A 141,128-nucleotide genomic window follows, 5' to 3' on the forward strand; every position below is an offset into this window, starting at 1 on the left:
GGTAGGACTAGTCATTTTGGGATAAGGCCTTCGACCCAATTTAACATGGTATCAGAACAGGTATTCATATGTGGGCATGTACCTAAATTATCTACTTGTAGAGTCACAAAAGATGACATACACCTAAACTATCCACTTGTAGAGCCACAAAAGAGGGCCTACACCTAAACCGCCTACTCCTAAATTATCCACTTGTAGAGCCACAAAAAGAGGGTCTACACGTGAGGGGGAATGTTAAGGAATAGTCCCACATAGATTAATGAGTACAAAGATCTTGAGTTTATTAGTTGGAAAAAAAGTTTCCTAAGTTGGCTAGTTATTTTGGGATGGGCCTTGGACCCATCTTAAAAACATTATCAAATTTCTAAAAGTTACCAAAACGAAAATCCTTAGGCATCTACAACAAAAAATTCAACATGTCCATTATTATTTGGTTCGTTTTCTAAACATACTAATAGTAATGGAAACCCAAAGACTAAGAAGTAAATTACATAGCTTCCATATAAAATAAACAATTGGAGAACACCGAATACATGATGCACTCTATGTTCTACTGCTCAAAAACTGCTCAAAACAAACCACCATGCTAAGATAAATATCAAGAGATGAAGAACCGTGTGATCATTTAAATTGACAACTAACTATAATTACATTAGAATGCGCTCAAATTCGAAAAGGAATTATGGGATAAAAATATTCACAAGACAAAAGTATTGGCTAACTGCTGTTATAGTATCAAAGTTGGGCACACTACGTCCCGCGTTCGAATCCCGTGAGAGGCGGTCAAGAATGGGTGGGGTGGGTGTCAGAGTCGTCCACTATTGTAGGCAACAGAGTCTAAAGCTAGTAATTGAGACATTGGAATGAAATTGCAAAGTTTTTGTTTCCCTCCCTCTCTCTCTCTCTCCGTATAGACAAACATAGGGGGGGTTAGTGCCCCAAAGTGGATTCTTGAAGATCAAGTCATGTCCAACATGAAGATCATGTCATGTCATGTTCATGAAGATCAGGTAAGAATTTGTGTTAGTGTTGACGACTTCATGTGCACTGGAAAACAGTTTCCAGTGTTAGTGCCCCAACATGAGAAAAACATAAAAAACAAGAGAATTTCTAAACCTTTACAGTGCACTTAATTACAACATAATCCTTAAACCCCAAATTAGGTCAAACAACCATTATTACTACACGAATAAGTTATTGAATGTATAATTAAATATATTAATATATTTATTAATTGAATTAGATATTTTATTGTACATTAATATGGTAATTACATGAGCCAATGAAATACGTATATGATTAATTACAAATAATAAATAAATAACATTATAAAAAAAAAGTAATACATTAAGTTATTAATTTATTAATAACATATGATATATTTTAACCTAAAAATGAATAATTTAAGAGAAAAAAATGATCTAATCATAACTTTAACACACTATATATTTGTACATAATATATTTTATGTATTATTAATTAATAATATATTTTATGTATTATTAATTAATAATATATTATCACAAAATTTAAAACCATTGGTTTAATTAACTATAACAATCGGATAATTATGCCAAAATAATTTATCAAATATTTATTTTAACAATATTTTAATTATAACTATTAAATCACTATTTTAATATAGTAATTTATAAATAAAAATAATTATTTTATAAATACAAATTATAAATTAATAATTCTTATGAAGATAGTTTAATTTTTCCTAACTTAGGAAAAATTAAACATCTTCGTCTTCCTCAGCAGCAAGCCAGCAGGGCGATGGCGACGGGGACAACTAGGCAAAGGCAACGACCGGCGACGGCGGCGGGCAATGCCGACAAAGGCGGCGCTTCGACGGTACGCCGAGAGGGAGAAGAGAGGGAGGCCGAGAAGCTCTGTAAATAGTCGACCTCCCGTGCTCTGCGGGAATGAGAGAGGGCTGCGGAAATGAGAGAGGGAGCAGAGAATCAGAGAGGGCTGCGGGAATGGAGACTAGAGAGGATTGCGGAGACGAGAGAGGGCTGCGGGAACGGAGACGAGAGAGGGCTGCGGGAACGGAGACGAGAGAGGGCTGCAGGAAAACCGGAGAGAGGGAGACCGGAGAGAGACGGCGGTAATAGAGAGGGAGACCGGAGAGAGACGGCGGAGACGAGAGAACGAGCAGAGAGCTTGGGCTTCACAGAGACGACAGAGGGCTGCGGGAATGAGAGTCGCTGTGTGCGGGAATGAAACGATCGAAATGAAAAAAAAACAGAGACGGTCGAGCCAGAGAGAGTCCGCACGAGAGAATCAAGTGGATGATTCTCAAAATCGGGCGGAAAGCACTTTTCGCCCGTTACTCTTTACACATGAACTCTTGGTTCATGTATATTCATGTACATGACATGAATTTTGGCGCCCCCTAACGACATCAGGACATGAACTACGTAATGCGCTTGAATATCATGTCTTGAGTCATGTGCACTAACCCCCCATAAGGAATTTTTGTCCTCCTAAAAATAGACTTCACTGGTTTGACACGGGTGTACGAGCTCTCCCTTCTATTCTATTCACCATCACTAGAGCAGCTTTGCCTGTTCCCGCTTCAACTCTAGTATCAGAACCAAAGTCTCCTTCGGTGCACCACTCCTGCACCAGCCACCGGCCGACGACCCTTCATCGGCAACCAGCACCACTCCCGCACCAACACCACCAGCAACCGCTCCTATGTCAACCCCATCTCTTTCTCCCATTCTTCATCAGTCGTCGGCACTCATAACAGTCGCCGACGACCCCTTCCTCGACTACCAGTACGTTGTTGCCGAGAAAAAAGTACGAGAGCAGCGGGAGTGCCAGAGTCGAACCTGCTGTCGAACTCGTCGTGAAAAAAAAAAGTAGAAGAAAAGAGAAGGGAAGGGGTTGCCGTTACTTACCTCCGTCGTACCGCCGCCGACGTCGCTTCCGGGAGCCGGCTGTCGCGCCGCTGGTAACTCCTCTTCCCTCTTCCTGCCTGCTCTGCTGAGCTTCGATTAATCAAAAAGCCTGATTAATCGAAGAGGAGCACGACGCACATGTGCCATTCTCACACGCGTGGCTTAAGTCACCCGCACGTGCGAAAATAGGAAATTAAAACAAAAAAAAATCCATCAGGAGTTTGGGAACCTTCGTCACTGCCTGGTAGGAGATCACCACTGGACTTAGGATTTGATTCTCCCAACAATACAATTTGCCAACAACAACTCAATCAATAGGTCCACAAGCATTGGTTATCAATCTAAGAAACCTTTAGATCTCATACCCACGTTACCTCATATTAGGCTTTTGGAGTCTGCCACAGAATTTGCACGTAGGGTTCAAGACTTGCATGTCGAAAGTTACTAAATGAATCCAAGCAAGTAATGTCCAATATGAACTTTAAGCCGATGTGCATAAATGTGATAAACAATTTAATGTAGGAGACTATGTCATGAGTCGAATTAGGCCTGGGCGGTTCCCTACTAGACCTGCTTGAAAGGTGCATGACCTTTTAAAGTGCTGAAAAGGGTAGGTCAAAATATTTATATTGTTGATTTACTATCAGATTTAAGTATTAATTATACTTTTAACATTGAAGACTTGATGGCATATAGGGACTACCCCTTCATTCCTGATGACACCTTTTTATCACCTTTGACTCCATCCCATCGCCCAACACACCCTCTCCGCCCTTGCTTAATAAGCCTTTGGATCCTATTCACTTACCCATAACACTAACATATAAAAAACATATTGATGCTATTTTAGATGAACAAGTTATTTTTACCAAGAGTGACACAGTTCAATGGTTCCTAGTACGATGGATAGGACGACCATACTCCGACTGCAAATGGATTACGAGGGACACATTACAACAACTAGACCCTAACTTGTTGGAGAACTATCAGAATCATCAGGAGTCCTACTCGAAAGGGTTGAGTTTTTTCTAGACCGAGAGTTGGTGAGAATAACCTTCATATAGTATTGATTACACGAATCTACACAGGAAGACACTAGACAATGGCGAGACCCACCATGTTGTGGTTAGGCAGTGAAACATTTAAGATAGATTAGTTGTAATTTACATTCATTTGTATTATCCTTAGAAGTAATTATGTTAATTGTTTAGGGGCATTTTTATCATCAGAGGAATTTTGGTCATTTTATCATCTACGTAATTTTGTCATTTTGGAATATCCCTAGGGTTTTGAATCTCTATTTAAAATTATGAAGCTTATAATTGAGACATTGAACGAAATTGCAAAGTTTTTGCTTCCCTCCCTCTCTCTTTATTCAAGAGAGGCATATAAACAAACATATGCAATGAATTTCTGTCCTCCTAAAAATAAACTTTATTGGTTTGACTCGGAGCTCTCCCTTTTATTGCAAGGAAACAACCTGGTTGACCATATTTTGTTCATATATATACAGAAATGGATAAAGATGTACATGGTAGCTACTTCAGTGATAGATGTAAATCACCGAGGCATAATGCTAGAAGATGTCGGAGTCCACCAATTGACACCCAAATAAATAGTTAAGAAAGTAGTCATGAAAGGTAAACACTTTTATTATTTGTGTAATTTAAATCTGAAGTTGTCTTTTCTTTGGTGAATTTACCAAGTTTACATTTTCATGATTTTTTTATTTATTTCTTTGCAGTCTATGGCCTTTACAATTCACTGGTACTAATCATTTTGCTTCTAGAACTTGCCTACTCATTGTTGATTCTTTGTTTTTTTTTTTTTTTTTTTTTGTCATTCAACATTCAACTGAGTGGTCAAGCTGTTGTACTTTCATCAAAGGGTAGTACTGGCTGACTCCAGAGGTATATCTTGTTGTAATAGCTGCTTATGTAGATTCAGTGCTACTGTAGCTGGGGACTGCAAATATCTTAGACACCTTGTGGGTATACGTAAAACAAGAAGATCCTTCTCTCTTCTTTTGCAAGTACATGGGAAAGTAACTACAACAGTGACAACGGCAGCAGAAACTAGGATAGTCTTGATACTGGTTACGCAGTCAATGATGAGAGCTTTGATGTTTTTTATGCATTACCAGGCTCAGAAAATACTTTGTGACTGATGGATACTATTTCATGGTTAGTTTTTCTTAATTCGATGAGAACTGGTACACAGATTCCACCGAGATCTTGTAGTGAAAGTACCCTTCTCATTCATTATATTCAGGTATCTTCAATTTAACCACCATTTATTTTCTTAGAATAGATTAAATTATCTTTTCTGGCATCTGGTATGTTTATATTATCGTCATTTAATGCCTGTTATTTTGTATTAAACAGTGGCCTTATGTTATTAGAACTATGATAACTCTGCAAGGAAAGTATAGTTGTCAGGCATGTGCTCCAGATAGTTGTTTTTTACTTGTCACCATGATTTCTGGGTGTAAACATTCCCTTTACAAATGTTTTTCCCTCTCTCTGATCCAGCATGCAAATGGTGGAAATGCGTAGATTGGCATTGGTGGTACCACCAGTAAGATCACAAATATGAAAGAGCGGAAGGTAATATAATTTTATATGTTCTGAGGGGTAATTTAACTGTTTGTTTTCTTGAGGTTTGCTTCAACCTCTTCGGGAGATTTAAGATGATTCAGGCTTGCTACCGCTTATATTTTTACAGAACTGGGATGCATACCAATATTTTTCTAAATCTGAATATCAAAGAAATCTGGACTCCTACAAGCACAAATAACTTATTTTTTATATAAAAATGGTATATGGCCAAATAAAAATGGTACTTTGCTTGTTTTTCATTGCTATTCGGGAGAGTTGATAACCACGGCCGTCTGCTTATTCGTACTTTCTCTCCCATTCCACCGAACCGTGCTCGGTTTCAAAGGGAAAAAAGGGATCCTACCGTTAAATGGATTCCCACCTCCGAAGCTTTCTCAGTAAAGGCATTCAAAACTGGAACCAGCAAAGAATCCAATGCACCCACAGCTCCAAATCCACTTACCCACGATTTGATTTTGACCGCTGATGAGAGACTGAGATTAAGAAACGAAATAAATAGCTAACCAGTCGAATTTAAATTTAGTAGGACGATTAGATTGGATTCTCTAACTCTACTAATCACTACAACTGCTCAAGAAATTTAGAAAAAAACAAGGGCATTCTTCAGTCTATTTGGGTCAATAGTGTGTGTCCCTTGAGAGAGCCAGTGGCTTGCCTTGTCTGCTTCTTCTTGGATGATCTCGACTTGCGCTTCAAAGTACAGCTACATATTGGGATAGGCGTACGAGTCTTACATAGTAGTGTAATGGATTTCTTCCTTTACACTTCACAGAATGGTTATTTTTTAAGACAATTTGGGTTGATGAAGCATCGCTAACCTGGCGCGAGCGTATCTATTAACGTTCGGAGTTCTGAGATGCGAAAGGGAACTCGTTGGGGATTTCTATCATAAGGAGGGGTAGCTCAGTAACATGATTCAGACAATCATTCAAAGAACGCAAATAAATTCCCGTTTGGAATCCGCTAGGATAAAAAAGTGGCACCGAAAGTGAGAGAGAGAGAGAGAACGAGGACACAGACAGAGCGAGGAGGAGAGACAGGGGAGGAGAAATGCTGTTGACTAAAAAGGCGAAAAGGTGGAGAAGAAAGAAGGGAGAGAAAGGGTCCTGGGAAATGTGGAGCTGATTGGAGCTGATCTTGGAGGTAAGTCTTTGAGAAGTTTTCGTTTCCTTGCTGCATTTGTGGACGTTTTTAGTTTTGGTTTTTCTATTTTCCATTTTGTGGTCATTGTTTAATTTCATGAGATTTTTATTTTCGTCTCACTTGTTTTTCTTTTTCTTCTTCTCACTAGATGGTGTAATCTGCATTTTGTCTACAACGTTGTCGTGAAGACGGGTTCTTGTAGAGTTTTCAAGGTGTTTTTCTTGGAACTTGTAGTATATGGAGGTGCCTGCTACACTTCTTCTATTGTAGCTATTATTTACAAAAGCGGGTTTCTTAAGGTTTCCTGTTGATGTGGATACACAAGCCAGACGTTTCTTTGTCCCTCAACTTCAGTTTTTATCTTTCTAGATTCCTTTATGTCTGTATTTTCTCTGAATTTATTAATTTCCTCTCCCATACCGAGTTGAAAATGTAATGTATCTTACTTGCAAACGAACCCGCACTGTCTAGCGTAAACAGATGAACCAAAAACTGAACGTCGATACAAGAAACAAACTTGAACGGAAATTATAATGGCGAGACAGACCTTTGGAAGAGAAGAAAAGGATTATCCTACTGACTAGCTGTGTCCAGGTGTTTGTAGTATGCTTCTGGGGAAAACTGTAGCTGAGAAAACTGATGATGGTGCCTATAACAAATTATATAACTGGTTTATACCTTTCTTTACTGAGGGTGTGTATGGTAGAAGTACGAGTAGTGGATATAGTATTCCCATAAAATTTTTATAGTGTTACATAGAGAGACATGACGTGTGAATCATAGATATTGGTTGTGAACGGAAAAAAAAGCATAATTGATTATGATAACTACAAGTTAGGGTCACATTTTTGAATCATGCAATTTGTGTTAAATTTTTATTGATGACATCTAATGGAGTTATATATATATATATTGTTTTTTTTTTAAGTAGTACAATGAGATTGTCATTTTTTTTCCTGATCAGTTTCTGTTCATGGCACATGATATCTCAAATGGAACTAGTGTAGGGGGCTTATTATAGATTTAGCTGGTTTTCTGGATTACTGGATGTTTTTTTTTAAGATGCTGATGTTTAGGTTTTTTTCTTGTTTTCATTGAGTGAACTATTAGATGTTTGAGTCAAATACTGGCTCTGGTTCATGGTTCAATTGTTTCAAATAGGGTGATAATCATTAAATAGAAGCAATATATTTAGTTAATGGAAGACCTACACTCAAGATAATGTGTTGGATGAAGCAAACACCAAGGAAAGGGTTTCTAAGGTTCATAATGTACCTCCTCTTATTGGACTTTTAGATGGATACAGGCCCTTTCGCAAGAAATATCATTACAAGGAATAGAGTTGGGGTTAACTTATTAATGTAAATTGAATGCAAAAAGTAAAAATTATGAAAATGATGTCAATGTGTGAGTTAACATAGTCAGACTACTGATTGTATTTCTTTGTATAGTGAGTTTTAGTACTTGTAATATGATTATTAGAAAGGTTGATGTTGCGTACATTAGAATACAGACTGTCTTATTATCTTTGTTTCCATATTATTTACTTGTTTATACAGGCTGAAGGCAATGAATTGTTTTGACATTTGGTCACTTGGGTGCCATTGATCATTTTATTTGGTAAATGTCAATGTTGCCAAAGGGTTAGGGGACTATGGAGTGCTTTGAGGCTCTTACTCGTCTTAAATGTGAGTTTTTTTTTTTTTTTTTGATAGAATGTGTGAATATATAAAAGAAAAGGAGAGAGAAAATACTTACATGGGAGTTATTGCTGGAAGATTTTTTGAGTCTTAGATTCGTTTATAAAAAGAACTTGTATTACAATCACTGAAATGCTTGGTTCAATAATGTTGATTACTGGAAGTCCTTTTATTACCTTTTTATCATTGATTTTGAAGTTTCACATGCAGCTTCTCTTTTTGCAGGTTTTTTGTATCACCAGTTGGTGATATTTGTATTTTGGTTGTATGGTGTGCACAATGTAATATCACTGGAGACGGTGTCTATCCCCAGTTCTCTTTCCCCAAACATGGTGCTGCTCACAGAGTCCCCGATTTCTTCATTTGATCCCATTGAAATTTCACCTGCTGTTATTCCCCATTATCCATACCATGGGGTGCCTTTATCTCCGATGTATCCTTCATTTCCCACCACTTATGAACCTGTATTGACGGGAAAATGCCCGGTGAACTTTACCTCTATAGCAAATATTTTGAACAAAACAGCCTGTGATTGTTCTGCACCTTTAGCGGCACTGGTTGGGAATGTCATATGCTGTCCCCAAGTCAGCAGTCTAGTGCATATTTTTCAAGGTAGCTACAGCCATGATACAGATGCCCTTATTTTGCACAAGGCAGCTGCCAATAATTGCTTTTCAGATATCATGAGCATATTGACCAGCCGAGGTGCAAATAGTTCTGTCTCCACCCTTTGCTCTGTACATTCATCAAATCTGACTGGTGGATCTTGCCCTGTAAAGGAACAATGTTTGAAAAGAAGGTGAACACAAGCAAATTACTTGAAGCCTGTAGTGCTGTTGACTCCCTTAGAGAATGCTGTCGACCTGTTTGTCAGCCTGCAATTGCAGAAGCAGCTTTTCACATCTCATCAACACCGTCAAGTCTTGTGGCAAGTCCAATTTTAGGTGAAATTTATAATGCGGTGGATCCTCTAACTGATTGTAAAGGGGTGGTTTATGCATGGCTTGCCAGGAAGCTCTCGTCAGATGCTGCAAACACAGCCTTTCGTACACTATCAAGTTGCAAGGTTAACAAAGGTAGTTTATCTTTTCAGTTGTTACAAGCTTGCAGCTTGTGTGGGCTGTTTTGCTGACCCTAACTGCATGCATGATATCTTTGTAGTCTGTCCATTGGATTTCAAGAAGCCGTCAGCAGTGATAAAAGCATGCAGTGAGATGGTTTCTCCAAATCTTTCCTGCTGCAGCTCATTAAATACTTATATTGTGGCAATACAAAATCAGATGCTAATTACTAATAGACAAGCAATAAACTGTGCAACGACATTTGGCTCCATGTTACAGATGGGTGGTGTTATGGCCAACGTCTATGAACTTTGTGATATTGACTTAAAGGATTTCAGCCTTCAGGGTATACTTTTGCAGGACTTTAGCTTTGCTGTGATTTTCCCTTTTTGTTGGCATATATTTATCTGATAGAGTGGTTTCTCTTCCACGTCTGGTTGATCTTTTATTGCAACTGGAGCAGCTTATGGACACCAAGGTATGGTATTTATATTGTTTTATGCTTTATAATGTCATACTCTGTAATTCTTTGTAAAAGCTTTATCATTGATATTGAGTGGTTAAAAGAATAAAATCTGAATGTGAATGTCATTTATGGCTATAGGTTGTTTGCTTCGAAGTTTACCCACAGACATTATTATTGATCAATCAGTGGGCCTTAGCTTTACATGTGACTTGAGTGACAACATTGCTGCTCCATGGCCTTCATCTTCTTTAGTTCCATCCTTGTCACTTTGTGTCCCTGGTAAGTAGTTCAGGAGCTTTTTGTTGTGGTAAACAGAGGTGATTGCTGTTTTATAAGCTTATGTTGGAAAGATATTCTTCCTCTTGATTTGTATTGTCATATTCTGATGTTGCTTACAAAATTTTGCAGAGATGTCATTGCCTGCATTACCAACATCTCAGAAGTCTGGACACCCAGGTTTGCACTGTTGTCACTACTACTAAAACTATAGTTTCCTTTTACAAAAAAATAATTAAATTACTTTATCATTTGATTAATTCTGAAGAATATATTTTATTTTTAAGCTTTTATTTATGTTTTGTGCTCATTGAAATGAATTTTGTACAAAGTGTTTCCTGGAGTCGAATCGTACTCCATACTTGTGCTGCACTTTTAAGGTTAACCTAGTTATACCTAGAAGACAAACGAACTTTTCATGTATTTGTTCTTGTAGAGATCAGCATTATCTGTGGTGGACCATCAGTGATGTCAACATTATTGTTTCTCTTTTCATTTTTTCTCTCTTGGATATACAAAAGAAATTTTTGTGAGTTTGTGTGATGGGAATACTTTTGGTGGCAACTATTTCAGAAGAAAGAAAATATATTAACAGCTCTAAAAATGATCAACAGGGCATTGAATGTCAAATAAACATTTTCTTTTAGTGCCTACGAGTGAAGGCAATCTTTCTTGGTTATGGGTTCAGAGGACCTACTCAACCACATAATATTTTAGAATGAAGTCACTGTATCAGATCAGTGTTTGTGAGGTATTCTCAGATGTAGGCTTATGCAAGTGAAGATGGTGTATAGGATTTAGTTCTATTGTAGCTTGTTGGTTTCTGGTTCGTATTTCCTTGTGGAAATTTGAGATGTATTTTGTCTGATTCATCTTGTAACACTTTTCAGGTGATCTTGGCAGCGAAATTAGAACACTCATCCCTATTTTTTTGGCTTTTGTTTTTACCATACTGCCATGAAGAGCTCACCGCGGACAGTTTGAGAGTTCAACTGGTGAAAAAATTACAAAGGCTGGGGGTAGGTTTTTTCCCTGGCCATGTTTACGTGTAAATTGAGCTTCAATTTCATGTATAGCAACTGCTTTTTTGGTTTTTTTATGATTCGTTTGCCATAATTGAACTTATTAGAACGAGAGCGAAGTGTATTTCAATTTTTGAAATCATTTAAATGCCTTCAAGGTACGAGGCTTTTCTGGTGATCCTTAATGTGCAGAGGTGTGCTCATGTTTTGAATCAAAAGTTATCTACCAGTCAGGCGTCATAGACTATCTTGCCTTCAAATGGGTTCATCGTTACTGTTGCGGAAATGTACAAGTTTGATTTTTTGCAGGGCTGGTGGAATCCACTGCATGGAGACCACTCAGGCACCATAAGTGACAGAAAGCAAGAGCCTTGTTTTTCTGCTTCATCAGTTGCAACTCCATCAAGCCATGAAAAGGAAGATGGCTCACTTGGCTTGCCCGGAACATTCTTATATGATAAGAGAGGAGAGCTCTCTGGTGAAGATATCTGCGGGGAGAATGGAGATGCTGAGAAGCAGTACTTCAGGTTGCTCGGGTCGACACTGGTTGACGGAGAAGTAGAAGGAGAAGATGACGGAGAATCCAAGTAATTGAACTTAATGGTTGCCAGATTCTCACAAAATAACCCCACTATTATAGCACATGTAAAAACATTCTCGGAAAATACTGTGATTTGCTGCTAGTGATCCGGCCACCTACTGTGATAATTTTGTAGAACACTAATTTTCTTATAATTATTTTCAATAATCTCCTTTCCAAACAGCAATAATCGCGGGTGTCATGAACAGGCTTTGAGAGAATCACCACCACTATTATCATCACTAAACGTCACGAACATTGCTCCCTCTTCCAAACAGGGAAACCTTAATCTTAATCGGGAAAATCTTATTCAAATAGAAAAATCCATCACCTCAGTCACCGGTAGATATCAACCAAATATCCACCGGCGACTGATAATAGATCCTCTGCTCCTCGCACTTTCCACTCCAAACCTTTATTTATACACCTACTCATCTGTTGACGATTAGGTTCTGAGTCAAATCAAAACCCACCATTATTTAAATTGACTGAGATATTCATAAAAATGGAGTAGAGAGCATGGGTTTCTTAGTCAACAACTAATGTGATTATGAATCGTTAGAAAAAAAAACGAATTGTACTAACTGCCATATTAGATGTTATCGCTTTGTTGAATTACACCCATTCAACCACATTTCCATCTTTGATATCTTGAATATAATACTCTCTTTCCATCTTTACACGCTTCCGACGAACCTAACAAACTGGTTTTCATGATTTTCTATGGAAAAGACCTCACAACAACTCTTTATGCGTAGAAATATTTCTTACTACTCAGAAGAATCAAAACATCTTAAGCAGAAACGAGAAGAGAAAGAGAGATAGAGAGAGAAGAGAGACATAGAGAGAGAAGAGAGACATAGAAGCATGATGAAGATGTCTTATGTTGCTATATTCTTCTTCTTCTTCCTGGGGCTGACTTCCATTGTCAGCTCGCAAACGGATTCTTGCAGTTCGAATTTTGATCTCGGCTTGCTGGTTTCGTTCAACACATCTACTCTCCTCTGCTCTCAAGTCTGGACTTCCGAAGATTTCATCCTTCGAGTAAATCTTCCAAACTTTTCGTTTTTCTTTTCTTTAGGACGGATTAACGAGAACAAATTTTTGAGTTTATTAGTCGGAAAAGAGCTGGGTAATTACGCATCAAGTGTTAATTAGTGAAAAATACGATGATAATAATCCTGATTATGAGTTGTGGATGGATCATGGATGTCCAGTATACACGGAGTGAGCCCAACGTGTGGGACTTTGTCCTATCGGCACCCAACCCCAACTCGTACGTGGCAATCGGCTTCTCGCCGGACGGGGAAATGGTGGGATCCAGTGCGATTGTGGGATGGATTAGTCGAGACGGGACTCCGGCGATTAAACAGTATTATCTAGGTGGGAAAAGAGAGTCACTGGTCCGGCCTGATGAAGGGAACCTACCGTTGATAAATTCGACGGCGGAGATTGTATCTCAGTCATCTCGGTTATATCTTGGCTTCCAGTTGAACACGGTTCAACCATCTTCAAGGATTATCTACTCGATTGGACCAAGCAACTTGGTGCCTCTCTCCAACAATCTCTTGTTCCAGCACAGAGATAAACAATCCACCACCTTTGACTTCGTTAATGGTGATTATCGACTCTTGATCTTGTCTTATAAGAGAACGTGACCGAAGAATCTCTTCGTCTTCTCTCTGAAGCAAGTTAGATTAAGTTTGTTGAGCAATCTCTTTCTCGTCTGGAAAGCAAAGACTGCTTTTCAGGCGGGAAGCTAATGTTTTCTTGTTTGTGAAAATGTCTTAAAGACAAAGCCCTTAATTGTTAGTAAACTGCATCAACTATGGCATCTCTGGTTTTCGCCTTCTTTCAGAATTTGGCGAGCTTGGAGATGTTAAATGGTTATTAATGGTGTAGAGGTGTTGAATTGGTGTACGAACAGGGCAGAGCTCAGTTGGCGGGGGGGAGTACACGACGCTGAGAAGAGGACACGGGACACTGGCAATGCTGGGTTGGGGCATTCTCTTGCCGATTGGGGCGAGCATTGCTCGTTACTTCAAGCAGTGGGATCCAGTTTGGTTTTATTCTCACTCTTCAGTCCAGGGATTGGGTTTCGTCCTGGGTCTCATCGCTATCATCTTAGGATTCAGCTTGGAGGACAAGATCTCTGCAAGTGTTAACACCCACAAGGTCATTGGCATCTCTATTCTCGCCCTGGGATGCCTTCAGGTCAGTACAGAACTTCTCATCTTTCTCTTCTTCTCTTCCTCTTTTTTCTCTCAGACTAGAGAAACCAGAGTCTGACGGCCATGGGTGAATTTTGCAGGTGATGGCTATTTTGATTAGGCCCGATACGGCATCAAAGATGAGAAAATACTGGAACTGGTACCATTACACTGTGGGAAGAGTACTGATTGCTTTGGCTATAGCAAATGTCTTCTATGGAATTTCTCTGGGAGAGGTTGAGAGCGGATCATGGAATGCTGGATACGGGGCCGTTCTTGCAATTTGGTTCCTAGTCTCCATTATTCTGGAGACGAGGATGTGGATGAAGAAATAAGACATTTTCATTTTTTCTTTTTAGTTAGGTTGAGTGTATTTTTATGATGGAATAAAATAGTATTTTACACCAAATACAGATACTGGGTAAATAGTCTTCTTCCCCGTAAAGAAGCCTAAGTAGTCAGGAACAGGCACTGGTCTGAGAATAAAATATATTGCAGCAAGTAAGCGATTGAATTCCATGTCATAACTCACAAGTAAACTTGACCGAGATTATTAATAACTACACTGAAAAGTGCAAATAATTCATCTCCAACGGAAGATAAATAGGTGATAAATATATACCCAATATGAATTTACAAAGAAGTTCTCCACCAATTCACTGCCGTTCGGTTGTTGCGGAAGGGAGATCCTTCAACAGCTTCACCACCTCCTCCATGTTGGGTCTCTCCCTCGAGTTATCCGCTGTGCAGATGCACGCGATCCTCAGATACTCCTCCACCTCTCCCTCGTCCACTGATTCTTTATCCATGGACGACGCCTCCGTCATTTCTAGCCATCTCCCTTCCCCCCTCATCTTGTGTGCCCACGCCGTCAAACTCACCTCCTTCCCGTTCTCCAATCGTATCGGCCAATTCGGCCGGCTCCCCGTCAACACCTCCAGCATCAGCACTCCAAAGCTGTACACGTCCGCCTTCGGCGTCGCCACCGTCACCCCGTCCTTGTACTCCGGCGGCATGTACCCCGTCGTCCCGGCCACCTGCGTCGACACGTGCGAGTGGGCCGGGTTCACTTTCCGGGCCAGTCCGAAGTCGGCGATATGCGCTCGGAAGTCGGCGTCGAGGAGGACGTTGCTGGCCTTGATGTCGCGGTGGATGATCCGGGGCACGCACCCGTTGTGGAGATACTCCAGCCCCGTCGCCACGCCTCTCATGATCTGGACCCGGGTCGGCCATGGGAGTGACGTCAACGTCGCCGTCGCCTGGGTCGATTCGTGAAGCCAGTAGTCGAGGCTGCCCCGCTCGATGAACTCGTAGATGAGGAGGCGGTCCGCGCCGGAGATGCAGTAACCCAGGATCCTCACCAGGTTCTCGTGCCTGATTTTGCCCAGCGTCTCCATTTCGGCACGGAATTCGCGGAACCCCTGAAACGCGTTCCGGTCGAGCTTCTTGACGGCGACGGTGGGTCCGCCCGGGAGCTGCGCCTTGTACACGAAGCCAAAGCTGCCGTCGCCTACAATTCCATCGGAGGCGAAATTCCTTGTGGCATCGACTAGGTCCGGGAGGGAGATGTGCCGGAGAGAAGGGTCAAAGGACGCGCTGTCGAAGAGGGAACTAGGGTTTGTAATCTGATGAGAGAGTACACGGTCTCTGCGTTTATTCTTCTTCCGGTTGGTTCTGAAGAAGAGGTAGATGAGACCGAAGAGGATCGTGACGATAACGAAGCTCGCAGTAGCTGCGACGAGAGCCTGGATGGCGGGATCCATGGGGGGGGCGGAGACAGGCAGGAATAGAAAGAGGGAAAGTCTACGGAGAAGCTTTTCAAGTTGAAAATAGAGAATTCTACGATTGGGGTAGTGGGGTAGGAGGGGAGAGAGGAAGAACAAGAGCCGCCGCCATTAACGGACCCTTCCTCCATGGAAGGAAGGTGGGCAGAGCTTATTTTTCCCGTAAAAAAAAGTATTATTTGTCGAGTCGTCATCGGTGTGGGTCAATGGTCTACTCCGTAGGAACAAGGAAGCTTCGGGCCAAACTGATCGATTACCACTTACCACTTACCTCCCTTTCTGTGACTGTAATACACATGACTGGTATCAAAGACTCCCAGTAAAGACGAGGGAAGGTGACAGCTGAGCCTCGCCTGACATTGCCAACTCTGAATACGACTGTTTTTTTGCTTTTCTTGCAAGGAACCCATCGGAAAATTATAAAATAAATTATCAGTCTTTACAAAATTAAGATACTTTATCAAAGAGAGTTTGCTGGTCAGGAACTCTGTTCATGGAAGCAAAGAGAGAGAAATCAACTGTAAAATACTTATTTATTTATATTTTTTTAGTTTAAAATTATTTATATTTTTATTATTATAGTTTACTAAAAGGAATGTTTAAAATAATAATAAATTTATTTTTTTAATAATAAAAATGCTCCTTAGGAGATGAGTCCAAAAGCATGATCAAATCATTAACAATCTTTTCTTACCAGTCAAATTCATAGTCTATCAACATATTAAGAACGATATTTTATTGTTATTAAAATATACTCCTCTAATAAATAAGAATTGCAAAAAAAAGGGATAGTTATCATCTATTTAATCTTTCTTCTCATCAATAGTTGCAGGAAACCCTTTTTCTTTCAATCTTTCAATACTAATTACTTAGGATTGATTGAAAAATGAAAGAAGCAATATAGGAAAAAAATGATATTTATATATAATTTACTTAAGGTTGTGTTAGGAATATAGAAAGTGTAGAGGCCACAAAAATAGAAATAAAAAAGTAAAGAAAAGAAAAGAGATTTGTTTTTTCTTATTTGGATGTCTATGAAAAATAAGAGAGATAATGAAAGAAAAATGTAATTTCTCTTGTTTGGATATACGTTGTTGAATTTATGGAAAAAATAAAATATTTCATTGACTTCAATAACTTGTTGTAATCATAGTACATAAACCTCTATTTATAATAGAGGAAGGTAGTAGAGTCCAATTATAATAAAATTACCATTGTCCCAACTAACACTTAAAGATAAGTCCTAACATAATTAAATAATTCAATATAGATAAAAGATTAACATAATTTAAACTAAAACTCTTTTTTGTTGTGACCTTAAGATAAAGATATTTTCTTGAGTCTTTCTTGATCTTCGATGTGATGAGGATGTCATCTCATGGTAATCATTGTGGCTCCTACTTTTTATGGGTTTGGGCCCACTTTTGGGCTTTCCTTGGTCGTGTGGGCTTGAGCTTATCTTCCAACACACGTGAAAAATAAAAAATAAAATAAAATTAGTAATATTTTTAAATTTAAATGGTTAAAATTTTCTCTCCAGTTTATTTCTTCTCCCCAAATTCCATCGTTTTGTGAGAGAATAATTATTAACTGATTTTTATGATTATTTGTTGCCAAACAACGAAAACTACTTTTCTCTCCCTTCTCTTTTCTGTTTTTGTGTGTTCCAAACAGGCCCTAAGAGAAATTGAATTAGAATTGTTTCTATCAACTAAAACCGGCATAAATGAATAATAAATAGTGGTCGAAATCAAACATAAATCTTTTCTTCTTTGTGCAGAGAAGGGATGCACCTTTCAGACTTTTTTTTTTTTTTTTTTTGTGTCACACTGTAAAATAAGAAATTACTTATTGACTATTATAAACTATTGCAAAAGGATATCAATTATCTTTGATTAAAAAAAATTGGTGTACTAAGCAAAAAAGGATTAGACTATTACTGCAAATTACTTCTAATAATATTTCAACAATTAATTAATAAAATTTCTAAAAATTAATATCTTTGTTAATAAAGATAATTATATATATATATATATGAATTATCACAATAAATTATTGTAGGCTTTATATAATTTCATACTTTATTATTCTTTAGCTGCAATTTGTGAAACTCCCCGAAAACCTTTGTTCTAGCATAAACAGTAGCCCAATTCTTTAACAACAGAACACAGTATTGACTCTTATGATTGACAGATTTCATACAAGCGCGGCAAAATGTCACTGTGATGTAACCTACAATTCAGTTAAAAAGGTTTGAAGTCTCACCACCAACTGTTTCCAAGAATGCTTTTGCCAACAACAACACAACACGCAGCTACAACAAAACAATCAAGACCACTCCCGAATATAGTTTAAGCAGACTAATCCTAAATTGTCACCCAGCTCACCTCCATGCCATTGGCTCAGTATCGATCATATCGCCTGCACCAAGGTAAATAATACAACTAAGCATAAGTTTTGCAATATAAACACCCAAACCAAATATTGAAAAGTTTCAATCTCTCAACCACAAACAGTTATAATAGATATAGCACGACACATTGGACAAAAATCACTGGTGGCCGCTAACTCCGCCTAAGACCACAACATATAAAAGCATAATCATGACCTAACAGATTAAATTCACTTGGACAAAGCTTATCCATTCAATGTAAATTAACAGCATAATCAGAGTCTTGGAATCCTGTTGAATTTTTTTTCTTTACTCACACCTGATGATCATTCACCAATTAGTCCTTGCTCACTTCTTTTTTTCTTTTTTTATTAACTTTAGGTTACAATAATCATCCAGTTAAGATACGTAAGCAACAAGAATGAATAATTGATTGATACCGATTGCGATCATAATCCCTTGAACGTTCCCTTGATTGGGACCGAGATCTTCTGTGGCTTCTTGAATCATAACTTCGAGAATGATCTCTCTCTCTCTCTCGATCTCGATCATAACCATGGTCACGTTCATAAGAGCGATCATAGTCTCTGCTTCGACGGTCATAATCGCGGGACTTCTCTTTAGTTCCACCACGTTCATCTCTATCTCGCTCTCGGTCCCTGCTAGCACCTCTTTCACGTTCATGACCACGCTCTTTTGACCTAACAATCAATGAGATCTGATGTATGAAAATGAGGCGCAGATTTAAAAATCCAATAACAAAGTACTGGGTACCTTCTTTCCTCTTCAGCTTGCTTCCGGCTCTTATTCCTTTCCTCCTGGCAATAGTAATTTAGAAAGAACATATGACCCATTGTGCCAATTTAAACACATATAATGTCACCCATAACTAAGGAATATTAGTTAGAGCCACAACAGAAAGAAAAACAATGTGCTCTTCCTCAATCAATTACTTGAAAGCATTCAAACCAAAGACAGATAGTTATTACTTCATTCAGCTTAGGCATACACTACTCATAGAAGTGCGTGAAAGTCAAATTTATAAGGCTAAAATGGTAATACAAAAGTTGCACAAATGGCAATGGAAAATCCTCTTCTATGTGGCACTCACCCTTTCATATAGCATACCTGTGTGAACATCCGGCATGTTCCTGATCACTGATCAGGCAAAATCCCATCAGAGAGTACTTAGTGATGCATCCACACCATAATAGTACTAGAGAACAGCGTGATGAGGACTGAAATAAGCGGTTGAGGTGTAGAACAAAAAGAGAGAGTTTTGACTCGCAATCACCTTCTAATGATTTCTTCAGCCACTAAAGCCCTCAGCAGAGGGCTTTGATGATTCATGATCAAAATAAGAAAACCAACTAATGCTACAAATAAACATAGTCACTTGGTGGCTTTCTAGGATTAGAAAACTCACTGGGCACCAGACTTAACTGAAACTCTACGAGAAGAGTGGGAAACAATAAACCAGCACCTGAATCAAGAATGTTCAGAGTTTCACCTTTTTAACAAGTGTCACCAGAATAAAAGTAATTCTAAAAAATAGCTCCTATCAACTACAGAATGGAAACTCCATGTGCAAGTGAAGTCTGCATCAAAATATGCAGGTATTGTTGTTTTTAATGTGAAAGACTAAACAGTAATAACAAGTGACACAAAATGGGAAAAGAACATAAGAAACAAAGTACTTTCACCTGAAGTTCAGCTAACTTTTCACGAATTTGCATATATCCCAGGTGAAGTTTTCCTCCAAAATGATCAGCTAAACGCCGGTCACTGAGAACCAAATAGAAGAGCAAGAAAATTTGTAAAATGAACGATTACCATAAACAACCACTTCATATGAATATTCATCCCATAAATTTCTAACAATTATAATCTATAAACCAAAACAGAAAAACACGCACATGCTTTAGCTGCAAAAGTTATCCTCGTAAAATTGGGCCCAAAACCCTGCTGGTAACAAGGAGGCAATAATATGCCTGGTCAAAAGCTGAAGTACTTGAAACCCCATACGCTATTTCTTTTGTTTCCCTTAACAAATAGCGCAAAACAGACCAGGATTATGCAATGGTAAAAGTAGAACTTTACCTGTCATATACACTCAAGAATGCTCCACAAATGTCACAAACACGCAATTTCTGATCAGTCTGCAAGATGGTGCAAGTTTACAAAATGAAAACTCATGACTTAGGGAATGAAAACTCATGACTTAGGGACATAAAGATGCTAAAGCAGATATGCATGCAGGAACCTACAAACACTCTCATTTCTAAGAGATTGGAAGAATGATAATAAAAAAATACTATTAAGAGAAAAAGGGGAATAAATAAAACAAGTGCAAGAACACTCACAATGCGCATATCAGCAGGAGTATACTTGGAACCATCGAGTACAGGTTCCTGTCTCTGGGCCAGCTGAGCAAAGAAGAATACAGAGTGAGAAATTACCGTTAAGACTTCTAGAGGCAAGAAAGAGAAGACACGAGGAACTCAATCTCCATAAGTTTGGGGAGAGACTGGTAGTTGTGACTCATAGTTATGTACTGACCTTTTTCAGAGCTTCCGCCTCTTCAAGTGCTTTCTGTGCCTCATCAACTAAACCTTGCTCACCTTCATTAGTGAAACGATCATCACATATGGTAAGTCAAACATATAAAAGGCTTTTTTTAATAATTTTTTTGAAATGAGATTTTTTTAATTATTGAAATTACACTAATGAACAGACGGTTACAAGTCAGGCATATTAAAGACACCTAAACATAGAGTAAGTATAGTAATTATCTCAATTTGATGCAAATTTCTCAAAAATACCCAAAAGTCTGAGAACTCAACGGGCTGGGTCCACAACTTGCTACTTTGCCAAATAGGACATGCAGACCGACAAATCATACCATAGAGAAAGCGTAAGAATGCCAACAACACTTCAACCAAATAGAAGCAACTTACCTGTGGTTAGATCTACAAAATAAACAGAGTCGCAATTCTTCCCCATGAAGAAAAAGAGAAAAGCAAAAATGGCGAAAAGAACCATAATGCAGAAGTGTGGACCTTAATTATAAGTAACAGCCTCAATATATGAATACATTGGTTGTGCCTCCACAACCAACATATATTTCCCTCAATATAATAGAGAAAATAAGGTACTCCTCTTTACATTCTATCTAGTTCACTAGAATAATCTAAAAGAATTGTCTTTCCCAGACAAATGGATCGGTACCCAGGCACAACTTTTTTTTCCTCTGGGATGAGAAGAACCCAAGCAAAACAACTTCTTCCTTTATTCATTCACTTTTTTCTTCGTCTTCCTTATTTACCTTTTTATTTAATAAAATTCACAGTTGAAGAATATTGTATCAAAACAAACCCGTTTGAACTCATAAAAGGTCTTCTTTGTCTTCCTTATTTACCTTTTTATTTAATAAAATTCACAGTTGAAGAACATTGTATCAAAACAACCCCGTTTGAACTCATAAAAGGTCAGCCTCAAACAGCCTTCACGATACCAGAAATTTTGGTATTGGAACTACTCAAACAAAACATATTTCATCTCCAAGTAAGCCATTCAACTATAATCTTACTGCTTGTTTATGTTGTTTTTCTCTTTATGGCCGTTTTCATTAGGTGAAAATAATTTAGGCAAATGAAAGAAAACTAGAAATATGCTGACCTAGATCCTCTGCCTTTTTAAGCTTCTCTTTTATCATCTCCTGTGTACGAGCATCAGGCGGAGCAAGAACAGGCAAAGGAGCCAATGGTGGAGGATTTGGTAGTGGCTGAGGTAAGGAAGCTCGGTCTTTGTTGAAGGCATCCAGAAGCAGCACGGACTACATCAAGCAACCATATTAATAAACATAGAGGTCCTTTGAATATAAAATACATCAAGCTTCATAAGAAGCAACTCAATGAAGGATTTAGAAGTCTGACAAAAGCTGACTTAATTTTTCAGGGAAAAAAGAAACATTTTTTTTCAAACCTGTTTGTCTGCTCTTTTTCCCCTAAGCTCTTCCACAACCTCCAGAGCACGGATTTTATTATCAGTCTTACCTTCCAAATCTGAAAACAAGTGAAGTCATTGTCATGCCTCCATTAAATAATTTATGGTAAGAGTTTAACACCCTGAATATTCAGCAACTTTTTTATATAACATATCTAAAAACAGTAATACTAGATTAGCTGTCAAAAATTGCATCCAAAAAGCACAAATTACAGCCAAACTGAATTGTGCCAAGTAATATGCAAAGAGTAAACACTACAGTAACAACAAGAATCTCTATCCACAACATGTTCACAACCTAGCTCAAATTTTACAAGAAATGGAAAACAAAAGGAAATGCCTATACATGTAAAAGACTATATACAAACTAGAAAGACGCATCATACCATCCATCAACCATTTTCACAGAAGAAGCCATTAAAGCATAATACCTGATAATAAGAAAATACTTGCAAATACAATATAAATAACAGTTATGACTACATGGGAATGACTAATAAGAGAAAATGACAGAAAGGTAAGAATCCATCAATCCAGATCTTTCAAGTTATGGAAACTAGAGTAGTCAGTATATGGGTAATGATCCAACCTAAGCACCTAGCCCTAGATGGTGAAGTTATGGCATTACAAAAAACAGAAAAAGAAACCTGCTCGTAATTACTTTTGGCTAGAGTTTCAAGGAAATCCTATCCTAGTGGTAGTGCAAGTCTGTTAGCAACATGAAATCATCCAGCAATAAGAAAAAAAGATGGAACCATACACTCATTCACTAACTTACTGCTTTTCTTTCTCTTCCCTTCCCACAACCGTCTCTTTCAGTTGTGAAATTAGAAATAGCTCTCTATTTACCCAAACAAGTAAATGCATCTCCTTCACATACGATTATTCCATTTACCCTGAAGTTTTACCTTAGAAACAACCTTATTCCTCAAAATTCATTAGTAGCCTAATCTGATGAGGCCATTCCACAACCCAAAGCCAGCCACTAAGCACTAAATAAAACCCACAGGTCCAAGTTTGAGTTGCATTCCAGAATTCTATAGAGCCTCCCCAACAAATGTGAATGACCTCAGTATTTGTGCATTGCAGCACTGCATATGAATTCAGAAAGGAAAGATGGAACACATGGGTTGTAAAGGATGTTAAGTTGTGGAGCCTAATCAACGCCTTACGCTGAGTCAGAACACGGATCGACCTTCACAGTAAGGTTCCCATGGGGGTTGGAAGGGGGGTGGGAAACCCCCCTCCTGGGGGTGTGGGGACAGATCCCCCGCCCGGTCCACGATATATTAATTGTTGTTTCATTAAGAGAAGTTTGGGAATTTTACTCTTGTATCGCAGTTGCCCTAATTTTCTCTTTATAATTGAGGGGCGCCGCTATTAGGGTTTCAATCCTCACAGAGAAGGAGTTGGAGTTGTAGCTCGAGAGAGGTTAGAAAAAACACTTGTAAGTGTGTTCAATTTCTCTTGTAAACTATTTCATCTTTATAGTGGATTACTGCAGTGGCGGAAGACAGGATGTAGTCTCACCTTGAGGCGAACCTATATATATCTTGTTGTTTTTCGTGCTTGCTTTTCATTTCTTCCGCGATTATTATTATTGCTCTCGTTAGTTTGGAATTAGAGCGTCTAATTCCTAACAAAGGATTCTAGAAAGTATTGAGAAGCCTAGAAGGTTAATCATTTGTACATAACCTACTCTATTTATTGCTCCCATCCTATGCTACATGAAGTAGAAAGTCCGTAATTGTATCCAATACATTTTAAAGTCAGTTCTAAGAGCTGAAGCCTACTCGCACACTCTCCTTCACATCCCTAAGCGGTGAGGTTCTTCATTATAGCCATAGGGAGAAGGCTTGCACAAGCAAGTTAAGGTTGGGCATTTAGCAAGCTACATTGGTAGCCCTAGCTAGGCAATTAGGCAAGACACAGGTGTTCACAATTGCCATATCATAAGACTACGGGTTAATATATTAAACGAACTATAATCAATCTAATCATGGTTCAGAGCAGAAAAAAATTAAAGGTGTGTAAGAATTAACAAGAAAGCCTACAGATATCTCATGTCCAATTTGAAGAATGTGACAAGGAGGATGCCCCTCCTAAGCCGAGAAGGTCCCCTATTGCAATGTGTAACAAATAAGTTGTATAACTGATTCAAACAGTTTATTTGATAACCTTCTCAATATGGATGAATTTTTTTTTTCAGCATACACATATATGTAAATGGATGGCAATCATTTTCCAAAAGACTGTCTAATAACCATTAAAATGACCTTCAAATTAGTAACCACACTGTGGATTCAGCCAGATGCTAGGGCTTTTCATTTTCCAACAGGCTGTTCACCAATAACCATGAAAATGACCATCAAAGTTCAGAATGATCACATTGTAGATTGAGCCAGAAGGTGGGGCTTTTTCATATGAAGTCCTTGTTCAAGCCTCACAGGCGCATAAGTTTGTAACCAATATTCATTAAAAACATATTACCTTAAAAAAGCATTAAGAAAAACAAAATAACCACAGGCACAAGCCAGGGAGGGAGAGTGAAGGCCAAGCAACAAAAAAAAAGCTTACCAAAAGCATCAGCTTCTTTGAGTTTTTCCTTTATTTGCTTTGATAGCTCAAGCGCTTCAGGAGACTGCATTAACCAGAAGGCACAATAAGAATAAAACTTCAAATAGATAATCAAATCCGATATTTGACACTGCCCAAGGACGTACAAAGTGTATACCTGAGTAACCTCAGAAACAGATATAGCAATAGCTGCTTTCGCATCCTCATCTTCCAGACGTTTAAGAGCTCTCTGAATTTTACGATCACACTCAATGATTAGCTTATCAATGAAATCCTCCAGCTCCCTATCATAATTATGAATTCCTTTTACTTTGTCTTCTTCATATCTGCAAATAATTAAGGAACAAGCAATCGGGAAAAAGACTGAAACTATTCACGGCTTTGTTTGGCTTCATGTCTATATAGGCTACTAAGCAACCTCTCTAGAGGCTCATGAGTGCAATGAAGTATCATATTTCCATTGGTTTCATCTGGAGCATATTTCTATTGACTCTTCATCCTCAATTTTGTAAATTACTCGCAAAGAATCTGATTTTGAAAAAAATAATTGGCTAAGTCGCTAGTGCATGAATGGAATATCCTTCAATACTACATAGCAGAAACTTGTAAAAATCCAGCTGGAACAGCATATTTATATTCACAGCTCTGCCTCCTGTTTTTGCCATTGGGTGGGGAAGAAGAAACATAATTGAAATAACACCGCCCTCGAAAGGATACTCCTTTCTTAGTTGTAATGAATGCACCTTTGGACAAGGACCCATATCCATTTTCTGGTGCAAGAATAAAATAGAATTAGACAAGTATATAATTGCAACTAGGTCCAGGCCGAGCAACAAAAATTATAAGAATAATTATTTTACACAGATTGTTCATAATATATCATGCTAAAAAAATAAAACTGAAAATAGAAAGCCAAAATTTGACAAATGAAGACTCAACCACAATTTCCAATGGGGGAAAGGAGGTGGCTGCATCCAACTTTTTATTTTATAGAAAAGTCGCACTAGTTACAAGAATAATACTTACTTCATTATAATGATAACAATGCCATTGACTTCATTTTGTCACTAATAACTATAAAATGATTAAAAAAAGCCTAAAATGAGTAATACATGGGATATGAAATAAATGTAGAACAAAAGGAAATGAAATTTTAAGTTATCCAATCCAAATTTGATGGTTAAATTAAAAACTCTATGATGTCCTTCTCCCCTTCCCCATAGTAATCCAGCCAATAGTACCCTAACCTAAGAAGTTCTCTTAGCTAGCGCATGTCCATTAATGTGATTGCATGTTTGTTGAGCCATGTCGTCACATCTAAGGTTGCTTCTGTCGAAGGATCTACAGTACAACACATTTCCTAGAAAAGAAAGTAGCCTCCGCAGGGCAGCGTCATTAGTATGGCCCTCAGAGTAACTTAGAGATGTGTTCATAAATCCCCTTGGAAAATACCCGGCATTTTCTAATAAGCTGGGACTTGTAGACATTTACTCTCCAACTTGATGAGGAGTGTTTAAATACTAGTGCAGGGGTAGTTTAGTCATTTCATCATCTCATATGGATGTCATAATGTTCCAGCAGGTTAGGCTCCTTATCATGTTTTTTGTTTCAAATCTCATAGAATTCTGACGCATATAAATTGAGTTATAAGACTTTTTTTACTTGGGGGCATTCTTGTCCTTTTGCTGTAACTCACTTAAGTAAAGGCTCGAATTTTGAGGCAAATTCTGGCGCAGCACACTGCTGCTGCTTCTCCAACTGCCTTGTTCTCAATTTTCTCTCTTTCTTCTTCTTAAATCCTCCCAAGTTTGTTATTTTTCACAAGTCATTAAGCAAATAAAAGCCAACAGCAGAAAAACTGGAACCATGTGAAAATTGACCAAATGCTTTCAATACATAATATAGCTTCAGTCGGTAATGATGTAAGCATTTGCAAGTATGCTTCTTCACCAATGGAAGAGAAAAGTGTTCATGAATTTATCATTACAAAATTTTAATCTTGCTGATTTCCAGGTCAATCACTTAAGTGCTCCTATTTGAAAATCTAAAATGCAAAAATCTGAGGTATGATTAAGAACGAAACAAGAAATATTCTCTTACTCCTGCATCAATCAACCCCTCCTCCCTCCCTCCCTCCCTCCCCCACCCACAAAATAATAAATAAAATAAAAACTTCATCCAAGTACTCGTTTAATTTCTCTGCCAGAGGAATTTAATTTTTAGCAGGCCCAGTATCCAAGCTGCTGTCAATAACAGAAATTTTAAAAAATAAGCAAAATATCTGCAAGGCTTGCACCATAACGAACATCTAACGTCTCAGCAACAACTCCTTGAGGGGAAAGAGATGGTAATTAAACTTAGAATGCCAACTCAACTACTACAGAAAACTGTGAAAACTACAGCTAAAAAATAGAGGAAAGTATATAGAACGCAAAGGCCTGCATGTTATGCAGCATTCACACTAATAGACAGATAGTTCCAGGTCGAAGTAGTGTCAAGAATAAGTCCTAAAATGGCTTATCATGATTCTGTACGAATTTCCCCAACCGTAAATAAAACATGCAGTCAGTATGAACTCAAGCAAGAGCAGAAATATGGAGAAAATAGATAATAGCAGAAGTACGCATTCTTTAGGGTTTTACCGTCAACTGGAAAAGCTCGTGAGGACACAGGCCGACTAAGAAGAGACGGCAGACGTCTCGGTCGTAATACTTGCGATTTACCTCCCTCACGTCACCGTTTCTATTCGCTCCCATGAGAACGTCCAGCTGCTTTCTCATGGCATCCATTGTTGCCCAACGTTTAGATTGGAAATGAGGTTCTAGCTCCTGGAAAGGAGATATAACTAAGTCTGTCTATGGTTAGGGTTCCTCTCCTCTCTGTGACTGAATCACTGGAGAAGAAGAGATGCAGAAGAGCCTATTCTTGAGCGACGGTTCTGATTCTTGAAGTCGGATATCTAGAAAGTATGAATTATGCTGAGCCGAACGAAGCTGCTCTAGAAAGATGAGCAACGCGCCTCTGTGGGTACTCTGTAGTGCAAGCAGGTTACAATCGAAGAGCCCAAGTGGCCCCCATAGGCGACTCGTGCGAGAGCACTCGTGTAGCCGTGTTTGCAACATGGTTTTTCGGCCGGGTCCATTCATAATCATAAGGGTGAGTCCATAAGTAACTCGAGTGACCAGATTAAGTTTTTGGGTGCCCCGGTCGATTTTCCAAGTCCAAGTCAGACTTGGCTCCTAAACCATATCTTTTTAAATTAAAATAACTTTTAAGTAGCTGTTCATATCTTTTAAAAAAATTTCATGACTCAAGTTGGCTCTTCTAAACCTAGATTGGATAGCTAGGGGGGTTCGTTAACAATGAAATTCACGCGCATTATATAATTCAATTTGAAAAATACAAGTAATTGTCTTAGGCTAAAATTGCGGAATCATGATTCAGTCCAATTTTGTGAATCAAAGCATCGCTCGGGACACATCGTTCCCTCCCTCGACGATTTTTTATTTCTCATTTGCGCTCTCTTCTCCCTCTCGACTTCTTTCTCCCGAATTTTTTTTCTTCCGCTCTCTTCTTCCTCTCATCTTCACACTCCCTTCTGCTTCTTCTCCTTTTGTTGTTTTCAAATCTCTTCCCTCTCTTCCTCTCTACGTATCTCTGCCCTCTCTCCCGTCTCTGTGTCTCAAAGTTCCCTCTCGCCTCCGGTGGTCTCTCTGCATCTTGGAACAATCTCTCGGCTCTCGGCTCTCGGCTCTCTTGGCCCTCTCTACTATCCCTGCTCCCCTCGCCTCTCAGCCCTCTCTCTCAATTCTCGCCAAGACGCCTCTCGCCCTCTGTTTCCCCCTCTCTCGCCTCTCTTGTCTCAAACTTTTTCCGATTTCCCCATTTAGGGTTCAATTGCCCTACTTCTACCTATTTTCCCCATTTTTGGCTTCGATTTCTCCCATTCTTCTTCGATTTCCCTCAATTCCCCCCATTTAGGATTTGATTGCCCTTACTTCTACCTATTTACCCCATTTTTGGCTTCAATTTCCCCCAAATTTTACCTAATAAACCTAACCCTAATTTTTTTAGTTTAATTTATTGCTTGACATTGTTTTATTTAATTTTTGTGTGGTTTATTTGTATTGATTGTTCGATTTCAGTATAATTTCGGGATTTAGGGTTAGGGTTTAGGGGATTTAGGTATAATTTTGGGTTTTAGGGTTAGGGTTTAGAGGATTTAGGGTGTAGGGTTTTAAAGATTTAGGGTTTAGGGTTTAATTTTGGGTTTTAAGGTTAGGGTTTAGGGTTTAAACGTTTGCTTTTATGGTGTAAATTATGGACTATTACGAGTAACTCGGTTCATTTTTTATGTTTTAATTATATATATGTTATTAATAATCTATCCTAGTTTATTAATAAAATAATATATATTTATTTATTTTATGTTATTTATAATCTATCATGTAAATAAAATATTGTTAAAGAGAGCATTTGATCAATTATATTGGTTTAATTATCCCATTTTTATAATTACTTTAACTAATTATTTTTATTTTTTACAAATATATTATTAATTAATAGTACGTAAAAAGTCATCTTCTATTATTAATAAAATAAGTGTTTTTATTTATTTAGTATATTCAATTTGTAATTATTGTATGAAATTAGTGATTTAATAGTCGTAATTAAAATATTATTAAAGTAAACATTTGATCAATTATTTTGGTTTAATATCCCATTATTATAATTGATTAAACCAATGGTTTTAAATTTTGTAGTAATATATTATTAGGGCCTGTTAGTGCGCTCAGTAAGTGAAGTGTATTTCACTTATGCTAGGGAGTGTGGGCCGAACCCGTTAGTGCACTCAGTAAGTGACGGGGGAAAGTGAAATACAGTTGTATTTCGCTTTCCCCCGTTTCAGGCTTAAAACAATGGTCAGTGAAATCCGAGGGTTCGAACTCGGATTTCAATTACCATTGCTCAAATACGTCTCATTGTCGGGGAGGAGCGTCTGTCAAACGAGGGTTTAGGAGAAAAAAAAATTTCTCCCTCGCTCGCTAGTCTTCAGCGATTTCAATCGCCCTGCAACCTTATCTCCGACGCTCCTCTCACTGTCCCCATCTCCGATGCCCTTCGGCTAGAGTTCTCCCCTCTCTCTACAACCTCTTCGACTCCTTCCTCGCTCGCGACCGTCGGCTATTTCAATCGCCCCCTTTGCGACCTCTCCCCGGCGCTTGATTCTCTTCCTCTCACTGTCCCCAGCACCGACGATCGTCGCCGAACCAGTCTCCCCTCTCTGCAACCTCTCCAGCTCAATTCGAGGTATTTGTGAAGTTATTTGCATCCGTTTTTTCTGTTTATTTTTTATTTTTTTATGTTTATCTTGAAGTATTGGAGTTTTCTCTCAGACATCTCGCATCAGATATATTTCGTGTTGGTTAACAATGTCATGCTCTGTATTTAAAAAAAAATCGTGTTTGAGCGTCAGAGGAAGATCATATAATTAATAATATGATTCCCCACAGGAGTTGAGAAGCAAGAAAAAAACATGGGGCTAGAAGAGGGGCACACTTTGCTCATTTTTCTCATTGTTCGAGTTCAAACATTGTTTTTCGGTTCCTATTTTGAACAGAAAAGGAGAGGGACTAGATGTTGATGCAAAGCTACGTGATAATAAACGAAGTTATCAACTGGATTTTTGGATTTGTTCATAAATTAGGTCCCCATTAGAATAAATTCAATCCTCAAGCAATAGATGTGTATCTTCCTAGGGTCCTCATTGGATAAGACATTTTTTTTAAACACATATTGCCTGTTGTCTCCTGTTAAAATTGATTTAGAAAAAATAAATTGATAAGTGCACAAACCAGTCTATCTAGTCAATTAGTTTCACTAGGAAAATAGAAATTTTTTGACCTTGGCAACTAGTGTGAGTTCACATCAGCAATTATATTAAAAAGAAAAAATTGGCTTATTAAGGACATATGGCTCCAACAACTATGTTGTGTGAATCAGTGATGCTCTTGTGGTAAGTTTCTTATCCTTTTTATGTATGAAGGCTTTAACTATGATGTGTGAAGTTTTTGGCTCTTTCGTAAGTTCTATGTTTCATTGTCTACTTGTTATGAGTTCTAGATAGCTGGAAGGAGGAAAGGTAAAGACATTATGGATAACACTACAAAGAGGTCATACGACACTTGGATGTCTGACGAAGACTGTAAAATGTTTGATTTGCTCATTGAGCAAGTCAATTTGGGTAACAAATTACCCAATGGAGTTTGGAAACAAGAAGTTTTCAACGATTGTGTCAGGATGTTCAATATGGACATAACGAACCAAAAAACAGTAGAACAGTTGAAAAACCGTGTGAGGACTTGGAAAAGAACGTATATGGTTGTGAGTATATGCCTAAACACTAGGGGCTTTGGCTGGGATCCAACAACCCAGAAAGTCACTACTAGTAAGACAGTGTGGCAAAACTACATAAAGGTTTGTAAATGTAACATAGAATATTATGTTTCTTACTTTATTAATCATACTTTTTAGTATTTTAAACGATAACTTTTCATGTAGATGCATAGAGAAGCCGACAAGTATAGGCGGGAAGGTTGTCTGCTCTATGAAAAATTGGCTATTGTGGTTGGAAACACTATAGCAGCAGGGAAAACGAGTCACACAAACGTGGAGTCAGATGATAACCTTTCGACTTTTGTAGAAGGGACAATGATTGATGACATTGATGAAGATGATGTAGTCAAGGAGATCCCAACACCCAACATTATAAAGTCTCCAAGTGATGCTCCTCCGAAAAGCAAAGCACCAAGCAATGATGGGGATAGAACATCTTCTACTCGGTGTAGGAAGAGATCCAAACCATTAGTTGAAAATGCTAACAGAATCGTTGATGCTATTGACAATATGTCATCAACCCTTAGAGACATCTTTACTCCCCCCATAGAACCTCCATGGTTCGAGGCATTACCTAACTTGTTCATAGAAGTCAAATATTATGTCATGGAGTTGCTCGACACCAAAGCTAAAAAGGATATGTTTATGAAGATGAAACCTGAAGATCAATAAAAATGGTTGATGACTAAATTCAATGCAATGTAATAGACTTATATAAATGTTGACAGTTTTAACCTATATTTACGAGACACATTTGGTTTTGTATAAATGACGTTGATTATTGAGTATTTCTGGTCAATTATGAATGTGTATTATTATTGAATGTGTTTGAACCATGTTTTCATTATTCAATGTCTAGTATTGCAGGTACCCATGGATAATCTAACAAATAGGGAGAAAATATGTATTTGTATTGCAACTTATACAGTTATACTTGTCCTTGTCCATTCATACTTAAACGATTGTAATAGGCAAGTACAACGTTCTTATCATATGGGTGGTCCACGATATTTAAATAAAGCATTAGAAAGATTGTCTATTAAAATTTGAAAAGTGTATAAGATGAATCAAATTATTTTTCTCAAGTTGGCTGGAATCTTGAAAAGTAGAGGACTTTTATCTATCGAAGAACAACTTGCATATTTTTGTATCATTGTTGGTCAACAACAATCTTATAATGTCACCTCAGAGATGTTTGAAAGATCAAATTGGACAATTAGTAAGTATTTTAACAAGCTGTTAAAAGCTATTATCAGAGTACAATCTGATTACATCAAGCGACCTTCAAAACGTACTCATTCAAAGATCTTGAGCAGTGATATCTATTGTCTATATTTTAAGGTAAATATGAAGTCGTTTGATGAATAATTTTCAATATATATAAAAATATATATTTGTATTAATGATTTTTTTTATTAAGATTGTATTGGTGTCATCGATGGTACTCATTTTAAAGCACATATCTCATTTGATCAACAAGCAAGATTCTGGAACAGGAAGGGTTTTGTCTCACAAAACGTAATGGCAACATGTACATTTGACATGCAATTCACATATATACTTGCTGGATGGGAGGGATCAACAACCGATTCACGTGTATTGAAGTCAACATTAACCAGACGAGATAAACTTATGTTCCTGAAGGTAAATATCGCTTCTCTCTATATAGTCTATTTAAATTTATATATATTTTTAGATTATAATAGATATATATTTTATTGTAGGCAAATATTATTTGGTAGATGCTGGATATGCAAATCTTCCTGGGTTCTTGGCTCCCTATCGAAGTACTCGTTATCACTTGCAAGAGTTTGGGAATAATACTCCTATGGATGAAAGAGAACACTCATATTTACGTAACACTATCGAGCGTACATTTGGGGATTTAAAAGCTCGTTTCAAGATATTAAAATATGCTCCTCCTTTTGATTTTGATGTCCAAGTTAACATTGTGATTGCCTGTTGTGTATTGCATGATTATATATGCATGGAAGATCACATGGATTTATTTGAAGATGATTCAAATGATGATTCTGGTGGAGAACCTTGTGAAGATAACAATGAAAGTCATATTGAAGACAATGATAGTAGTGATGGTGTTGAGGATGATGTGGATACTCAAAGAAATACTCAGAAAGAGTTTGCAGTACAATCTGCAAGAGCATCATATTATCGAGATGTTTTAGCAATTCAGATGTGGCAAAATTATTGACTATTATGTTATACTTTTGTATGAACAAATATATTTGTTTGTGTTGTACTTTTGTATGAACATATATATTTCTTTTATATTAAAAAGATGATTGAGTTATATTTGTATTGTTACGATATTTGTGTAGTATGCTATGTAGTACGATATTTGTATAATTATTTCATATTTAGATATTACAAAATTAAAATTTGATTACAATTTTATTAATATAAAAGTAAGCATTTGTTTAATTATTATATTTAATATATTACAGTCATATATAATATTAATATTAATTTAATTTTCTGATAGTCGGATATATCAAAATATTTTATTTAAAAAATAATCTATATTCACTTTACACCACACTTTCCGTTGCACACACTAACACAAACAAATACTTTACACTGCACTTTCCATTGTGCACACTAACACAAACAAGTACTTTACATTTCATCTCACTTTCCCCAAGGAAAGTACCTTTCATTTTATTTCATCTCCCTCCGAACTTACATTGTGCACTAAACCCCCCCCCCCCCCCCCCCCTTTATTTAATAATACGTAAAAATATATATTGTGCTATTTATAAAATAATTTATTTATTTATTTTTTGTTACTATATTAAATTAGTGATTTTTAATGTTAAAAGATATCTTATGTTATTAATAATTTTATTTATTTATTATATCCACTTCTATTTTTTTTTTACTTTATTTTTTTATAATTTATTACAGTCACAGGTAATTAGTATTAAAATATATTAATATACTAATTAATGAAATACTATATTAATTATTATTTTATTTGATAATAAACTGTAATTATTAATTAATACAATATAGTATTTAATTAATTAGTACATTAATATATGTTAATACTACATTAAATCACTTATTAGTGTAATAACCATGTTTATTTTGGTTAATTATCTGTTTAGGTATATGTTCTATTTAAGTATATAATAAAAAACTACTCATTCTCTTGTTTACATTATTTTGGTTAATTATCTGTTTAGGTATATGTTCTATTTAAGTATATAATAAAAAACTACTCATTCTTTTGTTTACATCATATTTTTCATTTTATTTCATCTCCCTCTAAACTTACATTGTGCACTAACCCCCCCTTATTTAATAATACGTAAAAATATATATTGTACTATTTATAAAATAATTTATTTATTTATTTATGTTACTATATTAAATTAGTGATTTTTAACGTTGAAAGATATCTTATGTTATTAATAAATTTATTTTTTTATTTATTATATCCGCTTCTATTATTTTTTTACTTTATTTCTTTATAATTTATTACAGTCACATGTAATTAATATTAAAATATATTAATATACAAATTAATGAAATACTATATTAATTATTATTTTATTTTATAATAAACTGTAATTATTAATCAATATAATATAGTATTTCATTAATTGGTATATTAATATATTTTAATACTACATTAAATCACTTATTAGTGTAATAACCATGTTTATTTTGGTTAATTATCTATTTTGGTATATGTTCTATTTAAGTATATAATAAAAAACTACTAATTCTCTTGTTTACATCATATTTTTCATTCTGGGGCACTAATACTAGAATATTTTTTCCAATGCACTTGAACTTGCGTACTCTAACACCCAAGGAAGAATTGAAATTGAACGAAATCAGTGCCTTGAATTTGAAGTCTAACTTCACTTCAACTTTAACGTAGACTAACACCCCCCTATATAACCAAGGTTTAGCGACGGGAGTGAATTGACCCTGATCTAACTTGGAAATTTGAGTGTGAGTCGATGGACTTCGATAATAACTAACAATCAATAAATCATTGACAAAAAAAAATATCAATAATTAACAAATATTTGAACCAAGTCATTATCTAACAATCAATCAACTTAGATGTTGAACCAAGTGGCAATTTAGAAGTCAATAGTAAGAAGTTGCAGGTGGGTTAGTGTATGGATGGTAGCGGGGGCAACTTTGAGGGGAGTGGGATTCGGTTTTAAGAAATCCAACTATGCCTCAAAATCCCATGTATAACTCCAACCTCATCTTTTAACCCCACCTCATAACCTTGTTTTTTATGGGGTTGCCTTTTTAACTATGTTTTGATTTGCAACTTAACCTCATCCTATAATAGTTTTAGTTTTCAATCTTTTTCCTAGCCTTCTTATAGTTGTTTATAATTGAAATCATAAAAAATATAAAATAAACATAAAAATATTCAACTAAAAAGATTTAAAGGTATATATGTTTCAAAACCCTAAGAGACAGGGATGGAAAAAACGTCTCCACCCCTAACTAATGCAGGGTTTTGAATTTTACCCCATCTCCGTATTTATCAAGTGGGTTGGGTGTGTTTCCCATTGTCATTCTTGGTGTAGCCTAGTTCTCATATAATTTACAAAAAAGTGAATCAATTTGTCATAGTCCATTTGAGTTCACAAAGAGAGAATTCAAGAAGCAAAAACTGCTATAATGGAAGGTGGTTTGGAGACATAAGCAATAGTGATGGAGGGAGTTGTAAAAAATGAAGAAAACACTATTATGGCAATAGTTCTTTACAGGCCAATAATCTTCACTAGTGAAATGAATTCTTCTCTAGGATGTCATCTTCCAATAGAAAGAGGAAAAGAAGTGAAACCTCTACTTCCTTTAGACTCACTCAGCTTATATGGTTGTTGTCACAATGTATCAATGATGTTGTGAAGCTATATCATCAGCTCAACTAGATAGAAATTTTCCTCTTCTAATCCAGCACCTCGATTGGCCTTAGATTCGTTATGCACCTCCTCTTTTATTTTGCTCAACAATGACAAAAGGGGGAGAAAACAATACATGTAAAAATGGAGCATCAGGAGCAATACTAATAGAGAAAAAAAACTAAGGAGTAAAATCATGTATATACACGCTCATGCACCCAAATTTATATGATCTTTGGGTGTTCATCAACTGAAAAAAAGGGAGAATGCTGATCTTAAGATTTCTAGTCTCAACATTCTATGTGCAACGGACCAGAGGTTCACCATAAGGTAAATGGCCTGTGCTGCCTATGACCCAAAGCCACAATTCCCAACTTTTTTAAATTTGGATTCTGGAATCGTCTTGATCAAGCCCTTCTTCGAGGGACGAGAGGATAATTTGGTATCAATGAACAGGAACTCTTGAAGGTGAAGATTGGAGACGCCAAAGAAGCAAGAATTGGAGGAATTCTTGAATTACAAGCTAGTTCAGCGCTCTTGCTGACAGTAAGTGCGAGTAAGACCCCAGATCCTTCTCTTGCGCGAACGACGAAGAACCCAAAATCTAGGGTAATGGGAATTCAGTAAAGGTGCGCAGTTCTCTCTTAAGGTGCTTTGGTTTTTTTCGTTCCTTAATTTTTTTTGGATCTTCGAAACAACCCTAGAAAGGCAAGCTCACTGCCTAATTTCTCTTGTAATTTTCCGAAGATCTGCAGTCTCGACGCATTTCTGGTATTTATCGAGTATATTGCGACTGCGTGAAGCATGTTTTGCGAAAGATACGCTTGGAAAAGAGAGTGAAATGTGAAATGCTAAATGACTAGGTGCTTGTTTGCATGGACATCCTCTCCTTTTCTGTTTTGTTTTGTTTTTGTATCAATCTGTCGATACACTAATCAGAAAACGGAAATGTGTGACTCTTTATTGAAACGTCTTGTAACTGCATATCTGAAATTCGTTGAAATGGTTTGTTGATACACCCCCCCCCACCTTTGGAAGTACGATCTACTTCCACTGTATTGTGGTTTTGTACTTTGGTGTCAGTTTTCTTAGAAGAATTTTGAGGTATGGGGTTTTTATTGGTGTCAGTTTTCTTAGAAGAATTTTGGGGTGTGGGGTGTGTTTAGCGATTTGAAAGAATCTGTGAATTTAACTATTGTGATATTGTTCTTTGCAGATCTGACTGAAAGGGAATGGTATATGATGCAATTAAACTTAGATGTCAATGGAAGCATTTATAGCTTTTGGTGGATTTTTAAGAAAATTTACTGAGTTTTGATCAATAAATAAGGAAGCTCTACTGCTGCAGTTAGTGTTGGATGTCTGGCATTAAGAAGTCATTGTGGAAGGGAGGTAAAATACTCGAGTTGTTTCTTTGATGGGATTCAATTGACAGAAGCCCGGGTTGGAACTAACCGTGCGACCTATTTAAGATTTTCAATTGTAAGCTGTTGCTTGCTTTAAAAAAATTGAAAGGAAAAAAAACATGGGGAAACCATTATTTGTTGAGATTGTACAAAAACCAGCAACCAGCTGCATCATAGGAATCTGCTGTGCAATTTGGTTCTACATACAGAAGAAAAACATTGCCTATGCTCATGTGGGATTAAGCTATGAAACCATTGTCCAGGGACATCTTTGGAGAATCATCACCTCAGCATTCACTCACATCAGTGTGCTTCATTTGGTTTTCAACATGAGTGCTCTTTGGAGTCTTGGTGTGATAGAGCAGTTAAGCCACATGGGTCTTGGAGTTGCATTCTATCTCGATTACACACTTATTTTGGTGGTATTATCTGGGTTGCTAGTTTTGGGGATTTATCATATTCTAATTCAGAAGTTCAAAATAGAGTATTTCCAAAGAGTTACAGCGGTTGGTTATTCATGTGTTGTATTTGGATGGATGACCATTCTTTCTGTTAAGCAGCCCTCCTCACAATTGGATCTCTTTGGATTTCTTTCTCTACCAATTAGTTTTGCTCCCTTTGAATCTCTCATCTTCACGTCCATAATTGTTCCACAAGCAAGGTTTATTGGTCATTTGTCTGGAATTGTTGTAGGGTATTCCATTGCATGGGGTTTAATACATGGGATGAACAATTATTGGGCAATTTCAATGCTTGGATGGATCGTTGTCGTGTTCTTGTTCAGTTTGAAGCATACAGGAGCTTTTGACTTCAGTTTCATTGAAATTGAGCCTGTTACTGATCCTTCACTTCCTACTGTGGGTGTTATTGCTACAGGAAATAGCAGAACTTTACAGATAAATGCCCTCCCATTTGAAGGGGCGGAACTTGTTTAGTTCTTAAATTAATCTTGTTCCATTCTTTTCTTAACACAAGGTTGACTTTCAAGAGATTTATCTTGCAGTGGTATGTTCTTATTGTGGATTCTCCATTTAGAACTTGACCAAATGACATTTCATATTTGAAGGTATTCTCCTTCTGTGATTCCATGGAGATCCCTGAACAGGGCCCTTTGTCGAAAAGGAGTTCGATTATGAATGGGCTGTCATACGGCAGAAACTCTGACTTCTATTTGAGAGACAAGGAAATTCCTCGAACCAACCATGTCATACCAACTTCCAAGCCACCCGTTTTTGTACTTCCTTTTCAGATTTTGGGTCATATGTATTTTGCCATCAGATAAAATAAATTTCTGTCTATATTTACCCGAGTCTCTTAGGTGAAACATGGAATCTCACCACTGTCAGTCAAAATTATTATTCTCCAGTAGATGTTCTGGTAAGCTCCTCTTGCCTTGTACTAGTTTCAGATTGTTCAGTCTGATTCTTGACCTGCATAGCTTATTCAAAATTATCATTCTCCAGGAATTCTGTTTCTTAAACATTCTTGATTGGTCTCACTAGATGTTCTGGTAAGCTCCTCTTGCCTTGTAATAGTTTCAGATTGTTCAATCTGATTCTTGACCTGCATACCTTATTCAAAATCATTGTTCTCCAGGAATTGTGTTTCATAAACATTCTTGATTGGTCTCACTAGATGTTCTTGTAAGCTCCTCTTGCCTTGTAATCAATCTGATTCTTGACCTGCATAGCTCATCTTTCCCACTTGAAATTTTCTTCTTGCTGTTCTTGTAGATATCATGTGAAGGAAATTACATCTAGGAGTCATGGCCATATATGGAAATATAATTAGGGCAACCCAAACCGAGCGTCTATTTTCATTGTATATTTAAAAATTATATATAAATTTAATTGATATATATATTATTATAACAATTTTTTTAGGATTTATATATTATTATAATATATATAATTTAATAATTTATTATTTTATTATAGTGGCTCAAATTAACGAATGTTACATGCTATGTAGTGTCTGTAATGCTCGGCTTTAACCTGTAAAACTCAACATAAGTGGTAATCCAATGGTGTCACGAATATGCTCCTTTGAGTGAAAGTACAAAACAAATATGCAAGTTTGAGGCAACTTGGAAGAAAACAACAAATGACTCTTAAACACCAAAGACTACTGCTACGTTTTGAAGAACTAAAAACAAGGAGGCAATATTCATATCAATTCAGGTCATCTGCGGAAAGAGAAGAATAATCAGCAGTCCCAATTCCCAAAAAGAGAAACAAATGTGACACAATAAGGACGAGAACTGTGACATTAAAGCAGGGACCCCAGCTACCAAGAAATCAGTAATATCTACGTTCTTGGCAGTCAGGCTAAAATAGAGCTAGGGGACAATATCCATATCAATTCAGGTCATGTAGGGAAAGAGAAGAATAATCTGCAGTTCCTACAATATGAATGTAGGTATCCCAATTCCCAAACAGGGTAACAAATGTGAAACAATAAGGACGAGAACTGTGACATTGAAGCGGAGACCCCAGCTACCCTGAAATCAGTGTATCTTCGTTCATGGTAGCCGGCTAAAATAGAACTGCAAAGCTAACCAATCTGCAGATGCCACAGTTTCAGAGGGTCAGTATTAGACAGTGTAAACATATGAAATCATCCTTGGTTCCAGACACTATAAAACGGAGACTAGAGGTGAGAAAATAGGTCATGAACCAACACTCACCACTTTTCTATGCCATCATTGTTCTGGCCTTCATGTATACCACCATTTACATGTACGGCGGCAGGCTGGGATCCATCTTGGCTACCTGTAAGTAGGTGGGAGAAACCTTGCCCAATTGACTTCCAAAGTCGTGTTGGTAAAGATGACTGAATATTTTCGGCATTTTCATCGCATGGTGGTGGTTCAATTGTCTTCGCAGAGGCAGGGTCCAGTTCTGAGAACCTCACAGCTCCAAGAATCCTCTCAGGTAGTTCTTGCTCAGTCTGGCTCTCGATGAGAAAAGCTAGGTCCACAGTCAGAGTTGTAATGTACCCAAATGCTAAATGAACAATTGCTTTTGCCATCATAGAAGATCCAATGTCCACATCAACTTCTATATAGTTCTCTCCAGTGAAATAATTGCAAGAAACGGCTCTTCCAAGTATACAGATGGCCTGCTCCCCTACTGCTTTTCTCACAATCCATGGCCCCTTCACTATGTTTGCTATCAATTTAAGCCTTGAATTTCGAAATGAATCATCCCCTTTCACAAATTGATCCATTAATGACCCTTCAGGGATAGGGTTGAGAGCCACAAAATATGCTATAGCACTATAGTTATCCTTATTGGGGAGTTGTAAATTGAAAGCCCAGATGAAAGGCTTATTGCCTGCAGCTAATTCGTCATCCATGGCTTTCTTCACACGGCTGTGTGGGTTGTTTAGTACCTCACAGATTTTTGCTGGACCTCTAATCCAGTCAAATCCTAGAGGCTTTAGGAGATACTCGCCTCCAGGAATTTTCACTTTGGTCGATAAATATTCAGGACCTCTGACCATAAATATATCTCCAGAGGGGGATGCCCAACCATTCGGGCAATTGTCTGGTTCAAGGAGAGGAACAGCACCCCCAGATTTCACTCTCTCTATCCAATCGTGCCCGCTGTTGGCATCAATATTAGCCATGCAGAAAATATCTGACCTGAAAAAAAAAATTATTATGCTGGTAAGAAAAATGAGTGACATCGTGCTAGTACATCAAATGACCCAGATTTTTCAAGTTAATGCATCAACATTTGTAATGAAGCTTGGAATCTACAGATTTTCTCTCTGTTTATTTATCAAGTTTGTACCATAATTAGGTAAGCAATATCATCTGCAAATGGGCGATTGAATTCCAGAAATTCATTTAGAAGTGAGACTCACTTTTCCTTGCTTGGCTAACATGTATTCGAAATGAAAACTTATCATAAAACACTAAAATAAAAATTGTTGAGATCAACCACAACTTGAGAAGCGGAATGACGATGATGCCCATATACCCCCAACAATCAAAAACTAAAACATAAAAACAACAACAAGCAATTGTATTCATGGAGTTAAGTGTGTAGCTAGAATTAAATCCAATAAGAATCCCCTTAATAAGATTATCCGAAGAAACCACATGTCCAGTACATTCAAAGGTTAAAAAAATTACTCTTATTCCACATGATCACGATTGAAGAATTATAAAAGGAACACCACCCAATGGCTAATAAAACAAGGCAAATCAATGTCCACAACCTGTTTTTATACTCAGAAATTCAAAGATTAGTTCTGTCTTTGGCTCGCACAGAAATTAAATGGCAAAGTTGTTACCTCAAATGTCCACAAATGTATGTATAACAGTAGTTTACACCTAAACTATTAACATTTTAGATACAAGTTGTGTAAAACACTAACCAATTAGAGTGCAGGTTAATAAGTCATGGATATTACTTTCTTATGCAAAGTCAGGAAACCATACCAGACAACTTAGAAATTTTAATGTCTAAGAAATTATTATTATTTCTAGGAAAGTTGATTATGCATGTAGACTAAACTCCATTCCTGTTGTAAAACTTGAACCCAAGACCTCACACTAGAACCCTTAATGTGGCCATCAAGCGAAAGGTCCAATCCACTGGATCTAACAATTCATGAGTAAAGGTATTCTTATTCCAAGAGAAAAAGGTCCATCCTTTATGTACATACCTAAGTTCCAAGCACAGAAAGTAGAGGCTGAAAATGATTTTCAGCTTTGGCATAAATCTTCAAGCATAGTGGAATTATTTTCTATTTTTAAATCAGAATCAAATAAGGCAACATATCTTACTGGCTAGTGCTCATGCAAAACATGAGTATGAGCACAAGTTGTTTGTCAAGTAAAAATATTAGCATACAGAAGACAAATTTCTTATAAATTGAAGTCCAGCATATCAAGTTGCCATTGTCAGTTTCTATTTGAGATGCTTAAAGTTTTCATATTAAATTTAACCCAACAAGACAACAAATAGTGATATTAGAAAAGTTTTAGTATTCTGTTGTTTCTCTTGGCAGGAATGGGAAAATATAAAATCAAAACAAACTAATATTCCAAACATTACAAGTACTGAATGAAGTTAATTAATAAATAAAAGGTGAAGATAGAATTTTCCATTCTAAGAGAAATCGACTCAACTATCTTACTAGCTCAAAGTCAAAACCAAAAGCTTAGATGATATTTCTGATCACCTGGACTTTCTTCAACTCTTACCAAGTGAAAAAGCTACCTTTTTTTGTATTTTACTAACTTTTAGCAAAAGACCCAAATAATAGTAGTATCATATAAATTTTATCATCAACATGACTATGATCATCCATGCAGACAAACTTTTGCCCGCTATGTAGTTCAGCTATCAGTTTCGAATTTATATTGCTAGTCGAAGGTGGTGCAAGCAACAGAAAGTTATACAGGAGAGGAAAAAAGCTAGTTTCCTTTAATTCATGCTGTATTCATATCTAAACAATTATATGAAGGCGAGTAACCAATGAACTGAACCAAACACACTCGCACACCACAATTGACAAAAGCTGTTGTATTTGGATTTTGTTAGATAAAAGCCCACAGACTAAAAATAGGAAAAACAGAAAAATCGCCTTCCAAGTTCCAACTCAAATCTTTCAGAGTACACCCAATGGTTCAGGCTAAATAAGCAGTTAAATAAACCATTATAACCCATCTAAGAAAAGAAAAGAAAACTCCGATCTCAAATGCAAAATCCACCATCGATTGATCAAAATACAATCTAAGATCTTTAATTCAGTCAAACAACCATAGTGAACAAAGCCATGAAAATGACAAAACAAGTCAAAGTCAAGAACGAGAAAGGAAGAGAAAGCTCCAAAATCGAGCAAAAACGGAGCTACGAACCTTCCTGCGAATTCGTCAGCTCGGTGCGTCCTTTCCTTGCAAAACCGGCCGTGAAAGGAGTCCCGATGAAGTAATAAACCAGAGATCGGAATGCAGACAAGTAACAAGCAAATCCGGATATTCCCCTTCTTTCAAAATCTCGGATCGCTCGGCTGGCAAGCTTTGCTGTACTTTTCTATTTCTTTCAAGAAAGCGAATGAGAGACGCATAGAGAAGGCGAAGTGTTTAGGAAGGGTGATTGCTCCATTTCTTTTAAAAAATAAGGAGAGAGAGAGAAAAAAAAAAAAAAAGAGAGAAAAATGTCAGAAATGGATTTGGGAGAGCCGTCAGGGGTGAAGGGGTGTGGAATTAGGACGGAAAGAAAGAGTTCGAGTGAGCGGAGCTCCGAGAAACAGGATTCCTGATTGGTCAGATGAAAATCTAAACCAGACCGAATGTCGACCCGGTGAAAGGTGGACTTCGGTCGCCGGGTTTAACATTTTTACGAAATAAATTAATAAATTTATCAATAAATATTTATAATTTGAAAACATAAATTTAATTTAATTTTTATTTTAAATATTTTTAAAAATAAAATAATTATATTTAAAAAAGGTAAGTGTTATATTCATTTTCTAGAAAATTATATTGATGAATAATATGAAATATAGTGTTACAATGGGATGACACATTTGATTAATTAATTTTTGATGCGTATGGGTCAGTCGAGGGAGGAGGTGACAGAGAAGGACGCCGCAAAGAATGGGATTTTTTCAATCTCACGCTACGTTTGCATTAATTAATCGAGAAAACTAGTTCTGGAGTTGGATTACTGCACGGAATCGAGGAGGACCAAGTACGTCTAAAAGTGGGGCAATTGAAGTCACAGCTCAGAAGGAACTTCAAATTATTGGAAATCTGGAATTGGAGTTCGTCGGTCAGAGGCTCCGAGCTCGACTGGAGTAAGGCGGAGTGGCAAACTTATACGTAGCACGTGTAAGTATAAATGAACGGTTGAATTTGCTGTCCTTTCACTTGGTCAGTGACGGAAGTTAGTTCTTTGCTCTCCAGCAATTCCCTGAAACAATCATGCATAGATTGTTCTCCGCATCACTCAAATCAATCAATTCAAAAGCCCCAACTTATAAGATCCCATTTTTAGTCCGACTTGCTTCGAGTATTTCATCTCTCCCTTCTAGTCATTTGAAAAATTCGACCTCTCCGATCATCTTTCCGCTAGTTCAATACAGTTCATGCCAATCCAGCTCTCGATATCGAAGTTTGTCAGGCGCGTATCAAAACATTATTGGGGTTTCTTCAATTTCTGGCTTTATCAGTGAAAAAAGAAGTTTCAGCAGCGAATCGGAGCGAGATTCCTTGAATTATGACGTTGTAATCGTGGGTGCCGGACCCGCTGGTCTAGCGGCAGCGATAAGGTTCAAGCAGTTGTGTCGGGAAAATAATGTCGACTTGTCGGTGTGTGTGGTTGAGAAAGGAGCTGAAGTGGGTAAGCTTCTGTGAATTGTTGTGGACTTCCTTGTGTTCTCTAGGTTTTGATCGGCGTGGTAACTGTTTTTCCGAATGAACTCTTAAATTTTGTCTCCTCTGTTTAATGTATGTTTCTGACATGAAGTGTCTGAGGAAGTTTCATTCACTATGGTGGTCTTACGTTTCATGTTTTTAGGGAGGCATAGTGTAAAAGTAAAAGATGAGAGTAACATGAACGACGTGTATAATTTTTCCTTTCGACTTAAACACGTCCCTGAAGAAGCTAATAAACATTAAACTGCATCATTTCGTGTGGAGAAACCTTTGGGTGTTAAAGCTGATGGCAAAGTAGAAAATAAGAATAGAATTCGTCCATGCATTAGGACAAGTGCATAAAATATAACTGCAATGTGAGGTTAGCTACATATTATAAGTAGAAATTTGTTAAAAAAATATGACTGGGACAAGTTGGAGAGGTCCCATCTGGTTCCTTGAAGAACCACTGGTTGCACTACCAAGCTCATTTTGGGAGCTCTTCTTTTAGAGTTTCCCCATCAAACATGGTGAATTTGAGATTGTGCATGAAAAAAAAAAAATCTTACTGCTTTCAAGTCTTACAGTTGAATAGCACTGGATTTAACAATTGTATTTTAGATGAAGTGGTTAGGGTAAATTCCTTCATGTCATTGCCGTGTGCATGCCTTTTGTAAGAATTGAAGCATCTATAGGATTCATAAATCTGTAGTAGATTGATCTTTTTTATCTTTTTTTTTTTTTTTACTTTTTTTCTGCTTGATTATCTAAATGTTAGTTTATTGCTTCTTATCTCATTTTGGGGTCATATGTTCTTATAGGTGCCCATATCATATCTGGGAATGTTTTTGAGCCCCGGGCATTGGATGAACTTCTCCCGAAGTGGAGACATGAGGGGGTAAACAGTTGAAACTGGATCACTTTTATGTTGTTTTGTTTGTTAATTTTTAGAATCAAGAAGTGTAGGAGAGAAAGAAATGAAAAAGATTTGGAGAGGAGGAGATGGGTCTAATGCCTAACTTGAAAATTGTTGAAACAAATTGACCCACATAGGATTAGCCAGAGCATGATCTAGTTGGTCCTTAACACATGCTAAACCACTTCTATCATTTGACCTAGTAAATCTTGTCCCACTAAATCCAAGATCCACTAGGCCCCCATTCCCCCAAGAACTATTTTCTCAGCCCTATTAGTGACGACATGAAAGTCACCGATAAACATTGATGGATCCTGAATTTAATTTGCTAATTGTCCTAAACATTTTATTTTATTTTTCAGTAATTCTGAAAATATTTGACTTATACTGATTCTTTTCCTATTCTTCTTCTTTGACACCTTTAGGCTCCAATTGATGTGCCTGTCTCCTCTGACAAATTCTGGTTGCTTACTAAAAACCGTTCATTCTCACTGCCATCCCCATTTGACAACAAAGGAAATTATGTGATAAGGTTTGTTCCTAAATCCTGATAATCAGATCTCTGGTTATAAAAATTGTTGGTGCGTATAACTGACAAGATTTTCCGAAGCTTATTTTGATTTCCCGAAACAAGAGATCGAAATCGATCTCTGATTTTCTGTTCGATACATAGATATAGAGGTTTAAAACAGAAATTACAATAATGCTCTTATAAGATACAAATTTACAATAATGCCCTTATATACGATAACAATAACAAGTCTCACCATTTTGTGGCTGCATGTGTATTTTCCATGTCTCAGGCTAGTTGTTTAATGATGCAAAAGTTGAATATGAGGGAGTAACCAATATTAGTTTGTGCTTGGAAATCCTGTGGTTAGTATTTGGGAAAGGGGCTTCCTTCTTCTTGCTAGTGATTTTGGGAGGAACTTATCCAATTTTAGCATGGTATAAGAGCAAATCTAAGCCAATTTGTTTCTGTTATGTGCACTATGTCTATTGTCTCCATAACCTGTGCATGTTCTGGTGAATATGGGTTTCATTCCCTATGTTTTGGATCTGGTTATCTATTTAGACCTAGATGTGCAAGGGAGTTTTGGTGGGTGAAGAAGTCCCCTCATATTGTGTCTGTACATGGACACTCTACATCTGAGGTTAACAGTCTAAGAATATGTTGTGGGTGAATAGTTGCATATCAGTTCCGGCTTGCAAGATCCAATGCTTATTGGTTGGAAGAAGTGTCTCTTTTTTTTTTTCTTTGACTGGCAGTGTCTTACTTTGGTTAGTCATTTTAGGAGGGACCAGACCATTTTCAACATACATTTGATGTCCAAATCCCAACTATTTTGATAAGTTGTTTCTTTATATGGTACTAGCAATGAAGAAGATCAAACATCATATGATCCCATCGACAGTCCTGTTGAGTACAGGGGCACCAATTGGTGTGATAAATGATCTACTGGATCTTAAAGAAAAGTTGGCCTTATAGTGTGTCATTGGGTTGATAGCTTGAATTCAAAGGGCTCTGTTATGCTTGCTCCAACAAAATAAGGCCTTGTTCTACTAATTATGATCATTTATAGGTTTTTATGTTCTCTAGCTGGTTCAACTACCTTCATTAGTAGTGCATGCTTTATTTTCCTCGGAGTTGGTCCTTTTTCTTAATTTTTTCTTACGTGTCATCAGCCAGTATTTGTCCTGTTCATTCAAACCATGGAGCCTGGTCATTTCAAAGATATCAATACATTTTCCTTGTTTTTTCTTACTTATCTTCTTTATCATACTACTCCATATAACTAAGCAATAAGCCTCACTATTAAAAAAATGCAGTTTAAGTCAGCTAGTTCGCTGGATGGGAACAAAAGCAGAGGAACTAGGTGCTGAGATCTACCCAGGATTTGCTGCTAGTGAGGTACAGCATTTGTTTGGCATATAGTAAACACCATCTGTTCAAGTATCTAGGGGATTGAGTTAAATTTGATTTACTTGGGCAGATCTTATATGATGCAGACGGCAAGGTTGTTGGCATTGGAACTAATGATATGGGCATTGCCAAAGATGGTACCAGAAAAGCAAATTATCAGCGTGGTGTGGAATTGAAAGGCAGGGATTCTTGACATCATCTCATAATCCTTTAGATTTTATGGCCTCTTTTAAATGAAAAGAGCTTATTATATTAGTCATTTCATTATCAATAAATTTTATAGGATATGGTTTATAGACTGTGTTTATTCTTATAGCACTTTATAATGATGGTACTATGAGAGCAGATCAAATTGGAGAAGCCATATCCATGTTTTAGCTGGAATGTCTAGTTGAAAGTGCACATAGAAATTGTATCTTGTAAACTGTGATGAACATAAATTTGCAAACTGACACTGGGGGTAAAAACCGGTGAATTGGAATTTTTACCTTGCATTTTGACAAGCCTAGGCCTTTTTTTACCATATAACCATTTGTGCTCTACATTTTGTTTGCTCGGCATACTGGACTTGATTCTGCCTATTGCTTTAAAACTCAACATATTCATATCATGTTGTTAATATCTTGTCACCTTCAATGGCTTTTATCACTGTTATTTCCATACTCAATTACCTTTTTAGCTTCATTCTTTTGTTCTCAAGTTGGTGATGTGGATTGTATATCAATTTATAGTCACATGATATTTAGAGCATTAAGCAGCATTTTGAAACATTTTCTTAAGCTTTTTGTATGTCCTTCATTGATAATTAATAACTGACCATATATCATTTAGACAACAATGATATGATACTTCAATTTCTTTGAGGGAGATGTTTATGGAAACAATAGCTTTACTAATCATTCCTCAGTTTAGTGACTGTTATTTATGTCTGCTCATTACTTGTTGAGAATCAACTCTTCTTTCCGCTGCGCTAGATTGACTTTGATAAAATGTTGCAGGGCATCTGACACTTCTGGCTGAAGGGTGCCGAGGTTCACTATCAGAGGTTTACTGATCTGGATAAGATAGTTCAAGCTCCTTTTTCTCTAATTTATGTATAAAATGCATATAAAAAATGAGATTGGTTTTGTTAAATTTGTTAACCAAAAGAACCTCCCTTGGTTTTGTGTTTCTAGAAAATAATTAAAGATCATAAACTGCGAGAGGAGGGGAATGGGCAGCATCAAACATATGCTTTGGGCATAAAAGAGGTTATGCAAGAATTTTCTGTCTTTTTAGTCTTTTCATAGTCAAATATACATTTTGAATTTTTTTTACCTTGTTTATGGATGTAGGTATGGGAAGTTGAGGAAGGAAAGCATAAACCAGGAACTGTGATTCACACATTAGGTTGGCCATTGGATGGTAAAACATATGGGGGTTCATTTCTGTATCACTTAAACAATAGACAGGTATTTCAGAATTTTTAGTCAGTTACTTCTATAACTAGTTTTAAGCAGTAATTTCTGTTTCTTAAATAATGAACTGTGATAGTCATAAAAGAGTAGACCATTTCTAAATGTGCATTTAGGGCCTGGAAACTTCTCTTTCATTATTTTCGTTGACAAACATTAAGGTGGTTTTCTTGGATGCAATTACAACATAAACAAGACTGAACCTGGATAGTGAAACACTCACGAGTTTTGTATGCAGAATATTGGTTTCTTGCCTTGAGGATGAAAGCTGTAGCAATGTTCCTAAATAGTATAGAATCTTTTCGGAAGTATGACATATCTCTTCAATGTATCATTAGAAAAGATGAGTTTTAATGTGAGGACATCTCAAAATTTTTAAAAGTGAGCGCAGTTCCTTCTCAAAATGACTAGCTACTTAAGAGCCATATTGCTCAACCTTATAGACCAACTATTTTCTTAACATTTATCTCTGTGTAACTACCACTAACATTCGAATCACATTTAGGCTTATTACATATTGATAATGGGCCTGGAGATGTGGCAACACAAACAAGGACAAACTCAACAGGCTACAAATTAGGCCCAGGTCTAGGTGGACGTCTTACTCTGATACCATGCTAAGATTGAGCCTAGTTGCATCATAAAATGACTAACTACTTAGGAGACCTAAGGCCGTTTGGTCTAGTGGTATTCTCTTTACATCAGGTGCGTCAGGTTGCGAGTTCGAATCGCGCTATGCCCCTCTCAAAAAAAAAAAAAAAAACTTAGGAGACCTATTGTTCAACCTTATAAATCAATTATTCTTCTTAGCATCATCTATGTGGGATTATTCCCACTAACAAATAGAATGACAAATATTTTATGAAACATCATCTGCCATTCCTTCTAATAGATAAATAATTGAATTTACTTTTTCTTGAATTTATATTGATAAAAGTCCTAAAAAAAATCAAAACATTTAGCAGTTCTAAGAAAATATGATGAGTGAGAATTCACTAGAGGAAGAACTGTGACAATTTTGTACACGAAGCCAAATACAAATAAACAAGAGTTTTCCAAGAATTTTTTTGTATGAATGGTTATATGATATGACCCTTTTCATTTTTCTGTCATGCTTAGAGGCATTCAACCTCTCCCTAAAGCTGCTTTTCTTCATGATCATTCCTTGTCGTACAAACCCGTGATTTGATGTGCTGACAGATGAAGGTGCCATTTGATTGACTCTCCAGGTTGCTGTTGGACTGGTGGTTGCGTTGAATTATCAGAATCCCTACTTGAGCCCATATGATGAATTTCAGGTAATAAATCCTTAGTACATGTTCTTTTACATGCCATAACAGCTTATATACTAGTTTTTAAGTCCTTAAGTAACCACATCATTCCTCCTAATTATCTGTAGTATTCCCTAGAAATTGAAGCAACATCCCTCCATCAAGCCTCTTTTAGAAGGTGGAACGGTTCTTCAATATGGAGCCCGCACTTTAAATGAAGGAGGTTTTCAGGTATTTCGAAAGCCTGTAGACATCAGCATCAGATACAAGCTTCATCTTTTGCTATCTTAGATCTTATGTAGTTACTGATACCCTATCAGTTTGGTTTCAGTCTATTCCATATCCTGTTTTCCCTGGGGGAGCTATTATTGGATGTTCAGCAGGTTTTTTAAATGTCCCAAAGATAAAAGGAACACATACTGCCATGAAATCAGGTACAACTCCTTTCCCTCTTCTTCATTCCTTTCTCACAAAGGAGGTATGCTTTGAATTCTATAAATTTGCACTTTGTTGCCAGTATTAGTCATTCATCCTTCATCATCATAAACTTCATATCCTTGTACTGTATTCGCTTTCCAACAAATAATTCCTGTGCCTCAGAAAGTGGGGTTCTGTGCAATGCCATCTTGAGATGCTTGTTACCTTTCAACAATAATTACTGATACATTTTGTCATTGAATTATTTCTACCAAATAAATCCCTGTAATATCTTTACATAGATTATTGACTTGTAGAATATATTCCTTATCCTACCTTTTCTTTATCATGACTTCTATAGACTTCAATAATCATCATTAATAATCAGCTTTATTTTTTTTTAAAGTTCTATCATCAGCTTTATTAATCTATACGCACCATTTACTGCAGGAATGCTTGCTGCAGAGGCTGCATTTAGTGCATTGAAGGAAGGAGCTGGAATGGAAACATACTGGACTAATTTGAAGAAATCATGGATTTGGGAAGAACTTTATAAAGCTCGAAATTACCGGCCGGTTGGTTACATCTTTAAACTGTCACTTGTTCCATAGATGGATGGAAGTGGAGAGAATGACTTGGAGTTGGCTGAGGACAGCAGAATGGAGGAAAATGCATGTTGTTAAACCCTAGATGGTTGGCATTGTTTTCATGAATATTGATTACACACGCGCACTCCCCCTTTACCCTCTAGTGAGACTTGAATTCGAGATCTCATTCTTGGAACCCTCCTATGTGATCACTGAACCGAAGGCCCAATTCAATGGTTTGCCTTTTCTAGTTCCTGTATTACCATATTTTTCAAAACAAAACAGTTTTAATCATAGAAACTTGTTTTAACTTTTTTTTTTTTTGCTTGAATCTTGAGTTACCATTGTTTTGGAATTCAGAGTCTCTTGTTGTGCCCTGGGTTTTAATTTCATCATCACCACCACCACCACCACCACCACCACCACCACGGCCTTGTCCCAACCATGTTAGAATTAGCTACATGAATCCTCCTCCATTCATTCCTCACCCTTCAAAGGCTAGTTTGGCTTTCATCAAGTCTGACATCTCTCCTAGTGTTCGTACTTGATTATATGTGTTTATCACTGTCTTTCTTCTATTTAGGCATTTGAGCATGGACTATTTCCTGGTTTGGCTTTCTCTGCTCTGGAACAGTAAGGATCCCTACCAAATATTTTATATTTTATCTCATGTGAAAATGTTTAACAGTTGAATTTTAAATTTTTGACATTCTTTGGTATTGCAGCTATGTTTTGAAGGGACGATCACCTCTAACTTTGAAGCATGGGAAGCCTGATAATGAAGCAACAGATGTGAGGCTAAGTTCAATTAAAAGAAAAAGAGCATTACTTTGTTGCGTTTTGAAACTAATAATGCAGCTGAAACCAAGTTCCTAATGTCATGTATATCTACAGAGAGCAAGTTCTCATACCCCAATTCAGTACCCAAAGCCTGATGGGTTGGTGTCCTTCGATGTACCTACGTCGTTGTATAGGTTAGATTGAATCTTTTGCATGATTTATAAATTGATCTGAAAGCTTGGTATTTCAATTATCATGTTTCCATCCATATGTATTTTTACTATCCTCTTATCCCCCCTGTTTTTTTTTTGGTTGGCCAGGAGCAATACAAATCATGAACATGACCAACCGGCTCATCTTCGTCTAAGGAACCCCGCAGTTCCTGAACTTATAAATTTGCCACAATATGCAGGACCTGAGACTAGATATTGCCCTGCACGTGTATACGAGTAAATACTACCTTCTCTTAATATTCTACTTTATGGCTTTCTCTTGAGAAAATGATCTGATATTTCTTCCCTAATTGCACTAAAATTAGGTATGTCCCAGATGATGAAGGATCCCTTAAGCTACATATTAATGCTCAAAATTGTCTTCACTGCAAGGTATTCCCTACTTGTGTTGTTCTAAATGAGGCATTCCCTTTCCGTTTTTCCTTCGATGAATGAAGCGGTAGTGGAGATTTTAAGAGACTAATTAAAAAATTCCAGGCTTGTGATATCAAAGACCCAAAACAGAATATAGAGTGGACGGTGCCAGAAGGAGGTGGTGGTCCTGGTTATTCAGTCATGTAGATGTTTTTCTTTGTCAATAAAGTGCTGGCATCAGTTTCAATAGCTTCAAACAGGAGCGTTCTAAATGGCACAGCTGAGGAAGAACGTCGCAGTACAGAGAAAATGAAAAGCAACAGCATTCCCCTCCCATCAAAATTCAAAGGCATCCATTTTTATGCAGATTAGAAGTTCTACCTTCAACCGTTGTTGAATTGAAGCTCTCTGGTTTTTACAACGTTGAGCTATAAATCTATATATACTTATTGTGAGATTAATTAATTTTGGATTAAATTTAATTTTAAAAAAGAGAAAAAAACGGTCTAAAATTTGGACAAAAATTAACAAATAAATCGGTTTCGACCTAAGTTTAGTTGAATCTTATGTTATTTCAAATATTTGTTCACTCAAATAATAATTACTAGATTACTAAGTATAGACATTCAAATAATTAGTAAATTGGATACAAATTAATAATTATTTTTTATCTATTCAATAACTGGTAATCAGGTAATTAAGTAAAATATCAGAATACATTATGAGATCAAATTATTTATTAACAAGGCTCGGAACGGAAGCAAATGGTTATTTTGTTCGGTGCTCCTGTGAACTACCATATTCCTCTTATCGCTCTTCAGTTTCAGTCTTTTGGATCCCCAAGGCAGCCTCGTTTATATCGGGTGCCCTACCTATAAATTACCATCCGTTTATCACGTTGCTTTCGTTCGTCGAAGACCGATCAACTCCTTCGCGAGTGTCGCCCTAGTCTGCGCCTGAAATTTCCCTTGTTTTTCTTGGTTCCTGTCCCATTTCTATCTTCCTTTGTTCGACTTGCGTAAACGTCTCTGCGTTGCGCTCTAGGGAGATCAGGTGGGGAATTCCTCAACCTAGCAAGCCAAATATGTCTTCAGAACAAAACCCTAGATTGAACAGGGATGCCGATGATGAGGAAGTCCCTTCTAATATTCTCTGGCTCGGGAACCTCTCTCCCGACGTTACTGACTCCGATCTGATGACTTGTTTCGGTAAATTTGGTGCTTTAGATAGTATCACTACGTTCTCATCCAGGTGCTTCGCTTTTATCTACTTCAAAGCCCTCGACGACGCGAAAGCTGCGAAGGAAGCTGTTCAGGGCACAGTTATTCACGGAAGTCCAATTAAGATTGAGTTCGCACGGCCGGTTTGTTCTCATCTTATGTTAGGTTTTTCTCGTTGTAATAGTAAGATCTGGATTTCTAGTACTGGTGTCATGGATTGGCCTTTATGTAATTACTTTAATATGCATTGTTTTATGGTAAGGTCTGGCAGTATATCTCCGTCATTTTCATATTTTGATTGCTGCGTTTTTTATTTGGATTTCGATTTCTGGATTGCTCTTCCGATCTCCGTGCCTCGTTATTGAAAAAAAATGATATTCACCTTGGTCGGAATTATCTAGGCAGCAGGCATACAACGAATATGAACCACCCGCATTTGACGGAATAAAACATTGAGAAGGACGGGTCCGGATAATTCGAATTGTTTTTCGAAGTCGTTCAAAAAAAATTCTAATGAAAAGAGGTATCTACATGCATGAGTACTATAACAAGCGGTGGGATTTCATCATTTTTTACTTGTTGGTGGAAGAATGTCTGTTTTATTAACTATAAGAAATTCAATGTTCTTACTGAGGTATAGTTTCTACTCTTGATTGATGTTCAAAAGAGTTCCATTTCAAAAAAATAAAAAATAAAAAAAATTATTATTGCTTGACAAATTATTCCAACGTGGCGCAGCAAGAATTGTTGAACTCACTTTAATAATAGCTGAATCTGCTGCAATCGAATAAAAGACTAGGAAACGATGGGCTCTCAAAGTAAACCCCTCGTTTTAGGTGTACTTCAATACATTATTCCTTGAACAAACTGAGGCATCAGAGTACCTTGCTTCAAAAATACTAATTTCTTAACTTTCTAAAGTATTCATGCTTATGGGATGTCACATGGCAATAGATTCTGGATAAACTTAAGCAGCATCATTACCTAATGCCGCTTGGTCTAGTGGTATTTTTTTTTTTTTTTTTTTTTTTTTTTTATGAAGATGTAATTTTATTAAAAAAGGAAGAGAAAAACAAAACTACAAAAGCGGAGGGCGCAAATCCTTAACAACGAGAGATTGCAGGAAAGCTCCCTCCTTGGCAAGTACATCTGCTGCCGAATTAGTAGATCTCGGAATGTGAGACCAAATACAAGAAAAGGAAGAAACAATATCCAAGATCTCCTGGAATACATCCCAATGCCTCCATGGGGGAGAAGAATTGCGCTGGCACCAACCAATCACCACTTTGGAATTTCCTTCGATGTGAATGGGCCCGCTACATTTGTCTTTGAACACCCGCAATCCATTAAGAAGGCCATGTAATTCCGCTGACATTAAGTCGGATATGCCTAAAGGACCAGCATAGGAAAAGTATTGATTCCCAGTTGAGTCTGAAATGACACCCCCAAATCCCGCTATCCCGGGATTTCCAAGAGAAGATCCATCTAAGTTTAGTTTTAGGTAGCCAGTTTCCGGAGGGGTCCATTCCTGCATAGTTGGGATTTTAGCTCCGATGTGCATCCTCGCCAAATTGCTCCAGTTGTGTCGAATGTCAGTGCCTTTGAAAGAGGAGAAGGGTTTTTTTGTGAATAACCCGGTTGATATCTGCCCTATCACTCTATCAACAATTCTATCCGCAGATTCGTTTTTAGCATCAAACGGCCTTCTATTCCGTTCATTCCAAAGCCCCCAAGGAATGAAGCTAGCACAAGCTGAGATAATCAATTTACCGAGGCCAGGAAGGGAATATCCCAAGATTCGACTTGCAAAAGCTAATCAGGTCGACAACAATACAAAATTGAATCTCCAATTTGCTTAAAATAGAGGTCCACACAGTCCATGAGAACTGGCACTGAAGAAGAGTATGACTGGTGGATTCATCTTCATTGTGGCAGAAAGGGCAAAGTGGGTCTATAGATGGGTGACCTCTTCTTCTGAGTACATCAGCCATGAGAATTTTACTTTGACAGGCACTCCACATGAAAAATTTTACCTTAGGGGGGGCACATAGGTTCCAGACGAAGTTGATATCATGCTCCCTTTGCGTCGGATCCCAACCGTTGATGTATCCATATGCTGAAGCAACTGAGAATTTCCCACTTTTGTCAGGCCACCAAATGAGCTTGTCTTCGTTGGAAGGCCAAATTCTGTTTACATTAGGTGTGTCAGGTCGCGAGTTCAAATCGCGCCGCGCCCCTCTAAAAAAAACACTTAAGCAGCAGGGCGAGCAACAAATATAGTATGTTGTCCACATTAACCTCCGTGGAAGATGAGGCTTAAAAGATCCATGGTATGTTCAAGGATAATTAATTCTCTTTACTGCCTTCATGCAATAATTTTAGTCTTCTAATCTCTTTATTTGTAGATATGAGTTGTCAGTCAAAATCTACAAGTAGCACCTGTTTCACCATCATCTGTGAGTGAATTATCATTTTTGCTAGGAAAATGAAATGACTTTGGAGTAAGCTGACCCATAGTGCGAGTTTAGGTGCAATTTTTTGGATGGTTACTTATTTTCCTGGCTGCATTATGAGGATATCCAAGGACATATTTATGAACTTTCTGTTTTCTTAATTTCATGGATTTATGAGTGGTTCAAATAGTAAGTCTCTGTCCCAATGTATGAGTAGTAGCATCAGTGTGAGGAGCTGCAGATTGCAATCTGTGAAAATCCCGCTTTTTCTACTTCTCAATTTACAGAATTTGATCTGGTGCTAGTAAGGAGTGGCAGATTGCAATCTAAAAAGACAAACTGGGTTTTATTCAACTCTTCCTGAACATGACAACCGTTACAAACACAAGTTTAATCTAAAAAGATGGGACCGAGGTAAAACATGGTACAAAGGATGGGACCGAGGTAAAACATAGTACAAAGAATGTCACCAAGGTAAAACACTGTACAAAGGACAGATCGAGCTAAAACATGGTACAAAGGATGAGATCAAGCTAAAACATGGTTCACAGTTCTCTGGTATTGCTGTTGCTTAAGTGTGACTTGCATTACATAAAACTAGACTCAAATAACCATGGTGTTCTTTCAAAAGAGAAAAGACAAAGGCTTTAAGAGAAAGAATGAAAAGAAAAGTCATTTCTGTTGAGCACTTATTAGGACTACTTACAGAGGCATATTTAGAAGCCAAATGGAGATATTGTGCTTGTAACGCCATTTATTGTCGTCTGGAAGAGCCTTAAAAAAAATTCTAAATACTAGCTTCTCTAGGCAGCAATTCGAACTGTTGATATTTATTCGGTTCTTAGATTGAGATGTTAAAGATGAAATGATATTTTTATATCATCAGTCTTCACACGAAAAACTCAGAAAAAATTCTCAAAGAATTTGCATGGTAGAAACTGGGATGTTTCTTTTTATTGGATTTAGGTGCAAATTTTATGGAGCTGTCCCATTATTAAGGATCTGACAAATGTGTGTTAAAACTGAGGACTTTGTGTTTGCTGTTAGAATGTTTTAGTAGATTTTTATGGACCCTCCCTGTAAGGGTGAGCAATGAAATGCAATGTGGGAAACATGCATGGATACTTCATTTTATAACTCAAAAAGGGCTATCAATTTGAGTCAACTGAGTCAATTTTAACATGTGCTTCAGTTGTCTACATTGAGAGTTTTTTGTTGGTAATAATAGTCCACATGGGTCACTATTAGGAAAAGTTGTTTGGTTATTAGCTGGGAAAAGACCTACTTCTGCTAGTCATTTTAGGATGGACTTGGGCCCAACTTAAACATGGTATCAGAGCAGGATGTTTGCCTTATTGCGCCTTGTTCATCTTTTTTTAATTCGTATCGTATTTGTGTTATTACATCTCAGGTCATATTATGTGTTTGATTAGACTTAGGCGTAAGAGTGTTAGTGGGAATAATCCCACTTTAGTTAATATCAGAAGAAGTCATGTGGTTATTAGTTTGGAGAAAGGCCTTCTAGCTTTGGCTATTCATTTTGGGATGGACCTTGACCCAACTTTAAGATTAGACTTACATCTCAGGTCATATTATGTGTTATTACATCTCAGGTCATATTATGTGTTTGATTAGACTTAGGCGTAAGAGTGTTAGTGGGAATAATCCCACTTTAGTTAATATCAGAAGAAGTCATGTGGTTATTAGTTTGGAGAAAGGCCTTCTAGCTTTGGCTATTCATTTTGGGATGGACCTTGACCCAACTTTAAGATTTCTGAAGAAGTCACTGCCAATGCATTGTGCAGGTTCTAGTTTCAGTGTTTTCTTCTGTTCTATGCAATGATTCTTTTGGCTGATTCTGCAATTACACTCTGGCAGTGGGCTTTTTCTATTTCATTGAGGTTTTTCTCATATCAGTCTTGTAATCTTTTGTCTGTGTTGCTAGAGGTTTTTCTTTAGCTTAAATCATATGAAGGGAATTTTAACAAGGTGGAATTGCTCCAAATTGCTTTCCACAAAATCAGAATTGGTAGAGTGGCATCGAGTCAGTACTAGAATTTGTGGTCACTGACTTCTTGATATTCTTGAAAAAAGTGGCATTAGTTGGGTTGCTGAAGAGTTAGCTGTGAGAGCTTCTCATGGCCGTTTGACATAGGGCTGGTCTGTATTGAAGTGTGATGCTGTTTGATAGGGTTTTTTTTGCATTCTATGTTTTAGCTGCTAGTTACAGGATCACTGGCAAGTTAATAGTGTTTAAGGCTTCAGTTGGGAGGCAATGTATGTAAACTTATTTCGGAGGCATTGTTTCTAAAGTAAATTAAGTAATTTCTAAAATAAACAGTGTTTTATGGAGCATCAGTTGGGAGGCAATGGTTCTAAACTTATTTCAGAGGAAGATGCTATCCTTACCCTCTTACTTTTGGTCCAATAGTACTCTCTCACTCTCTCTCTCTCACTTTCTCTTTCTGTGTTTTTATGTGATTGTGTGTTTACCCATCTATGTTTGTTCAAGAAATTGTTTGATAAAAATTGTGGCATCATCGTCTCAAATTGTTTAAACTATGTTGAGGTTGGCCACATGAATCTTCTTTCTCTATTGTACTCTATCATTCTCTAGCACCATTGCTGGGTTGGATTATTCAAGACTTCTCTCGGGCCTGTACATGTTATTTTCTGCTTCCACTATTTCTTAACAGTTATTCGATACTTCTGCTTGGCCCCATACAGTTATTTTGTGCCTTCTGCTATTTCTAGTCAGTTCTTTAATAAGTGTAGCTATAACTGCCAAAGTGAATTGTCCAAATTATTTTATTAGCCAAATTTTATGTTCTTATATTTATCTGGGCATCTGACAAAGTTTTGTCCACCAAAATTTTCCTGAAATTTACGGAATTGATAGCATGTCCACTAGAATGATGAGATGCTTTGAGCCATGCTTTTTTCATTTCTTATCTGCCATCGAGTTTTATCCTGAAATTTGACTTTGACCATGAACTCATAAATCTTTTTATATATTTTTGCAGCCTAAGCCTGGTAAGCATATTTGGGTTGGTGCTGTATCTCCATCTATCACAAGGGAGCAGCTTGAAGATGAGTTTAAGAAGTTTGGAAAGCTTGAAGAGTTCAGATTCTTCAGAGATCGGAACTCGGCTATTATCCACTATTATAGAATAGAAGATGCTGTTGTAGCCGTCAAGAACATGAATGGGAAGATTTTTGGTGGAGATCAAATGCGTGTGGATTTTCTTAGGTCACAGCCTTCAAAAAGGGTATGCATTATTTCAATTTTTTGTGGTTTTGATTTCATGGTATTTCTATTACTAAATTTTTACTGTTTATAGGAATTTTTTCACTTTTTCCTTTTGGTAGGATCAAAGTTTTTATATATCTACCTTTTGTTTTTGGTTGAATGCTGAGTATGCCCGTGTTTGTTTGGAAAGGATAATTGGTCAGAATCTCGTGACTCAAGGGAGGGGCAGCACATCAACAGAAAGAACAATTGTCCTCCAAGTTCAACATGGAGGCATTCGGTAATTCTTTCAGCTGTTGTTGGTATTGATATTTTGATTTGGGTTTTTAGTGGAATGTTGGTCCAGTGCTTAGTGCTAACAAGAAGCAGTTTCTCTTTGTTTTTCTTAATGTTGATTACACACACACATACTCATACACAAGGCCTCGTGCAAGAAACTCCTCCCATTCACAAGTGGCCATTGATCCCAGGGCTCAATCCATGCAATTTATTTTATATACATTTGAATATACTTATGTGGCTTATATTAAATATACTTCAATTGTTGAATGGGTCAATGCTTAATAATTTGATTCTTTGTGAGAGTTCACATCTCCGATTTTGTCCTATTTTCACTAATTATTTTTATGCTGTGTTTTCTAAAGTCTGCTCAATCTGTTGGAGCAAGAAGAGGAGAAGGTGGTGGACGAAGCAACATATTATGGATTGGATATCCCCCTTCTGTTCAGATTGATGAGCAGATGCTTCATAATGCAATGATCTTGTTTGGTGAGATAGAACGGATCAAAAGCTTCCCTTCCAGGCACTATTCCTTTGTAGAGTTTAGAAGCGTTGAGGAAGCTCGCTGTGCTAAGGAAGGATTACAAGGTCGTCTTTTTAATGATCCGAGGATACAAATACTGTTCTCAAGCAGTGATTTTGCACCTGGTAAAGATAGCTCCCCGTTTTTCTCTGGGGTGGGCACACCTAGACCAGATATGTATTTTAATGAGTCCACTCTTGGGTCAGGGTCTCTGGACATGTTTGGTCATCCTCATCCAGTGGGTTCAAATGGTTTTCCTGGGGCCCCTTCTAATGGGATGCATGGACCAAATATTGTGATGAGACCTTGTGCACAAGGTTTTGATTCGCACCATGGAGGGCAAGAATCACTAAATGATTTTAACAACCCTGCCGGTCCAAGCTGGAGAAGGGTACCTTCGCCAACACCAGGTATGCTTCCTCCTACACCAGGAATGCGGCCTTCAGTTCGGCCTATGTGGGATGGATATGATGGGAATCATTTCCAAAGAGATGCAAAGAGGTCGAGGGTTGATGGGTCTTCCGGTATGGATAATCAGGGTGTTGAGATGTATGGGCTTGGGAATGTCCAAGTACACCGAAGCCCATTACTTACAAGGCCACAAAGCATGGACCACCATCCTATTGCTAGTGAGCAGCCAGGTGTTCCTGAGATTGATTACGTTTGGCGTGGTATAATTGCTAAAGGTGGAAGTCCTGTTTGCAATGCTCGATGCATACCAATTGGGACACGGATTGACTCTCAGCTGTAAGTTTCATCCATATTCTCATGCTTATTTCTTCCTTAATATTCTGTTGCTATTGTTATCTTGAAGTTGGTGAGGCTCTGATTACATTTTTCTGCAGGCCTGAGGTTGTAAATTGTTCCGCAAGAACAGGATTGGATATGCTAGCAAAACACTATGCGGAGGCAAATGGTTTTGACATTGTTTACTTTTTACCAGACTGTGAAGAAGATTTTGCCTCGTATACAGAATTTCTTCGTTACCTTGGTATGAAGAGCCGTGCTGGTGTTGCAAAATTTGATGATGGGACCACTTTATTTCTTGTACCGCCTTCGGACTTTCTGTCCAAGGTTTTGAATGTGGTAGGCCCAGAACGTCTTTATGGCGTGGTTCTTAAGTTGCCCCAGCAGCAACCGCAACATCCAATTCCTCAACTACTGCCACAGTACATTGATAGACCACCACTACCTCCTACTTCTCAAATTGAGTATGGTTTTGTCTCCCAAAAGGAGGATCACCAGGTTTCACAAATGGACTATAATAGGTTCTTGCACGAAGACCAAATGTCTAGAACAGGTGCAAAACCATTGTTAGCATCTGGAGAAGAAGGTCGCCCTAGTCGGCCTGGGTCCACAGATTATGCTGCTGGCAATCCTGGACTAACTCCCCCGGCCGGAGTTTCCTTGACGCCTGAGCTCATTGCCACGTTAGCAGCCCTTCTCCCTGCTAATGCACAGTCTCCTTCTTCCACTGGAGGCCAAGTATCTCTGAGCTCTTCCCTAAGGACAGGCCCATCTCATGGGTGGAGACAAGAAGAGCAGACAAGTCATCCCTTGCAGCAGTTTGGGCATCAAATTATTGGTCAGACACCTCAGATTTCGCATCCAACATATGCTGGTACTGTAAATGGTGTAGAACATCCTACTCAAGCTATTCTGGGTGGTCCACAAGTGCAAGATCCTTCTCAGAATGTGCAGCAATCAGCAGGATTTCCTGTTAGGCCAACAAATAGTTTTGTAGCCCCACCTCAAGGCACTCAATATGCTGTTCCATCACATGCCAGTCAACAATATCAGATTGATCCTTCTCAAAATTCGCAGCTTGTGGAAGTGGCTGGCTTGTTTCGGTCCCCCGTCCCTCAGCAACTTAAGCCTATTACTTCATCCACTGCAAACATGCCCCAACAACAAATGGGAACTGGGTTAGTAACCGATAAAACCACTTCTGATTTTCCTAATCAGGTGCAACAGCTGCAATCTGCTCTCTCAGCGTCATCACAGGCCCCACCTGACGGTGAGGCAGATAAAAATCAGCGGTATCAATCTACTCTCCAATTTGCTGCTAGTCTCCTGCTCCAAATACAACAGCAACAGCAGCAAGCAAATGCTCAACCTGTGCAAGGATCTAGCAATCAGCAATGAAGTACTCTGTTTTCCAGGTATTTATTGCTTCTCAATTTTTAGCTTTTTACTAAACTCTATGCATTCTATTTGTTGTATGTTTCTGGAGAGATCATGATAGAGTTCTTGTTTTCGATTATGGCACATGTCTGTTTGACCTCAAAAAACTACCTAAACCTTCAGTCTGAACTTGAGAAATGGAGTGACTATGTTTAGGGGGAAAAGTAGACAGCACAAAATGATGAAGGCTTTTGTACTCTCATTGTGGGAGATTTGTAACATTTGGTCTTAGTCCTCTAGTTAGGTTAACTGCCCTTAGCAGCATTTGTTGTTCTGCATATTTGACAACACATTGTGGAACGTCACCAAGAAGTATACATGTTATCAGATGAGGAAACTTTAGAGATTAGGTTACTCGTATTTTCATGTTATTGTTTTTGGGGATTATTTCTTGAATTACCATCTGGGGCTTTATCCTTTTCTCTGAACGCTCTTAATGTTTTTTGCTAGTTTATTGAAAACAAATGCTTAGATGGACATGCCTTCAATCTGGCACTCCAAATTTGAGTGCATAGATGGACAGTACTTCAATCTCGCACTCTAAATTTGGGTGCTACATCCTTTAAGTTTACCATTTTTTGGCCGTAGCTGTATCATTAAAAAAGAAAAGAAAAGAGGGAAGGTAAAAAATTGTGTCAAAAAACTAGGTAAGCTATTGATAAGCCATGTAGGCCCTGAAGTCAATAATGGAGACAATTATCATATGATACCTGTACATAACGATTTGACCTTATCTAGATAAACCTGTAAACTAGGATGCAATTATTGTTTTTATATACCCTACCTGTTACATGTTGTGCTGGATGGATGTGTTTATTTTAGATGTTTAGTTCTTATTTGTTGTTGATAGTGTTTCCTGCTTCATCCATTATTTAATATGGTGATCGAAGTAAGTCTGACATGCTCCTAAAGTGTTATGCATTTCTGAGACTTGACATTCTTAACACATCAAAACAGTGCTGGGTTCATTTGTTTATTTGTGTTTTTATAGTTTCTCTTTTGTTGATGGAATGCTTAAGTTTTCTTTTATTTTTAGTACCTTCCATCTATATGTAATTTTTTTGTCCATAATTACTGTTATTGAAACTCTATTAGAAGTCATTATTCAAACAAAAAAAAAAAAGGGAAAAAAAGAATTGAGATTCTATAGAGAAGTGCTGACAATAGCGAACTCAATTACTGTGGTCCTTCTGCTCTTTGGAACAACTGAACAACTAAGGCTATACAAAACCACCACCATTCGTAACAACATTTGTGAAGGCTATGTAGACTTACTAATATGGTCTTTGGATGTAGAGAATCAACTCTTACACTACCTTTTCGTGATCCTGCTTCAAGTCTCGCTTAGCTAAGATAAGCTGTTACATAAAAGAAGTTAAGCTCTTTGGAAAAATTGAACTTGTCCTTCCAAAAGCCCCTGAACTTGCCCACCCTTAAAAAAAATGACCACTGCTTGAAAGTGTATAAACTATAGGAAATGGAACGAAGATAAGTTGTTTGGTGAATGTGCATAAGTCAAAACCAGCTGTCCGTGTACTTGGTTGCCTCATCTTATAAACTTCTTATGATCTCAAAATGGCTAAGCAAGTCGAAGAGCTAAGCTATTTTCTTAATTGGTGAAAGGTTCGCCTAGGAAAACTTGACCATGCAGTTTTCACTTACTATTAGTATGCTCAGAACCAAGCCTAATTTATGTTGTCATAGCCATCCACTAAATTCGACCATATGAATAGTTTGGGCAACAAAAATACATTGCTTAATGAATTTAGTAAAAAAAGCACAACAAAAGTAAATTTTATAGTGCCTGCTGATAACTAACTTAAAATTTGTAATCCGTGGCTACCACTTTGTATAATTCATAGTACGTTTTTTAGCACAATAGTTTTGAAATAGTATTAACCTTGAATGTATTGAGGAAGATGTTAATAAAGCAGCAACATTGACTTCATGCTTTAGTCAACATTAGAGGCATGGTATTACCTTTTTTTTGAAGATCTTACCGATCTTTTCTAGCATAATTCAATTCCAAACGGTGGTAAAATTGAATCTACTAGGGCAGGAGAAACATGATTAGTAGATAAAAGAATTTGGTGCTGTAGCAGTGGTATGAAAAAGAAAAAATCCTCCCAGCTAGAATTTGAAGAGATGTTCTTGGCGTATTAATTCACTTGTAATAAAACATATTGTGTTGAATTTGCTCTGATTTATTATGCCAATAGGAGAGGATAAGACCGGTCGTGTAATACTAGTACTTTTAAGCATCTACCAACCTTTGTAATGCCCACGATATAGACTGTCTGCTTCGTGTTTGAACCAGGTTTTAGACTCCGGTCTGTAGAATGTGGATCTGCGTTTACCACTTTCGTGTTGCAGATAATTATTCGATCTGGAAATATGAAATCAGAAGCTTCAGTGGTAGTGATCCTCCCACATGCTTAACGTAATTTGCCCCCACCTAAAATGATGAATGAGTAACAATAACAGTTTATTCTTTACTACTGAATGCAAAGCATGTTAAGTTTATCATATTATGGATACTTGTTGCTTGTGCTTGCCTCCCTGCAGCTTAAACTTGCTTATTATTCTGCGATTCCACGAAGACCTTATTCTATACGTGGATTGGTACCGGTGAAGTGTCTTTTAGGTGCAAGTTTTTCTTTTCAGTGATCAGAGTTCCCCATGTACTAGTCGTACAGGGAGGTGTTAGGAACTAGGAATTGTTCCAAAACAACTCAATTTGGCAACTTTGCGTTGGCATCTACAGAGGGTCAATTTCCAGAGTCTGCTGCTCGTTGGTAGGCATTTGTGGTTCTGCCTTGCTCCCTTCGTATCCGGGTGCTGCAGTGTGGTTTTGGTAATTAAGCGGGGAGAGAATCTGTTGGTTCATCCCCAATGACATAGGGAGGTAGTTTGACATAGGCTAGCGGTTAGATTATTTCCGGAATGGCAAAATGGGCGAAAAGCTCGTTTCGAAAAAAAACTGTCATCATGCGGCTGGGTTGGAGAGCTCACTAATCAACGTAAGCAACGCCCGTGTCTCCCTGAGGTACCTGCATTTTCTTACCCCTTAGTTGAAGTCAAGAAACCGAAATAAAGCAAATGTGTAGTGCAAGGACCATAATCATTTCGTATATTTTGATACGTCTCATCAGATGGTCTACAGCCAACGGGAATGTGGGCCCCCCCAATTTGTTACTATTTAGGAAAAAGCTAGAAACTGAATGTGTCCTGGAAATTGGTGCTACTCATTTAGATAATGACCAGACTTCTGAGTTAGGTGGAGGCTGGTTCCAATCTAAAAAGCCGTCCTTGACCTATCAGATTGATTGGAAGAGTATCTATTTGGGCGTTTCAACTTACATCTTAAATATTATTCTATCATGATGATTATAATATCTGTCAAGTATGTATGGAAGTAGCGACTTTTATCTGTCGTCGTCGCCGTTCCTTAATTGTGTTCTGCTGTGTTTCAGTACGGTTAATGTTGCGTACAATGGTGTCCTGTGTATAGGTACGAGGGACTAAAGTTTGGAGGTTTTCGCTCGTACGTGTGTGTGGTATTATTCACCTGGCGAGGCTCGAGTCGTCTAGTGCGATCGACAATAGCGCTAAATCGAAATGGAGACGTGAAATTAACCATTTGCGCATTTATGTTTTCGCAGTCCTGTTTTTTGTTTGTTTGTAGTCGTGTTAGTTGATGATGAATTATGTATCCCTTGTGAGCGTATTGCTCGATTTGGTGATCTTCGAACATAGCATGGTAGAGGACTGGTTGTCTTTTAACTAAATTTCTAATCTTTCAGAGCTTGCAGCTTTAATCTCTTCAGGCTTGTTAGGCCGTGCAGTCACAACCATTTCCCAGTTGATCAATGATTTGAAAAGAAGAATAAATGAGGGGAAGAAGAGCATCTCGCCCTTCCTCGTAAGGATATAATTTTTCTGTGCCAAGTGTAGCGATGAATAAAATACTAAAGTTAAATTCTTTTATATAAAATTTATACTATTTAAATAAAAACAAATCAGAGTTATAAATAAATATTTTATAAAACTAATAATTGTTGAAAAAGAAGAAAGAAATAAATAAAGAGTGACCCCCCTTCCCTACCACGTTCCCACTTACATGGAAGACGAAAGAGACATTTAAGTTTAATATTGTCTTTGAAAATTATATAATTGCCTTCATACAAAATTTGAGTAGAAGAGCAGGTAATAACCGTTTTTACTCCTTATAAATGGTATTATAGCATAAACTAAAGATTACTATTGTACAAAGCAAATGGATAAAATTGGTCCTTCTAAGATAGGATGCCAAGACTCTTCCCCCTCCTTGTCTTAGGGGTGTAAACGGGTAACATACGAAAGGGGTAAGGGGTTCTTATTTACTTTTTAAACCAAAATGGAATAAGCTATTCCGTTATCCAATTGCTTACTGATTACCCGTAGATAAAATTAGGTAGAAGGGTAAATAAATAGATAAAGTAAATATTTTTATAAAATTAGTACAAAAATCAAAATATTTATACCCCCAACATTGTGACCCAATGGGGAAGCATAGGAACCGGTGTTGGGACGAATTATGCCCTTGAGAACTCCTTGACCATCTTTTTCTAATTTCAATTTTCTTCATATGAGGGTATGATAGAACCTTCTTAAGGTCTTATCTTTTTCAGCTAATATGTCAAAAAACTGAATGGTTTGAAAGAGTGTTGGAATTTGTGTAGTATAAGGCTTAAGTGATGGGTCAAGGATGTTTAAGGGACTAATTTTCTGGAAGAATAGAGAAGTGGATGGATAATTCAAGAGTTTCTTGAGACGCGCAAATGGAAAGAGCTAGAGTGCCTGGAGACCTTCAAATCTTGTTTTCGGCGAGGTTTATTCATATCAAATGGTAGTTTTTCTTAACCAACCCTTCAAATGAAAAATCCAGTCAAAATAAAAATCTTAACTGCGAACTGTTATTTGGCCTTCCTTCAATGTTTAAAGACTTCAGGAATTACCGATTATCTAAAGCACCTTATGATTCGCAGTTCTCAGAATCCGGTCGCATGTTACAACTAGTACAAATCATGCATATATCACATCAGCAAATTTCTCCAGTCTAAAACAGCATTGGATATTCGCCATTTTGGCTTTTTTTTTTTTTAATGTCGGAGAAATCCAAACAAAAAGACAACTACCACAATTAGATAATTAAGCCTTCAGAAGAGACATTCAAGGGGAAAAGAAGAAGAGCTCTCTGAAGAAAAAAATTCTTTCAATTTTGGTCTCTAATTGTCATAGCACTATCAGCCAGATGCTTGAATGTATTTTTCTGCAGCGACTACCGCCTATTTAAGCCTTGTAACTGCCATAGCCATGCTGTTTTATAGCTTACGCATAGATGCTACAACAAAAAATGCTCTGTAGGCACAACTAGACAATGGCCCAGTATGAACAAATAAAACAGAAGCCAAAACTGATTTCGTCTAGGCATATAAATAGTTACAGAGATTGACAACAAGAGTTGCTTCTTTGCGTTGATGAGTTGACAACGTGGTTACTAGTTCTCATAAGCAACATCAGCATCAGCTGTGTCCATGTCATTCAAACCCAATTCCTCGTTTTGCTCCCAGGACCTTTGATATTCCTCAACTGAGATAATCATAAACAGTTTACAAAATAAATAACAAAACAAAAAAAAATCTAAAACCAATAAAAAGCTCGATAAGAAGAAAAAAATGGAAGATAATCTCTTGAAAGTCTAGCAATTCCTTTGAAAAACGATTTGATCAATTCAAAACTCAACCTACAAGGTGCATCAGTATTTGATTCGTATAACATAAATAAAAGGTAAGACATAGTGCCTTAGTTATTATTCCTCTTAATTGTCAAATAAAGTATGAATTTGACTGCACTCATGACGTTAATTAACTAATAACTTATGACAACAGATGTAAAAAATCTCATGTAGAAACAAAAATAATTTATTACTTGCATGAGCTTATTCTTGGAAGCTAAATTTTTCTTCAACCTTTTCTTTTGTGTACATCTAAGATTTTCCACCTCCACTCTTTTGAGGTCATATCGACCCAAAAAGATACTTAAATACCATGCAAGCAAAACAGTACAAACAGGAATCAAGTTATAGATATATTCATTGAAAAACGAAGGTGCCACATTGGGCAGATGATTGGATCATGCTCTGATTAAAAGGGTGCTGAACTTTGACTTTGATGTCAAGACGCTGCGCATTGAAGCTGACAGTGAATTCCACGTGGTTATCATCATAGAATGTAAAGCAGCAAGAGGAAGCCAACTTTTTTTGTCGCATTCTTCTAAAAACCACCCCAGGGTGATTCCAAGGGTCTCTTCGGGACTTCAAACCTCAATGTCCGTTCTCCAAGAGACCAAGCTTGCCTCCTTAATGACTCAAATATTAAGGGACCTGCTGGGCAGCAGAAGTAGGGAATGAGTGGTTGTTGACTCTATTGGGCATGCCAGTCAACTGGGCCTGCAGGTGGCCTCTTGTTAGTCTGGGACCAATTTCTGGAAGCCACAGAGATTTCCAAGGGTGAGTTCTGTGTCTGCGTCAAATTCAAGCAGACTCATCGCAGCTCAGTTTGGCCCTTCAGAGGTGTGTATGGCCTTCCTTTTGTGGTCAAAGAGAAGCTTTTCGGGGAGAGCTCAAACACAGGCATGGTGCCTGGAGTTGCCCCTGGCTTCTTGGTGGGGGATTTCAATGCAACTAGATATTGCCATGAAAAGACCCCCAGCTCCACTCGTAGTGCCAAATTTGGTGAGCTTACTGAGGACTGTAACTTTGATGAAATTCCACCTTCAAGTGGACAATTTATATGGACACACAACCAGAACCCCCAAACTCTCTCCAATCTCGATTGATTCTCAGTTCCCAAGATTGGTTTGCCCTCTTTCCTAACTCCTGCAAAATTCTCCCTTAGGCCCATATGAGCCACTTCCTGATTCTCTTGGAGTGTAGAGGTTTCATGGGGTTCTCCCAAATTTCGGACGAAGTCGCCCTGGCTTGAGACTTTACTCGGAGGATTTTAAGCAATGGGTCCAATTACAGTGGATCCCTCTCCCCGATTTTGGGTTCACAATGTATTCTTTTGACTGAAGCTGCAATTATTAAACTTGAAGATCAGATCCTGGGTGAAAGAGAAATTGAGCAGCTCTCAGACAAAAAAGCTGCTTTGATACAAGATATCAACTCCCTTGACCTTCAAGAGCCTAGTGGATCTCTCAGATGTTCAAGTCGCCTTGAGGGAAAAGCTTCATACTGAATTTGGAAGAAGATACGCTTCAAGAGAATGATTTGGAGTTCTTGCAGAGTGGAACCATGCAGTACCAGACACGAGATAGGTCTTCCAAAGAACAAGGCTTTTTTCGAATAAGCCAATTCATTTGGGACCCTGCAGATCCATAGATAACCTCTCCTATCAGGAATGCATATACTAGAAGCAACTACCCTGCTTCCATTGCTTAAAGAGGGAGATGCAAAAACTTTCTTCCAAGCTATTGCATCTGCTAGGAAGCACAAAAATTCTATGGGCTCCCTCTATACTGATGTTTAGAATGTCTCTGATCCTATTCAGATTATTTTCAACTCATAAAGTCTCCTCCACCATCTACAGAGAAACTAATCTTTCAAGCCTTTGGTGCACCATCTGCAATTCTCTGAGCTTCAGCAAAGACATGCTGATTTGGAGCAGAAGTTTCCAATGAAGAAAGGGGAGACTGCTATTCGCCATTCAGGCCCTACCCAATGACAAGGCTCCTGGATTTGGAGCAGAATTCTACAAGGCCAATTGGGATGTAGACCTCATGTAGGTGTTCAAAGACTTTCAGAGATTCGGGATCATGAGCAACTCTTTCACTGCCTCCTATCACCTTTCTTCCAAATTTGAAGGGAGACTCTCATCCTAAGGATTACCACCCCATCAGCCTCCTCTCGAGTGCTTATAAAATCATCACATGGATCCTTGCCTACAGATTGAAAAAGAAGATTGGTCAGGTCACCTGTGCCCAGCAAGTAGCTTTCATCAAAGGAAAACAGATCTCAGACTCTTATCCTTTTCCTGCCCATGAGTTGATTCACCACTTCGCCCAGGGGACTAATGCAGAAATTATTCTTAAAATTGACTTGAAAAGGCTGTTTGATTGCGTTAACAGGGCACTCCTTGATGCTGCATACAAAACATGGGTTCTGGTCAGATTTGGATAGATAGTTGTATTGCATCGACCAAGATTCTTTGTACTGGTTAATGGAGCAGCAAGGGGTTACTGGGCTACCAGAGGGCTCCATCAGGGCAACCCTATCTCTCCCCTACTATTTAACTTGGTAGCTGAAGCTCTCAACCAAAAATTTATATAGGCAACTAGTGACGGTTGGCTCTGTAAGGGCCCCACGGAGTCTCCTTTAAATACTCCCCTCCTCCAGTTTGCAGAAGATATAATCTGTTTTTGCAACTGTAAAATTGAAGAACTCCTTGAACTTGAAGGCACTTTGGGTGATCTATGAGCTCATGTCTGGCCAAATGGTAAATTGGGAGAAATCCACATTAATCAGCATTAATGTCAGTATGGAGGCAACCAAAAGTGGCTAACGTCATGGGATACAAGGTGGGACATTTACGTATCACCTAACTTGGCATTCCCCTATTTACTGGCTGCATATCTCTCTCTCACTGGGATCTGGTCAATAAGTTTCAAAAGCAGCTTATAGGCATAGATGGGGAAGCACTTCTATCTTGTCAGGCAGTTAACAGTCGTCAAATTTCACACTTTCTGGTATCTCGAACTTCTTCCTCTCGCTATTGCAATGCCCAGTCAGTGTTGCCAAGAAAATTGAGGCTATTGAACAGAAGTTCATATGGTGTGGTTCAGCAGAAACTTTCAAATACCACCCTGTGAACTCGGGGGAGTCTGTATAGCCAAAGGGCTTGGGGGTTTTGACTGCACAGAATTTGAACCTTGAACAAAGCATTCCTAATGAAACAGATGTGGAGATTCAGCTTGGAAGAACACAGCCTATGGCAACAAATTGTCCATGCCAAATATCAGATCAATCCCAACAATCTGCTGCCCTCAGTTGTTCGAGCTTCCAATTTGCCCTGCCATTAGAAGGCACTTAATTCAAGGATTGATAAATTCTTAGGTCAGGTGAAGATTGCTATCAGATCTGGTGCTGGAATAAACTTCTGGACCAACAAATGGCTTGGCAGTAAGCCTTTTATGGCCAAATTCGTTTCAGATCTGTCCAACAGATGTTCCCCTCTGATGGTGACAGCTAGAATTCTGGTCTTTGAAGACCCCGATTGATCACAAAATTAAAGAAATGGAGCTCCTCCTTCAACGGCTCAAAGGGCTCTTAGACCTTTTGACGATGGCAAACTTATCCGGACTGCAGACACTTCTGATTCGTTCTCTGTTGCCTCCTGTTACAAGACCTCAGCAGAGGACACTGGATGTTCGCACAAGTCCCACCATGGACTAGAAGATTATTGCCCCACCACAGATTAAAGTCTTCTTTGATGCCTCCTTAATAGTGTGTATCCTCACTTGGTGACTAGCAGCAGCATAGAGGTATGCAACCTTCCTAACAAATTTCTAATGTAATGCAAAGCCGTCAATCAACCACTTCCTCTTCCATTGCTGGTTTATCCAACAGGTCTGAAGCTCATTTACTAGACACTTTGGTATGTCCCTATGCTTTCATGAGACTCTCTCTCGTTTTTATATCAAGCTCCTATCTCCCTCTGCCCAAGCTGGGCATCCTTCTTTGGCGAATGCAGTCGAAGCCATTCCTTGGTTCCTGTGGATGGAACGCAATCTGCATACCTTCTTGTCCAAATGTAGCTTGATTGGGGGCATTATGAAAAGGACAGCACATGCGGTCCTACAATAGACTAAATTGAACCAGGGGTTTGATGACTTGCCAGCAGCCATTATTCTTGAAAAGTGTGGCCTCAAACTCTATCCATAAGCCAATTCAATCGACCTCTTGGTCCCCACCTATTGATGGCACTCTCAAGCCCAACGTCAACAGAAGCTCGCTTAGCAACCCCTGGCTGTCCAAATACAGTGGTGTGGTCAGGAATCATCTAGCGCATATCCCTCTCTTACTGCAGTCCTTGGGGATCTCTGATTCCACCAGTGTTGAGGTTGCTGGCCTTCTCCTAGGGTTTATCATCTACAAGCAGCACTTTTTTGCCCTAATAATTGTTGACAGTGATTCAAAAACGGTTATTTCATGGGCCAAAGACGACAGTAGGTTGTGCTTTGATCAGCACTTCATATATATAGAGGACATTGTGAGCTCCCCCCAAATTTCTTGGTCACATGTTCCAAGGAGACCAATTTTGAAGCCAACCATTTTTGCTAGAATGGGCAACTCTCAAAGTGCCCCTCTCATCAACCACTCCACTCCCTCTTAATGCTTTATTTATGATATTTTTTCCTTTTCTTTTCTTTTTTAGCTCTCTTCGTTATAAGGGCTCAGCCCCTTTACTTTTGTTTTTATAAAATCAGTTCTTCAAATACACACACACACACACACGTTCCACAAGGCTCAGAGGACTAACTTCCAACAAATTAAAAAAATATACATTAAAAAAAATGTTTTCAATAAAAAAATAACACAAGTCAATTCTAGCTAGATTAGCCTAAATCTTCATCAGCTTCATCATTCGTTGCTTTTGTTTTGGTTTTCTAGGTTCATCAGCAGAAAGTGATGTGCATAAACAATGTTCAATCATCTCGACTAGTTGTTTCTTGTTGTTATTTGTTAAATCTAGGTCTAGGTCTATCCCAAAATGATTAACCAAAAATAGAAGACCTCTTCCAAAGAATTAGGCACAAGATTTTTTTAATCCTAGATCTATCCCCCTCATAGGTGGACCCTTTTTTATGGCTTCTACATAGGCAATTTTAGGTGGAGGTCCATATACAGGTACAAGTGCTCTGTTAAATTTAGGTCTAGGTCCATTCTAAAATGAATAGCCGTGTAAATCCTAGAAATTTCCAAGGTCTGGCCAGCACCTCTAGAGAGCCTCTCTTGCTGTTGTCCTTGGTTCTTGTGGGACAAAAGGAATGTTAGAACTTTCTGCAGAATTTCTCAGTTCCAGTTATTGTTGAAGGTGACTTGAAGATGATGATTAGCTAGATGTCAGATAAAAGCCTTCCCCTTGGTAAAACAGATACCTCTGTCTCTTTAGTTGTTTCCTGGCAGCATATTCCTAGGGCTGCCAATAAAGAGTTTGATTCCTTGGCCAAGGAAAGTGTTTTCGTCCCTTATTATGGGAAATTCCTTCCCCCTTTATCTTAAATGCCTCTGGCTTTCCCCGTTCTTTGCAGCAATAAAAAACCATTCACTATTTCAAAAAAAAGAATAGCCAAAGTTAGGAGGTCTCTTCCCAAGTAATAAGAACAACATTTCTATTCTTAGATTTATGTGGGGCTATTATTAACATTGTTACTCCCAATACATTCTTTTTTCCACCATACTCAGCTACCGTAAATATAGCCATTTTACAGTAATAATATTTTGAGAATAAAACATACATGTGTAACATATCCCCTTTTCAACTCTTTTTTCTCTCTTGCAGCCTCAGCTTCAATGTCCCTTCTTCTAATTTTCTTTCCTGAACTTCTCTTCTATTCTCTCAGTCACCTCGACTCTTCCTATCTAGCTGATCTAGAAATATGCAACTCAAGGAAGCAAGCAACATTTTTCAGAGAGAATCTTTTATATGTTTTTCCCTTGATTAAGATTAAAACCAACTGAATTGTGTTCAAATTCAATAGAGCTTTAGTGATTTGGAATTACACATGCATCAAATGATTTCATAAATTTTAGCAATTAAAGGTCATCCTCTAAACATGTAGCTTTGTCAAACATTTGTGCAATGACTCATAAATTAGTAAAATAATATATAGATAAAACTTACATATAAGCTGTTTATCATCTTCGATGATATCTGTAACTGGCGCAACAAAGGAATTTGCCAAAGCATCATCAATGATCAAAGTCCAAGAGCTGTCCAATTGCAAAAGCTGCAAAAGCAGATCTCCATTAATCCAAAAAGAATTCAACTTTTCAATGGCAAAATTATTATTAGCTAACTACTTTCAGGGATCAGACAACACTAATTTAAAATTTTCTAGTATGTTTGCATAACACTAATGGATCCATCATGTTTATATCAAACATATAAATTTGAAAGATGATAATCTATCAACAAGGTTGTGTTTGAACAAAATGCATTTGAACATGCACAACTAATTCTACAGTTCAGAAAGGGGATCAATTTTGATTAAGTAGAAAAACACCACAAGAATAACTGGACTATACATGCCAACCAAATTTTATTTTCAACAGTAAAATGTATCCCCTTTCTGAAGATTGCAATCCAATTTTGACAGAAACAGCCGGGATGAAAAAATTATTTTTATTTCTTATTTTTCATCATATGCAACAAAATCCTAGAATTTCATAGCCGCTTCTCTATTTCCCCTCCTGCTACTCAGATACAAATAAATTTGTCATAATCAGGGTAAATACATTAAAAGATGATTAAAAAAAAAAAAACTAGAAAGGTGCTCAATGAGTGCAGAGGACAAACTATTGCAATCTGTGTACCTTTGTCAGACTTGAGTTGAAATCTTGCCACTTCTTTCTATTGCTTTCAACAAGACTATCACCAAAAGTAAATCCATGTACTCTCTCAAGATCTACAACAAAATCAAATATTGACATCTGATGAGAGAAGATAGAAGTTGTACAAACTATGACCCAGATGCAACAGATTCCCAAAGAAGTTATTCAGAAGATTTATTAAGGAGATATTATCATCAACTTACTTTCACTAATTTTAGTAATTAGACCTTCCACTGTTGTCACAATTCCTCCTAATGTTCCACTTGCAAGCTCCAAGTCAAGCTCAGGGACTCTCACACTAGCAGAGTCTGACTGAAAATGGGATGCATAGAGAACTTAGTAAATCATTACAGTCAATAGAATAAGCATGCTTATGTGGTAAAGAATTTTTCTCCAGTCACTGGCCAAAAGAGGATCACATTTAAGCTCTCGATACAATGTCTAGTCGAGTATAAGCTCTCAACACAAATTGAGTGGCCAAATATATGAAAATCACTTACTAACCAAAAGGTCAAGATCTATTGAGTCTAAAGAAACAGATACCTTTATGACATCCCGGCTAAGGTCCTTAATATTTTTTACATGCAGCGTAATCTTCTTTCCTTTCTCAGAAATTCTGCCACCAGGTTTCAACTGTCCATGAAAATTGAAGTCAGAGAGGACAGCCCAAAAGGAAAGAAAGAAAAAACGTATCTTTTTGGTTTTTTAAAAGGGAAAGAGAAAACATACCATAATTCTACCAAGATACGAAAACATTGTTTCAAATATTTCTAAAATGACCCTCTGAATTAAAACCTACAAAGTTGTTACAGACCTCAGAACTACGGTATCCACATGCATCACAAGTGGAAGCCATCACAATCACTTCCTGGAAATATGGAATATCTGCAAGCAGTTAAGACAACCAAGGTAGAAACCCACCAGGTGATAAATGGAAATATGCATAGGTTAAAATAATTCAGCTCATACTACAATGACACAGATCATGCCAAAGAATTGTAAAATTCAAGAGGTACATTATACATAGGATTAAAAAGTACTACTTCTGCAAAATAAAATGATAGTATTGCTGATGACAGACAACCAATTGGTTGGTAGAACTTTGAAATGGCTGCTAATCAGAAGTCCAACCTATGGTTGGTACAATTTTGCAAAGGAGGCTGATCAGAAGTTCAAGCTGGATGTTTTATAGGTTCCATTGAAGGCCTAGACCTCAAGGAAACAACCTGAGACAACTTGTTTGTTTCTGGCCACTCTCTGAGCCATTAAACCTCTTTGTTCAAAGTGAATAAAGTTTACGGTTCAAGATGAATTCTCCAACCCTTTCAGTAATTAGAATTTTCTAAACTTATAGAAGAGGTGTTCCATTAAAGATAAGGAGAATGTAAACAGCTAGGTAGCTATAGAAAAAAAGAGTGAGAATTGCAATTGAGATGGATGTAGAATAGGAGATGGTATACCCACACCCTCATTAGCCAACACTACCTACTGATAAATTCTAATACTTTTGAAAGGGAATTACAGCAGAAACCCATCCAAAAAGCCAAGAGGAGACAGAAAATCAAAAGCTCATACACTCAAGAGGGATGAGCAGAAGGATACGGGTCACAAACATTCTAGTTTCGCACTTAACTCCACATGCTCCACATGTTGTTGGGAAAGTCATCACCTGTTGAACCATGAGTGTGGAAAATCAAGGTAACAATTATAACATGAATAGCTGTTGTGCGACCAATAAGTGCCTCGACATAGTTACCTCTTCTGGTGCAGAATACTTAAACAAGGCTGCAGCCATTTCCTCGCTATTACTCTGGGCAATTGCTCGATGCCCAGACACAGCCCCAACTGATCCGTGAGGTTCCCTAATAATTTCATCAGGACAACATGCCTCAGTGAGAGCGCCAGTGGGATCTTCTTCTTCATGGTCTCTACCTGATGATGACTCAGCAAGAAACCCTAGTGATGCTTGTTGCTCAGGTGTACGGTCATAAAACTTGATAGTCAGCAATGGGTCCATAGCAGGGGCACACCTATATTACAACCCAAAAACCCTTGAAATTGAAAAACATATGCCCACCCAAAAGAATCAAATATACCCAAAAAAGAATTAGTTAAGAAATGACAGACAAAGGTAAACTGTACTCTGTAACTCACGGATTCTCAACAAAGCTGTTGCCCGCTGGATCATCAAGAATGAAGGTGAACAGCACTTCTCCAGTTGCCAAGGATTTCAATTTCTCCAAAAACCGATCCAGTGCTTCAGCCGTCTCAGGGTCAATTTTCTGCAAGGCTCAAAAAGCAGGTTCCTTTTATAAAGGAGAAAAGGCAACAAACATTTCTGAAAATGTTATTTAATAAATCAAATGCATCAAGTTCAAAAAATTTTAAAAAAAATCAAATGCACCTTGCGTTCATCTTGTAAGGCCTGAAGTTCATCAGCAGCTCGCCTTAATATGCCTTCGACCTAGCAGAAGCAATAAAAACAGGTTAAAACAAAAGAGGTATCAGAATAAGATTACGCATTGTGAAATCTTATCTTAAAGAAGCACAAAATTTTCAGATTTGAAACCTTCTCAGAGGGTGGCATTAGCCCCCCTAATAAATCCTAGGAGATGGCTTCAAGGAGCAATGCAGAGCCATGGACCTGCACTTGTACTCTTCTTTCTTTGAATAACAGGATCTTACTGTCTCCACTAGGCTGATGCTTCTTTAGTGGCCGCATAAAGGATTGTAAGCTTCTCGTCCATGTCTTGTTTAATAATTGGAGATTGTTATGAAGTACATTTAGTAGAAGAACCAAAGTTCTTAGACTCTAACACAGGTGGGATTGCATATGAAATCTTTGCACTCCATGCACATCAAGAGGTTTGGAAGTCCAACATGCTCTACTGTTGTATCCGTCAATTCTACCATAAATGCCTCTAAACAATGTATTATGTTGGCATGCATTTGTTCATGGAGGTGATTCTTGGTTCAGACTTTTACGTGTTTCATTCAAGCAATAGTCTGTTTTTCCGTCCCCTATTATTTATATGAACAATCATTCTTGAGCTCAATTCAGTAACATGAATTAAAACACAACAATGACACCATTATTACAAAACAAAGACAGGACCAGATTAAAATTAGTCAACATTTAACGAAATGACAGCGAGAAAATACCGTAGACAAGGTGCCACGCTGAGCTTCAGGAGGAATCTCAAAATCCAGTTCTGGAATCTGCAAGATTTACATAGGGAAGTCAAGGAAAATGAAGTCTTTGTAGTCGAAAAGCAAAACAATCTCATCCTCAGAAACTCTCTTCTTTTCAGTTTTTTTTTTTTTTTTGAAAAATATCTATATATATTAACAAGAAACTCTCTTCTTTTCAGTTACAAACAATGCTTCTTCACAGAAGTGAAATGCCATGAATGGGACTTTTATTGAAATTTATATCAATTACAATAAAAGAATAATCAATTGCAATGAAAAAAGAGGTATAAAAGGTCCTCATAGAATCAGTACTTGGCTAAGGGCCTTCTTTGATTATTTTTTTTGAAAAGGGGCCATATCAAATTAGGTATTTCGGCCGCTCATAGATCAACTGTTACACATGAAGCATATTTCAACCAATTTTAGGCTCTTTTTTCCGTACAAGTAATGTGTTTGTATAGGATCCCAATAACTATTAACTGCTTAATGAAACTACGCCAATTTCATGCCAATTTGTTATAGGACACTAATTTGCATCTTCATTCACCAATGACCACTTCCGATCTCATGGAATTAAAAAAAAAAAACAAAATGATAAATAAATCATCCACAGAAACTCATACACGCATAAGATCTTCAAATTATACCTTAATTGTAGCAGAATCAGATTTTACCACTTGGCGATTAAGTACCTGCAATGAATTTCCACCAATTAAGCCACATTGAGTACAAGAATGACGTGGGTCTTGTTAACCAGAGACCAAGCCATTCACCTACTAAACAAAGCCCAAATTAATGCAAACACATAGTTTAATGAGAACTTATGTGGCCATGCCTTATACTATGCATAATCAAAAGGGAACAAGAATGAATTAGTGAAAGTGAGAGCACTTTTAGAGGGGTTGTCCTTCATTCATGGATCCAAATCACATCCATCTTTTGTTTTTACTTGTACTTAGGGTAAGAAATTTAAGTGTATGACAATGCTGCCCCCAAATGGAAAACCCACTCAACCAAGTACCAAGACCTTAGGAATAATTATCATATCATTTGATCCTCCCAGACAAACCCTGCACTCTAGATTCGAATCATTACACTCACCACTCAAACTAGAAAACAACCTAACCAAATAAAGCAGCTAGGTATCTGAGACAACCTAAAAGAAAGCCAAGTAGAAGTACACTACACAGAGAAAGACTCCTATTTGTAATTTTCTAACAAACAACTATATCCCTTCATGGTCCTCGTTAAAGGAATAGTCCAACATAGATTAGTGAGAACAAATATATTGAGTTTATTAGTTGGGAAAGAGGTTTCCTAAGATGGCTAGTCATTTTGGGAAAGGCCTTGGACCTAACTTCACATGGTATCAGAACAAGTACTCGTATGTGAGCCTCCATCCAAATTATCCACTTGTAGAGCCACAAAGAAGGCCTATTCGTGAGGGGGGGTGTTAAGGAATAGTCCCACATGGATTAGTGAGTACAAAGATCTCGAGTTTATTAGTTGGGAAAAAGACTTCCTAAGTTGGCTAGTCATTTTGGGATGGGCCTTAGACCAACTTCACACAGAGCAGGTGAGTATATGTGAGCCTCCACCCAAATTATCCACATGTAAGAGCCCAAAGGGCCTACACATGAGGGGGAGTGTTAAAGGAATAGTCCCACATAGATTAATGAGAACAAATATGTTGAGTTTATTAATTGGGAAAGAGGTTTCCTAAGATGGCTAGTCATTTTGGGATAGGCCTTGGACCCAACTTCACAATCCTAATCGTAAATGTAGTCCCTTTCAAATGACTAGCATGTCTTCCCCATGCTTGGTTTTGTCCCTTTAAAGGAAAGCCAACTTCCACTCACAAGTATGAACTAGAGCAAACTGCTTGTAAGCATTTCTTCCTGAGACAAATGCCAAGATATGAACGTCTTCAACCCTACCTTTCTTTTTTGTTCACAAGAAGCCATAACAACAACACAATCGATTGGTACCACAATGTTTTTTTTCTCAAGTTGTTGCGGAGGAGTTGGTTGGCCCAAACATCAGAGCATTCCCTCAAGAAACCATCTTGTTGGACACATTCTTCTCAACTTTGGTTCACTACGCACCTCAAGTGTCTCCTCCATCATTTTCTCTATGACTACTATTGTTTTCTCCTTTGCACACTCACACCCATTTCTTTGGCACAAGTGACCAAATCTATCTCTACTTTTCAATATGGGGTCAGCTGATGTGAAGGGATGATCACACAGATGTTCTCCTCCCCCCCCCCCCCCAGGAGAAACATAATCTACCACAGTGTGGTTCATACTCTCATGCATGAAACCACTCTTTATGTGCAGCACTTCTCTGACCCCATTATTGCTGAAGGTGACTTGAAAATGGTCATCTCATGTGTCAAAGCCGTTGCCCCCACCCATGGCACTTTGACCATCAATTTCTACATATCATAGATGACACTGCTAATCTTATCAAGTGGAATCATGTATTTCATTTGGCAAATTTTGTGGCAGATCAGCATGCTAAAGATGGATGTTTTAGTTCTAATGTAGTTGTAAAGGTTTCTATTGGTATAGGCATGTAGTTGGTGGCCCTTTGTTTGTTTGCTTGTTTACTTTAATAAAATTGCCCAAAAAAAATAAAAAAATCTTCCCCTAGATTTAGATTGAATAAATTCATCAATCTATTCTCTACATCCTCGTCAACCAATTTACCACTAGTTTTTTCCATGTGAACTTATTGAATTTCCAACAAAAAAAAGGCTCCTTTTTTTACCTCCAAATATGGTATAGACTAGCCCTACTTGTTGGAAATGTTGTCAAAGTCAATCTAAATCAGAAAATTAAATGCATTGGAATTCTTCAATTTTGCTTGCTATAGGGCATTTTTTCCCATGCCCTTCCTAACTGAAAGCAATATAACTAATTTGACCAACAAATGAACCAAATTGTGTAGTTGATGAATTACTCAAACAAGTGATAGTGCACTTATAGAGCACCATATTGTGTACCTCCAAAAAGATACATTTCTAGCATAAACAATCATTTATAAACCTCATATAATTGCTCTTCCTGATATGGGGCCAGATTTTGGTGCCTTGGGCTTCTTGGTAACAACTATCTGGATCCTAGTATGACCACCAACGCCTACTCTTACGAGGGTCCAACTGCTACTGCTATCAAGCCATTTGGATGGATCAAGCCAATATCAGAAAATCCAAATCTTGACATTACTATCCTCCAATTCATGGACAACATGGTTCATTTTGAGATGTTTCCATAGATCAAGTTTACAATCTTAAAGCACTTTGTTGATTTTCAGGACTCCATGGATTACATCAAGGAGAAAAAGGAAGAACACACGTTGGGAGAAAAAGAGGAGGAAAAATGAGATTATGGACTTAGTCCAGACCCTCCCCCTTAAGCTCTATTAATAACTCATAAAAATACAATATTACAATTATGCCTTCACCCTAGTAAGAGTGAAGAAGCGACAAGACACATAAACTAATTACATCAATGACACCCTAATTACATCATATCTTCCAACACACTTCTCAGTATTTTGAAATTAGTTTGAATCAAAAAATGAATTGGTAGAAATCAATGTCCCAAATGACAATCTCAAGGATATTCCTTAGATATAGCATTTCCTATCTTGTGGCTACCTATGTCAACCCCACTCTTTTTTTTTTTTCTTTTTTGTCTTGAGAATTATGAGAATATCATTAAACAAGAAGAAGAAAAACGAAATTAAAAATTACAACAAAATCCGTCACAGAGGCAAGGCCAATAAAAGCCAACAACATCATCAGCTAACACCAAATATAACCAAAAAATACAAATATGCTAGAAAAACCTAAAAAACAATTAAAACTGAAGAGAAAATATGACCACAAGAAAGAGGAGAATCAATCCAAAACCTAACAGGATAATTGTTACTCAACAATCCAAGGTAGAGAAACACCCATCCTAGCCAATGAATCAATAATTCTGTATGCACTTCTGACTGCATGGAACCAAAATACTGGAATGGCCTATGCACCATCGTGATTGGACCAAAACTTCCAAGGATGCTATTTCAAAAATAAAATAAAATAAAAAGTTCCAAGGAGGAAATCAGCCAGCTAAAAACCAACCAACAGCCACTGGAATCTCCTCCAATAATTGTTAAATTAAATGTAAAGTGTAGTATAGTCATTTTACATTTAATCAGATTATCCCACTATAGGAGCATGTTCTGCTTCATATAGGAGTTATATGGTTCAATTTTCAGTCTTTTATGACTTGTGATAGGGAGTTAATGAGTCCAGTGTAGAGGGGTATTTCTGCACTTCTGCTCTATTTTCACATGAGCATTTAATAGAAGGAGAGGTCAATTACTGACCTCTAATGAGTGCTGAATTAAGGTGCACTGCACTTCTGACTCCACAAAACCAAAATATTTGAATGGCCAATCCACCATCATGAATGGACCAAAACTTCCAAGAAGGAAATCAGCCAGCTAAAAACCAACCAACAGCAGCTAGAGAGTCTCCTTTAATAATTATCAAATTATATGTAAAAGGTAGTATGGTCATTTACATATACCATATTATCCCTCCATAGGAGCATGTTCTGCTTCATATAGGAATATATGGTTCAAATTCAGTCTTTTATAACTTGTAATAGGGAGTTATAATGAGTTTAGGTAGAGCGGAATTTCTGCACTACTGCTCTATTTTCACTTGAGCTTTTTTTTTTGAATGAACATGTATAAACTATTAAAAGAGGGAAAAAGAATACAAATCTAACTAAAAAGGTTTTCCTCCACAACAAGGTGTTGAGTGAAACGCCCAACTTAGCCTGAGTGCCTGCCAAATGGTTGGCAGACCTAGGGATGTGCTTCCAATTACAGTTCAGAAGATAATTAAATTATATATATAAAAAAATATCCCAATGCCGGTAGGGAGGAGTTGTCTTTGCACACCAGTCAATAATAGTTTTAAAGTCACCTTCAATAAAGAGGGGGCCCACGAGATGGCTTTGGAAGATCTGAAGCCCATTGAGCAATCCGAAGAGTTCTGCAGTGATAGAATCGGAGATTCCAAGTGGCCCGGCGAAGGAGAAAAGGAGACCCATTTTCATCATGGATTACTTCGCCAAAACCCATAGGACCGGGGCAACCAAATGCACTGCCAATAAAATTTAGTTTGTAGAGGGCCACCGAAGGGGGAGCCCAAATTGCCATTACCGGAGGACGTGAAGGATGTGTCATACCAACTGCCCACTACTAGTTCCCTTTAATATTAGAGCCGTTGAGGCTGCTAAATTCCGTTCGGGTCAAAAGCCAGGTTGAGACATGGCCAACAATATTATCTATCAGTATTTTAATAGGAGTAGATTTAAAATAGAATTTCCGGATATTTCTTTCCTTCCATAAGGCCCGAACGATATGACCAACACAGCATGAAATGAGCAATTTCCCAAGCTTTGGGAGTCTCGCACTAATAACTGAGAGAATAGTGGATGGAAGATTTTGGGAGGAACAATACTGAAAACCGATTTTATTTAGGAGGCTAGTCCAGATAATATGGGCAAAATGGCAGAGTAAGAGGACATGGGTAGCAGTCTCGGGAGAATTTTGGCAGAAGGGACAAGAGGGGTCCTAGACAAAGGCTCTGCACCGAGTTAAGGAATCAGTGGTGAGAATTTTGTTTCTATAGGCACTCCAAATAAAGAATTTAGCACGGGGAGGGGCAAGTAGGGTCCAGGCAATAGCCGAAGGGTGATTAGGTTGAGGTGGGTTGGGATTGTTGAGAAATTTATAAGCCGAGGTAGTGGAAAAAGAACCTTTGGTGCAAGGGGTCCAGATAAGTGTATCAGGTGATGTCCAAGGTTTTACCGTGGAGAGACTGGTAAGGAGATTGGATGCCAGAATGGCCTCAGAGTCCAAAAGAGCTCTTCGGAGATCCTCCAAAATCAGACCACAGGTCAGAGATAGAGGAATCAATGTTCCTGGCCAAGTTTGAAATCTACCCATGGCTGATATTGAGATTGCTCAGACCCATCCACCAATCGGACCAAAATTTTGTGAGACGTCCATTACCAACATAACATTTAACTGCCTTCTTGAAATCAGGAAATAGCATGACAATTTTTTTCCAGACTCGGGACAACTAATAGTGCTACCCACCCTCAATCCACCAGCCAGACTATTTGTTGGCTTTAGCAGCAACTAAAGCTCTCCAAATCAATTCAGGGCAAAGATTTTTTTTTTTTTTTTGAAAAAACAAAAAAATCCATTTTAAGAAAAAAGCAGAATTTATTTATTTATTTATTTATTTATTTATTTATTTATTTATTTGAAATGATGCTAATTATTAAGACAAAAACTCAAAAGAGCAATTTACAAATGAGGGAAGTCTTCCCAAACAAAAAGAAATTGCTGGGAAGTTCCAAATTTTGCCAATTTATCAGCCAAAGAGTTGGCTGATTGTTATCCTAGGCTAAGTGTCACACACCCTTTGGAGAAAGAGCTTGCCCTCAAGCTCTTACGAGCCGACGTTCAACAAGCTCCTTTTGTTACGAGCTGACGTCCACGACGGCCCACTCTAGCGACACCGCTAAGTCGCCCCCTCCGGGATTTGAACTCGCAACATAAGTAGTGGCTATGATACCAGTTGTTACGATCCCGGATCTAACACAGCGATTCGTAGGGAAGAAGAAGAAGAAAAGAAAAGAATCAAACCGAAGGGAAGCTTGAAAACCATAGGTTCATTAAGGAAAACGCACACCCCTGAGCTCGTTGAGGAGAACTCAAAACCCTTGTTTACTCTAAATCAATACTTGTTTTTTCTCATTACTCTTACCCCTTAAATAGGGTTCACCTTTACAAAGTTCAAAATAAAATATTACAAAAATGCCCTTGTAGCCTATGAATTCTTTAACGGAAATAAAATAAAGAAAAACAATTAATTAGACTCTAAATAACTTATAAATGTTATTGCATACATAACACTGATCTAGGAATGAGATTCCAATTATAATCAATAGAAGATACAATGTCAGCAATACTATCCGTGATAGACCAATGGCGCCAAGGGAGAGAGTTGTCTTTGGAACACCAACTAATAACAGTCTTCAAGTCGCCTTCAATGATTAACTTGCCATGGAGACGATCCCTGAAGATTTGGAGGCCGAACAGCAGAACACTAACTTCAGCAATATTTTAAAAGAAAAGTTTTTTGTCCCCCACCTCCACCTCCCATAGTGTAACCAAACTGAACTTTGACGGTGGCTCACTTAGTAACCCAGGTCCCACAAAATTTGAGGGGGTGTTCAGATCAAGTAATAGAATCATCCTTGCTTCATTTACTGGGTGATTTGGGTGCTGCGATCACCTACTGCAGAATTACAACCCTCAAGGCATGGCTTAAAGATCTTTTAATATTCTATTGGTGGAACTCTCCATGTTGAAAGTGATTCTCAGAATTTCATTGGGTAGTGAGAAGAAAAGTAAACCTCCTTCGCATCATTGGCTAGCCTTTCATGAAGTTGCAGCTGTTGATGATGTATGAAATTGGCTGATAGATTAGCAGATTCTCTTGCTAAATAGGGGTTACTTCCAGTCTATTGTTGCAATGTCCCCACTCTTTGAGTTAGTATATTCTGATCTTAGGGCTTTGATGACCCCCCACACCCACCGAACCCAAAAACAAAGAAACTTCCTGCTCCTGATGATTGAAGTTGACTCTAAATTGGTTGTGGGCTGGTGTAGGCATAGTTGAAACCCTCTGTGGCAGTTTTTATACTACTTAAGAGGGGATTGATAACATTCTTCTGCACCTGATGTCCACATCTTTAGCTCAGCAAAGAGTCAGGAGACAAGCTTGCTAAGGAGGAGGTTTCTCGGAATGCTTTCCCATGAATCTCTTATGTTTTGTTTTTTGTATCTACCCTCTTGGCAAGTGTGTACCTGGTCTTCTTTGTCTTAATAAGACTACCAATATCCCAAAAACAAAACAAAAAAAGAAGGATGTAGATGCAGGTGATGGTGGAATACTGTGGGTTCACCAAATAAAATGAAGATGGAGTTCAAGCTAGAATTGATTAGAGGGGTCATCCTGAATTTATTTTTTAATATGATGTGATTAAATTATGGAGCAAAAGGCCAGTCAGTAAAAGAATTCAACAATACAAGGTTCCAAGGTCATAGAAGGGTAGCCAAGACAACAAGAGATTCTAGTGTGATCATCCATTGGTGCTCAGCTGTTACTACTCCTTGGAAACACTGGCATATTTACCACCGTGTATCTGACCTCACTGCCAACCTTATTTGTACATGGTCTCATGTTCCCCGCTCTGCCAATTCTTTGGCCGACGGGCTTGCTAAACATGAGACCTCCCTCCCCGCAATGGTTGTTATGGGAGGCCCTCTTATTTTGTAATCTTTTTTCTCGGTAAGTATGTTATCACTTTTATCAAAAAAAAAAAAAAAGACAACAAGAGATTGCTAGTCAACCCTGCAATTCCATTTGTAACACTTAAATGAGACTATTTAACCACTGGACTCCTAACAGATCACACATTTAACAATAAACATTCCAACATCTCCAGGGAGGATCTAACTTGCTACTGCATCAGCTTATGACCCCCTTGCGAGTCACCTTCTACTTCTGAAGAATTTGAGAAATTATGCCAACAGAGCCTTAGTCCATAGAGACATCACAGAGAAAAATAGAGCAGCATATCCATCACTCCACTTAAATACTCCAACAAAACTTGCTGAGCCTGGATTTCATGAGAAGAACCGTCCAAATTAAGTTCAATATATTCTAGCATAGTTTCAGGGTTCCAATTTGCATCCCTTCTTCTTTTCTTGCTCTCGTTCATGAAAAATTATAGCATGTGACAATTTTGCCCCTACAGTCAACAAACCACTCAAACAACTAAGTGCCCAGACCTGTGTTGCGAAGGCCCTAACAATGGAACACTTGTTAACAAGGTTCAAAAAAGTGATATTATCAGCTGACAACTTTGGTGAAACAAGAACAAACAAAATAGCAAGTTCATTGTCATGCATCAAACCTTATAATCACCAGAAGGAACCTTCAAACAATACAAACAGCCACGAGGTTGGAGCTCCCCGGCAAACTGAACTTCGCTGTTCCTAAAGATAAAAAATAGATGAGAAATATAAGTTCTCATATTTTGTAATCATTTCTTTAGGAATAAAGATGTCTAAAAGATGTGGAGAAATCAACGCAACCATAACTAATAATTAAATGGTGAAGTTTGATGGCACCTTTCATGGCAGTGTGGACACTCAAAAGCCATCAGCACAATCTGCATTGATAAAAAGGAAACCAAGTAAAACCATATAATGCAACATTCCATGGCCACATAATTGAAAGACATTTGACTACAACCCACCTAGCAGGACCACAACAACAAAAGCAAAAAATATATGTTAAAAGAAAGGAGATAGAAGATACCATACCTCCCTAAAATGTGGAATGCGAGTTAACAAGAGTCTCGTAATGCCCTGTCAATAGTTTTGGTGAGCATGAGGGTACTGTAGACCATAAATATGCATTCTTTAAAGCATGCCCCACATTCCCCAACTTTATAATCACTAAATGCCTCCCATCACAAAAAAACTATACTATCTGAAAAATGACACCCTACTCCATGAATAACTCATTGCATATTTCCATAGACTCAACTATTGTGTGCCGAAAACTTTTTTTAAAACAATTTGAAAGTAAAAATAAAAACACAAGGTTTTTCTTTCTTTACGTTACATTCTCAACAAGTTCATGGAGATTGGGTGTTTCACTGAATGGTCACAACCAATGATTGTCAATTTGAGGCCTTCCTGGACCGCATCTTTAAAAAATCACAACTAACCACACAAAAGAAAATCAGCTAGTTTACCCTTAGCAAATATAAAAGAGGTAGAGATGTCCAACCACAAAAAACTTCAGATATAAGGCATTGTTCGCATATGAATAAGAATAATAACAGAAAACATTCATAGAACATGATGCAGAAAAATAAACAGAAAGATAGTGAACTTTCTTTAGATACAAAAAAGCCAAATAAATCGAAAACAGCATTAGAGAAATTACATTCTCTCCACAGCGCATACAGAGGCTCTCGATCTCATGAAGAGGTGTTGCTGCTTCATCATCTGCTGAAAGTGCATCGGCCGCCAATCTCACATCAACAAAAGTGTCTCCATGTCCCGTCATTGTAATAGTAGTCAAAGGCTAGGTACTGAGAATAAATCCAGAGTACTCAGTGAATCTTCTGTGACCACATACAAACACAGATGTAATGAAGTATGAAAATAAAAAATATGCTACAAGAAAAACAGTTACGAAAATAAAAGAAAAAAAGAAAAACTCAAGAGTGAGTAGATGCCTCAATTTCTCGCGGACGAATAAAAAAGAGGCCGAGAGAGGAGAATAGACGAGTTCAGAGAGAAGCCAGGACACGAAAAAGCACACAGGTAAGGATTTTGTTTATTTTAGTGGAGGGAGAGATAACTTACATACCTTAATAGCTGAGGAGGAATCCGACAATGGTCGCGAGAGGAAAAGAAACGAGCTTTTCAGAGGTCACCAGCAGACGCTTCCGAAGGAACACCCAGGACCCCTCTGGAAGGCAGGGAAGTCTGTTATAGATAGTAGAAACCGAATAGATTGTTCAACCGGGTTCAATTAGTGGTTCAACCAATACATTTGGTTACCTGTAAGAAAAAAATAAACCCTACCACCGGTTTTTTTTGGGGTAGAATAGTGGTCAAATTGTGGTACATAGTCTGAATCTCTTCATCTATGACAGATTTCCAACTCGGATCAGTTAAAGCCTCGTCATAGTAGGTAGGAATGATGGAAGAAGACATTACTAACAAAAAATGTGCACAACTTAGAGATAAACGGTGAGTGAAAACATAATGAGATATATGGTGAATTTTAAATTCAATTTTCTTATATATTATTTTAAAATATGACAAAATAGACAATCATGGTTTCAACATAACCTTATAATTAAAATTTAATAGACAAATAAAATAATATGGTAACTATACATTTAATAAATATAATAAATTGTTTTTTATTTATTCTTTTATTTATATTAAAGGTAAACAATTTATAAATTACTCACTCTCTTGTCTAAAAGAAAGAGAGGGGAAAAGCTCTTTGTTCCTTGGTGTGATGGTCAAGAAGGGATTGCACCTCTTTCTTCTCTCCATTTTGAATTATAAAAAAGTACAAAATTCAAACCCCCATCTTCCACATAGAAGGTGGTTGTAGTCTCCCTTTCTAGGCATTACATGAAAGTGTAGGAGCCATCTCTCCTTTTCTTCTCTCTCATTGATGTTGCCTAGGTGCGAGACCTATAGAAAGGAAGGATTGCTCCCTAGTTATTTAAAAAATAAATAAAATATAAACAGAAAAAATTATCATCAAAATATAACTTGTTACTTGATTATGTTGAAAATCAACTAAAATAAATTATTCAAAATGAAAATGTAGAGGTGGCTTATTTCGGAAAACGGTGGTATTCATTTGAATCTATCTTGGTTCATCTTAATTTTATAGTAATGCATCATACACTGTCAAATGTGACTAAATAGGATAGCCCATGAGCGTACAGTAAATATACGATTCAAAGATTTATGCATCCCTCAACATGGGGAAAATTTGATCTAGCTAAAGCAGTTGTTCTTCCTAATGATAAGAAATTTAATTATTGGGACTATATGAATGTTTGGTATAATACCTTTTATTACCAGAATCCCTCCCATAGACATTCATGGTTCTTCCAGTGGAGTAAGGATGTCTATAAAAGGTCATTACCTTTACCCAATTGGGTTTATGCATGGTGGATGAAATTTGGACAATCCAGTGAAATATTACCTGAACCCATTAAGGTTCAATTTAATTTATGGACTAAATCCAGTCATGAGCTTAAAGTTTCAGGGTTAAGAAAAATACCCAACAATGGTGAACTATTCATCTTTTTCATGTTATTCTCTATACCATGGATTTGGAGATGGGATTGTACCACATGTTTTAATGAAGCAAGAATACTTACATTATTGCGAACTTTTCATGTTCGCTGGTAGAAGAATTTTCCCAATATTGATACAAAGGTTGCAGAAATAAAGTCTGATATTCTTATCGATGAGAACGTACTTGGATTATATAAAGTGTCAGAGGTCCATTATGACCAAAGAATTTATTCAACAATTTCAAGACTCAATTATGGAGTATGTATTTGAATATTTTGGAAGAATAATTAATGGCAAAATTATTAGAATCAATGAAGGGTTCTCTACTTCATTTGTGCAATGAAGGCACTTCATTAACCTCTCAGCCTATTGATGACAATAAGTTTGTCTCTGAGCCTTCGACTGCCAAGGATAGTATTGAAGAAGAAGAAGAAGATGATCCAACTACCTGACAGTCATCCTATTGATGACGAGCCTACAATGGCTGATTATATGGAGACTATGATTCATATTTTTGAATCCAAGTCTAAAAAGAAGTAATCTTTTCTTTTACAGGATATATCTGAATCACAAAAGGATTCGTCGGTAGCATCCGTCCAAAAGCAACAGAGAAAATCTTATCCTCCAGCCCACAGTTGGCATATTTGTCATATCAATCAAGGCACCTACAGTATATTTGGTCAGCCATATTCTATTAAGTCACATCAATGGGAAGCAGAAAGCCGCCACCTTGCATATGTTAGAGTTAATGCTTTAAAGCAAAGGAAGAAACGTTGGGCCCAAGCCCATCAAAAGTCTCTTTCGAGATAATGGCGAACAAAGTCAAGACTACCTCAATAATGGAGGTTCCACTCAAAGCAATCTCAATAATAGAAATGACTCAGCTCAATCGCCTCAATCATAGAGGATTATCATTTCCTTAGTGGTGGATTTCAAATTTGTATAGAATTCACTCTAGTCTTCTCCTTCTATATAAGGAGTTATTTTCTTTTGTTAAGGCATCACTTGTTATCACCGAGAATTCAAGATTGTTATCAAGGTTGCCTGACTGTGTGCTTGTTTACTTGGATTTTATTGTAAGTACTTATATGATATTGTGAATAAGATAGTACTGGTTTAAAGTTATTCTCTGCCTGCTTCTACTGTTTATTTACCTTCTGTTTATTTCCTACTTCCCGCTGGAGAAAGGAAATATATATAAAAAAAAAAAACTATCATCAAAATATAACTTGCTACTTGATTATGTTGAAAATCAACTAAAATAAATTATTCAAAATGAAAATGTAGAGGTGGCTTATTTCATCATATTTTTTATTTGTTTCAAATAGATCATGTAATTAAAATTATAATAACCAATTGATATGCACAACTTTTATTGAAATTATTTAAAATAAAACTTTTTATTTTTTGTTAAAATCATCCACTACAACTTGTAAATAGATACATTATACTCACATTATGGCATTATTAATTTCATCAAATTTAATCAAACATTAGAAAAATGTTATGATCTTATGTGCATGTCTTATAATGATTGTCATGTTATCATCTTCTTTATCATATTTATAACATAATTTGCATCTAATAATAAGAATCAAATATAACAGTTATTAGTAAATGATTCTCGTAATATAAAAAGGATATAGAAAAGGGAGAAATAAAAATAAGGTATAGACAATGAGTTCAACTATTTTACATAGATTTAAATCCATATTTTTTCCATAGAAACATTAATATAGTACCTTTTAATGAGATACACATAAAGGTAAGCCCCTTAAATTTGTTCAAGTAATCACACATGAAATATCTCGTATTAAGTTCAAGACAAAAGCACTTTGTCCAAGTGGTCAACAACACTCATCCAAATATTGGATTTAAAAAAATTGAAAAATATTATTGGGAAGAAATCATCCAAAATAGCGTATGAAGGACCAAAAGTCCACACATCATAACAAGTAATGCAAGGGCCATCTGTCCAAACAACAGGAAGCCAATCATCCAGATGACCAGGTGACAAAAAGCTTTTTGTAAGGATATCTTCACCCAAAATATTCAAATGTCCAACCAAAAGAAGAATACATGAGAAAAGAAGAAAATAATGCATTGTTAAAGATATCATTTGATTGGACAAAAATCGTACGGATGGCCATGAGAGAGAAAGGCTTTGTGAGAAGTCGTCCAACCCAATTTCTAAATGATTGAAGAAAAGAAAAATGGCATTTTATGAAGACCATCTAGACAAACCACAAGTGTTTGACCAACTCATCCAAAAAAAGTTGTAGGTGAAGATTCAAAACTTCAATCTAGCCACAATAAGTCTCCAGATTTTGTTAGTGACCTAAAATTATGATTAGCAATTCACAATGACATCATCGAGTAATTGTCATAAATTGTAAGCTTCAATTTAGTCTATTTAAGCAAGTTCACGCCTCAAACAAATTAAAAGCTTTGCTACATTAAGTCAAAGTATTCTCAAGCTCCCCCAAGCCTTCCAAAATTTTTGTGATATTTGATTTCAATAGAAAGAGGCCAAAAAAGAGGTTTTCGAAAAAACTACATTCACAAGTCTTCTATTTTGAAATATATTGATTGTACTTAAAATTTTTTTTGTTGAACTATGTTCCCAATACTTTGAAAGTGTTTATTTTGTTTAGCTTGTGTGTTTGGTTGTGTCTTTCAAATTTACTCTAAAATTTGGGCTTAGAATAGCAGCTTTTAGAAACTCCTATATTTGAGACGGTATTGAGCATGTATGAGATTATTGAGCTACTTATACATTAGAAACTCACCTAGGATTGGATGCTAGGATTAATCTAGAGACATTATTGAACTACTTCTATAAATCTAGAGATCCTTACTTTTGTAAATCTAATCTATAAACAATGTATGAGCTTATTGGAAGCTATAAAATCCCTGTGTGGGTCTAGGTGTGTGTACCTAGTTGCTAACCTTTAAACCCCGGGTGTTGTAGTTTGGACCTTCGAGGTCTAGGGTTTAGGTGAAAACACATGGGAATGTGGCTCATAATTTAAATGTCTGGTTGATACATATTTATGTCTAAGGAAGATTTTAAAAACCAAAATTAAAATTAGACATTAATTTTGATAAACCTATTCACCCTTGTTAGGTCCTACAAGAATAATCATGGGGGAGAGGGAGGGGATGAATAGGTTTATGAAAATTTTGATGGCTAGTTTTAATTTTGATCTTAATTTAATACAAATTAAACACCCAAATAATTTTATAATCGATCAACGCATTCAATCACAAGAACACAATGATTTTTATAGTAACTCACAAGCCAACATTATCTTGGATTACTTATCTACTCCAAACATGTTTATAATTCATAGTTAATCCACTATGTTCAATAGTCTAATGACATCTATAGTAGAAAATTGCAAAGTTATAAATCAAGCACTTGCCCAACACTGAAAACTTATGGTTAGTAGCAACTAGTTTCGTGCTCTAGACTAGGGGTGGCATCGAGCCGAGCCGAGCCCGAACCTGCTTATGTTCGAGCCGACCTTGATTTAAATATTTCGAGTCGAGCTTCGAGCCGAGCCTCGTCTCAAGCCTAAAATTGTTATCGAGCTCGAGCCCAACGAGTTCGAGCCAAGCTTCGAGCCTCAACATACATTTAAAACTTTTCAAAAAATATATATCGAATAAAATGTATATAAAATTATGCATACATTTTACATAAAATTGGGCATAACTTATATATATAATACGTGTAAACCTCTACTTAAAATTGAGCATAATCTATATATATATAATACTTGTATAAAATTCGGCATGACCTCTACTTAAAATTGGGTATAATCAATATACATAATACCTGGATAAACACTCCATAAAATTGTCTATACATTCCATAAACACTTCATGAAATTGTTTATACACTCCATAAAATAGTCTAAACACTACATACACTGCATAGCATTATAAATAAACTCCATACAATAATCAAACACAACAAAATAAAATAAAATATCACTATCAATTTACAATTACCCAAATAAAAACTATAAATCCTTTAAATAAAATCCTATTACTATTACAGACTTACTAGAAAATTACAAGAAATATTTTAAATTTTTCTTAGGAAAGTTAAATGGACCTCTTATTGCCTTTTCTAAGGAAATAAATAAAAATTAATAATTAATCTAATATATTATTATACTTACCGATAAATTTTTAATCACATAAAATGTCAAACACAAAATTGCTATGAAAATTGCCTCATGCTCAAAGTATTATATCATCAACTATCAAATACTTATTCAAAATTTTTCTATATGGTTTTCTAACCCATCTTGGCAAGAAAATCTTACTTAGAAAATTATATGATTTTTTAAAAAGAATTTATAATTAGAAAAATATTTTGAAAAACACATGAGGCACTAATGGTCCCTATATTTCTATTAAAAATGTTTTTTCAACATTTATTGAAAAAACCATTAATAGTCTCTAGAAACGTATTTCTACTAAAATATCTTTTCAATTTATTTAAGAGCCATGAGGAAGGGACAAAGAGTTTTTTTTTTTCCTTGTTTATGATCTCGCACGTAGGGGTGGCTTTGAATAAATTATATATAAAATTATGCATACATTTTTAAAAAATATAATGATAGGGGAGGTTCAGGATTGAATTTCAATAATGGATTAAAATGCACCAATATTAATATTTTTTATTCCAATTGTTGTCTAGCTTGTTTTGTAATTTTTGAATCTGGTCATAATTTATTATGGCCTCCTTAGTGCTCCTAGATAAAAATTTATATTCTAGGAAAAACTAAAAATATTTTTCCTATGATACATATTCCCAAAAAAACCTTTAAATAAAATATTATTACTATTAGTGACTTACTAGAAAATTACAGGAAATATTTTAAAATTTTCTTAGAAAAGTTAAATGGACCTTTTATTGTCTCTTCTAGGGAAATAAATAAAAATCAATAATCAATCTAATATATTATTATACTTATCGATAAATTTTTAATTAAATAAAATATCAAACACAAAATTGCAATGAAAATTGCTTCATGCTAAAAGTATTACAGCATCAACTGTTAAATACTTATTCAAAAATTTTCTATACAGTTTTCTACCCCATCTTGGTACGAAAAATCTTACTTAGAAAATTATATGATTTTTAATAAAAAAATTCAATTAAAAAATGTTTAAAAAAACATGAGACACTAATAGTTTATAGAAAATTATTTCTATAAAATTAATTTTATTTTTTTTCTAGAGGAAAAAGTTTTTTTTTTTTTTTTATTTTATGATCTCGCACGTGCGAGATCATCTTCGCGCAAGGGAGGGGGGAGATTATTTCTCCCCTGCTCTGGTTTTTCGCCGAGATGACACGGAGGGAAGGGGCTTACGGCGCTGGGGAGGACCTATCATCGGGGATGACGGCTACGACGGAGGCGGCGGCGATGGAAACAGAGGCGACGGCGACGGCGAGGAGAGGAAGAAATCGAACGGACGGCCATAGAGGCGGCCGGCGAGCAGCTGCGACGGTAGTAGAGACGACCGGTGAACAGCTGTGACGGCGGTAGAGACGGCGACGACAACCGATGGAAGGGGTCGGCGGTGACGAGGGGGGAGGAAAAACTTTTCCCCCCCTCGCTCTCGATCCCGCTCCCGCTCCCGCTCCCCCGCTCACTCGCTCGCGATCCCAATACCTATCCATACCGATCCGACTCACTTCGAGCAGGCTCGCGAGTCGACGAACCGAACCTGGCTTCGGTCGAGCTTGGCTCGTTAAGGTAAACGAGCCGATTTCGGTGCTAAAGCTCGATAGATGACGAATTGAACCGAGCCGAACCGAGCCGGCTCACGAACCGGCTCGGTTCGAAGCCACCCCTACTTTAGACCTATAGAAGAATTTTTAGAAAATACCAATCAATTTATCCAAGCTTTGACTGGTTTACAACTTGCATGAATTACTTGCTTTTAAATTTAGCACAAAACCTCTTAGATAGGTAGATACTATTGTAATATAAACCACAAAAGAATACATTTAATCCTAGTGGTGGCCCAAGTCACTTTTCAAGAGGGGGTGAATTGAGAATTACAAGTTTAAAATTCTTTAAGGCGTAGAAAGTAAAATCATGCAAACATGTAATTTAAAGCATAAAACATTCACACATCACAATAGTTGACGCAAGATGTTTTATTATCGATATTTTCTTATTAATATTCACTACCTAAGAACCCTTGCTTGGGAAATTTTACTAATCTAGCTCTATTAGTTGGAATTTACATCAAAGAGATTCTACTCTCTTTAAGCCACGTGTAGCTCAAATACATGATTTACAAATAATCTTTCCAAGAGATTGGGTAGATTCTAGCTCTAGCTAGACCCTTTCTATCAAGATTCAAATAGTTTCTAGATGAACCTTTCTTAAAACAAAATACAAAAGAATGGATGATAACTTACACCCTTTATCAAATGGAGAAAAACATTCTCCTTGAGAAATTCAAGCTTTCAACTTTATAGCACAATGTGAATGATGGAGCTTGTCTAATGCGTATGCAATGGAGAGGATTTGGGAAAATAGGAAATACTTTTCTAGAGTTTGACTCACTCTTTCTTACAAAAACACTTTAGGAAGATTTTCAAATGATTGAGAACAAAAGTTTGTGGATGTACCAATAGATACTCATTAACTTCTCAATGGGAGGTTTAGTGGGTATTTATAAGTTGCCTAAACCAAACTAGCCGTTTTTGCCCATTTTCAAAAATTTGAGTTTACATTGACCGATTAGTGTAAAGTGAATGATCAATCAGTCGTGTGTATTGGCTATTTTTCTATTAGAATGTATTTTGTTGATTGATGGTATGATCGATCAATATCTTCCCCTTAGGTATGACACTTTAAGTTGATCAATCAATGACATGGTATGATCAATCAATCAGAATTCTCTTTGGTAGAGCATTACAAATATTATCGATAAATGACTTTTCTATGATCGTCCATGCTTTATGTCCTTGACCGGCAAAGTTTTGTGTGATCAATCAGTCTCAAAAAGGTTGATTAATCAATCAACAAGAATTTGCTTTGCCTAAACAATATTGATTGATCGGTCCAAATGGGTTGATCAATCGTGCTTTATAGCACAAATTGGCCATGTTTTGGATGATCGATCAATCAACTTAGGTTGATCGATCATGTTTTATATTTTTGGCTTATGTATCTGGTTGATTGGTCATTAGCAGATGTTGATTGATTATTCTAGTGCTAGTTCACTATATAAAATTTTAAAACATAGAAATTTGCGACCCGAAGTGATCTTAACATGTATGAAATATGTGTATGCATTAGCAAAACACATGTCCTAAAGCTCCAAATTTGTATTGTACCTCAAAATTTGGAAGTGGACAACTCTCTTTAGATTGACTGAGTATTGATATTTCTTAGTGAACCTTAAAACTGTAGTCTTCAATTTGTCTTCATCTTCTGAGGGGTGCCTTTTCAAGAATTCTTCACTTCCCATGAAGCTTAATGTCTTTGAGAAGCTTGTTTCCTTTTGATATTTTAGACCTTGAAATTGATGTCTCTTGAAGGAAAAAGTATTTGAAATACTAGATTTGCAATTGTTAGTTCTATTAAATTTTGTTATCATCAAAATCAATAAGGAAGTCAACATACGGTCAACACCTAAGTGATACTATCACAACACAATTAGCTCAATTAATCGAATTAATTATTTTTAACAATAAGTCTAGTGAGATTTTAAAAACTTATGATTAGAGTTTTGAAAAGACGTAGAAAGGCTTCAATTAAGAGTCTAATTTAATAAATTCACAACCAAAACTTAATTGAACATGATTCAAATGGTATCAAAACAAGATCAAGCAAGTATAGTGCAAAAAGCTCTAGCACACTAAATAGATTTTAAAGTCAAAAGTTCAAGTAATCATCTCTTTTTGAAAATCCTCATTGAATTGGCTCTTTCTCTTGAATTTTAAAGTCTCAAAACATATGGAAGGATGCAAGAGCTTGAGTTTTCTTTGTTTCACTATAGTTATGCTTGGTTAATAGTGTGGGGGACATGAAATTGATTAAATAGAGTTCAATCGAATGGTTGATAAACTAATTGTTTCTAGCCATTTATTTTAAAAAATAAAATAACTCTTTATCCTTTTGCAAAAGCTAGCCATGTTGAATACAAAAAATCTTGTAAAAAGGACTAAAATTCATTGTTTGAGCTTCTAATCACAAAGGTAAATCACTTACAAATGTTGTGGGGCAATCAAACCTTTGAAACTTCATCTATAATATTTATAGAGTGAATCATTCAGACAACTATGGTTTGGTCGGGTGGTCTTCTTAAGATGCTCCTTTTTTCTTTAATCCATTTAGACAATTGCCTGAATAGTTACTTCCAATAACTTTTCTCTTTCATGTCTATCTGAATAGAGTCAATTGAGTCGAATGGTCTTCCTTAGTGAAGCTTTTTTCCTCTTTTCTCTTCTCAGGCCTTCATTGGTCAAGTCATTTGGAAATTTGACTAAACGAGTTGCAATGGAAGTTTTTATTTCTCTTGTTAGTTTGGATGGAGACAATCTAATCAAATAGACTTTAGCTTTTTCTTTTCTTTTCTAGCCTTTGTTAGCCTAGTCTTTGGTCCTTTGAGGCAAATAGATCGACACAATGCCTTTTCTCTCTCCTATCCAACTTGATCAATGTCAGGTGGTCAAACAACCCTTCATTGATCTTGAGCAATCGTTCTTGTCATTTTACATAGGCCATTTGATTGATCCTTAGTCAATCTGACAAATGTTTTACCAATTTTCTTTTTGAGTTTTTTTTTTTAAATTGCTCATTCAAATTTTACAATTAATTTTTAAGTGATCATTATCATTAAAATTAATTTAATGAGGATCTTTAGGACAATAACCCCTGCTCGAAGTTTATCCTTGTAGGACATAACAAGAAACACACTGATTCATCGTGGTTCACTACCCAAACTTAGGTTGTTACATTCATTTCCAACGTATATCTATATTCTAGAGTCAAATACATTAATGAAAAGTCTAACTACACTTACAAAGCAACAAGGTCACAAAGGCAAATTACAACAATTACCTATAAAGGGAAGCTCAACTAGGTTATACATACCTAGACCCATAAAGGGATTTACAACTGGGGGGGGGGGGGGGGTTAAGCAACAAATGCCTAATTAGTGAGTATACAACTCGCTTCTCAACAACTTAACTATAGCTACAAAGGCTTCTAGGATGATGTAAGTTGAGATTTAGGACTTATCTTAAGATTTGTCCAATGATCATGCAATGATTACTTGCTTAAAATTTTCAGCATATATAATGTCTCTTAATAAACTAATTATATAATAATAAACACAAATAAAAACGCACCCCACCTTTGTGCCTTCCAAAGTAATAAATAACTTAAACATACACTAGTTCAAGTGATTTTAGACTTGAGTTCAATCTGCAAATACAATTAGAGTTTTTAAGGTATAATTTCAATTGGAAACAATCGCAAAAATAATATTTGTTTTAAAAATATCAGCTTAAAAATATGTACAAAACAAAACTAATCATTTCAAAATCCAAATGCATAAGCTCAAATAGAAATCACCAAGTACACTAAAAGACTCGAAAATAAGAATTTTATGGTACTTAGGTTTCTCAAATGGAACTCCTATCATATAGAAGATCTGAAATTTAAAGCTAAAAAATAGTGATTGGACTAATGCAAATGGTTTAACAATCCTACAACATCAATTTTAGCTCAAGTTGAAAGCTAGAAGAACCTAGGATTTAAAAGTGAGAGTTTTATGTTGCTTTGCTTGCTCAATAACTCGTTAGATCTGAAAATCAGAGCTCAAATTCATTTGTTGGATAATGCAAAATAGTTTGACAATCAAAGAGATTAATTCCGACATCAACCTAAACTAATATAAATTACAGATTTCAAGAGCAAGAGCTTTAGTCTAAACTTTTCAAAACTTGATAAATTGAACTTCTAATCCCTAAATCGACCTCCAAAGATGATTTGAAAGTATAAGATTGTTTTGGTATGCCATGCTTCTCTAGTGTCAAATGAGGTTGAAAAATACTTCAAAAAGGAAACTCTAGTGTTGCAATGTAAAGTTAGAAGGTTTTGAAATGGATATTTTGTCCTCTTGTAAGATATGTCAAATCTTTGATGAATAAGCATAAGAAAAATACTCAAATTTCTTTTTTCAATCTACTTATCACAATTGTAGATCATTTACAAAGTTTGGTGACCTAACTTGACTGAATCAAACCTTAAAAGTTATTCTTGCAATGTTTTTGGCTATAACATTTGAATTAAGGGTGACATTCAAGTGCCAATCTTTATTTGGTAAGGAAACTCTTTCTTTTGCTTGCTTGCTTGAACAACTTTTTTCTTTCTTGATTTTGGAGCATAAACTTGATCCTAGAAGTTGTTCAAACTTCATTCAAAAGAAAAGCTAGTTCCAAATATTTATCATCATAATAAAACTTGGCGAAGTGAGATCTTGAGACCAATGGTCTTCCAACATTGGGTTGTAAGATCAACTTGACTTAAGCCTAGACAAAATGTCAAGGGAGTTCTTAACCACTCAAACTCTTTAACTTTGGTAAACGAATAAATAAGTGCTTAAGTGGTTCAATAGCTTAATTGATTTTAATAGCTAAAGTTAGTTGAAACATTTTGAATTTACATTGACAATAATGAACAAATAAATAAGTAAACTTGCGTTAGACTTGTAAAAGCATACATCATTTACAATAGACTTTCAAAATCAAAATACTATTTTTTTATATATTATTGTTATATTATTTATTACCAACCTCTGGTAAAAATTTATTGTATGCGTTGTCACGTGTTAGTGGAAAAGGAACAACTTATGTAACGCCTCAAGTTGGTAAAAAAAAACGGTTTTGACAGCAAATATGAGCTCATCTCTTTGCAGGCAACTGACAAACTTCATGACTATTTTGAATATGCGTAACTGTTTCTCTCAGCTATATGCTTACAGCTACATATAAAAGGATTAGACAGGCAACCTTTGAGATTGTAAAAGTTTTCTCAGGTTTGCATTCATAGTTTTTTTTTTTCGAATATATGTTAGATATTGTTGCTAATTAACAGTGTTTCATTTTTTTTGCTATCAGGTTTCACATCATATCAAATAGAGATAATTGAAGAAGTATTACAACTTTGTGTTTAGAAGGATAAATTTAGAATGAGCAACCAAGCAAACTCCAAAGGCAAGATAGGGTAAATCATCTTAGTTTTTCCCTTTTCATACGAGTATTTATTTCATTTAATTGTCAATCGACACAACAGTAAACACCTCCTACTATTAGGCACCTAAAATTTTCTTTTTTAGTTTGTTATTGTTGCTATACTCTGTTTGTGATGGCGAGGCTTACTAAATCAATGAATTTTGGGGGATTTTTTTGTTACTTGTTTGTTTGTGTTTTTACTAACAATCTCTCTTACTCGTTTAGTATTCTTGCTCAAGTGTTTATATCTAATTACAAATGAAAGCACAAACGAGAAGTTCGTCTCTCTATCTCTCTTCCTGTTTCTTTGTTATTTTTAGGAACAAGTTAAAAGGGAAATCAATAGGTGAATACTCTACTTGAGCCAATTTTTATCCATGTTATTTTTATTTTTCATGACTAAAAAATGAATATATCTTAAATGATTTTAAAGTAAGAGCAAGATACACTTGAAAAAGATTATTGCTCTTTATTTGGTTTACTATATTAACTGATGGTTTTGTGTGGAAAGAGGCTCTATGTGAATCTGTGCTCCCGCGTTACATTAATTTCTTACCCCCTTCAGATAATTCGACCCTCATTGTCGTGGGGCCCGCCGCCGGTTTTTTCCTTTTGGATCCGGTCCAATAAGCTTGGTTTGCGAGTGGCGACCGCGTTCATGGCGAGGGCGCACTGCGCACCTGTTCTGCGCCGCGGTACGAGGCCGGCGTACTTACCGGCTGGTGTATGTTAGCCAGGGACACTATTAACTCGATGCAGAAGAACAGTAACGTTCCGGGACAGCGAATGCTGAGGAGAAATTTCCATTAACGCGAAGCTCGGTATCTTCCAAGTTAATTTTTTTGCTCGATATCTGTACAAGCCTTGGGCTTATATAGATCGCTCTCTTCTTTACTTCTCCGTGGCATTGCAGTCAAATGGTTCGATTTTGTTCCCTTTGAGGATTTCTTAGCTAGATTTCTATGTTACATCGTAACTCTTGTCTTCGTTCCTGGAGTTGTTTGTTCTATTTTATTTGTTTTTCGGCTTAGGTGGAGCTTGGGTCGCTGTTCTAATGGGTGCTTCTTCTAGCTGCTTGCTGTCCATTGTCATTTCTTGAGGTTGTGTCTTGTTCGCGTTTTTCTGAGAAATCTAGTAGTCGCGGAGGTGGTTGTTTGCTTTCTGTCCATCTGGTCCGGCATTTTCCTGATGATTAAAGCTGAAATCTCCTGGTATTGCTGGTCGGAATGTTTTGGAGTGGTTGAATATTTTAAAGTAGGTAGTCGAAGTTCCTCCCATTCGTCCTCTGTTGGGTTTCGCGTGTTTGATTTCAATGGTCTCGTTCCGTTTACTATTTCCGCTTTGGACGTGGAATTAGCTACTCCGTTGTAACGGGTGCTGTTCTACATTGCTCGTTTTGGGTTTAAATCTTCACATTGCTTGCGGTTCTGCCTAGGGCTGTTGGTTGGAGTATCCTTTTCCTTTCTGCTCTGGAGCATTAGGGTTTGGAATGGACAGGGAAAAGTCCCCCGCTCATGGAGGAGGGGGCGGCGGGGGCTTACCGCCTCCATCAGGCCGCTATTCTGGTTTTCCTTCGACAACTAATTCGTTTACTTTGAAGTCCGACGCCTCCCCCTCTTCAGCTTCAGTTACAACGCCGGATTCTATTCTTTTTGGGTCAGCTATTTCTCCTGAATCCAGCCGTTTCAGCCATGATATTAGCGGCATGCCTGATTTCCCCCCAAAAAACCGTGGACACAGGCGGGCTCACTCTGAGATTCTTGGACTCCCAGATGACATTAGCTTTGACAGCGATCTTGGTGTAGTTGGTTCTGGAGATGGACCTTCTCTGTCAGATGAGACCGAAGAAGATCTCATCTCCATGTACATTGACATGGATAAGTTCTCTTCTTCTTGTGCGACTTCCGTGTTGCAAATAGGTGAATCATCTGGAACAGTTCGTGCGTCCGCTGCTCCAAGTGAGAATGTGAGTACAGGTCCTAGTGACAAGCCGAGGGTCAGGCACCAGCACAGCCAATCTATGGATGGGTCCACTTCAATCAAGCCGGAATTATTTGTTTCGGCTGCTGAAGGGGCTTCTGTGGCTGATACAAAGAAGGCCGTGTCTGCGGCAAAGCTTGCTGATCTAGCCTTAATTGACCCAAAACGAGCAAAGAGGTATATTTTCCCGGGGTGCCTTTCAGTTTTCCACGAAAGTCACTGTGTTGGGCTTAAATGGTTGTGTATAATAGAATAACCCATTGATAGGATTGAAGAAAATTGGTCTATATTAGCCTTAATTGACTGCTCTCCTTCTTTAGTATGGTCGTAATGGTAGTAGACACTAACTCTTCATCATTAACGTTGGCTGTATGAACCATCTTCCATTCACCTCTATCATTGGTCAGCGCCATTTCTTGGTTGCCCTTTGTTCTACTAGTTCCATCAATGTCAGAATGGTCTTACTCTTTATCTTGTTCTTTTTCTCACTTTTGCACTCTGTGACCTGAGAGAAATGTACCTGAACCATCTTAAAGGATTCTTTCTAGTGTTCGTACTTGTGGGGATACTATTTTAAGTTTTCTCTAAAGTTATTATTCCTAAGTTGGGTCTTTCCTAGTTTTTCTACATGCCCATCTCAACGTTTTCATCTCTGCCATTCTCATCTTCTACTAGTGATCTTTTTTTAACTGTTCTGAAATTCTACTATACAAAACCAAGTAGTTAACCCTTTTTGTTACTACAATCTTCTAATATCTACTTGGTTTAGCTGATAGGCTTGCTAAAGATGGTGTGCACTTCCAACCCTTTGTTTACATGGTTCTCATGTTCTTTTTACTCGTTTTTTTCATTTTGTCGAGGACTTCGGTAGTCTCCTTGGCTGTTCGGTTGAAATTACTTTGGTTCAAGTCTCCCCACCCCTATTCCCAACCCCTCCAAAATGGCAAAAAACACTACCTAGAATGATCCTATTGTACATTGTAGTGTATACTTTTCTTTAAATTTTAAACCATTGTCAAACAATTATTTAATTTAAGCAATATAAGTGGTCTAGTTCTCTGTACTGGACATACTGCAAAGATAACTTTCTCTGACTTACGGTTCTCTGTACCTAATGGACTGCAAAGATAACTTTCTCTGACTTACGGTTCTCTGTACCTAATGGACTGCAAAGATAACTGTCTCTGACATCTGGTTCTCCATACCCAATGGACAGCTAAGATAGTTGTCTCTGAATCTGGTTCTCTGTACCTAATGGACTGCAAAGATAACTGCCTTGACTATGTATTGATCAAATGCCCATCTCATGGATTAAAATTTGCTTCTGTTCCTCAATTATATGTTCTTAGTTGGAATCCCTTGGTGTAACCCTCCCTGGAGGGTTATTGGCTCTTTCATATATAATTTTTTTAGTATCTTTAATTTGTGTCTATGCTCTCTGTTAGCTGCAATGTCACTGTTTATCCTTTGGTGAACATTTGTTGTTTCCTTTGCACAGAAAAATGATCTCCAGAAGCATTTTGCTTGTAAGTGAAGAATGATTGAATCTCTTCTGGATTTCCACGATCCTTTGTTTTTGTGGGACAAGCTTCCTTTTGTTTCCTTCATTTTCCAGTTGATGGAGGAAATGTGTGTGACTTCCATCTGAGATCTGTCATGCATTAAAAACCCTTGTTTTTTCCCCTTTTTTTTTTTTTTTTTTTTTTTTTTTGAATGCTGAACGTCTACTTGGTATGACTTGAACCCAAGAACACACTGTAGAAGCTCCCCAATGTGGCCATTGAGCTAAACACCCAATGCACTTTCTCTTTTTGAAAAAACATATTATTGATTATTTTGCCATGCTGTGTCAGGATCTGGGCAAATAGACAGTCAGCAGCTCGGTCTAAAGAACGGAAGATGCGCTATATATCAGAGCTTGAGCGCAAAGTACAGACACTTCAGAATGAGGCAACCACTTTGTCAGCACAGTTGACAATGTTACAGGTACCTTGTGTGTCCTATGCACTAAATATATTAAGCCACTTTTTTTTTTTTTTTTTTTTAAATGGTGGAGGTGTTTATTAACTTGAGAGAGAACAATATATTACAAAAGGCATATTTACCTGCAGTGGGAGAGATGCTCCTGATACAAGAGATGGGCAATTAACACCCTCTTAGCTAATGAATTAGCAACGGAATTTGCAGCCCTTAATCTGTGAAGTCACAAAACAACTTAAGGCCTACAAATGTCCAGAATTTCCTCATAATATATATCTGAATCTCCAGGGAGGTTTTGAACATCCTTTCTTCTAGCTGATCACATAGAAGAATCTCCTTGGACAACTAATGGAGCAGAAAAATGCTCAAAAGTATAGCTTACAGCCTTGCTTTACTGCTGTAATTTCTGCCTCTGCAAAGTCCTTTCTAGTCGATGGGGCCTGAGAAAGCAAGCCTAACAGAACCCTTGAGATCTCGATCTCACCAATGCCAGCATGACCTGGGTTATTGACTGAGCTTCCATTGAAATTCAACTTTCAGAGCCCAGGGGCAGGAGTCTTTAAGGATTGCAACTTGAGGCTGATTATTCACAATTTGCCACCAACCTCCAATTCTTTTTTATTAAGGAGAGGGGCAGAGGAGGGAAGCCTTTGTATGTTTTAGCCCAAATTGATATTATATGAGGGTGGTTTGCAATTAAACTTCCCATAGCTGATCTTCTACATTTTGGCCAACAAATAATTAATTAAAGTTTTCTATCCCTCCCCCACTTTTACCTCTCTCTTGGGTCTTTTTGTCTCTCTGTGTAGTTGTTCTGTATTAAGTTACAGGGTCTTTAAGAAGTTTGTCTGTTGTGTACATGATCAGAGAGATACAACTGAACTGACTGCTGAAAACAATGAGCTGAAACTGCGTTTGCAAACCATGGAGCAACAGGTTCACTTGCAAGATGGTAAGTTTTCACCTTATTGTCACCATTCTCTGTCTTCATCATATCTGAATGACATAATAACAATTTCCTGTAAGCAATTATATGAACAGTCTAGTGCCCAGGGTGAAGCATACTATGTTTACTATTAGCATCCTCTATCATTTTGATAGTCCTTGGTAGTCTTGGTTTTAAATGATACTTGGTAGTTTTGAGTAATATGGCTCTGATTTATCTAGGAAGCATAACCTGTGTCCTTTCCAGATGACACTGCTACGTAGGTCTTCATTCACTGTCTTCATAAAATGCATTAAACAAAGAAATGATATCAAATCAGCATCATTTAAAAAAAAAAAATGATATCAAAATTCGTCTTTATATTAGAATGTCCTATTTGTTCATATCTTCTCTAGGCTGCATGATTTTTTAATGTTGATCAACATTTTATACCAGCAATGTTGAATGTTATCTTGTGGCATTAAATTACTGAAACTAAAAAATGTGCAAGTTGGTGATTGTACATGAACCATTCTTTTTCTAGCTCTCTCGCCTTTGATTTTTCTCAACATGAATTTATCTGTTTCTCAGATTGATCATGATGACTAGAATTTTGCTGTGAATTATTCTCAAGTCCACACTTACGATGTCTAGAACATGAACCAATACATGCATATATATTGAAGTACTTGACATAGTCTGTAAGAGTGGGTCTTGATTCATACGTCCCAGTAACCAATGAAAAAAATAACATGAAAAAAGAAAAGAAGGGAAAGAGTTTCTCAATCTTCCCTTGCAGTTCTTCTTCAAATGGCATTTGTGTAATAGTTTAGAAACACCATGTGTAAGCTACTTTAGATTGTAGAGGGTGGCTAATGCCTAGTTGATCAGCTTCTGTTTTCCTGGGCAAAATTATCTTCTCCTTTACAATTTTTGAGTTAAATAAAACAACTCATATTTTTTAGTAGTATTATATTGAATAACATGCTATTTCATTTTCAAGAAATGATTTTTGTGTTGAATTTCACTGTTTTGCAAGACTTTCTGTATAACATGCTAAACAATGTTCTTGTATAATTGCAGCTAATATATAGCAGCCTTACTGATGGCAAATGTCACTGGTCACATATTCTTTTACGTCTCAAGAACTTCTACTTGATTGACATTCATGATATCATTTTTGTGACAGATTTCTGTTGTATGTTTTATTAAATCATATTAGTTTCAAATGCTTATTTATTGCATTTTGGTTCATTTACTTACCACTCGTCCTTGGCTGTAGCTTTAAATGATGCGTTGAGGGAGGAAATACAGCATCTGAAAATTTTGACTGGCCAAGGGATGTCTAATGGTGCACCACTGATGAATTATGGTGCTTCTTTCAGTGGTAGTGTCAATCAGTTCTATTCACAGAACAATTCTGTGCGCACTCTCTTAGCAGCACGCCAACTGCAACAGCTTCAACTGCAGTCTCGGCAGCAGCCACCTATGCCTCATCTTCAGCATTCGTCACTTGACCCGTCTCATCCTGAAGTAATGATTAAGGGTGGCTCCCTGACATCACCAAATCCAAGAGAAAGTTCTGTATCAGATGTAAGCAGCTCTTCCTCGAAGGAATGAGCAGTAGGAGCTGGTTGATTATTTAGACTCTTCAAGAGAATGCTGCAACAGATGCTAAACAACTTCAAAGGCTGAAGCCAGAACTAGCTGGTCAACCTCAATAGGAACTTTGCTTTTGCAGTTATCTGCATAAAGTACCGAAAACAGCATTTATATGTAGTTATCTCCAAACAGTAACTTCTGCATTTCAAATGTCTGGTAGTCTCGTTATCATATATCGAAATATCGTAGAGTTTTTGTATTTTTAGTATGAACCGATGAGAAGCATGTTGAAACCATTTGGCATTCTTTAGGTTTGGTTGGAATTGCATGTTTTTAATCAGTCAGTTTTTTGCTGGATGCTTTACTCTGGGTTTATTACCTCGACGAATGAAGATTTCAATCGTTTCCAGCCAATCAAGTTCGCCTGTCTCTCTCCTCTCGTGAAGGGGTCTCAGATGGTTATGGCCATTTTCTTCTTTTTCGTTCTTACTGCAAGGGGTGAAAAAAATTGTTTATTTATTAGAATTCATCCTTAGTTCCCTGTTTCCAAGAGTAGTCATTCTTCATCTCGTCTTAAATCCTTAGCAACTAAGCATAAATTCATCAATCTGAGTCTGAGTCATCTTTTGGAAGAAAAATGGGAACAGGTCTTAGCAGGTCCCAGACTTTGGTAGAAACGTCTTCTACTGAGAATGTGCTTTTTCCTGGCTGTTAAATGTTGTTGAGCTAGTTCAGGCTGTAACTAGGATTTTTTAACCTTGACTGAATCGTAACGTGAATTAAATCATTACCGTGAGTTTGGAGGCCAGATTTGGGGTGAGCCAGAGGTGACTAATCCATAATAGAGGGTCAAGTCTATCCCCAATCCAACCCCCCTTTTTGAATATAATTCAACCTAACCGGGTGCAAATCAACTCAACAAGTGAAAAAACATAGTTGTAACTATGGAGGTAGAGAACAAAAAACAAACCTGGGTCGGCGAGTCTGATGCAGAATGCTGATGTGGGCAGCCCTTAATAACGCCTGACACTCTTAAAATGGAGTCGATCATTAGCAACAAGGGGCTTCTATGACTCCAAACAACATGCCTACATGATGGTCAGATCTTGTCCTCTGATCCGTAAGATACTATTTACTGTATGAATCGCACCAGTCATAAGAACCTTAGTGCTAGTACTGATTGAGGGCAAATAAACCAGCTGCAACGAGCTCGGGATATAAATTTATTTTTATCAGTTACCAATTTTTTGGTCAAATAAAAAAGGGAAAAAGGTGGATACTGCAAGTAATTGGAATGCTAGTTCACTGAAGGTTTGGTGCTGGACAAGTCGGTCACTGTTTCTACAAGCAATAACAATGGAATGTTACAGATTTTCTTAATATATTGTTCAGCAAGTGGAGAAAGGAACACGATTTCCTTACGAGGAGAAGCTAACTGCAAAGTACAAAAGCCGTTCCAAAATGTCATACAAGAATTCCAGATGACCTGCAGAGAGAAATGGCACAAAATTGTAAGTTCACATGTTCAAACAAGACAGTACAAGTCATCTAATTGGATGGAAATTGGGAAATAGTAAATCATTCTAACTGTTACTAACAAGTGTCTTGTGTCTTTCCCGCAATGAATTTTCAGTACATGATGCCATTGACCAAAAAATTTGGATGCACGAGATCTTACAAAAATGGGTGCAGTTAAATTTGAGGTATTAAAAATGTCTGCAAGTATAGGAAGGGTTTATAAAACTCTTACATCCACATTGAAAGCAGAACAATGCCACATTTAGGTGAAGGTCATCCTCGTGTAATGGGGTGCAGAGACCACATTTTGGTTTGTACACATTCAAATATCAAAATAGTTACAAAGTTTAAAGACCCTTATGTTATAATGGTATCAATTAGGCACTCTTTCTAGTGATTAACTTGTCCGGGCTCTTTAATTGCTGGCAACCTAAACACTTCTAGAAACTACGCATTCAATTCACAATTACTATATGGAACAGCTTGGTCTTCTCCTACATTCTCCACCTTCATTACCAGATGATATTACTTATGCCAGATGCCTCATCTATCCAATCAACCAGGGAAATCAAAGTACTAGTTATAAATTATGAACTTTCTAATCTTCTAAAGAAAATCAAATTTGTGAATGTTTACGATAAATTAGTTACAATCACCTACCAAGTAAGAAATACCTCAATTAAGAACTAACCTGTTACCTCCTTCTGACAGCTGGATTTGGGGGTCGTGCTACTGCCTGCTGCTGCTGGATTCCTTGTTGCCCACCCGGCTCTTCATAGTTCATTGCTTGCGTGAAGGCATTCATGACAATAAGTCCAAGCGGGATCATATACATCCACTTAAAGTTGCCCAAAAAATAAAGTTAAGGCATTCCATACGTCAGAATCAGAAAGCACCAGCAGATAAGAGAGATTTCACTAAGCAGGAAGACAAAAAACAATATAAAAATACTCACATATTTAGACAAAAAAGACCTCTCTGGAGCCTTGACTCCTTCACCTTCTCCATCCTCCCCACCTAGAAGTTCATCCATAAAAGCTGGAGTTCTGCAAGCGATAAGACAAGATCCACAAATCAACTGCTGATAATGAAGCAATATTTAAAAACATAAGATGAGACATTCAGTAGTTTATCCTTCTGTACCTATTTGGTAGCAGATTTACTGGACAAGAACTTCAGCAAGAAAATGCTCATGTTAACGACATTGAGCAAAAATATGTTGGTAATTGAAGTAAACAAGTTTCTTGGCTGCGGATATTACAAAATTAGTGGTGAATCAATCTTTTCTTTAAGATACCTTTTATTTATTTTTCAGGGCTGCGGGGTTCAATGTGAAAAAGAAAAACAAAAACAAAAATGAATAATCTCATTTCAGCATCTTCACAAAGTTTGAAGCATATAAAGGAATCTGAACAAATTGGATAATCACTTCAGCAGTGAAGCTGATTCCTGCAGAATCAACTGATCCAAATGGATTCCTACTTAAAAAAGTTTGATTAATGAACTATTTCCAGAAAAAAAACAGTCTAGTAACAGAAGCTACCAATCCAATTTGACTAACCTGAATTTGGATCCAAAATTTAATCACATATTTTTGTCAAAAAATGCAGTACATTCATAAGAAAACGTAAGGAACAATTTAAGATTTTTCATAGAACAATTTATGTTTCACCTTTGTGAATAATTCAAAAAGATATATTAGCTTTCATGTGGCATGTTCTAGTATGTCTACATTGACATTGACTTGGCAAAGATAACAGGCGTTTTTTTTTTTTTTTAAATAGTGATGATTTTATTTCAAGAAAGAAGAAGGTACATCAAGGGAGACCTCCCCTTACAACAAGAGATTGAAGGGAGGGACCCAATTTAGCCCAAGAATCAACAGCCAAATTGGCTGATCTGAGTACACAGGACCAGGTACAAGGAAGATAGCAGGCTTTCTTAAAGGACAGTTCTCTTCTTATTTTTCTGCATAACCTTTGGCTCTCTGTTGCAGAGCAGCCATCGTCAACAGAATTCCAGATGGTGAAAAACTTTTTAAATATCAGCCATATTTTTTTTTTTTAAGCCATATTTATTGCTACAAACTCAGAGAAACAAGATTGTTCAAAATCGTTACCTTGGTGCCTGTTCACCATTCTTCAGGATGGTAAATGTGTTAAAAGCCCACTTTAATGGCTGCAATTTTGAATCAAATTAGTGGTCTGCCAATCACAAGGATAATATTAGAAAATACATCAATGTCGTTCTCCACAGTGTCTTTTTCTTTCTATTCTCCAGAAAAATTAATGGCGCTAGTATTTCAGATGTAGGTGCAACATAAGTGATTCATTTGACTTACAAATTTTAGCACCCGTGGATACTGACACGCACTGGCAGAACCATAATTAACAGCCAAAATGTTCATACCTTCCTGCAAGAAATAAGCATAAAAATCTTATCATTTTAAAGAAACGCATGCCAGGAATGTAAAAATATAGTTCTGGCATAGATAAAAACTCGATCAGATATTTTTAGAACATGATAATATAGTTGATTTTCTAGTAACAAGGAGGATCCTCCAATTCAGATAGTCAAACTTTTGTTCACTTCTTTGACATTTATAAAGGCCAGTTACCAGCTTCAGAGACCCAAGATATGTACTGCTGATCACATTACAAAATTTCCTTTAATTCAAAATTTTTAGCTGGTGTATATGCAAGATGTAGCTACCTTGCATTCAGGTACAGCCAAATGTTTCAAATGCTTATGAATTAAGGATATAGAAATTAGAGAATCACAATGATAATGCACATCAGAAAGATTTTCCCCAAAATCTGCGAGTTACAAGAGAGGATTTGCTTAGCAGCATTGGTATCACTTTTCACTTTTTTTTTTCTTTTCAGTTAGGGTCGTATTGTATCAGTTGGCTGTTCTTGTAACAGATACTAGTGATTGTGGAAGTACAATACAGCAATTCGGAACATACATCATATCTACATTCCACAGATGCAAGTAATAACATACATGTCAGAAAAATGACAACTTGCCAGCGCATCCATAAAAATTTCTTCTTTTGTCCTTCTATTCATTTCTATGGATAGAAACTAAAATGGTAAGTGAGTTGGAAATGTGCATGGCCACCTAGTATAAATGCCAGATGTATGAGATCACACACTTCACTTCCTTCTTGCAGCTGTTAGAGCATTTAACAAGCTTCTTGAGGCATTTGCATCATACTTTTATCATGACAATTGAAAGGTTCAACTAAGCAGAATTAATAGTTCCAAGTGGTTCCTTGCTTTTCTCCATCTACCTACCTGCCTGAATTGCATAAAAATTTTCAGTAACAGTTACAGTGTGCATATCCAATGTCATTTGCTTTAAAAAAATTATTTCGCAATAAATATCCAAAAGCATCGATACAAAAATAACATTCATGAAAAAGATATAATAATGAGCTTTTCAGAAAATACAGGGTGAGAATCTGAAGTTACCATGTGGATAATAAAATGCTCATCCAAACTTTCTTGCACAAGACATCTCTGAAATTACAAAAGGATTAGTAACCTCGTCCAATAAACTGATAAGGAACTTAAACATTTCCACATTGGCAGGATGATTTGCACAGATGACAAAAAAAATCTAAATTTTATTAGTTACCTAATAGCGCTTAGTTCAAACAGTGAATGTAGAAGTGAAGGTGTTTAGATACTATCTAGCAGACCATTGAGAATAGTACTTCCTAGTGGGTTTATCTTTGTTTTTGTTTTTTTTTTTTGGTTTGGACGTGTTTGAATACTCTCCCCTTCCCCCCCTCACACTTTTCCCCTTTAGGAGATTCATTAATGCCATTTCATGCTCACAGTTATACAGTTGAATTAGATGTAACAAGTGTATTTGGTTATGTTACCGCTATCAGTTTACCCTCCTAGGAGTAGGAAAGTGTTCTGAATTGCTTATTCATTGGTTAAATTTACAGCTTTTTATGTCTTATAATTAGAGAGTTATGGATGGAGGAGTAATACTGCTACTGTACTTATTTTCTCACTTAAGGGGCATTTAAGAAGGGTGGAGGTCGATTTCTAAGCTCCAAGCCAGTGTACGCATACTTGCAGGACTTCAAGATTCACTCTCGTGCCCTTCTTTCCCCCTCTCTCTCTTCTCTTTCCTCCTCTCTCCTTTTCTCTCCTTTTAATCTCTCACTTTTACATGGTATTAGAATACTATGGTTCTGCTGCGGAGGAATTTCAGACTTTTCCAGTTTTATACTGCTTTGCGATTTCTAAAGGATGGATTTTTTCAAGTTTTCTACTGATCGAAGATTAAGGCTAGGATTTTCCTTTAACTACTATGCCACAACCCTAGGGTTGATGACTTGTGCTGCTGATTGAACAATTTAATGTTTTTTTTTTTTGTGCTCCTGGAGAGTTGTTTGGATTTTTTCCCAATTTTCTGCTTGTGAGTCTTCCAGACCTGTAGATTGCCTGCATCATCATCTCTAAGGCTGACATCAGCCCAAAATTAGTTTCCCCGGAATTCAATTTCTCTGACTAAGGAATAATTATATTATATTGGCTTCAATTGTACTTCTGGTGATCTAATTTCAGTATTATGTGAGACCAACCTTGTCCACACAGGCAAATTTTAGTTTTTTTTAAGCAGAAAAGTGTATACTTTGAATTCTGATTTTTTTTTTTTTGTGTTACTGAGTGCTTCTTGAGGTATAATATCAGATTTTGAAGAAGTTATCACTCCTATTAAGGATTCTAGATGTTTTGATGGTAAAGATACCATCCAAATTATTTTTGAGAAGCTGAACAAACAAAATTACTTGAGTTGGTCCAAATATGTCCAGAGGTACCTAAAAGCTAAAAGGAAGGTCAAATACATTAAGGATGATTCTCCAAATATGACAGAAGATTATGAAGCAGAGGACGGTCAAGCCAGGATCTGGTTGGTTAACAATATGGAGCCTAGACAGTGAAGTCAAGTAATGAATTGTTAGATAGCTAAGAAAATTTAGAATTCCATGGAATCCACTTTTGATCAGTAAAGCAATTTGTCGTAGATGTACGAGTTATATGCCTAATTTTTTAGTCTCAAGTGGGTATATAGTATTGTAGTTGAGTATTTCAGTGAACTACAAGAGAACCTATAAGAGATTAATGTATATCATCCTTTCACTACCGATGAGAAGAAACTCCACAAACAAGGGCAAATCATGTAGCAAAATTCATAGATGACTTATGTCCAGATTATAATACTATTCAAGCTCAAATACTAGCAGTTGATGATGTACCTACCTTGAATGAGTTATGCGTGTAGAGAGTATTGTGGTGTCTATGGGCAGCAAGGAAAACAAGTTGATAGAAATTGCTGTCCTCAATATTCAGCCTAATTCTACTTGACACCCAGTGGATGTGGAGGGGGCGGTCAAAGCCAAGGCTGTGGTGGTGGGAGGAGTGACAAACTGTCTGCCTATTGTGGACCAAACCATGTTTTTTTTTTTCAAATACAAGTTCCTAAATCCTATTGGGGCGAGACTATCCTTACTACTTGTTTTCTCATCAATAGGATACCCTCGTCTATGTTGGAGGAAAAATTCAATTGTAAGTTCTCAAGCCCACCAGTGATTTGTTCCTTCATGTCCTTGTGTCTTTGGTGCAGTGTGTTATGTCCATGTGTTAGTCCTTGACATGATAAATTGTCACCAAGGTCTGTTAAGTGTGTTTCCCTTGGATATTGTTGTGAAGTTGGGTCCAAGGCCCATCCCAAAATGACTAGCCAACTTAAAAAGCCTCTTTCCAAATTAATAACTTAATATCTTTGTACTCACTAATCCATGTGGGACTATTCTTTAACACTCCCCTTCACGTGTAGACCCTTTTTTGTGGCTCTACAAGTGGATAATTTAGGTGTAGGCCCACATATGAGTACCTGCTCTGATACCATGTGAGGTTGGGTCCAAGGCCCATCCCAAAATAACTAGCCAACTTAGGAAGCCTCATTCCCAACTAATAAACTCAAGATTTTTGTACTCACTAACAATTTTTACACTAAAAAAAGATATAAATGTTGTGATCCTCGCACAAGGAAAACACATGTCTTTGCAGATGTAACCTTCTTTTAAGATGCTTCCTATCTTTTTGACTGATGTGCCTAGCCTTACACCCCCAACTATCAAGCTTAAGCAGCCACTACAAGTTTATCAGTACATGAAACCAAACAAGACACCTTCCAAAGGACTCTCTCCTCTCTCCTTGCCAGTTCCCTCTTTGCCTATGACTTTTGAGGTAAGTGATTTGGATCTTCCTGTTGCTCTTCGTAAAGGTGTTTGCACATGTACTCAATATCCTCTCTCTTAATTTGTTTCTTTATACTCATTCCGGTTCCTTTTAAGACTTTTACTTAGTTGTTTTCCTCTTGTCATAGTCCGCATTCCGTACAGGAGGTAGTTTCTTGTCCTAAGTGGAAGCAAGTCATGGATGCCTTACTTGAAAGGGGCACTTGGACATTGTGTGACCCACTACCGATTGCTGCCATTGTGGGCAATTGTTGGGTTTATACAGTGAAGTACAAGGCCGATGGGTATATAGAGAGCACGACTAGTGGATAAGGGTTACACCCGAACCTATGGTATCTATATCTTTGAGACTTTTTCTCCTATCATAAGGTTGAGCTCATATCAGATTTTGATTTCTATGGTGGTGAACAAAGGTTGACTTTTCTTTTAGTTGGATATTAGAAATGTATTCTTGTATGGTGATTTGGAAAAAAAAGCTTATATGGAACAACCTCCAAGACTTTGCAAAATATAAATTCAAAAAGGCTATTTATGGACTTACACAAAGCCTGAGGGCTTAGTTTGACAAGTTAAGTGAAGTGGTTATGTCTTTTGGATTTAAAAGAAGTCATTGTGACCACTCATAGTTTGATATGAAGAGGCCAACTGGTGTGGTGGTATTAATAGTGTATGTTGATGACATAAGCAGTCCAGAAGTGATATAAAGGGGATCAAAGAAGTGAAGGAAAATCTGAGGAGTCACTTTCAAACAAATGGCTTGGGGGCTAAGCACTTTATTGGTATTGAAGTAGTGAGAAGGCAGGAGTTGTGTTAACACGAAGAAAGTATGCAAACATGATATAGGATATGGGTTGTTGGAGCAAAACCTGTTGAAACACCATGGAAGTGAATCATGACCTTCATGAAGACACTAGTCCAATACTTAAGGACAAGATCATGTACAAAAGACTTATGCTCAAACTGAACTCTGAACTATGCAACAGTAACTCAGTTGGACATCTCATTTGTTGTTAGTGTGATGGTCAATTCATGGAGACTCCTAGAAAGAAATTTGGAGGCAGCATAAAGAATTTTGAAGTATTTCAAAGGAGCACTAGGTCTGAGAATTTTGAACTATTTCAAAGGAACACTAGGTATGAATCTCATGGTCGTTTAGAGATTGCTAGGTATCCGAATGCTGACTTTGCTAGATTTAGGTTGGACAGGAAGTCAACCCTTGGGTATTGTGTGTTTGTTGGAGGAAATCTTATTAGTTGGAAGAGCAAGAAACAAAATTTTGTGGCCCAGTCCAGTGTAGAAGTAAAATATAGCGCAATGGCTCAATCAGTGAATGATATGTTTTAATTGAGTTTGGGTTCATCACATAGGACTCTATGGTGATGCATTGTGACAATCAAGATGTGATCTTAACTGCTAATAACCCCATGTTCCATGAAAGAACCAAACATACTGAGGTTGATTGCATTTTATTCGTGATGTGGCAATGACTGGTGTCGTGGTCACTCCTTATGTCACATCTGTTGACCAACTCGGTAGTATTTTTACCAAGATTTTTGGAAAATAAAAATGTGATATTTTTTAAAACAAGCTGGGGCTACTAGATATGTAAGCTTCAGCCTAAGGGGAAATGTTAAATTATACATAACAAAGGTATTTTGGTCAATTCACCTTATCATTTTACCCCTCTAGGAGTAGGAAAGTGTTTTGAATTGCTTAGTAGTTAGTTGGTTAAAATTAAAGCTTTTTATGTCTTATAATTAGAGAGTTATGGATAGACTAGTATAAAGGGGTAACTTTTCATTGTACTTATTTTTTCACTTAAGTAGTATTTAAGAATGGTGAAGATCAAACCTCCAACCTAGTGCCTGCAGATTGGCAGGACTTCAGGATTCACTCTAGTGGCCTTTTATCTCTCGCTCTATCTCCTTCTTCTCTCTCATCTCAAATCTCTCACTTCCACATATAAAAAATAAAAAAGAATAGCACTTTGAGCATCAATAGCAGTGACTTACTGCTTTGACTGATGATACTACAAAATCTTTGCCAGGAGGATACAATACATTTGATGGTACTTTTATTCTGTAAAACTCATCATCTTTCAGCAGCTTCTGAAACAAGTAAGACAACTGTGTTAAGGCATTTACAAGAATGCGCCTCCAGAGTAAATGAAACTGAAGCAGAGGGGCAAGATGTTACTTTGAACTTCTCCTTCTCATCTTCCGTGAAAGTGTCTCTCACAAATCGAAGCTTTGTGATTGTCTGTTCAGGTCAAATATCTCAGTTCATCTCTAGTTTACAACATTTCTATCAGAAATAAAGGAGAACCAATTCACTTTTCAATAAAGGAGAATGGCAACTCAAAATGACTACTAGCTTCACAGATAATATATGACTTTGAGGATGAAGGATGCCAGCAATTAGAACTGAGATTGAAGAGCTCAGCAGTTTCCAGTACGTACAAGGGATATCTTCATTACAAGGAATCATAAGAAAGAAGCAAACATGCATGAAACTGGTCCCAACAAGTCAGCTGATCTCTCTTTGTCTAGGTAAATCTACATAATACCAGCTAAACTACTTAAAACTAAGGAAACTTTGGCCTTTTAATTCAAGAAGAAAAAGCAAACTTAGTTTAACAAATAATGATGTAAAAAATAAATGACAGCAAGATGCCAGTCCATAACCACCAAATGGTATAGGAAAGGAAATAAGTTAATTCAGTAATAGTCTGGAGGCAGTAAAGAAACCACAACCATAAAAGCACTATCACAACAAAGAAATCAAAAGTAGATCATCTGCAACGTATTCAACTCATTGCGGGCTTAAAGGAACACGTGACGAAAACAAACAAAAGCGACAACACTGCTGCAATCAGAGTTGAATAGCTTCCTGCTTCTAGAACAAATACGAAAAAGCAAAGAATAGAAAACAAATTCAATCAGTAGTCAAGAGTCAGTCGCACCACTAAACAGCAGTAAAGTAACTCAGCAAAAAAGACCTAAAATCCCAGTTTTACATGAGCTTCAGCAAAAGCTTACCCGTCCTCCGTGATGCAGGGTCTTGATGCGAGCAGAAAAGGTTCCGGCCGGCGAGAATTCAGAATCTCCAAAGGCATGCTCGAGTGAGAAGTGCAACTTAGAATCGAGAGACGAAGAGTCTGGATCGGATTTCTTCCGTGTAGACGTCGTTCTTACAGGTCGCAGGAATTCGAGGTCTAAATCCGACTTTAGACCGACAGAAACGAACTCGTCGTCTTGAAGTAGCTCATCTGACTGAGACGCAGAGGCGGAGAAGAGCAGGGATGCGAAAACGAAGGGTAAGAGACGACTCGTCATGCTCACGGTCGAGGTTCAGGTGATCGGTGACCCGACTCGTCAAAGCCAGGAGAAAGCTAATGGCGTGAACTTCTTATTATTCCTATTTTTACAAAGGTAGCCGGGACCGGCGAGAGTGGGGCCTCGTCACCTATCCGCGGGGGGGGTACGCTATGCTTCAAAGTGGAAAATTTACTTCAACTCATATTTGGGTGAAATTGAAGTGAGATGATTTGCTTCCACTTCAACTCATATTTGGGTGTTAGTCCAAGCCAGTTAGTTGAAGTGGCCGGAAAACAGATTCCAGTATTAGTGTCTGGAAAACAGATTCTAGTGTCCTTTTCTAAATAAAGAAGAAAATGAGTAACATTTTATGATTATAGTGTATTATAAATTAAAACAATAATTACGTGTGACTATAATAAATTATATAAAATTAATTAAAAAATTAAAAAATAACATAAGGGAATATAATAAATAAACCTAATGGTTTAATTAATTATAACAATTGGATAATTAAACCAATTAATGATTATAGTTTATTATAAATTAAAACAATAATTACGTGTGACATGAATAAATTATATAAAATTAATAAAAAAATTAAAAAATAATATAAGGGAATATAATAAATAAACCTAATGGTTTAATTAATTATAGAAATTGGATAATTAACCAATTAATGATTACAGTTCATTATAAATTAATATACTAATTACGTGTGACTAGAATAAATTATATAAAATTAATAGAAAATAAAAAATAACATAAGGGAATATAATAAATAAACATAATAGTTTAATTAATTATAGCAATTGGATAATTAACCAATTAATGATTAAAATTCATTATAAATTAATATACTAATTATGTGTGACTAGAATAAATTATATAAAATTAATAAAAATTAAAATAACATAAGGGAATATAATAAATAAACCTAATTGTTTAATTAATTATAAAAATTTCATAATTAAACCAATTAATGATTATAATTTATTATAAATTAATATATTAATTACGTGTTACTAGAATAAATTATTTAAAGAACATAAAACAGTTAAAATAACATAAATGAATATAATTAATAAATTATTTTGTAATAACAGAGACATTATGTGTTTGGAAGAAGCTCCGAGAGCTATGGATGAATTGCTTGCAGTTTCTTTGAGATGTATTCTTCCTGTAAATGAGAGACCTAACATCAAAACAGTGTTTGAAGATTTATGTTCCATACGAGCTTGAGATTTTTGTACATTTGTCACAACATTGTTTTCCTGACGCAACCTGATTAGTTCACTGTGCCAGGTACAAGAGGCTAATTTTTTTTATTTTTTATTTTTGGTGTAAAGAGATGATTGATCCATTGATTGATTGAGATTATTTCAAGCTGAGTTGAAATTGAAGGTTGTGTACCTTCTTCTGACTTGTAGTAAACTTCTTTTCTCTATTTTATGTTCTTGTACAATTTTGGTTTGATGTATGGAAGATAATGTATTAGAAGTTGTTATTTTAATTTATATGTAGATCCCAGATTATATTTCATATGAATGGCAATTTGCATTTGAATCTGTTGCAGTTCAACCATCTGGGATGTGTAGCAAAACAAACACTTGCAATGGCTTCCTTCAAGTCTAGAGGACGCTCGCTACACATTTTGAGCAGTACTTTGTGTAAAAATATTTTAGATGCATACCATAACTTTCAATACTGTCAACCAGCTTGAGAATGTCATTTTTCACAATGCCAATCTACCATGAATAGTACAAACAAATTTGAGATGAGCAAACCATCTGTTATTAAATATTTAACCTGAAACATGGATGCATAATTTTCCTAAAATTATTCCAAACTATGCCAGTGTTAATTATTGGATTCCATAATTGGACACTGTAGAATTTTTCCAATCAAATTAAAAGCACTTACCATAGACTAATCAACTGCAGCACCTGCTAATTTAAGAAAGACTGCAAGTGCCACCCAGTAGCAGGTTGATAGGAATTTATTCTTCAACATACAGGAAAAATCCACTTGAGTACTAGTGCTAAATGCAATATGGAAATGTTTTTAGAAATACATGCAAAACAAGAAAATAAATAAATAAAGAAACGTTACTGTTTTCTCAACAACAATAGAGACATTTCTAAGCTTATATTAGCACTTTTATCTATACAAAGAACTTGAAATGTCCACAGTACTTCATAAGTGTCCTCTTAAGCTGATAAGAAATAGAGCAAATTAGTCATCCAAGTAAAGTTTTTCTCAAACATATGAATATAAAACATCATCCAACCATCACAAGCTCACAAACAAAGGAGTAGGAAAGATCATTGCTCGAATTTGCATGGATATAAGGTTCTATACAGACGTAGCCATTGTCCTCCTCTAAATTTAACGAGATTCCTCATCTCTAACCACTTAGTTGTCTTGGTTGGATCACTCGTTCAAGTACCTTGAAATGATGGTCAATTTTAAAAATGAAACTTCCTTTAAGAAATGATTGTTGGTTTGCGCTTTTCCACATTGGTCTAGGAGCCAAAAAGAAGAGGGCCCTCCCCTTTGCTGAGGGCTCCCCCCCTCTCCATTGCAGATATTCATAGGGCAATATGAGGATAGGATTCGATTCAGATATTGAAATTATGAATTCTATCTATTCCTAAATATCTGAATATTTCAAATTTGGATATCTACAAAATTATTCAAACTCCAACTCTAATCCCGAAATTAAACCCTATCAACACGAATTCGAACCCTAAATCCCAAAATTAGGCCACAATCAAGACAAATTACGCACAAAAATTAAAATTAATTCAAACACAATACTAAATTAGTTGAAAAAAATTAGGGTTTTGGATTACCTTCTGAAATTTGGGGGAAATCACCGTCGAATGGGGAAATGTAAGCCCAATGGAAGAAATCGACTCCTAACTGTCAAAAATCGAAGAAGATTGAAGGAAATCGAAGGATATCGAAACCGGAATAGGTTAAATCAAAGGAAATCGGGGGAGGAGGAAATAGAAGAGCGAGAACTAGAAGGGAGACGGAGGCCGAGAGTGAGAAGAGATGGAGGCCTAGAGGGAAAAGAGAGAGGGAGACGAGAGAGGGAGAAGGAAGAGAAAGGCCGAGAGAGAAAGAGACGAGAGAGGGAGATGGGGCAAAAACGAGAGATAACAAGAGAAAGTAGAGGGAGCAGAGACAGCAGAGGGAGCAGAGAACAAAGACGAGAGCCAAGTGAGAGGAGCAGGGGGAGCAGAGAGAGCGAAAATGAGAGAAGTCGGGTGAGAAAATTCATTGGGAGACGAAGGCCGAGCGAGATGAGAGGAGAAGAGGAAATTAGAGGGATTTTTAGTTTCGAGGGGGGGGGGGGGGGGGGAGAAGCGACGCCGTCGCTCGTGGTAAGTGGATGATTTGAAAAAAAGGGCGGAATCAGGTTGAGGAGATGAAACGGTATTATCTTGCTTCAATTCAAATCATTTTGCACTAATGCCTTATTTGTGATGACCTAGGTAATGCGGGGGGAATTAATTCCTCTTCATTGTGGACTAACCCCCCCTAAGGGGGCTTAGTGCACTTATATCTACCACACCACCACTAGTTAATTTACTTTCACTTTACTAAGGAGGTATTAGTCAATATTTACACCGACTTTAACTTCAATGTCAAAGTCAAATTCACTTAAATGATTTAATTCAAATTTAACTTCAAATTGGATGTAGACGAGTTTAAGTGCATTGAAAAACAATTTCAAGATGAAAACAAACAGATTACAATACTAATAAGTAATTTAATATAGAATTATAATATATTAATATATTAATTAATTAAATAAAATATTATTAATTAACTATTGCAGTTTATTTTACATTAACACAGTAATTACGCATGACAATTAATTGTGCACTGATTAATTATAAAAGATAAATAAATACAAAGTAAAAAATAATAGAAACGAATAAATAAATAAATAAATAAACTTATTAATAACATAAGATATAAAATCGAAGTTACCTTTTGCATGAAATACACAAAGGCAAAAGAAATAGCAAAAAAAAGAAGTAGATATGCGAGACAGAGAGAGAGAAAAAGTAGCAATATGACGAGCTACGGAGGCAAAAGAAGCAAGAAGTCGATTTGCAAGAAGGCCATGAACATCATGGTGAACATCATCAAGGTGTTGTCCCTTTTTCTTGCCAAGATGAGCCTCGGATACGTGGCCGGAACGCCGCCTCCTTTGAGCACGATCGATGTCCCGGGGCAGGCTCATCATAGTGGAACAAAGAAGTTGGTTGAGCCTGAGAAGAAAACTATGCAGTCTTCTTACTTGATGGAGCCTGAAGATGATGATATAAATTGGAGGCTAGTACAGTATATTAATGGGGTTTGCAAGAAAAATATGGCTGAATCAAAGAAAAGGGGAGTAGGCAATAACTATTTTCTGCTGCCCCCTCCACCTTTTAGGCCAAGGAAATAGTTTGTTTTCCTGCTCTCTTGATGTTTCATGGTTGGCTTCCACAAGAATAGTGCATTTTGATCGCCTCTTTTAATTGTGTATCGTATTTAATGCACAAGGTTACCAATGAGGAAATTAAAGCGAAATCGAAGAAATCGACATCGAAATGGAGAAAATCAAAGGAAATCGAAATCGAAATGAGAGAAATCAAAGGAAATCGGGAGGATTTTTAGGGAAAAAAGAGTAGCGACAGGGAGAAAAGAGAGAGAGGCCGAGAGTACAAGAGAGTGCGAGAGAGAGAGAGAGAGAGAGAGAGAGAGAGAGAGAGAGAGAGAGAGAGAGAGAGAGAGAGAGAGAGAGAGAGAGAGAGAGAGAGAGAGAGAGAGCAAGGCCGAGAAGAGTAGAGCAATGAGACGGAAAAGGTAGAAGGAGGCCAAGAGGGAGAAGAGAGACAAGAAGGGAGAAGGGATAAGAGAATGTGAAGACGAATAAGCAGGGTAGAGAGAAGGGAGAAGAGAGTGCAAAGACGAAGAAGGGAGAAGAGAACGTAAAGACGAAGAAGCGGGGTAGGGAGAAGGGAAAAGAGAGCGCAAACACGAGAGGGAGGAGAAAAAAAAATTCGGACGTCCCGACGGTTTCAAGTGGATGACTTACAAATATGGGTAGATTCTTAATTCCACGGTTCATGGGGAAGCTTCATCTCGAGAACCTACATCTTTTAGGGGGGGTTAGTCAACTTGAAGGACAAGATGATCTTCAACCACATAATGCCCTTCAACAATTGAAGTCGTTAGTGGAGCGCAGATGAAGCTTCATCTCGATGCAGGGGATGAAGAGACCCTTCATCTCCGCGGTTTAATTTCAATCATGTGGAAGAAGGCCCTTTTTGATCTTCTACGAATTGAAGGACGGGCAACGCTCTCGGCCTTGCTCTCTCTCCTCGCACCCCCCCCCCCCCCCCCCCCCCCCCGTCACGGGTCATCTTTTTCTTTTTTCTTCCTCTCTCCCGCACTCCCTTCCCTCTCTCATCTCCCTGCGCCCCCGACATTGATCTTGTCCTTCGTCTCCCTACGTCCCCGACGTTGATCTCGGCCACCATCTCAGTTCCCTCTCGTCTCCGGCCTCAACTCTCAGTCTTCTCTCGGCCTCGCCCTCTCTGTCGCACCCCCTCTCTCGTCTCCGTGACTCCCTCTCTTCTCTCGGACAAGCTCTCTCTCTATTCCCTCCCGTACCTCCCTTTCTTCTCTGTCTTCTCCCTCTCTTCTCCCTTTCGGCCTCCCACTCCCTTCTCTCTCTGGCTAGTCTCGATTAGGCATCGATTTCACCCTTCGGCTTCGGCTTGCCCCCTTCGATTTCACCCTTCGGCTATGGATTTCCCCCTTCGATTTCACCCTTCGGCTTCACCCCTGTCATATTTATACGAGAAGCATCGCAATGTGATCTTGATCTTCACAGGACCTCAACTACCACATCAGCTATAACTGCTGCTAACAAGAGCTGTTTATCAGAAGCAAGGGGATATCGATACAATCGTGTAGAGGATTCTCCATATTCAGCTGAATCTTGGGGCAGTCAAAATGTTATTTGTACGCTTGGCTCTGGTTCACATTCAGAAAAGCACATTGCCTTCTCTTGGATGAGTATGGAAGATTACTTGGATCATGATATTGAATTGAGGTCAATGGTGGAAGCTCTTAAAACAGTGAGCTCACCAACTCAAAGCTTGCATGTGACATGTGACACAAGTAAAACTTTGTTAGTGCTTGATTTGAGTTTTCAGTTGTCTTATCCAGCCACACCATCTAACTCAACTGATGGAACTCACCTTCAAAGGACAAAATTTGATTAGGCATCGAATGTGAGGATATCATGTAGGGAAGGACTTGTTAGTAGGATCTTTAAGATAGATGAATTGGACTGCTGGTAATCAGAAGACGACGATTATGATCTTCTCAAAGCTGATTTCCATCTTGGTATTAGTCCTGATCTAAGAAGTTCGTCTTTAATTGAAGAGAATGACTTACAACTAACTAATGGGTTTGGATCACCTGAATATGTGGATGACCAAAGAAGAGATGGGAATTGCAAATTGAGAGTTCCTCTTGAACTGCCTGGATGTGCAGAGTCCATAAGCACTAATGGTGGTGGACTGGTTTCATTTGGTGATTCAGATTGGACTATGAGCTATAAGAACCAATTATTTGAAATGTGATTATTTTTATCCAATCTTTTCAACTATAAACTTTATTTTCACCCCTCAGAAAATCCTTCTGCCAATTATTTTAAATATGATTATTTTTATCCAATCTTTTCAACTGTGAACTTTATTTTCACCTCCCACAAAATTCTCCTTCAATGGCAGAAATTTTGGTGGATGTAGTAAATTTCACGAGTTGGATTTTAATCCTTGAATATTGTGGAACTCATATTTTTATTCCCCTAAAACCTTATCTCTCTACTTGGTCAGAGCAAAATCGCCTATTCATGTCCAAGTTTCAGCTTACATTGTTGTAACCAGCACCTTCCCCCCGTCTCTTTATCTGTTGATCAATTGCACAACTGCCCTCTCTCGCTCAATGTAACATTACCTAGTGTTTGTGACGAATCTGCTCTTTCTTTATTTTGGATTGAAATATTGCAGGTTTATGATGATTTGTTGTGAATAGTAACATCCAGTTCATGCAGCTTCAAATCTCATATTATTATTTTTTTGTTCATAACATTTTCATTTGCATAATAATTCGATTTCCGTCTTGCAAGATTTCTTGCTTTTAGGACAAGATTTTCTCTGGTAAATAAAATATAATTAAAGTATGCATTTGATTAATATATCATCATTAATTATGTCAAAATATATTATTAATTAATACAATACAAATCTATCTTATGTTATTAATATAATATTTTTTATTCATTAATCAGAATTTTTTTTATTCACTCTATTGTATTAGTAATTTAATAGTGGTAATTAAAATATTATTAACTCAAACACTTTGGTTTAATTAGTTTATTTTTATAATTATTAAAATCAATAATTTTAAATTTCTATAAGATGAAGATGAAGATGAAATTGTCCACACTAACACCCTATTTCGAAGATTTCGAAGATGAAGTTGTCTTGACTAATACCCATGTCGAAGAAGAAGATTATGTAGATACATAAGATGAAGATGAAGATCAAATTTTCATTTTGTTGACCAACCCCCCCTTAGATGAAACTAACAGCTTCATCTAAAACGGGTTGGGAAAACCAACCCATCCCCACCATTTAGGTCAAATCAGGTCCTGTTGAGTTTCCCGTAAAACCCAATCCGACGTCCACCCCTACTCATTTGCCGCGCTTTTGACTCTCAAGAAAATGAATAGATTCCACTCATGTTTTTCAAATGACGAAGCCTTCAATTCATAAAAAACTAAAAATGAAAACATAAATATTCTTAGTTTTGGAGGATGTTATTAAATAATAAAGGCCCATTTGTAGTTGGACCAAATGATGTCTGAACGATGCCAAAATAGCTAGCTGGTCAGCTTCTCATAATTCATCCTGCAAAAAAGAAATTAGAAATATCAGCAAACAAATACTTTCATGAGCTAACCGATCTAAAGCTTACGGAAGGATTTGAAGAGACTTGGGCTGTGGCTTAGATGTCTCGTGGGGGTTTTCTAGATTGAGGTCTTCAGTTCAAGCTCACTAGACCTGAAGTTTATACCTCTCCAAACACTAAAAAGAAAACATGGGTTTGAGGCAATAGAGCTTACATGGTAGTCGTCCAAATAATCGTGTCTGCTCCGCTGCAGAAAGAGTCTTTGATGTTAGTACATTAGGTCAAGTTACAAGCTGTCATACTTGCTAAAAAAAATGAGTTACAAACTGTCATCGATATGAGGACACAAGCATCCCATCTAAGTAAATAAATTTTACCATACACCAAAGATTAATTCATGGGTTTCTTGGTATGCTCAGGTTGCAATTGGTCAAGTCAAAATTGGTTCTTACAATACAATCATTATTAAGCTCAAAGAAAAACAAACCATGTTTGTCAAAATGTAAAATATGAGGATCGAAGAAGAAGAGAAATTGAAGAAGAAAATAAGGAAGATGAGAAAGAGGGAAGAGACTTCTTGTGAAGAGTCTCGTCGGAGGTCGAGCTCGACCCCCTATTCTATTTACCCCCTATTCTATTTATTAAATGGAATTTGGCAAAGTATAAAAATACCCCTTACATACTTAAATCACTTAAACCTTTATATCTCCCACTTTACATAACCAAATTACATGAAATGAAGACTAAAGACATAATCAAGCATGTAGAATAAGATTATGTATTTAATGAAAATGGCCAAAATACCCCTCAACTTTTCTTACAACATTTAGAAAGAAAATTTAAAGTTTGCGAAAAATGGGTTGACTAACTACTTAGCCTGGACTAGATACTGTTGGTTAGGTATGGCGCATAAAATATTATTATACCAAAAGAGGATTTCTGAAAAATTGAGCTCAGGCAAACTTCAGTTAACACAGCTATGCATACCTTTCTGTATTTCTCCCTGTAGTGCTCCCTATCACGGTACCGCCGATCACGGCCCCTCTCTCTTCTCCGCTGCTCCCCTTCCTCTCTTGCTCTTCGAGCTTCCTGCACGATTTGCAAATTAAACAATAAAAAAGTTCACAATTAAGGATCAACGTAGAAATAGCTGTAGGAAGGTAAAAGCATTTTCAGAACAAGGAGATTTGGCAGAGTATAAGATGAGGTTATACAATTGTATCCATCAGGCTGTGACCAAATAAGACTGCAGTATTAGACTACAAAAGCTGTTGTGCGATTAGTACGCAGCCCAGAATACATGACTTTTTTTGCTTTGTGTGTGTCTGTGTGAAGATACAATGACAGATACATAAGGCCCCCAGAGGAGGAAAAGGAGGTAATATTTCTGGAGTGCGTCATCCTAACAATCACTCACCTCTTCTTCTTGAGCTTTGCTCACTTTCTCTGCTTCCTCAAAAGCCTCTTTCTCAGCCTTAAATAACACAATAGAATAGAAGAATATAAGAAGATCTTGAAGATAAACAGAATGTTATTTGTAAGCATGTAGTTAGGTATGCATCATCGCCTTTAAAAAATAAAAATAAAACAAATAAAAGCATGTAGTTAGCTGCTCCTTTGGAATTTTTTTTTTCTAATGGCATTCAAAAGGAAGAGCATAGACCTCCTTATTTCTGGACATTATGTCCTCCACAACCTCTCTTGCATACACTGGATCATCACAAATTAGAATGTTGTCAAAAACAGATCCGGCCTTCACCTGCATTACACTTAGATGTTAGATTCTATGCAAGAAGATGGAAATAAAGTCTGCTTAACTCTCTAGGTGGTTATTTGATGAACTGATGTGATCCCCTAATAACCAGTATAGTACCTAAACTCGATTCTTTCAAGCTCAATTTTCTCCATTGGGCAACTAGAATCCAGGTAACTGGCTGATTCAGACAGATTCAACTTGACAAATCTTTTAGTCAGCTCAAGAAAGGGGGTGGAGGTCTTGCTACTTCATTACGAGTAAAGTATTTCTAATAATGTCAATAACTGATATGGATGCTGTATTTCCTGAGAATTCAACTGTATGAATTTTATGTAGAATGTGGAAAAATACTGCCCCCACTATTGTACTCAGCTTGTGTAGACTGTAGTTATATGCCTTTTAGGCTTTACCTCAAATGCCACTTTTCTACTTGGAAAGGGCTCGAGTTTTTTAATTCACTAGTGATATTGGAAGTGATTAACAACCAGAAAGTCAAGACAGTTACCTGCCAGATTTCAATGCCCACATATTTTAGTGGCTTCAGCACATACAGGTCAGGATCATCTTCAAATTCTGAGAAAACAAATGAAATGTCAAGCAGCAGAATGCTTCTTTGAAAAATTGTAATTAAATGATATATCAATTTTATGGTCAAGGCAAACGGATCAACATAAGTGAAAGATAAAAAAAAAATATCATTCCAAAAGTGAAGTTTAAAAAAAAAAAAAAAAAAAACTAAGGCACAAATGTTCAGAGACAGTTATGGCTGGACTTCAATTATCTTACATAAGCCTTCTCATGAAGGTATTCTATCGAATACCTAACTACTCCATGGCATTGGAATTGATTATTTCAAGAGAAAAAAAGTGTAACTCCATACATCCTAGACAACTTGAAATGGATAAATTTGAAAAGAATTATACCACACACCTTATAAATTAACTCAATGAGGTATGCTTTTCTTTTCAAGACACATTACTCAAAATATTTTTATGTTTTTTTCCACACATGTACTTGAACATGTAAGGCATGTAACTGCTGAAAGATCCAGGAACATAACTTTAGAGAAAGTAAATATACACTGAACTTGAGCAAAATTCTACCAATGAAAATTAGAAGAAAAAAAAAATGGAAGAATGACCAGTCTAACAGCCTCAGGAAAAATCAAAGATGAGAGGGGGAGAGGATTCAATTACCAGTCAAAGAGCAAGTTTACAGCTTGTGATTTTAATTATCGTAGCATCAGAATTACTTTAGCAGTTGAAAGAGGTATTTTTATCCAATATTTGTGGAATTACTTTCCATTCTACGAGAAAAGAAATAAAATTCCTAGCAAAGAGAACTTCTGTTCTTTACTTCTCTCTTCTCCCCCTCTTTTTCTCCCTCTACCGGCGCCCCCCCCACTCTCCCTATCTCTCTCATCTCTCTTTTTTTTTTTTCCCTCGCTTCTAACTATATTACAAATAACACACCAACTCTAAAATTTAATATTCCCACGGCAAATCTGTATCCTGGCCATATAATCCCTAAACATATTCTGATATATAATTTTAAACACACCAACCCCACACTCCTCAAGAAAAACTTTCTAAGCTCACAAGAGAAAAGAGAGCAATTTTTTTTTTGGTTTAGAAGCAAGTATCGTCTTTCTGTTTTCATTAGTACATGACCTAGCTCTAGTAAACGAAATTTATGAAGTCTCTTTCTCACAAGAAACAGTCAGCTGGTAACTTTACCCACCTGAACAACATTGAATTCTCAAAACTAGTTTGTGAAATCCATTATTTTCACCCAACATAAAAGTATAATATTTAACATGACCCTTTTGAAAGTGCCACAATATACCTGGATTATCAATCCATGGAGTCTTCCATTTTCCTTTGCAATTTGGATTCTTGATCCTCTGCTATGACAAACAAAGTAATTCAGTGGACAAACATGAATAAAGTACAATAAGGGAACAAGTTTTCTGAAATGATCCCAAGCACACATACCTTTGGCTTCCAGGGCCCCTTATATGCGGGGTTTGGTACTTTTGGTGGTTTCCAGATGCCATCATCATCTTCATCCCAACTATCCGGCTGATAAAAGGAACTAGTGAGACTATTCTTACCTCATAGTTTAGAAGAGAAATATTGCTATACTTCTCTTTTTTTATCTAGACAACTAGAAATGAAAACAGAAACATTTCCAAAAAAAGGAAAATAAAATGAAAGACAACATATAGGAATGAAATGGTTGTCGGACCTGTTTAGCTTTTGGGTCAGGAATTTCTGCTGGAATTGAGTCATATCCCTGCAGTAAAAAATGATTATACGGCCAAATTTTCTCAAAGATAGCTTGTTTCTATGAATACTGAACAAGTTTGTCAACAATATTAAGTTGCATACCTCTGGTTTAACATCGTTAGGATCATCAATGTACTCCCTGTCATCCCAGTCCTTGGGCTGTGAAACAAAAATATCAGATCAACTAATTATCTGTTTTCTTAGCACAATAAGAACAAGATTTCAAGTAATCAAATAGAGAAAAGCTCCTTCTTAAAAGATAATAAACTTGAACCTTTTTAGCATTGACGTCTTTGATTTTCCGAGGGGGAAGTATGTCCCAGTCAGTGTACAAGCTACCGGATTCCCTCTCCCTATTGTCAACCAAAACACTATAACTTGCATCGGGTCTGAGAATAAATGTGTAGAAGTGTGTAAGCTTGTCTGTTTCACACTGTAAATCCTTCTTGATAGGATAGTTCTGCCCCTGATAGGAAAAAATAAGATGGAGCTTCTTTATCTGTGTGCCACACAAGTCTGGGCCAAACATTAAACTGCAGAAAAGGAAGTTAACAGTGAGTGAGTAATTCTCCTCAGTAAAACCGAATCTCATTTGTCATCTTCTTCTTTCACATTCCTTTTTCAGTTTCACCATCAAAGCTGAGAATCCTTAATTCTTCATCTCACAACAGGTTAGCTTTATTGATTTTTTTTGGCATGGATCTAGATACAATTACAAAATCAATCACACATCAAAGTAATGTAACAAACCTGTAAGGAGTATCACCACCAAATTTTTTCTGATTCACATAACCAGAAAGAAGCTTTATATAACCACCACCACATTCAATGTCCTGCTCAAATTTTATTGAATACTGGAAGACAAGTGTTTTATTCTTGTTGTTGAACTCTGGTATTTTTGCTGATATGGCAAAATGTCTAGCATCAGTGCTCGTCTGGATACCTGCAGTGAGCATTCAAAATAGTCATTTATATGGAACTAATGGTCATGTGAATGCAATCCTATTACTCAGCTGTAAGCAAGCATGTTCGAAGGAGCAAGAGGATGCTTTCTTGAATATTTAATTAATCAAATCAACGAACAACAAGAATGGAAAAGCTTGTGTCTTCAATCCTGCGGTTAAAAAAAAATTTCTTATCTGTTTCACATGAGAATTATATATAACAAGTTTACATATTGTTTAGTAGAAGGGGACATTCAGTCGTCTTGAACAGTTTAAAGAATGGGAACTCCAAACTTTTTCAGCTTTTGGGCTTTTCACCATTTTACGATCAGAACATAGTCAAATGTGTTACATGTTCAAGAACAAGAAAAAAATATACCTTTGTCATCTGGATCACCAGAGTACTTTCCAGCGGTATGCCTGAAGGAACCTGCTAGCCCTTCACTCCTCTTCCAGTCAGACTTAACCCAACGCCGTTCCCAACCATCTATACCATGGGAATGAAACAATGCTTAGTGAGCAACAAGTTTCTTTTAATACACCCAAATCCAATAATTCAAAACCAAAGTCCAAATTCAGTACGAGGTAAAAAGGTTGAGACGAGTAAAAATAGCGTCAGCAGAAACTGAAAGCGATAAAAACACTTACAATGCTTAAGAAGGCAAGGCTACTATATAGAATGTACGGAAAGCCTTAATTCTACGCCGAGGGAAATGTTGCCTTAAGTGTGCGAACAAAAGATGACCAGAAGGGCAAATATCGCCGAACGAGCAAGCCAAACATGACCACAAAGTGGACGAAAAGGATTGCAGAAGACAATCATTACCATACAAGTTAGCGCCGAGAACGAAACTCAAAAAGAGGTCTCTGACGCCGAACAGTGAAAGACAGTTCCCAAACCGACCTCGCATTTAGAAAATGAACACAAATACAGCAGTTTCAAAAATCAGCTCGGAAGTAGCTCGTAGTCTCTATCACCATCAAAGCATCATCTAAACTCGGAAGTCTTTCGATAATAATCTTCGAAAGGAAAAAGGAAATAAAAAAAAGAGCAGAGAAATTCAAAAAAGAACTTCACAAAAACTGAAATCACAAGCAGTCTACGCATATCGAACGCAAATGTCTCAGTAACCAAAACAGCACCAACTTCAGCAGCTTAAAGTAACGGAAAGGAAACAAAGCGAGTATTTATTATGACAATCAAGATCATCATCACCTTCGAACCTCTCTTCGAAAATAACTTCAGCGCGGGCGAGATCAATTAGTGAGAAGAAACACAGGGTGAGAATCAGCAGCAGCAGCTTTAAAGTTCCCGTAGCTTCCGCCATCACCGGCAGGTTCCGATTGTAAGCAGACGGAGACGACCACTTAAAATAGAGGTGTTCACTATATTATCCCCCCTACGTTGTAGTAAACTACAAAAGTACCCTTACTGAGAACCACTCCCCAATTTCCAAATTCCGATGACGTGAAAAATGGGTCGCCTGTGTCCCTGTTCACTGTTTTGACTTGGGGTCAATGATCGGTTGACTTGAATTATAAAATCCCTATTTTATCCTTTTTATTTTAAAAAATTAATTATAACTTAAATCCATCTAAATTAATTAATTAAATCTAGATTTATTTAATTATAAAAAAAATTCCTAATTTTTAATTTCTTCTTATTTTACACCTATTTGTTTATTATCCTATGCATTTATAATTAATTTTTTATTTTAGTAATAAAATAGAGATATATGTTGTGTACTACCAAAATACTAAATCATTTTACCATATCTGATCAAAGAATTAATATTCGATAAATTTTCTTAAAAATAAAAAAAATTCCAAAAAATAAAAATAAAATTCCTTGCTTCTATTATTGAAAAGTCCCACGTGACTTGCTTTTTGTATTCTAAAACGCGGGTATTAAGTCTTTGGTCTTTATTACAAAAAACGACTTTGATAGAGATATTCTGTTGTTGACTTCCGAAGTCTCCGAGTCTTCGGACCAAGCAAGAGGAAAAAGAAGATGTGGCATTCACGTAATTTTGAGAGGAAGTGAGAGTGTTTATCTTCTTCGGGATCGGGTTCCGATAACCCATTTTCCTCTTTCCACGCTTGGAATTTTGTTTCTGTGGCCTTGCCGGAGGTGCGGAAACCTGTCCAGCGATATTAGCAAAGCCTTCGTTCTGAAAGTGAATTTCCGTTTTTTTTGCAATTATGATTTTAAATATATTATTTATAAAATAAAATTACCATGATATTAGAGGCGTAGGGCCCACTTCTAGATGTTGTCATTGAATGTTCAGTACAGGGAATAATGGCCAGCACATCTCCATGTAGAGGTAGATTCATTGGGTGCATTGACTGGACACATCCCTTTGGCATAAGGAGATATATCTCTCTTGAGGGGATATATCTTTCCTTAGGAGATGTATCTCTCCTTAAAGGATGTATCTCTCTTAAGGGGATGTATCCTTATGAATAGTCATAAGTGTCACACCATTTTGAAATCTATAAATTCCTCCATGGTCTTACAAGTGAAACTAAGGCTATTTGCATACCCAGTCTGGCTGAACGGGAGCAAGTTTATCACTTGTAAACAAATTATCAAAGGTTATCTTGTGCACTTCAAGTTCTATTTATATTCTTCAAGATGAAAGGTACGCTCTCTTTATTCTTCTTATTTCAATTCTATGAGATATGTATGACTTTCATGATAATGGAATTATGGAGGATTTAATATCTATTTCTATGATGTTTATTTTATTTTTATTAGACATCAAGTCTAACAAATACAAGTGAATAATGCCTCTGCTGGTATCATAGAGATAGATTCTAAGTTTTTATATTTTTCCATAATTTTTTTGGATTTTTTGGCTATTTATTTGTGAATGGAAATAAACCTAGTTTAGGCTTATTAGGTTTTGGAGCCGCAGGCGGGCTTGTTGGTCCTGGCTGTGCGGGCCTATAGTGCATGGGCCTGTTGGTGTGTGCTGGTTTCCATGGGCTTGCTGGTAAAGGCTTGTGCAGTCCGGGTCTGTAATGACCCAGAACTATGAACCGAACCGGGTTTTTGCTAATATAATGAGTCAGAATGTGTTTTAAGGGTTTATTTTTACCCTGAATTGTATTTTGAATAGAATTTCCATGATTTTTGGCTATTTGAAGTATTTATAATTAGTATTATTGCATGCCTTGTTATATATTTATGTATTTGTACGTGAAAATTAACTTAATTATATAATTTGCAAAATCCCCAAAGGGTAATACGAATTGTATAATTAGATTAGTATGTTGTAAATTAATTCATATGAATCCCCAAAGGGTAAATATGAATTAATTTATTTGTTTGTTTGTTGGTTTGTGATATTGTTGGTTGTTTATCATGTGTGGAATGATTTGCCTAGTAACTCTCATGAATCCCCAAAGGGTAAATGGGAGTACTAGATGGCTAAAATGATTGTATAATTATGTATATTCTCCCAAATATTGAAATATTTTCTGGATGACAGGAATATCCAATAGTGGACATAATTTTGCTGAGTCCCTAACGAAAAATATACTTGATAAGACTAATTATGTGAACTGGTCACAACGGGTTGACTTAATGCTACGAGACTATAGGTTTGATAAGATTATCAAAGTGGATACTCCTCAAAGACCTTCCCGAATAAACTACCTTGATAATCTAAAACAGTATAAGAAGGACCTTAGAAAATTCAAGGAATGGGATAATGCTAATGAAATTTCTAGGTCACATATTCTTGGGGCTCTAAGTGAGACTCTCTTGATGACTTATTTTCATGTCCCCACTACAAAAGAGATTCTCGACCAGATTGAGGCTAAATATGGTAAAAAGTCGTCTACTCACATCAATAACTTATGGCAAAAGTTCACTCGTGCCAAATGCGAAGAAAATGCTGATGTGAGAAAACATGTAAATAACATGCTTGCCATGACAGATGAGTTACAATATCATGGTAGACCAATAGATGAAGAAACTAAAGTGGTCACCATTATCAACTCTTTACCCAAATCTCTCAAATATATTCAAGATTTTTATTTTTTGTCCAAGATAAAGTGGACTATATTTGATTTGGTTAATATGATCGATCACCAGTCAGAAAGACTCAATCCAAGTATTGAGTTAGATAAACCTTCACCTAGTGCTAACGTAGTTTTGAAGCCGAAGAAAAAGAATTTTAAGAGAAGGGAAAGAACTTTCGATTTCAAAACTTCAAGGACAAAAATGTCAATCAACAAAGGGTTGAAGTACATGCAAATCAACGTGTTTGCTTCTTCTGTAATAAGTCAGGACATATAAAGAAATATTGTAGGGCTTTGAAAACCATGCAAAAAGGGCAACAGGAGAACACCAGTGACTCCTTATCTCTTGAAACTTGTACTATTTATATCAAGCCTTTTAGTTGGTGGGCTGATTCTGGTGTAACTGTTCATGTATCGAATGAGTTGCAGGGCTTCAAGGAGCTAAGAAAGATTGAGGACAAAACAAGCTTTATTTACATGAGAAATGATGAAAAGGCCATTGTGGAAGGCGTGAGAACTTACCAGCTAAAGCTTGTTGATAATAAGTTTTTTGATTTAGAAGATTGTCTTTATGCTCCTTCTATGAGAAGAAGTCTATTATCTGTATCTTGTCTTGAGAAACTTGGATTTACATTTTACTTTGGAAATGGAAAGTTTCTTATGTTACAAGATGATAAAGTTATTTTGAGAGGTTTTCGAAATTCTGGTCTATATCAATTGCAACTTAGTGGAAATATGGTGTTCAATGTTTCTACTTCTTCGGATATTAAAGAAAATAAATTATATTTGTGGCATTTATGACTAGGGCATATAAACAAGGATAGAATTACAAGACTTGTGACACAAGGATTATTGAAAAATCTTTCACATAATGATTTTCCTATTTGCGAGTGTTGTATATATGGAAAAATGACAAAGATACCCTTTCCATCTAAAGGCTCAAGAAGTTCTCATGTTTTGGATATTATTCATTCTGATATATGTGGACCTATAAATGTGAATACTCGTAATGGTCATTCGTATTTTATCACATTTATAGATGATTTCTCAAGATATGGAAGAGTATATTTGTTGCATAGAAAAAATGAGGCCTTAGATTATTTCAAAACCTTCAAATTGGAAGTAGAAAATGCCACAGGAAAGAAGATCAAAACATTGCATACCGATAGAGGTGGAGAGTATTGGTCGGAGTTATTCTCTGAATTTTGCAAGTCAAACGAGATTATCCATATGTTTAGCATGCCTTATACACCTAAACAGAATGGTATTGTTGAAAGAAGAAATCGAACCTTACTAGAGATGGTAAGATCTATGATGACACTTGCAAATTTGCCAATATCTTTTTGGGGCGAAACACTATTGACAGCTACCTATATCTCAAATAGAGTGCCTTCAAAGTCGGTTGAGAAAACACCTTATGAGGTATGGTCAGGCAAAACTCCTAGTCTTAACCATTTTAAAGTATGGGGATATGTTGCTCATGTTTTAAAACTTGATCCTAAGGACAAATTGAAGGCTAAGACTCGAAGATGTTTAATCGTTGGGTACTTTGAACATTCGAAAGGATATAGGTTATATGATCTCAAGGAGAAGGTGATTATTGAAAGTAGACATGTAAAATTCATTAAGGATAGATTTGATTGTGATGAAAATTTAGGTACAAAGTCTCACTTGGAAGAATGTGTTGAAATGTCTTCTTCTGAATCTCCTTATAATATAGAGAATTCCACCCAAACGGATATTCGAAGAGGGACTAGAGAAAGAAAACCTAGTCAACTCCTATCATCTTCAGATTTTTATACCTATGCTGGAGAAACTTATGAAAGAACAAGGTTGAATGAAGATGTTACTAATCCTGTCACTTACGAGGAAACACTCCTTAATGTGGATTCCGACAAGTGGAAGTCGACAATGGAAGAAGAGATGGACTCTATGTATAAAAATGAAGTTTGGAAACTTGTTGATCCTCCTACATCGGTTAAGCCCATTAAGTGCAAGTGGATTTTTACAAGGAAGAGAAATGTTGAAGGTAAAGTTAAAAGATTCAAAGCTCATCTTGTTGCTAAGGGTTTTACTCAACAACACAGGATTAATTATGATGAAACATTCTGTCCTGTGCACGAATACAGTCTATTCGAGCTCTCCTGGCATTGGTTGCATTTTATGACTATGAGTTGTTCCAAATGGATGTTAAAACCGTTTTTCTAAATGGAAATTTGGATGAAAAGATTTATATGGAACAACCACGTGGATTTGTTAGACCGGGAACTGAAGCAAAAATGTGCAAGTTGGACAAGTCTATTTACGGTTTGAAACAAGCCTTAAAATTATGGAATATCAAGTTCAATGAAGCAATTACAGCGCATGGTTTTACTCAGAATCCAAAAGATCACTGTGTTTATATAAAAACAATGGAAGATCGCATTGTTTTTCTTACTTTATACGTAGATGATATTTTATTAGCCGGGAATGATATTCAGTTACTCCAAGGTATAAAGACATGGTTGTTTCAAACATTTGATATGAAAGACCTTGGGGAAGCTTCTTATATTTTTGGCATTAAAATTCTACGGGATAGATCTTTGAAAAAATTGAGTTTGTCTCAAGAGAAGTATATCAACACTCTTCTGGATCGATTTCACATGTCTAACTGTATACAAGGTAAAATACCTTATGGAAGCACTAAAAAGATGAGCCAGGTGGATTGTCCTTCTCGCCTCAAAGATAAATTGGACGAATCCAAGTATCCATACGCTTCTGCTGTGGGGAGTTTTATGTATGCTCTTATATGTACAAGACCTGATCTTGCTTATGCTGTTGGGATTCTTAGCCAGTTTCAGGCTAATCCAGGTTTCACTCACTGGGAAGGGGTAAAATGGGTAATGCGCTATCTAAAACGAACAAAGTCATATGTTTTGACTTATCAAGTGGACAAGTTGGAATTGGTTGGTTATTCTGACTCAGATTATCAAGGATGTATTGATACCCGAAAGTCTACTTCTGGTTTTATCTTTATGTTTGGCGGATGTGCCATTTCTTGGAAAAACAAGAAGCAAGACTGTGTCGCGCAATCAACCATGGAAGCAGAATATGTGGCTATGAACTTAGCTACAAGGGAGGTTGTCTATCCTCGCAAATTCTTGCGAAGTCTTCTAGTTGTAGACTGTGTGGAGCGACTTATTCCTCTTTTTTGTGATAATGCCTCTGCTATTGCTATCACGAAAGATCCGAAGTGTCACTCCAAGGCTAAACATATCGAAGGGAAATACCACTACATGCGAGACATGTTGAGGAAGGGAAGTTGTTATTTATAAGATATCTTCTCCGGATAACTTAGCTGATCCATTAACCAAGTGTCTTCCCATGACCAATTTCACTTTCCATGTGGGGAACATGGGTTTGATTTGTTTATAATTTATGAGACCAAGTGGGAGAACATTGTTTTGTATGCATTGTGGTCTCAATGATTTGTAATACTATATATGTCATGACATTGCAATTAATATTCCATGGAATGATTTTGAAAGAATGCATATGCTTTTGTGTGATAATATGAGTACTCAGTGTATGCCTTGAGATTCAGTTTCCCTATTAGGTATGCACTTGTACGCGTATATATGAGGGTCTCAATAAGGAATGACGGTTGAGTCTCTAAATTGTCCAGGCCAATGGGACTGCATAGGCATAGTTTCCTTTACGGCTAATACTCATGTTGGTATAGAGTTTTACCTTGAGCTCCTCAGGTACTGAGTATGCTATGGACGGTGAGATGCCTTGTTGTCCAGTTTTTCTATTAGGTATATATTTGTATGTATATACGGAAGGGTCTCAATAGGAAGGTAGGGTTGGATGTCTAAATTATTTAGGCCTATGGTACTGATTAGACACAGTTACCTTAGTGGCTAATATTCGAACTGGTACATAGCTTTACCCTGAGTTCAGGTCCAAGTATGTTATGAATGGAGACCGCTGAACTGGCAAATTTGACAAGTATGGATTTGGTGTATTCCCCAGCCTTGGATATCTAAGATATATATTGTGTAGGCCCGGGTTAACTACACATGTATATTAAAGTGTTTAAGGTAATGCCTATGGTCATGGTATGGTTTTATGTGTCAAAATTAATTTTTCATTTTTTTTCGAAAATCAAAATTTGAAATGAATTTGAAACCAAGTGGGAGTTTGTTGGAATTATGGTTTCAAATATATTATTTATAAAATAAAATTACCATGATATTAGAGGCATGGGGCCCACTTCTAGATGTTATCATTGAATGTTCAGTAGAAGGAATAATGGCCAGCACATCCCCCTGTAGAGGTAGATTCATTGGGTGCATTGACTGGACACATCCCTTTGGCATAAGGAGATATATCTCTCTTTGAGGGGATATATCTTTCCTTAGGAGATGTATCTCTCCTTAAAGGATGTATCTCTCTTTAGGGGATGTATCCTTATGAATAGTCATAAGTGCCACACCCTTTTGAAATCTATAAATTTCTCCATGGTCTTACAAGTGAAACTAAGGCTATTTGCACACCGAGTCTGGCCGAACAGGAACAAGTTTATCACTTGTAAACAAATTATCAAAGGTTATCTTGTGCACTTCAAGTTCTATTTATATTCTTCAATATAAAAAGTACGTTCTCTTTATTCTTCTTATTTCAATTCTATGAGATATGTATGACTTTCATGATAATGAAATTATCGGAG

The 141,128-nt window shown here is 37.0% G+C and overlaps 12 protein-coding genes and 1 pseudogene across 26 annotated transcripts; 7 read left to right on the forward strand and 6 right to left on the reverse strand.

Annotated features, from left to right (window-relative positions):
• The first annotated feature begins 6,419 nt into the window (after window positions 1–6,419).
• LOC137963565 (uncharacterized GPI-anchored protein At1g61900-like) lies at window positions 6,420–11,954 on the forward strand (annotated as a pseudogene).
• A 675-nt stretch (window positions 11,955–12,629) lies between these two features.
• Window positions 12,630–14,410, forward strand: LOC137963923 (cytochrome b561 and DOMON domain-containing protein At3g07570-like). Its single transcript, XM_068811156.1, has 4 exons — window positions 12,630–12,822; window positions 12,996–13,395; window positions 13,706–13,992; window positions 14,090–14,410. The coding sequence occupies exons 1-4, from the start codon at window positions 12,646–12,648 to the stop codon at window positions 14,321–14,323; spliced, it is 1,098 nt and encodes a 365-aa protein (XP_068667257.1). The 5' UTR covers window positions 12,630–12,645; the 3' UTR covers window positions 14,324–14,410.
• Window positions 14,411–14,465: 55 nt separating this feature from the next.
• LOC137963922 (phytosulfokine receptor 1) lies at window positions 14,466–16,033 on the reverse strand. Its single transcript, XM_068811155.1, has one exon. It carries the CDS (start codon window positions 15,749–15,751, stop codon window positions 14,645–14,647), a length of 1,107 nt encoding a protein of 368 aa, XP_068667256.1. The 5' UTR covers window positions 15,752–16,033; the 3' UTR covers window positions 14,466–14,644.
• A 1,912-nt stretch (window positions 16,034–17,945) lies between these two features.
• LOC137962953 (uncharacterized) lies at window positions 17,946–27,752 on the reverse strand. 5 transcript variants are annotated; one of them, XM_068810101.1, is made up of 13 exons: window positions 27,389–27,752; window positions 25,464–25,516; window positions 24,904–25,072; window positions 24,747–24,810; window positions 22,149–22,228; window positions 21,843–21,999; window positions 20,724–20,785; window positions 20,528–20,590; window positions 20,265–20,323; window positions 19,868–19,949; window positions 18,939–18,982; window positions 18,605–18,865; window positions 17,946–18,193 (listed from the first exon to the last, which is right to left on the reverse strand). In XM_068810101.1, exons 1-13 carry the CDS (start codon window positions 27,533–27,535, stop codon window positions 18,175–18,177), a joined length of 1,260 nt encoding a protein of 419 aa, XP_068666202.1. In that variant the 5' UTR covers window positions 27,536–27,752; the 3' UTR covers window positions 17,946–18,174. The 5 variants fall into 5 exon arrangements, with proteins under 5 accessions (XP_068666202.1, XP_068666203.1, XP_068666204.1 ...); XM_068810102.1 differs by lacking the exon at window positions 17,946–18,193 and having other exon boundaries at window positions 18,803–18,882; XM_068810103.1 differs by lacking the exons at window positions 17,946–18,193; window positions 18,605–18,865; window positions 18,939–18,982 and adding an exon at window positions 19,014–19,647.
• A 3,147-nt stretch (window positions 27,753–30,899) lies between these two features.
• On the forward strand, window positions 30,900–31,814 carry LOC137963343 (uncharacterized). The gene is made up of 2 exons (XM_068810479.1): window positions 30,900–31,223; window positions 31,308–31,814. The coding sequence occupies exons 1-2, from the start codon at window positions 30,900–30,902 to the stop codon at window positions 31,812–31,814; spliced, it is 831 nt and encodes a 276-aa protein (XP_068666580.1).
• A 4,479-nt stretch (window positions 31,815–36,293) lies between these two features.
• Window positions 36,294–39,062, forward strand: LOC137962015 (RHOMBOID-like protein 13). 2 transcript variants are annotated; one of them, XR_011115105.1, is made up of 5 exons: window positions 36,294–36,373; window positions 36,500–36,672; window positions 37,260–38,424; window positions 38,516–38,826; window positions 38,913–39,062. XR_011115105.1 is itself a non-coding variant. In XM_068808707.1 (3 exons), exon 3 carries the CDS (start codon window positions 37,569–37,571, stop codon window positions 38,382–38,384), a length of 816 nt encoding a protein of 271 aa, XP_068664808.1. In that variant the 5' UTR covers window positions 36,294–36,373; window positions 36,500–36,672; window positions 37,260–37,568; the 3' UTR covers window positions 38,385–38,518. The 2 variants fall into 2 exon arrangements, 1 of the variants encoding a protein (XP_068664808.1); XM_068808707.1 differs by lacking the exon at window positions 38,913–39,062 and having other exon boundaries at window positions 37,260–38,518.
• A 533-nt stretch (window positions 39,063–39,595) lies between these two features.
• Window positions 39,596–43,683, reverse strand: LOC137962013 (protein ENHANCED DISEASE RESISTANCE 2-like). Of its 2 annotated transcripts, XM_068808706.1 has the most exons (3): window positions 43,325–43,683; window positions 40,136–41,095; window positions 39,596–40,011 (listed from the first exon to the last, which is right to left on the reverse strand). In XM_068808706.1, coding segments are annotated over exons 2-3 (945 nt in total). In that variant the 5' UTR covers window positions 41,080–41,095; window positions 43,325–43,683; the 3' UTR covers window positions 39,596–40,010. The 2 variants fall into 2 exon arrangements, with proteins under 2 accessions (XP_068664807.1, XP_068664806.1); XM_068808705.1 differs by lacking the exon at window positions 39,596–40,011 and having other exon boundaries at window positions 40,132–41,095.
• Window positions 43,684–44,028: 345 nt separating this feature from the next.
• LOC137962012 (electron transfer flavoprotein-ubiquinone oxidoreductase, mitochondrial) lies at window positions 44,029–53,232 on the forward strand. The gene is made up of 18 exons (XM_068808704.1): window positions 44,029–44,810; window positions 45,646–45,722; window positions 46,166–46,272; window positions 47,571–47,652; window positions 47,735–47,843; window positions 48,663–48,709; window positions 48,840–48,914; window positions 48,999–49,115; window positions 50,348–50,416; window positions 50,528–50,620; window positions 50,721–50,823; window positions 51,257–51,381; window positions 51,977–52,026; window positions 52,119–52,185; window positions 52,288–52,367; window positions 52,494–52,622; window positions 52,712–52,778; window positions 52,884–53,232. Exons 1-18 carry the CDS (start codon window positions 44,393–44,395, stop codon window positions 52,965–52,967), a joined length of 1,899 nt encoding a protein of 632 aa, XP_068664805.1. The 5' UTR covers window positions 44,029–44,392; the 3' UTR covers window positions 52,968–53,232.
• Window positions 53,233–53,652: 420 nt separating this feature from the next.
• LOC137962201 (flowering time control protein FPA-like) lies at window positions 53,653–66,480 on the forward strand. 3 transcript variants are annotated; one of them, XM_068808938.1, is made up of 6 exons: window positions 53,653–54,123; window positions 59,457–59,702; window positions 59,874–59,963; window positions 60,328–61,232; window positions 61,331–62,647; window positions 66,143–66,480. In XM_068808938.1, the coding sequence occupies exons 1-5, from the start codon at window positions 53,845–53,847 to the stop codon at window positions 62,628–62,630; spliced, it is 2,820 nt and encodes a 939-aa protein (XP_068665039.1). In that variant the 5' UTR covers window positions 53,653–53,844; the 3' UTR covers window positions 62,631–62,647; window positions 66,143–66,480. The 3 variants fall into 3 exon arrangements, with proteins under 3 accessions (XP_068665039.1, XP_068665038.1, XP_068665040.1); XM_068808937.1 differs by having other exon boundaries at window positions 66,181–66,480; XM_068808939.1 differs by lacking the exon at window positions 66,143–66,480 and adding an exon at window positions 63,120–64,496.
• A 1,426-nt stretch (window positions 66,481–67,906) lies between these two features.
• On the reverse strand, window positions 67,907–89,142 carry LOC137962398 (uncharacterized). 6 transcript variants are annotated; one of them, XM_068809237.1, is made up of 17 exons: window positions 89,054–89,142; window positions 88,625–88,772; window positions 87,994–88,038; window positions 87,799–87,839; window positions 87,582–87,663; window positions 79,164–79,208; window positions 78,487–78,543; window positions 77,729–77,788; window positions 77,479–77,606; window positions 77,081–77,354; window positions 76,927–76,993; window positions 76,139–76,209; window positions 75,868–75,957; window positions 75,528–75,636; window positions 75,307–75,398; window positions 74,615–74,720; window positions 67,907–68,300 (listed from the first exon to the last, which is right to left on the reverse strand). In XM_068809237.1, exons 2-17 carry the CDS (start codon window positions 88,745–88,747, stop codon window positions 68,209–68,211), a joined length of 1,482 nt encoding a protein of 493 aa, XP_068665338.1. In that variant the 5' UTR covers window positions 88,748–88,772; window positions 89,054–89,142; the 3' UTR covers window positions 67,907–68,208. The 6 variants fall into 6 exon arrangements, with proteins under 6 accessions (XP_068665338.1, XP_068665339.1, XP_068665336.1 ...); XM_068809238.1 differs by having other exon boundaries at window positions 89,050–89,138; XM_068809235.1 differs by having other exon boundaries at window positions 88,625–88,805; window positions 89,050–89,138.
• Window positions 89,143–102,723: 13,581 nt separating this feature from the next.
• Window positions 102,724–108,587, forward strand: LOC137962372 (probable transcription factor PosF21). The gene is made up of 4 exons (XM_068809197.1): window positions 102,724–103,954; window positions 105,631–105,763; window positions 106,625–106,709; window positions 107,965–108,587. The coding sequence occupies exons 1-4, from the start codon at window positions 103,287–103,289 to the stop codon at window positions 108,300–108,302; spliced, it is 1,224 nt and encodes a 407-aa protein (XP_068665298.1). The 5' UTR covers window positions 102,724–103,286; the 3' UTR covers window positions 108,303–108,587.
• An 877-nt stretch (window positions 108,588–109,464) lies between these two features.
• Window positions 109,465–119,460, reverse strand: LOC137961919 (uncharacterized). Of its 2 annotated transcripts, XR_011115097.1 has the most exons (10): window positions 119,127–119,460; window positions 118,285–118,347; window positions 118,101–118,196; window positions 113,279–113,326; window positions 112,144–112,215; window positions 111,922–111,980; window positions 110,758–110,848; window positions 110,494–110,640; window positions 109,707–109,770; window positions 109,465–109,625 (listed from the first exon to the last, which is right to left on the reverse strand). XR_011115097.1 is itself a non-coding variant. In XM_068808559.1 (9 exons), the coding sequence occupies exons 1-8, from the start codon at window positions 119,421–119,423 to the stop codon at window positions 110,497–110,499; spliced, it is 870 nt and encodes a 289-aa protein (XP_068664660.1). In that variant the 5' UTR covers window positions 119,424–119,460; the 3' UTR covers window positions 109,465–109,770; window positions 110,494–110,496. The 2 variants fall into 2 exon arrangements, 1 of the variants encoding a protein (XP_068664660.1); XM_068808559.1 differs by having other exon boundaries at window positions 109,465–109,770.
• Window positions 119,461–127,143: 7,683 nt separating this feature from the next.
• Window positions 127,144–133,731, reverse strand: LOC137961918 (calreticulin-3-like). Its single transcript, XM_068808558.1, has 14 exons — window positions 133,602–133,731; window positions 132,765–132,872; window positions 132,192–132,384; window positions 131,716–131,974; window positions 131,544–131,600; window positions 131,401–131,448; window positions 131,148–131,234; window positions 130,999–131,056; window positions 129,659–129,726; window positions 129,061–129,156; window positions 128,815–128,871; window positions 128,385–128,486; window positions 127,612–127,644; window positions 127,144–127,396 (listed from the first exon to the last, which is right to left on the reverse strand). The coding sequence occupies exons 1-14, from the start codon at window positions 133,711–133,713 to the stop codon at window positions 127,385–127,387; spliced, it is 1,290 nt and encodes a 429-aa protein (XP_068664659.1). The 5' UTR covers window positions 133,714–133,731; the 3' UTR covers window positions 127,144–127,384.
• Window positions 133,732–141,128: the final 7,397 nt, after the last annotated feature.

Source organism: Aristolochia californica, unplaced genomic scaffold (genome assembly GCF_029961685.1).
Source record: "Aristolochia californica isolate CCGP_79_NKW_82.1479 unplaced genomic scaffold, dmAriCali1.0.hap1 SCAF_4, whole genome shotgun sequence".
Classification (NCBI taxonomy): domain Eukaryota; kingdom Viridiplantae; phylum Streptophyta; class Magnoliopsida; order Piperales; family Aristolochiaceae; genus Aristolochia; species Aristolochia californica.

What these genes read in the sequence shown, in the direction of transcription:
- LOC137963923 (XM_068811156.1), top strand. Translation starts at nt 12,646, where the DNA reads ATGATGAAGATGTCTTATGTTGCTATATTCTTCTTCTTCTTCCTGGGG. An exon ending in CACCTTTGACTTCGTTAATG is followed by an intron (nt 13,396 to 13,705) that starts GTGATTATCGAC and finishes GTGTACGAACAG; the next exon opens with GGCAGAGCTCAGTTGGCGGG. An exon ending in TCGCCCTGGGATGCCTTCAG is followed by an intron (nt 13,993 to 14,089) that starts GTCAGTACAGAA and finishes TGAATTTTGCAG; the next exon opens with GTGATGGCTATTTTGATTAG.
- LOC137963922 (XM_068811155.1), bottom strand. Translation starts at nt 15,751, where the DNA reads ATGGATCCCGCCATCCAGGCTCTCGTCGCAGCTACTGCGAGCTTCGTT.
- LOC137962953 (XM_068810101.1), bottom strand. Translation starts at nt 27,535, where the DNA reads ATGGATGCCATGAGAAAGCAGCTGGACGTTCTCATGGGAGCGAATAGA. An exon ending in CAAAGAAGCTGATGCTTTTG is followed by an intron (nt 22,229 to 24,746) that starts GTAAGCTTTTTT and finishes ACTTGTTTTCAG; the next exon opens with ATTTGGAAGGTAAGACTGAT. An exon ending in CTCCTGCTGATATGCGCATT is followed by an intron (nt 20,324 to 20,527) that starts GTGAGTGTTCTT and finishes ACCATCTTGCAG; the next exon opens with ACTGATCAGAAATTGCGTGT.
- LOC137963343 (XM_068810479.1), top strand. Translation starts at nt 30,900, where the DNA reads ATGGATAACACTACAAAGAGGTCATACGACACTTGGATGTCTGACGAA. An exon ending in TGTGGCAAAACTACATAAAG is followed by an intron (nt 31,224 to 31,307) that starts GTTTGTAAATGT and finishes CTTTTCATGTAG; the next exon opens with ATGCATAGAGAAGCCGACAA.
- LOC137962015 (XM_068808707.1), top strand. Translation starts at nt 37,569, where the DNA reads ATGGGGAAACCATTATTTGTTGAGATTGTACAAAAACCAGCAACCAGC.
- LOC137962013 (XM_068808705.1), bottom strand. Translation starts at nt 41,079, where the DNA reads ATGGCTAATATTGATGCCAACAGCGGGCACGATTGGATAGAGAGAGTG.
- LOC137962012 (XM_068808704.1), top strand. Translation starts at nt 44,393, where the DNA reads ATGCATAGATTGTTCTCCGCATCACTCAAATCAATCAATTCAAAAGCC. An exon ending in AAAGGAAATTATGTGATAAG is followed by an intron (nt 46,273 to 47,570) that starts GTTTGTTCCTAA and finishes AAAAAAATGCAG; the next exon opens with TTTAAGTCAGCTAGTTCGCT. An exon ending in CAGGATTTGCTGCTAGTGAG is followed by an intron (nt 47,653 to 47,734) that starts GTACAGCATTTG and finishes TTACTTGGGCAG; the next exon opens with ATCTTATATGATGCAGACGG.
- LOC137962201 (XM_068808938.1), top strand. Translation starts at nt 53,845, where the DNA reads ATGTCTTCAGAACAAAACCCTAGATTGAACAGGGATGCCGATGATGAG. An exon ending in AGATTGAGTTCGCACGGCCG is followed by an intron (nt 54,124 to 59,456) that starts GTTTGTTCTCAT and finishes ATATTTTTGCAG; the next exon opens with CCTAAGCCTGGTAAGCATAT. An exon ending in GTTCAACATGGAGGCATTCG is followed by an intron (nt 59,964 to 60,327) that starts GTAATTCTTTCA and finishes TGTTTTCTAAAG; the next exon opens with TCTGCTCAATCTGTTGGAGC.
- LOC137962398 (XM_068809237.1), bottom strand. Translation starts at nt 88,747, where the DNA reads ATGACGGGACATGGAGACACTTTTGTTGATGTGAGATTGGCGGCCGAT. An exon ending in GCATTCCACATTTTAGGGAG is followed by an intron (nt 87,840 to 87,993) that starts GTATGGTATCTT and finishes TTATCAATGCAG; the next exon opens with ATTGTGCTGATGGCTTTTGA. An exon ending in AGCGTGGCACCTTGTCTACG is followed by an intron (nt 77,789 to 78,486) that starts GTATTTTCTCGC and finishes TGCTTCTGCTAG; the next exon opens with GTCGAAGGCATATTAAGGCG.
- LOC137962372 (XM_068809197.1), top strand. Translation starts at nt 103,287, where the DNA reads ATGGACAGGGAAAAGTCCCCCGCTCATGGAGGAGGGGGCGGCGGGGGC. An exon ending in CACAGTTGACAATGTTACAG is followed by an intron (nt 105,764 to 106,624) that starts GTACCTTGTGTG and finishes GTACATGATCAG; the next exon opens with AGAGATACAACTGAACTGAC. An exon ending in ACAGGTTCACTTGCAAGATG is followed by an intron (nt 106,710 to 107,964) that starts GTAAGTTTTCAC and finishes CCTTGGCTGTAG; the next exon opens with CTTTAAATGATGCGTTGAGG.
- LOC137961919 (XM_068808559.1), bottom strand. Translation starts at nt 119,423, where the DNA reads ATGACGAGTCGTCTCTTACCCTTCGTTTTCGCATCCCTGCTCTTCTCC. An exon ending in TAGTATCATCAGTCAAAGCA is followed by an intron (nt 113,327 to 118,100) that starts GTAAGTCACTGC and finishes TTGTAATTTCAG; the next exon opens with AGATGTCTTGTGCAAGAAAG. An exon ending in GGTCTTTTTTGTCTAAATAT is followed by an intron (nt 110,641 to 110,757) that starts GTGAGTATTTTT and finishes GGCAACTTTAAG; the next exon opens with TGGATGTATATGATCCCGCT.
- LOC137961918 (XM_068808558.1), bottom strand. Translation starts at nt 133,713, where the DNA reads ATGGCGGAAGCTACGGGAACTTTAAAGCTGCTGCTGCTGATTCTCACC. An exon ending in CTAACGATGTTAAACCAGAG is followed by an intron (nt 131,449 to 131,543) that starts GTATGCAACTTA and finishes TTTTTACTGCAG; the next exon opens with GGATATGACTCAATTCCAGC. An exon ending in TAATGTCCAGAAATAAGGAG is followed by an intron (nt 128,872 to 129,060) that starts GTCTATGCTCTT and finishes GTGTTATTTAAG; the next exon opens with GCTGAGAAAGAGGCTTTTGA.